The following is a 144,179-nucleotide window of genomic DNA, read 5'->3' as shown; positions in this document are numbered from 1 at the left end:
AGCACTTGTTCTCCTGCCGTGGTGTCTGGGTGCTGTCACTGTCACGCCATCCTCACCTTATTCTCTAGCTGCACATCCGGCCTCTGGGGTCTTGTTTATATGCTTCCCTAGCTGCCTGCCTGATGCTGGACAAAGAAATGCCCTTCCAGTCCAGTGCAGAATCATACCAAGCTCACCACCTCACAGAATGCCCTCTGCCTACCCCACTCCCTGCAAAATAAAGACCCTGTCCATCCTCTATCAACCAACCAGAAAGGTAGACATGGCCTGCTAGAAGCAGCCAAGACCAGCTGCTCCCTGCAACACCCACTTGCCTTTTCCTTGTTTTCCATGTCAACAACAGAAAGCTCTGTTCATGGGGCTTCAGGCCCTATGAGTGCTTTTCGGTCTGCCCCTGCCAGTGCAGTATCCACAGTTGGTTGCTCAAAAGTAGTGAGAAAACGGAAAATAGGGCTTCTCCAAAGCATAGAGTTGGGGTATCCCTCCCTCTTATGCTTTCAATCAAGAAGAAAACTCACCCCCAGTTCAGCAGCTAGCAGTGTCATGTTTTGATGGGTACACATGGTTATGGGTTGCCTGGTGAAAGGAAACCTCAGGCAGCCTCTGCTCCAGGTAAGGATGCTGGAATGGACTGGAGCGCCTCACCCTAGCTGCCAGCCCAGGGAAGGGAGGAACCTTGACTGCAATTTCTTATCTCTCCATGGTGTGTGTGTGTGTGTGTGTGTGTGTGTGTGTGTGTGTGTGTGTGTATCTGCATATGTGTGCAAATTATAACCCTCATGGGTGACTTGAGGACACCAAAAGAATGGCAGCCTACACGAAAATATTGGGAATATAGTAAAAACATTCTACTCTTTTTCTCACCCAGATGAATCCATTCCTGTCTGTGAAGCAAAAGACCTGGGGTGACCTTTACCACTTCCTGCTTCTTCCATAACTGCTGAGTATCTCCTGCTACTCTCTGCCAAGGTTTCTGTTCCCTGTTCTGCTCCCGTTCCCTGCAGGGCAAGGACTGTTGGGTCTCTGTGAAAATGGAAAGGGATGCCTTCCAGTTCTGCAAACGGGAGCCATAAATAATAAGGCTTTTAGGAATCTTTATGCATTTTTAAACACTCTTAAGATCACAGGAGAGAAAAAGGCCTATAAAAGGGGTCAACCTATGACCAGAGAGGGCCATGTGTAATATTCAACCCATGACCAGAGAGGGCCATGTGTGGTGTTCAACCCATGACCAGAGAGGTTCATGTTCATGTGTGGTGTTCAACTCATGACCAGAGAGCCATGTGTGGTGTTCAACCCATGACCAGAGAGGGTCATGTGTGTACTATGACAGCTGTGTTTGTGACCCAACACCAAAGTGTGAACTTACCTAAAACATTACCTGATTTTCTGTGTGGTGTGTGTGTGTGTGTGTGTGTGTGTGTGTGTGTGTGTGTGTGTGTGTAAACATGACCTTTGTATAGAATAAGTTATGTCACACAAAATAAAACATAAGTATGTTTGCAACTATAGTACATACCTTGTATTTAATGTGTGGCCCAAGACAATTATTCATCTTTCAATGTAGCTCAGAGAAGTCCTTAGATTGGAGAATCCTAGAAGACCATGTGTTGGGATTTTTGGCTCTGAGGGCTGCACATGTCACTGACCTGACCCTGACCCTGACCCTGTGGGTAGCCCAACCTGGGGAGGGTTACATAACTGAAGAGGTGATCATAAATGGCCTCATGATGATAGAGTCCTAGACCCTTTCCGAGGGTGGATACTGCCTTTGTCTCATTCTCCTGACTCTTTTTTGTTCTTTCTGCTATTTGCCAACCCCCTTCCCTCCTCCCTCTGCTCCTCCATTCATCTTCCTCCTTTTCAAACTCCTCTTGGATTATCTGATGGGGATATTAAAGTTTGCTTCATCCCCTCAGCATTGGAATTTATTAGGGACATTTTGAAAGCAGTTTCACCAAAAGAAAAGAATGAAAGGGGAAAGCTACAGAGTAAGGAAGGCATGGAATAAGCATGACAGTCGTCATCCCCAGTTAGGTAGTCATCTGCTCATTGCATGTTGCTTTTGTGCCTAGGCCCTGACATGACTTCATCCAGCATCCTAGAGTAGGTACATGATGGTATAGCAAGGCACCCATAGCTAAGATGGGTTCAGTGAAGTCGTCAAGTCCTGGGGTCTGAAACAGGACCAGAACTCAAGTCTCAAGACCCCTGTGTGGTGCTTGGTCCATTTTTCCACACTTCCCCACAGGTACTACTCAGGGAAGATTGCCCGCCATGGTTCCAGACAGGGAGGCACCATCTCCTGACTTGGAAGTGAGGGTACCCATGACCAAGGCAGTTCTCACAGGCCTGTTTCATCTTGCAGGCATCGACTACCGAGTGAAGACCGTCACTGTGGACAACACACGGGTGGCTCTGCAGCTGTGGGACACGGCTGGGCAGGAGAGGTGAGGGGCTGCATACCCAGGTCTCAGGCCAGGGCTCCCAAGGAAGGTACGCACCTGACGCTGGCTCTCCCATGGCAGATATCGCTGTGTAACTCAGCAGTTCTTCAGGAAGGCCGACGGCGTGGTTGTTATGTATGACCTCACAGCCAAGCAATCCTTCCTGTCCATCCGGCAGTGGCTGAGCAGCGTGGAGGTGAGCAGCCACTTTCCTGGAAGGTCTTGGGTTTGCCAGACTTTTCTCTGCTCCCTGACTCTCCCCTGTGGCTCTTGGCACATTCACAACTTCATCCCAGGCTCCACCTACCCATCATGGGCTCTTCCTCCCACTTGGCTCTGATGTCTGACGTCTCCCACCCAAATCCGCCCCTTCGTCAGCATCACTCAGCGGGACCATGCCCTGGGTCGGCTGCCAATCTGCATGAGTCCCATTACCAAGAACATTAAAGGACAGAATGTAAGCAGATCTAAGAGTTTCTGAGAGAGTGGCTTAACACAAACCATTTCTCAAAATTCCTGTCCCTAAAACACTTACTGAATGTGAAGAACTAAAATTTGAAATGCCATGGGTTGTCTTTTACTGAGCTAATGAAAGCGGCAAATGATATATGGGTAGATCCTATTTGAACTTTGAAATTCATGACACAATTCTCCTATGGTATCACCATCATCATCGTCATCATCATCGTCACCATCCTACTCTTCCATCCTCTCCTTCTTCTCTCCCTCCTCCCCCTCTTCCTCCCTCCTCTTTCTCCTATCATCATCATCATCATCATCATCATCATCTTCTTTCTTTTTTCTCCTTCTCCTGTCCCTTCTCCTCCCCTTCCTTCTGATCTTTTTCTTTGTTGTTGGCAGCACCAGGAGTAACACTGCTGATGATCTAAGCCAGTAGGTTTTTTCGTATCTTTGTCCTCGGAGTCCTGGAATCAGGCTGACATTCCCTAGAAAGTGGGGCAGGGCAGGGCAGGGAAAGGTTTAGTGATCACAGTTCAGGGCCCCCCATTCTCCTTTCTCCGTACTATCTGCTCAGCTCTTTCCAGCTCTGTACATTGGAGATCTACAAACAATGCTGTAGACAGTGGGGTCTCCATTTGAAAGTAGTCAGTCTGGCGCCACCTAGTACAATCCCTCACATCTCAAAGCGAGGAAACTGAGCTGCAACTTCTCCAAGTCTTCATTCTTCCCCTAGCCTCAGACATCCACACACATCCAAACCGAGACCTGAGCTGGCAAGTCTGGTATTGACGGCAGTGATGGGGGCAAACGGGAGACTGTGTTCTCTGCTGTCGCTGGGGGTGGCTCTAGTCTCTAGAGATCAGGCTGAATCTGGTGAGCAGGAAGAAATGGTAGAGGATATCATTGCAGACTTGAGTATGAGCGCGGTCCTTCACACAGCTGAGCATGGTGTACCTCAGCTCTGTGAACAGGTGCTTAGGCAGGGACCTCACCTCATAGGAGCCTTGAGTCACCCGTGGGCTTAGACACCAGGCTGAGGCAGTAAATTGTACATTGTTAACTTGGAATCTTCTAAGTATGGGTAATTTGTAGTTTGAATCTTGTCTTTTAAAACAAGTTTGACAGAAAGTGCTGATGAACTCTAAAGGAACTCTGAAGAGACAGTGCCTGAGCACTGGGCTCCACTGAACAACACTAAAGGCAAGGCCTTCCCTATAGACAGGCCAGCCCAGGGCTTAGAAATTAAAAAGCAAAAATAAACAAAAAACAAAAATTCAGCTGCCCAGGCAGTTTTGTTTTTCAGCCTCTATAGTTCCTACCACGAATAAGTGCTTCTCAAAGTCCTCCATACCTGGGAATCTCCTGAAGGCCTTAAAAGACAGACCCTCTCACAGGTGCAGGCATATGAGATTCCAAATTTCTGACAACTTTGCAAGGAAGGCAGTGCTGCTATTCCACTCTCAGAATAGCAAGGCTCTGAGTCATTTTCAAAGCACCTCTGAGCCCTGACCAAGACTTTTCTTAAGACGGGCCATGTGCCCAGCACTCACTGGACCCGAGAGGCTGCACTAGGAAAGGCATCCAGTCCCACGGCTCAGGGTTCAGGAGCAAGTGTAGGAGGCTGTGCCAAACGGTTGACTGTGTGTTGAAGGTGTGGGAAAGAAGCATCATAAATGCAATTATTCCCCCATTCTTGAAAAGCTAAGTCATTCTGCCTTGGCAACCAGCAATCAGAGGTGTCAGGTGATAGATTAAAACTTGACACCTAATTTGATCTGAGGGGAACTGAAAATAATAAGTACTTTATATTTGCGGAGAACCTTATTTTTTCAAAGAGCTTGGAGCACTTTGCCAACTCCCTCGCCTGGAGAAGGAAGGTGGGGGGAGCTGTAATCACAGTCTTCAGGGCTTGAAGCCTTGTTAGTAACTGAATGGTGGCCAGCTGTTCCCAGTGCCCCGCCCACCCAGGCCACCTGAAGTTAGGCAAACAATTGTTTGCCACGAATGGGAAAGATGTGGTCTTGAAGATGGTGTGGGGAGGAGATAGGTACTCAGGGAAGGAGATGGAGCTCTCTGGAAAAGCAGTTCTTAGCTCAGCTCAGCCATTTCCTGGCCCTGACTCTTGGGCCAACCATTCACTGAGGGACAGGACCCTGTAATACTGTCCCCACCCAAATTCTACAGTGCATAGCATGGACCTCCTTGGGGTGGGGGCAGGGCAGGGGATGACAGAGTGAGAGTATACATGAGAGGTCCTGAGGGTCCCTCCAGCTTGAAGGCTATTAGAGACTTGTTATCCAAGAAAACATCTGGAGAGTTACTCTGGCACTCATATTACAGAAAAAATATCTGGAGAAATTGTATGTGAAGCAAAGCTCACTTGGCTCACAGTTCAGGAGGACCCAGGGCATGGTGGTGCCTGGGCTGGTTTAGCTCTGTCAGGACCATCTTAGTTATATTGCATCATGGTGGGTCTCACCATGGTGGAAGCTGATGAGGAGACCAAGAGAAGTGAAGGGGCCAGGCTGGCTCTCTTTATGGCAACTCTCCTGTAAGAACTAACCAGGGCTGGGTGGTGGTGGCACACGCCTTTAATCCCAGCACTCAGGAGACAGAGGCAGGCGGATCTCTACGAGTTCCAGGCCAGTCTGGTCTACAGAGAAAATTCCAGGATAGTCAAGGCTATGAAGAGAAACCCTATCTTGAAGAACAAAACAAAAAGAACTAACTAGGGACTCACAAGAATTATTACCTCATGGCCTTCCAAGGATGCATGCCTCATGACCTAGTACCATTTGCTAGGCCCCATTCCCCCCCCACCTCCCACGCGCGCACGCATGTGTGCCTTCATCACACTGAGCGAGAGCAGAGACAGTCCTGGGGGATCAGTCTCTCTGAACAGGAGTGTCCCGTGTGATGAGGTGGTTTTGCCTTCACAGCACCTCTGGGAGAATAGATCTGAGCACTCAGTTTGGAGAAGAGAGAAGTTGGGCACAAGGCACACCGTGTTAAGGCATAGACAAACTAGATAAGTGAACTTCCAAGGGACTTGGGTCAGGCAGAGGTCACAGACCTGGCTACAGCAATTCAGTCTGGTGTGTTCCCCAAGTCTAGGCTGTAAATCTCCAATGTCTAGTCTACTTATTCAACTTCATGTTCAGATTTGTTTTTGTAATCATTCAGGTGGCACCATATTGTGAGGCCTAGGCATTAAGGAAGTAGAAAATGGATGGAAAGGTGAATCCATATAGAACATTTCTGAGCTAAGCAAACAACAACAATACAAGCACACATGTATGCACACACATATACACCTCACTTGGGAGGACAAAGAGAAGTGACTTGTCCACAGGCACCCACAGCTTGTAGGTACAGTTAGAACCGGAACCCTGGCTCTGCCGCTGTATCATGATGCTTTCTTCATCCGGCCGGCTAGCATCTCCTAAAACATAGGTGCATTGGTCTCTTCCCCAGGCCTTGTTGCTCTAGTCTCCAAGCAGAACAATATTTCATCTGGAGAGGTTCTGACCCACTTCCTTCTCCCTTACTGGTTGCAAGTGAAATCTCAGCCCGTGATCTTTGTCCTTGGTGACAATGTACAGCAGGGAGCAAAAATAGCAGTTTGATTTCCCCCCCACATTCCAAGTTGAACTTGAAGCGCTGACAGTTTAAAATGAACTATACAAATAAATCTTGTTTTGACTCATAGTCCAGGGGGTGGATAAATATGGAAACCCTCAAGATATAATTTTGCAGTCATTTTTTTTCTTAGTATCACGGCATGCTTTAATGTGATGAGAAAATTTTTTTTTCTGGCTCCAGAGAAATAGCAACATTTTCCCAGTTAAGTGCTTTTTCATGCCTCCAGCAAACAGACATTCTCACATACACATTCAGGCATGGGTACACAGGCGCACACACATACCACACATGCATACACCATACACACACACACACACACACACACACACACACACACAAACCACACACACACACACACACACACACACACCACATGCATACACCATACACACACACCACACACACACCCCATACCACACACACACACACACCACACCACACACACACAAACACACACACACATACACACCTCACCACACACACACACCACACATGCATACACCATACACACACACCACACACACCCCCCATACAACACACACACACACACACACACCACACCACACACATACAAACACACACACACATACACACCAGCTCAACCCGGCAGCTGCTCACCCAGGGCTGAGTGACAGCCCTCTGCTCCTAGTTGACAGCTCTAGTTTGGTAAAGTTCGAGTTGGATGATCTGAATTTCAACAAATCTATCTTCCATCACACTCAAATATAGAGAAAAGCAGCTATGGCAATCAAAGGTGTAGAATGTTAGAACATTCTAAAACAGGAACTATTTTAAGGATCAGAGACCAGCAATTCAGAGAACAGAAACTACTAAAGGACTCATCCAGAGAAAAGGTGGTAGCACCCAGCCCCCTAAGGTTAAGAGCCATCAAACTGGCCTGTGGCACATATCCTGGGATTCTAGAGCATTATCAACAACAGAGGCTAAGGGAGAGCTGTTCACCAAGTCTCCCAGGCTTAGTAGAAGTGCACTTTGTACTCTCAAAAGGAGATGTCGGGCTGGAGGCACGGCTCAGTGGGAGAGTACCAGCCTTTCATGGGAAAGGACCTGCATTCCATGTCCAGCACCAAAATAATGATAATAAGAAGTGATGATAAATTGAAATAATGATAAATTTAAAGGAAAAGTGTTGCAACACCTAATAGGTAATTATGTGTCTCTTTGTACCAAGTAGTACCAGACAAGCTGAGAACCTAGGTAGAAATAAGGAAGGCATAAACTTCAGGGAGATAGTTCAGGAGTCAGGGAAGATCCCAAGACTGACATGCAGACCAACCCACCCTATTACTCTACTGGTGATGGGGCCAGGGTCATGAGGACTGCTGCTCGTCAAAGTTAGCACACCCTCAGGCCTGCGTGCGTGATGGCATTTATCTCGGAGCTGGGCTTTGTTCTCTGTTTTCATGGCAGCCCACGGAGGAGAAGTGAGTTGTCTGATGTGTTTGTGCAATGGACGAGCAAAGACAAGATGGGAATAGGATGCAGCTGGGAGCTTGGCTCGTTTTTCTGCTCTTTCTAAACTCTCCCCTTTCTCTGTCTAGGAATAGCTCTCAAAGAAGTTTGTCCTTCCCCCATGAGAGCACTGGTGTTTGCTCTGCAGAAGGTGCATATCAGGCACAAGACTCGGGCCCCACCCCATCCTACTCTGACTTTCCATGTCCACCCTCCCCTTTGCAAGGAAGTTGCCGCCATGACCTATTCCATCTACTAATAAAACCCGGGTTGGAGTTCTATGCCAAGATTTTAGGTCTGATGCTCATATTTTCAGAATTTCCATGTCAAGAAATCCCACAAACCTTAGTCATTCCTCACACATAAGTCTACAAATATATCTTTCTCGTGTGCTCTAAACAGCAAGTCTTTTGGCCCAGTTCCCCGAATCCTCTTCTTTCCTTCCTTTTATGTGAAAAACTCTTTGCATAAGTACTCGGTTGCCTGTGCAGTCAAGATGGATTGGGGCATTCCCATCAACTAACCCTTGGCTAACAGGGAGCCACAGCAGTCTGTATGCTGTTAGCTGACGGGTAGTAAGATTTACTTAGCAACTACTCATGTGATTTATTTTAGTGGGTCAGAAGACAGGCGACATCACTGTGAACATAAATCACTCTCTTCCCAGTGGGTACCATTTCTAGAGTATTCTATTTAGTAACATACCAAGCCTCAGAGTGTTCCCTAGAAATATGAATCTAGACAAAATTTCAGTGAATGATGGAGCCATGTACTAAGTGGCCTTCACAGGTCTTGTTTTGAGGGCGCATAGGACTTTGGGGTCCTCTGAACCTGATGTCCCCACTTAGAAACTGAGAGGTCCTTTCTCCCACTGAACTACAGTGAAACATGAATGTGCAGATTAAGGACACATGGGGGATTTAATGTAGCTAGAGGTAACTACACTTAAGTTTTAGAACAGGTGTTCCGATCAGGTGTACTTTAGCCATTCCCATGAGATGCTGAGGGAAGGCAGAGAGACTCTTGGCAAAGCCATAACTTAGGCTTGTAAATGTCTATTATCCCACAGCCCCTCTATTTAGAAAAACATTTAGCTATGGTGAATAACTATTAGTTACCAAATTATGATCAAAAGCCCCTAATTAAGTATCTCACAAAGTAAAAACAACCACCTTCTTAAATGTGAACATGACTGTATTTACTCACTGTATGACCACGCGTCCCAGGCCCATTGTTCTGCCTCCGGGGACATACATGCAGCACCCCCTTTTTGCAGATAGGGCAGAGCCCCCAGGATGTGGCTGATATGCCACAGCCATTATAAGAACAAACACGGTGTCACCTTGTGTGATGTCATCACTTCTGAACATGGAAGTGCAGCTGCCATGGCAGATAGCCCCCCTTAAGTCTACCCTTCTTGGGAGTTAAAGCTCCCAGGAGTGTGAGTCCCTAGTGCCTTCCCCCAGTTAGCCTACCAGCAGCCACTTAAGGAGTTCTTTGGCCCAGTGTGATGATTCAGATTTGTATGCCCCCCCCCCAGGGAGCTTGTGTGTCACAGAGGCTCAAGATGCCACCCCTTCTCAAAGCAACCACAGACCAGCTCCAACCTACACTGATGAATTTCCTAGGTTTGTTCTGCTTTGTTAGACTGGGTTTAGTCACTTAGCCAAGCCCTCAGTGGTACAGTAGAAAGTCATAGAAAGAATGCACAATCCCTTGATGTCCACACCCTGCCCCCCCCCCCCGCCCCCATCCTGCTACCTCCTCTGCACAAGTGGGGAGTCAATGAGCTTTACACAAGAGCCCAAGAGGTTGGTGAAAAGAGAAAGAACATTGCATGCCTGGGGGGTGGAGGGGGAGGGGAGAAACAGGCCCCAGCACTTTGCAGAAGCGTGGTGAATGGAGACTGCCAGGTGACGTGAATCTCACTCTGCGTTGCTGGGCTCTCACATGAGCCTGGATCTTTCCAGGCAGCCCTGTGAGCCTGCTGCCTGGCATCACCCAGGGAGTCTTCTCTCAATGGAGGGATGATCTGTTCTGCAGGAAGCTGTGGGAGACCCAATTCCTGTTCTGCTGCTGGGCAATAAACTTGACAATGAGAAGGAACGGGAAGTCCCCCGAGGCCTGGGAGAGCAACTCGCCAAGGTAAAAAGCCCATACTTCCCTCTTTCTGGACACCGACCCCACCTCCTCACTATTCAGGAATAAGCTCAAGAGCCTTAGTAGGAACTTCTGGAAGCCCCCTTGAAGAGAAGCAATTGAGCAAATGGGAATCTTGGCATCTTAGGAATGACTTGGGTCCTATCCATTTATAACTGCAAAGAGAGGTGAGGTCATAAGGTAGAGCTGCTTGGAGGACACCAGGTAGGAGAACTGTCCTAACCGCTTTTATGTGGAGCATGGACTTACAAGTTCTAAGGAATCGGGAGACTGTTCCCTCTAATCTTGTTCCGATACTGGAATTCCACCATCTGCGTCTCCACTTGATCACTGTTGAGCTTGAAAACCTCACTGTCCACCAGGCAGCAGTGTGGACCACTTTGCTGCAGAATGTGTTTGACGTAAGATGCTTTTGACATAAGGAGCCTAAAGGCTGAGACCTGAAGAAAAACTCAAGAAACATCTATCTCAAAGTAAACTCAAGAAACAAAGTATCTAAATAAGCATCAGCCGTTGTGGCAGCAGGGCTCAGTGGAAAGTGGGGGGGGGGTGTGCACAAGGGCTCCCCCTGTGCTGCTTTCTTGCCTCTGGTTTCATGGAACTGTGTACCTGAGAGGAGTGAGGCCCAGCACCCAGTGATGCACAATTCTTGAGCTGCTTACTTAAAACGGGACTCAACTTCAGAGCCTGAAATGAGCTCAGACGGTAAGAATCAATGGAGAGGAGGGTAAACAGTCTGACTGGTCACTGGGCACCTCCATACTTCTGACATCCAAACACTTTGACGATAGGAGGTCTTCTGTCTGTCTGTCTGTCTGTCTGTCTGTCTGTCTGTCTATTTTGTTTTTGCATTCCACCTAGCTAGAAATCTGCCTGGGATTGACATGAAGCTACTTGTGGACTTTATCACCCTTCTAGCGGATATCCAAGTGTCTCACTGAAGAAATATTAATATATTTGATTACAGAGTGCTGTCCCAGACCCACTGATGGTGTTATATAATATGCAGTATATATGTATTACCTTTCTGAAATTAGAAACTTTGAATTTCCAAATACACATAGAGAAAAATACTTTGGCTGAAGAATATAGCCCTGAATTATGATTATTATCCCATTTTCTTTTCTGTTCTCCCTCTTTCATTGTTGATTCTATTTTCGTATTGAGACAAGGTTTCCTATATCCCAGGATGACCTTGAACTCTATCTTTCTGCTTCTACCTTCAAGTGCTGGGATTCCAGATGTGTGCCAGCATGCTCTATCGATGCCACGCTGGGGACCACACTCAGGGCTTCATAGGAACTAGGTAGGGACTCCACCAAGTGAGCTATGCCCCATGACCCATATCATTTTTCAAATTTTCAATTGGTAAAAAACAAATAAACGCGAAGACAGAGCTGAATGACTCCCTCCAAGTGTGGTAATGATTGGACGAGCAGTTGACGCTGGAAGGCAAGTCCTCCTGTGTTCCAGGCTTAGCTTCTGGGCCTTTCTGTTTACACCTCCGTCCTTGAAGTGGCTTCTTGTATAGACTTCTCCAGAGTCAGCTCTGAGTCTCTAGTGTGGGCAAAGAGAGGTGAGTTGGAAGCCACTATTTTCAAAGCCTCCTGATCTAGTCTTCCCAGTGCCTCAGTCACCTGTCACTAGTCACCACAGACACCCTCGGAAGGGAGAGCATCCAAACAAAAGCTAGGTCCCATTAGTACTGTTGTCATGAAGTAAGAAACCTACTAATGGAAGCGATTACTGGCCATGGGTCCTTGGCCAAGAGGCCCTATATACACAGCAGCACCTCTGCCAAATGAGTGTCGGACAGTTGCCCCATATACCTAGGCTCACAGCCGGGGCAGCCAGGGTACAATCTTACTGGAGCCCTGTGACATCTGTCCGAGGTCCACAGAGGAGCCATGTCCTGTAACAGCAGCTTTAAGTGCCACATTGCTTCTCTAGACTCAGTTTCCCTGCCTGGGAAATGGTGACAGCTTTGTTTAGCCTGGCCTTTCCACCTGCTTCAAAGGTTGATATGAACCTGAAACAAGCAAGTACACCCTTGTCAGAGCTTCAGGAAAGTGGAAAGTGCAAGGCCACACCAGGCTGCTGTCACAGCATTGTTACAGTTTGCCAGTAGTGCCATATAGAACCAGCATCCATTAGGAGCCTAAGGAGAAAGAAACCAGCCGGGTCAGGAGAGGAGGCAAGGCTGCAGCTAGAGGCAGAGGGCTCTCTCCTCGGCTTCCTCTGGTCCCCACACTCCTCCGGCTCCCTCCACATGCCCTCTCTGCTCTGTGATTCCAGGACAACAATTTGATCTTCTATGAATGCAGCGCCTGTTCGGGTCACAACACCGAGGAGTCCCTACTCCACCTGGCCAGGTAGGAAAGGCACCCAGCGAGGAGACATACTGCTGAGCCCAGCTGCAGTCCGCCCGGTTGATGCCTGTCTGCTCTCCCCAGTCCCCATTCAGGACATAGCTGAGCCCCTTTTCCTGTCTTCCTGAGCCCCTGAGTGCAGGCATAACTAGGACTTTATAGGGGAATGTTGGGAGTCAACGCCAGGGTTCTGAAACAGTAGTGCAGAGAAGAAAAGCACCGCTGCCTGATACCTCTCCTGTAGTCAGTCCCTTTCGGTCTCAGAGGCTGCCATTTGCCCAGAAAATACACCTGCAAAGTGTTAGCACTGCCTGACACTGCAGTGGGATTAGCTGAGAGTCATCTTCAGAACAAGTGGAGCTCACATTATGGGCTCTTGGTTGGAGAGCAAGGAACCAGAGAGAGATAGGACTGTGCAAAAGTGAAGCAAGCAGTGCTCCATCATAAAGGCAGGAACCAGGCCGAAAGGACTGGCCACGTAGAAAGACCCAAAGAGCCTGACTACACCAAAAATTAGGGAGACCGAACAACACAGGGGGCTTTTCAACACTCAAGCTTCTGTTCATTCCTCCAGCCAACAAGCACTGAACACTGCCCCGTGTTACTCTCCACACTCACACGGGAGCATCTGAAAGTATCTGACTTTGAGTAATTAAGACTCCAGAACAAGTCTATGGGCTATGGCTTATACCGAGGGGGAAAGTTTTAGACCTTGCTCTGCCACTGACTCATTGACTACATTGGGAATATAAGAAAACCAGTCACTCTGGGCGGTAGTGGTGCACGCCTTTAATCCCAGCATTCGGGAGGCAGAAGACAGGCAGTTCTCTGTGAGTTCGAGGCCAGCCTGTTCTACAGAGTGGGTTTCAGGACAGGCTCCAAAGCTACAGAGAAACCCTATCTGGGCAGGGTGGGCGTGGGGGATCAGTCACACCTTCCCTGCCTAACTAACAGGGTGTGAAAATCAAAGGAGACACAGGAGGCAAGAGTGCCAGGGAAGCACAGAAGAAGGTCTTTCCTGTCATTATTGTCACCTCTCACCTCCTATGTTTAACCTGCGGCCATGGCCACAGGCACCATCTCTGAAGAGTTGACGACCAGTCATGAACATATGCTGAGCTTCAAACTGTGTTTGTTACTGCACTGGCTGCAGAGTCACCAAGATAAAGACACAGTCTCGATCCTTAAGCAAATGTATGTGACCCTGAGTGATAGAGTCACACAGCGAGGGATTAGGGCCAGAGGTTCACCAAGATGACCAAGGGTGGCTTGCCTGCAGAGGTGTCATGACAGGAGGAAGAGTCCATGGTGACTGAGCCCTCTGTCCTCGTAATTATAGTCATGCATCTGTGTGATTAGAGGTAGACTTTAAACATTGGTGCTCAGGTGAGGGCTACTGGTCCCCGGGGCCAGCCCCCAGCCCAGCAGTTTCTCTGCTCTGACACCATCTCTTCTTCTCCTCCAACCCCCCCCCCCACTGCCCAGGTTACTCAAAGAGCAAGAGGACACAGTGAGGAAGGACACCATTCAGGTTGGCCCCCCTGCCAAGAAGAAATCCTGTTGTGGCTGACAGTAGACCCTCCCCAGCCATCCTAACCAGGCCCACCATCATCTTCAGCCAGCAGTTCTCTAAAGGCCAAGGTCACATGGCTACTTGAACCAGCACTTGGGCTCCTATGCAGCAACAGCTGGCAAGGTTCCCCCCTGCCTTGTCCTTGTTGGTGGCTTGCCGCCCCTAATGGAAGGAAGCACCTGCAGCCAGAAGGCTGCCTTTTTCTCTATCTTAAGATCAGCTCCCCCTTCTCATCTGTACCCCAATACCCACTCCTCCCTCCTCCTTCCTCTCCTGCGATATGGAAAGGAGCAGATGGGCTTTTCCAGAAAAGTCACCACGTGCCTTCTCCACCTCCCTTTTCCTCTCTCCATGCCCTCAAGAGTCTCTGTGCTGCAGTTGCCATGGCAACTGTGCAGGGGCAACTTGATGCTACTTGAAGGCCAAAGATGTGCTATTTGGGTGATGCTAGGGTAGCCTGTCTTACTTGGCCCCTGCTCTCCAGAAACCAGAGAGCTGCTCTTGGCACACATGTTATGGACCTTGAGATACTGGAGTGTCTGCTCCCGTTTCCAGGGCTCTCTCTGCTTCTTCCGGAGTTCCTGAACAAAAGGCTTCACAACATCTTCCAGCAACCACTGCAGCCACTGGATCTGTGCTTGGAGTCTCTGCAGTATGCTTCCTGATGAACCTCAACCCTGACTCCAGGGTGAACACTGGGTGACAACTTCATGCCTGGAGTCACACAACAGACGGGCTTCCTACTTAACTTTGACAGAGAAACCAAAGAAAACCAAAAGGGGAAGCCAGCCATGGCTAAAGATGGTGGCCATTTCTGGAGGGTTTAAGTAAGATATGTGTCATTGAATGAAGGGCATTTTCTATGGGTTTCTCCAAACTCTTTGGAAAATCACATTTGATTATTGACAGGGTAGATTGACAGCTAGGAGTGGCAGGGAGGGGGACCCAACACTAGCCCCGTAATTAGTGACTTCACTTTATTTCATTTTCATTTATTCTGGGAGGTTACATTCTTTTTTAAAAAGCAGTTGTGATGTTGGCATTTTCTGGTGCTTGAGAGGTGAGCTGCTTGTAGCTGCTGGCTTCAGCAGAGGGCGCTTGGCTTCAGGGATGACTTGAAGCCTGCAAGGGCCTGTTCCCTGCTGCTGGTCAGCGCTGACTGTCTGGGTGCTTGAAAGCCCATCCTTGCCCTGGACAGAAGGCAGGATAAAAAGATCACAAAGGTCCCTTTTGCAAGCGACTGGCATTTCAAGTCTACAACCAAAGAGCCAGGCATCAACTCCATGGAAAGTGGGTGGCCCAACAGGTGAGGATCATTAAAAGGACAAATTATTGGGGACAATCCCACATAACCAAATAAACAGCGAGCTAAAGTTCCTAGGCATGCTTTATGGCCTCTCCCTCAGACCCTCCAAAGAATGGGAGCCCCCACAATTATCAGGCACATGCCCACCTGCTCTTGGCAGGCTTTTATCTTTTTCTAACCTAGCATTTGCAGGGAGCAGAGAGCCTGTGGAGGATGCTTAACAGAATCCACCCCATAGCTCATAGCTCAGGTCCATAGCTCAGCAGGCCAGCTCCACCCCAGATCCTACCCCATCAGTTAAAGATAGGATGGGTTATTCGAGGCTGGGCAGCTTTCTGCTCAGGTACATAGGATTCCTTGTGATGGCGGAAATGACATAGTGATTTCCTTCATAGGCTGGTCCTGGATCTCAGTCTCAGATTGGAGACAACTCCCAAAAACTCCTTTCCCTAGCAGAAGGGTGTTGGTGGGGGGTTGCATTTGTGGTTTGGAGCATGCAGAAGAGGCATGACAGCCAGTCAGGGGTGTGCTCTCTCTCTCTCTCTCTCTCTCTCTCTCTCTCTCTCTCTCTCTCTCTCTCTCTCCCTCTGCGTGTGTGTGTGTGTGTGTGTGTGTGTGTGTGTGTGTGTGTGTGTGTGTGTGTGTATGTATGTGTGTGTGTGCATTGTGTGTGTAGGGAAGGTACAAGGGAGGATGACCATGGGGAGAGCAGCCAGCTGCTCTGTTTCTGAGAAGAGATGGAACTGGAATTCGTAGAGCAAATGGGCTATGCCTGGGATCCTCTGGGTCCCCAGATGTCATAATGTCCAGCACTATGTCCCTACTAGGGCTATAATTCCTGTTCATAAACAAAGTGCCTTGAAGAGTTTAGAGGACAGAGGGAGAGGCCTGGTGCCAAGCCTTTGGATATGTGGCAAGTTCCATGATTCTTTAGAGGTCCAGGAGTAGGGATTAACAGGGGCAGGGGGCCTAGGTTACCACCTTCTTTAGCCCCACTGTAAAGGAAAGAGAAGAATGTGGGCTTCAATGGGGCTCTGAGAAGTCCCTCGTCCCCAGTTCTCAGCTTCTCCAATTCTTTTTAAGATACAGTGTGGATCTGAGCCATCCTCAGGATCTGTCACCCTGGCCCAGAGGCTGGCAGAGTGTTCAGAAGAACCTCTGGATCCATCCCATTTGCGTCCCTGTTGATTAGCCATCTTTCTTGCTCATTTGTCATAGACTGAAAGTTTCAATGTCTTCCTCACAAGGAACTCGATTACAGGATCAATGGCCATGAAGGACTCAGCACTGTCCCCAGTACTTCACAGGCGTTGGTCACCAGGGTCTGTTTCATTGGTAGCACAGAGTCACCAACAGACCACTTTCCAGACATCTGCCCTGATGGGCACACTTACCAGTACCACCTCATGTGAGCATCTCTCTTCCCAGCCCATTGGCTGGCTTCCATGTCAGAGCTGACTTCTCTCTCGACCTTACAGTCATTTGTTCCCATGGACTCCCAGGGTTGCTGGGTTCCTATCAGGTCCTGTGTTGCAGCAGGGGCCTTTGTTGATGCCAGGCCCCAGGCTGTGTTGTGTCTCCCAGTCCCTCATCAGGACTGGGGAAGCGGCTGAGACCTGGTGCCAGGCCATGGATATTTACCTACGAGTGACCTTGGCTCTTGACAGTCCCACAGCTCCCTACCTTCTTGCCCTTAGCTGACTCATGCTGCTTTGTGTCTGCTGCAACCACAGCCCTATGTCACCAAGTCAGGAAGTACTGCACCAATCTAATGTCCCTAGTGTTTCATTCCTGCTTAGGGTTTGATTCTTTCAGTCTCTCTGGGGTGTTTCATGTTCCTCTGTGAACTTGCAGTCACCCCATCTCTCTGTCCCATTCTTCACCTAACTCTGGACTCCCCACTCTCCTCAGAAGCCCACTCTAGCCAGACCTATGACCTTTGCCAAATGATCCTGCTCTGGGTCTGACGTGAGCAGTGCTCCAAAGGGTCTTAACGGTCTCAGCGAAGGTGCTAACATGTGGTGGCCCAGGGCTCCCACTGTACTTTCACAGAGAACTCTAAGAAAGGTAGTGCTTAGGTCAAAGGAATGAGTCTCTGGTGGAAGAATTTTAAGCCATAATAGTTTATAGGGGTCAATAGTTGGGACCATGCTGCCTTTCCCTCTGTCCCTCTCAGAGATCTGTTTGCTTCATGACTAGGGGCTTTACTGCTAGGTTCAAAAATATACAGATGATGACATCGTCAGTATATAGTGGCATCCTTTGTGTTCAGTTAACTTTTGTCTTAAAGTCTACTTTGTGGTCCCTCTTTTATTTTCTGTTTATATGGTATGTTTTTTTCACCTTCCAACCTGTATATCTTCAAAGTCAGTCTCTTGTAAACAATATAGTTGGTTCATTTCTTTCAATGCATTTCTACTATCTTTTAATTGGAAATTTTAGTTTCTTTATATTTAATATGATTGAGAAATGATTATGTCTGCCTCTTTGCTATTTCATATGTGTGTGTGTATCCTTTGTTTTTCCATCACCACCTTCTTTCCTATTAAATAGATATTCTCTGGTCCATCATTTAATTATCTTACCTGCTTTATTTTTAAAATATATCTTCTTGGTACTTGCAATGAGGGTTACTATTAACATTTCAATTTATAACAATATAGTTGGATCAATAACAATTTAATTTCTTTTATTTAGGGCTTTACTTTTTATTTTACCTGACTGCTAACTTAAGATAGCAACATAAATGAATAACAACAAAAATTAATTAACTGTTTCTTAATTCTGAACTCATTTTGAATACCAAGTAAATCCTAATGTGTGATTTTTGCATGATGTAGCCTTGAGATGTTGCAAGTATCAGAAAATTATGAACCCCTATCTTGGGTATTAGTTTAATAACAACTAAATTTTACTGAGACACAAAATTCTGATTCTTTGTCATTCTATTCTCCTCTTCTTTATGTTGATATATTACCAGCAATTATCTTTATGCCTCTGAGCCTGTCATGTAGATTTACAATTATTGCTTCATGCATTCATCCTTTAGTTTGTCCTTTAAAAGGAGTTATGAGTGGTCAAGGGCAGAGAATAAATGTCAATGGAATGCTCATCTATAAATGGGATGTCTATATCTCACCCTACCCCCAAAACTGAGACCATAAGAGAAGAGAGGATGATAAGATTGTTGAGGAGGACTGGCCCCAGACAGTGTCTTCTGAACATGATAGGACCACTGCACACATGACCTCACAGCTGCTGTGGTTGCCTTCACAAGACCTGCACAAGATCAAGTCAATCAACATCCCAACTTTGGGAGGGGGTGCTCATGAATCACTACCCCCCAACAAGGGGCTGATGGCTTCTGGGGAGGGAGAATCAGTTATCTTTAAGGGTGCAGCCCCTGGGGGATCAACCATGCTCCAGGGGATGGTTCCATGCTTGTGACTATATGGACAGTACTAATTAGACTCGGTGGGTTATTAAAAATACAGAAAAAAGACAAATTGGGAAAGAGTATTGAGGGGGGAGTGAGTTTGGGAGGAGTTGGAGGAAGGATGGAAGTGAATATGATCAAAATATATGTATGAATGAAATTATCAAAAAATGATAAGAATATTTATATTATAAGGAGTATAAAGTAAAAAATGCATTTATAGTCTCTTTCATACTTAACTGTATATTTTTTACCAGTGTGTTTTATTCCTTCATGTTTTTCATATTTTTGGTTCTCTGTTCACCCAAAGGACTCCCTTTAGTGCTTCTCAGAAGGACCTACCTACCAGAGTGAAACTCTATCAGTTTCTATTTATCTGGAAATGGATTAACTTACTCTATTTGGGGGGTATTGTTTGGCCAGATACAAAAACTTTTAGTTGACTTTCTTTTCTCTTTCAGCACTGTGGCTATGCACTCCCACTGTGTCCAGTGCCCATAGTTCCTGGTATGAAATTAGCTTAGCCCCACTGAGGATCCCTTGTATAAGACGTTGCTTTTCTCTTTGTGCTTTCAAAGTTCTTTGTCTTTCATGGATGGATTTCGATGTCCAACTATGGATCTCTTTCCATACATCCTTCCTAGATGATGTTGAATTTCTTGGATGGTTGACTTGGTTGATAGTTTTCCTAAGTTTGGGGAGGTTTCTGTCATTATTTCTTTACATGCCATCTCCTCTGCTTCAGGAATTCTCATTATGCTGTGTTGGTATTCTTAATAGTTACACAGGTCTTTGAAGTTCCATTGTTTCTCTTCATCTCATTTTCTTTGTGTTCCTCAGTATGGAAAACCTCAATTGTTCATTGTTAGGGTTCCTCTGTCTTGGTTGATTTCCTCAACTTGGTAACGTATGACTTACCCTTCCTTTTAGTTCTTCAGGGGTGGCTTCCCTGCAGATCATCTGAGCACATTTAAAATGGCTTACCTTTAGGGTGTTTAGTGGGTAAAAGCACCTGCCACAAAATCCTGATGACCTGAGTTCAAGCCCAGGAACCCATGGTGGAAGGAAAGAACTGGCTCCTTGAAGTTATCTTCTGGCTTCCATATATATGTGTGGCAATTTTGCACTCCAGACACACACACACACACACACACACACACACACACACACACACACACACGCACACACACACACACACCAGTGATGATGATGATGATGATGATGATGATGATGATGATAATACATAAATAATTTTTAAATAGCTTAGATTTCAAGTCTCAAATCTTCCCTGTCTCCTTCCTTCTTCACAGTGCATACAGTGTAGCAGGCATCTGGGCTCACTGTTAGCTCCACCTCTGGGCTCCTTCTCAGCCTCTCCTCTCTTCTGAACTGAGCAAGGGAAGATAGCATTTCAATCTGTGAAACTCTGCCCTCCAACTGAGCTCCTGGAAGCCCTGGGAGAGATGAGCTCCCCTGGGAAGGTTCAGTCCCTTGGGTTGGTGAAGGGATGCTGGTGTCCTCGGATAGATATCCATGTGCCCCCTGCATCAGAGCCAAACCAGGAAGTGGTAGCACACTCCTCTAATCCCAGCACTCAGGAGGCAGAGGTAGGAGGATCTCTGTGAGTTCGAGGCCAGCCTGGTCTACAGAGTGAGTTCCAGGACAGCTCAGGCTGTTACATAGAGAAACCTGGTCTCAAACAAACAAAAACAAAAATAAACAGAGACTATGCAAAGCTCTGATAGGCAAGGACAATGAAAGTAGAGCCCACATGCGCAATGAATCGAATTCCTAAGTGGCTGCTGCTTGGAATCAAAGTGTCTATTTAACTTCCAAATCTGACCCTGGCTCTGGGAGCATGGTGCCTCTCCTCCCTTCATGCTCAGCCAGGATCCACAGGATGAGACTCTATCAATTAACCCCACCCTCCTGGTGGATGGATGAGAGGATGCCAGAGCAGTCAGAGTCTCCAGCACCCTCCTTAGACACCTCTGGTGGTGTTTCTATTAGTGAACATATCCATTACCAGGAGCAGGCACACGGAAGGACCTACCACACGATTCAGTGGGGCCAATTTAATCAAAGTGTCCTACTTAGAAGAATATGGCTGGGAATGTTGGGATTTTGGGAAACCATATGGCGCTTGGCAGAGGACCTGAAATCAATGTGGAAACCGGAGAGCACAGGTGAGGTGATGCCATTTATCATCCTGGCTGAATCGGGTCCAATAACTGACCCTTGTTCCTAGCTGGGACTTCATCAAGGCTATGGCTCACATCCAGAGGGGACTTGTCATAGTACCAGGAAGCTCCCCTCCTTACAAATGAGGACTCTCAGGACCAGTGAGATCTGTGCCGTCATGATGAATTATGACTGGATCCATCTGACCTATAAAAAGTACAACCCATAAAACTCTGCATTCTTAAGCAAAAAACACATGAAGAACACAGTCAAGGGCAATGGGACTGCTACTTTTAATGTGGAAACAAGAACTGAAATGGAGGGGTGTGAAACACAAAATGCTTTGGACTCCGTCATGGATTTTGGAAGGGCAGTGTTGGGTTGTGGCTCAATGCCACGAGCATGGGCTATCGCAGCCCCTCTGTAATAACGCTAGTCAAATGGCCAACCAAAGTGTGTGGCACTCTCCACACATTGACCAAATGCTCTAGAGAATGACAGGCATGGGACTGTGCGATGCTCTTCCCACACTGGCCACAGGGCTCTAGAGAATGACGGGCATGGCACTGAGCTCCCAAGGGTGGGACAATTCATCTTTACTCCTCCAGCTTGGTCTACATGAGCTATTGAGAGCAAAGCATCATTTCTTCATAATAAGCCCCATCCCTGGGGGAGCTGCCGTGCTGTAGGCCCAGGGCCTACAGGCTGGGCAGCTCGGTCGGGGCAGCCTCAGCTGGTTCAAATGAGGTACTCCTTCTGGCTTTAAAACAACATGCTGGGGAGCATTCCAGCTGCTGAGATTCGATTGCCTTTCAGACAGTGTGATGCCCACCAGAGTGCTCCATCTCACCCCCTGCAGCCACCCCAGCTGCTAGTGGCAATCCATTACCCCTGGGCAGCCCAACAGCTCAATTGACTTGGGCTCCATGCCCTGCGCACAGCAGATGCTTCCCTGCCCAGCTCTTCTTCATCCTGGTATGAAACCAGCCCTCCTACCCCACTGTGCCTATCCAAAAGCTTTCTCAAGCTTCCAGAGGCCTGCTCAGAATAAGGCCCTACATATAAGCTGTGTGGCCTTGAACAACCCCTGGTATGGCTCTGAGGACATCTACACATCTGTAATGTAACACTCTTTTACCCATTGTAGACAAGAAATGAAGACAAATGAAAACTCAGGGGGAAAGTCTAGTCAACCGAATGGCTCAAAGCAAGTCATAGTTACTACATTGTCTCCCAGGAAAGGGACCAAAGCATTTGAGGATAGAGAGTGGGGAAAACACACTTCTGCATAACTGAGAAAAGCAAGAGTCCCAGGTAAAAGTGCCTTCAGTTACTTCTTGAAGAACTAACTAAATAGTGTTTCTTCAAGTTCTGAACTTTTCTCTATGAGTGCTGTGCTTCTTGATGCTGTGCTTTGAACCTGTGCAGGCCTGACATCATAAGTCACAAGATGTCCCCAGCAGAATTCTGCTCTCCTTCAGTTCTGTATTTACCAGGGTGTGGCAAAGAATAGATTCTGGGTGGATGGACCTGAAAATTCTTGAGACAGCATGCTCTAACATGACCCATCTGTATACACATGGTTTATAGAACCCTTTAACAATGGGATGGTGAGAAAGTTCTAGAAATGGAGATGGGAGTGGCTCTATGTGATAATGTAAATGTACTTAAAGGTATTGATTTATACATTTTAAATGGTTTAAACTAAATTTTGCACTGATTTTTATCAGTTTAAGGAAAAAAAACATTTTAAGGAACATTTGTCTACACATGAAGAAAGGATTGATTTCTCCCCTCTGAAAGTACAGCCCAAGGTTGCTTAAAGCTGGTTTGGGGGTACATGAGGAGTTGAGGGTGTATAGAGGAAAACAAGCAGCCTTCCTGCCTTTGGAGTTCCAAGACACATGAGAGGAAGAAACCCCTAAAAACCCTCAAGGAACATGCCATGCACATGGCACTATAGCACCCACAGTCTTCCCACCCTTAAGACCTCTTCCAGCACTTGGACTCTCTACTCCTGCTTGTACCCTGCAGAGAAAGGCCCTCACGACTCTTGGCGTGAGTGCCATCCATGCACTAGCTTCTGCTTGTGTATTAGCCTCCGCCACTTTAGGGCAAGTCCCCTATGAGTGGGATCCCTGTATACCAACAGGATCATCTAGACATTCCATAGTAGATACAAGAGTGTATTGAGTGACAACAACCACAGACAACTCTTGTTGCTCCCGGAATTCTACTGCAGCAGCCGCAGCAGAAATGGATTCAGAAGCACCCAGGAATTTCTGAGCTTTAAAGAGACTTCCATTGAAACCATTACTGACAAAGAAAGGCTGGAGAGGAAGAGGGAAGCTAATACTCCAGGGGCACAGGCAGATGTTGGCATTAAGCTTGCTCTGAGCGGCTCCAGAGGTTGGGATAGAGGCAGGAAGTGGAGCATAAGGTTGAAATACCTCCCAGGAGAGTTGACCTCCCAGGACACTGACCATAAATGGAGCAAACACTCCTGGCCCCCTGCTCCTAGGAATCGGAGGAATGGAGAGGGTGAATCCCAAGGTCCACACCCCTGCTGTACCCGCTAAGACCCAGTGAAGGGAAAGGATGTACCCACTTATCACCAATCACCCACGTCCTCTCCGTCGTCCATCCTCTGTCCCCTCCGTCCTGTAGATCCCATCTTGCAGAGGGGAGCACCTGGCCTGAGAGTCCCAGGGAAAGCTCTACAGCTTTCCTGGTGTGGGCCACGGTGCTGCGTCCCTGCCGGGGCCCTGCCGCCTTCTCTATTGTAGAAGTGGAACTACCAGCTTCACACATTGGGTCTATTTAAAACAGCCTTTCACATCTGACAGATTTAAAAATATGCCAGAAGCTGGAGTCTTGCATGCAGAAAACACAAGCAAGCAGATGAAGCCTCTCTCCTTCCTCCTTGCCCTCCCACCCCTACCTGTTCCCCTCCCCCACCCTGCCACTTCCCAAGGCGGTTTCCATTCATGAGATCCTTGTCTCTACTTCTGTTCATCCCTCTCCTCTCAGGCGCAGAAAGTCTACGGTGGTGGTGGTGGGGGGGGGGGTAGAGGGGTGGTCCCTGCTCAGCTCCATAGGAACCCCAGAGTGAAAACCAGGGTCTGAGGCCTAGTCACTACCACACAGGGGTCACTGGAGTCTCCTTACTACTGTTGTATTCAAACGAAGACCCAGCTGACCAGCATTCTCCATTTCCTTCAGCGCATGGGGACTGTGGTCATATCCTGGCAGGAAGACGGACCTACCTAGGCTGCTATGTCGGTGAGCAGCTGCTGGCTCTGGTCCACTGTTCTTGCCATGCTCAACCTTCCAGAGTCTTCACTTGATGTTCCAACGAAGAAGGGTACCACCCTCAAATGTCACTCCCAGAGAGCCCCAGCCCTGCCACCCCTTGTAAAGTACCTGTCAGAGTTCTGTAGCTCTCAGAAATGTCATCAACACTCTATTCCCTCATCTCAAAGGATTGTATCTGCTGGGAACCCTTTTAGGGCCATGACCCACTTTCCTTGGCCTAACCCAGTTTTCTCCTGCTATAAATTAAACCGCACCCCCCCCCGCCCGAGCCAGAGTATCATCTCTCTGAGGTTTGATAAGTGACTCTGTTGCATGTCCTGTCTGTGAGGGCCACCAAGGACCCAGCAAGTGCTACTGACATTGAAATCAGGAAAGTGGATTTCTCTGGACGGAGCACTGCTGCCCCTAGTCAGCCTGCACTGTGCTGTCCCCATACACAACCCTAACACACCCAGCCTGCACTGTGTCCCTTCCCTGCCTAGCCTAGCTCTGCCTCTTAACCTTGGGTGTGTGCTCAAATCATCTGGGAGTTTAACTAGTTGAGTTTTATGCTACTTTTGATAGCTTTACTTAATTAAAAAAAATCAGTCTTTGTCACTTGCCACGCCTGGAGATTTTGATTTAATTAAAAGCTGGAAGAAGCCCAAGATGATGGGCATTTCTATAATCCTAACATCCAGGAGGCCGAGGCAGGAGAGTTAAAAGTTCAGTGCTGTCTGAGGTTGCTTAGTTGGACTCTGTCTCAAAACCAAGCAAACCAACAGGCTGGGGTTGGGCATGGTGCCACAGACCTAGAATCCAAGTCACTTAGGCGGCGGAGGCAGGAGGATTACAAGTTGAAGATGTACGCAAGCTACAAAGTAAGTTCAGGGTCAGACTAGGCAACATCGTGATGCCCTGTCTCAAATTTTAAAATATTTAATACTGAGAGAGTAGCTTGCCTATACATCTAAAGCCCTGGGTTCTAGGATGATGCGAAAGTAAAGAAAAGGAACGTGGAGAGATTTATCAAGCGACCTTACGATTAGTAGCAACAGTAACAGAGGGACTAGGAGGAAATGAAGCACCTCAGAAGTGCATGCGTCTCCTTGGCCTTGGATCTGTGCTTCAGTGTTACTGTCCTTGACCAGCCCAGCCTGGACCAACGGGTCTTGATTCTTCAGGGGAATGTTGCAGATTTCTCTGTGCAGTGCAGCAGGTAGTTAGCAGATGCTATAGGGTCCTCAGCCTCCCCACGCCTTCCAGGTCCACTCCATGACCGGGTCTGAGATCAGTGCACTCTTACCGTCCCCATGCAGGACTGGGGGCTCAGTGCCTGCCCTGAGCCTCCGGTACACCACACACACTGATGAAACCACACGCTGACACCCCTTCTCAGCATGAGGTGACATCAGGCCTCACACCTCGAGGCAAACCGAATCCTGTGTCATCGCTTACCTGAAGGGTCACAGGTCACAGTTTCTGGCAAAGGGGTGAATGATCAAAGCTATTTGCGGTTTGTGCACAGATAGCCCAGGTGCACACTGAATTGTAGAGATTATAGGGCATTGTCAAAGCTTGCTGTGGAAACCGAGGGCCTTCCTCACAGGGAGGCTAATGACTCTCAGATCCTGTCCTCTGTGTTGCCGTATGTACCCCACATTTAGACCCATCTTGCATAGACCGAGCATTCCTCACTCTGCCTCTGCTGACCCTGGCACCTCCCCAGTCTTCTGCCCTCACAAAGCCCTTGAAGCCATATCTCAAGGGACCATCTCAGTGGAAACTCTTGGCACACTGACACATGAATGAGCATCTAATCAGATAGGCAACCTGAGCAGACACAAATTAACTCCCCACAGAAGAGTCACCCAGCTCTGGCCAGCCAGCAGCCAGCATCCTTAATTCCATTTCCTCTCAGTTATTAAAATGATTTTCCCCCAGATAGCCTATCTCCATGGAGTCCAGACTAATAAGCAAAATCAAGGCTAGGAGAAGAGGTTCCTGCAGACCCGTCTCCATTTCCTGTTGGTATGCCTTAACCATCTCCAGGATACCCTTCAGCAGCCCTGGAACAAACTTCCTTTACTCTTTGAACCTTTGTTTATCATCCCATTCCAAGAAGAAGAAGGAGGAGGAGGAGAAGGAGGAGGAGGAGACGGAGGAGGAGGAGACGGAGGAAGAGGAGGAGGAGAAAATCACAGCAATCACAGAATTCATTACACTCCTTCAAAGTAGGAGACAGGCCCTTCTTGGAAAGGTTTGGGCATACTCTAATGAAATAAAAACATCAAATCAGGAAGATTCCTCCAGCTGGTTAGGAACCTGGAGATCACTCCAGGCTAACACCTTCATTTTAATGAATGAGAAACAGAGGCTGAGATGGTAAGTGAATAAATAACTGGAGGTCACACAGTAAGTTGCCAAGGAGTATAAGAGCTATGGGTTCAGTGGCACAGGAGTCATGGTGACAGTCCACCTTCTGGCTATCCAACAATATGTGAATGAACCAGGGTCTGTCTTCAATATTGAAAGACAAACATAAATGAGACAGTCTGATTTGTGGAGGGAAGACAGACATAAAAACATTCGAGTGAGACAGCATGGAAAATGTGGCCACAGGGGTACAGGAGCTCACAGGGAACTGAGCAAGTCCTGGACTCGAACCTTTATATGGTTCAGTGGAGCAACATTCAGCAAGAGAGCAGCCACTGCATGGATGGCTTATATCTTCATTCAGTCTTCCCCCATACCACTATGGGGTGGACAACAGAGCCATCACCAGTTTACGAGAAAGGCTTAATGGCTTGCTAGTGTTTACACAACTTCAAGCAGGAGAGTGAAGATTTTAACTTGGTCTTTTCACTCTATGCTCCTAACTACCACTGGGTCCCTTTCACTGAGCTATCCAAGGTTTGCCAGGTACCTGGTGGTACCAGGTTTTGGTGCTTCTCATCCCAGCCCAGCCCTGGATCCTGCTTGATGATCTCCTATTTCCACAAGCCTGGGACTGCTCTGAACTCCTATGGGGTCCCAATCCAGGCATCGTCAAGGTCATCTTCAGAATTGTTTCCAAGTGACGAGGGTCATCTGCCTTCTAGCTTCGCTCATAGCAGGACAGCCTCCTGACCTGCTGTAGGAAGAGAGGCTCTGTCTTGGAGCTAGCTGCTCCTCTGTCCCTTCTCACCTGAAGCTTTTGGTCCCAATAACAGGGAGAGTTTCAGTTTCTATGAGCCACGCACCACACAGGGGGCATCACTGTGCCCTCTCCTCATGCTGTACCATGCGATACTTATAACAACCCCAGGAGAAAAGGGTTATTATCGTTGCCATTTAACAGGGCAAGAGTCCACACGGGAGCAGACACAAAAAGCCAAGGAGCTGGCTTCAGGTCTCACAGCCGTGCACTGGAAGAGCCAGGCTTCTACCTCAGGATTGTTTATCTCCAAGGCTGGCAAGTGTTCCAGGTGTCATCCATGACTGTGAAGTTGAGCTGTGAGTCTGTGAAGCCTGAGCTTTGGCTTCAAGCACAACGCACTATCCAATTGAGCTAACCAACCGTGGCCAGAAAGCAATTGTCAGCATATCACAAACCCATCATGATCCACAGAGCCTCTGAAAGATGCTTCAAGAATACGCTCTGTGAGTAGAAAACAATGCCAAGCGATGGGCTTCTTTGGAAACAGCTGCCTAGGGCCTGAAGACATCCCAGCAGTCTCCAAATACAGACCCAGCCTTGCATAGATCCTACTGACCGACCACCTCCCCCTCCCAGACAGTTATGCTCTCTGAGCCGAGGGGAAGCCATCCTTGCCGGAGGAACAGAGTGACACACTCACTAGAAAGGGTCATGCAAGTGAGGTCACACAAGTTGGCCCATCACAAATTCTGTCTCTGGAAACCAGGGAAATCTAAGTCAAATCCATCTGTAAGCCATTTTCAACCCCAGCAACCAAAGGCAGCCTGGTTCGCCACTCTCCACTCGGGCCCTGGAGCTTTGGTAGCTGATCAGTGCTCCCTTTCTACAGGTTCATTTTTCTCATGCTAGCAGTGGGTTAAGCCTATCACCAATTTCCAGGGGAAAAGGCTGCAAATTGAGCTCATTAGAGGGAATGCATGTGTGACATGCAAATCTTTTGCTGTCATATTCCTGATTAAAATCCTTCAGTGTCTTCCTGTTGCCAAAGGAAGAAGTGTCCTTGACATGGTTTGCGGGGCCCTTGACCTTGGAGCTCAGACTGTTTCACTCACCTCTCTTCACTCTGCTTCTGGCCTTCTGCTTGTACAGATATGGTTGCTTCCAACACACTAAGCCCTTTGGGTTCCCTCAGCTGGGCCTCAGCAATGCTGTTTGCAATGAATGTTTCCTCCACATACCCCCCCACACTTATTACCCTCCTTTCTGTCCCCCTCCCTCTTTTGACTCTCAGATTAAAGCTGTGCCCTCAGGGATGGCTGCTCCCTTGATCTTACACTTGGCCTCACAGCCTCCTACTCCCTCTGCCTCTATACTTTCTCTTTCAAGTCTTTGATCTGGTCACTCGTGTTCATGTCTGTTTCCCAGACACAGAGAATCCCAGGAAGGCACATTGGCTTCTGGTTCGTCCACAGCTATACCCTCTACACAGTATATAGTCTTCTATGGAGACACACCCCCAGTGTATCTATGGAGTGGAGGATGCTGGGAGAGGTCCCTCAGACCTCTTGGTTCTAATGGGGACTGAAAACAAACCATGGTGCCCAAGATGGAATGGTGCCGTATGCTTTACCTGAGATCATTGCCTTGCATCCCTGAGACAGACGCCCGCTCCTACTTCTAACTAGATCCATGCTTCACGGTAACACAGCACTCCCAAGCCATCAGGTTTTCTGAATAGCGCTGCTGTGATTTGGATGTGGAGTGTTCTTTCCAAAGGCCCATGTGTTGAAGACTTGGTCTCCAGCCTGTGTTGCTGTTGTGGGGAGTGGGAAAACCTTTAGGGGTGGGGTATAATGGAAAGAAGGCAAATTATTGGGGGCATGGCTATAGGAGGATACTGAGGCCAACACCTCTTCCTGTCTCTATCATTATTTCCTAGACACATTTGCCTTGTACCCCTCACAATAACATGCTGCGGGTCCAAAGACAACAGGACCAAGCAACCATGCACTAAAATGGAAATAATCTTTTCTCTTATTAAGTTGATTATCTCAGGTATTTTTGTCACACTACTGTGTCCATATATCTCCAGGCTTTGATTTTTTTCTACCTGTCCAATGTCCCCCAGGAGGCTCACTCCCTTCTTCCCTGGCCTCATGGCCTTTCCTGGTCATGGAGTAGATGCATGTGGTTCTCATCTTCCAGTTCTTCTGACACATAATATCATATGGATCTGCCTCTGTTATGTTGACAGCAATTTTTGACAGTTGGAAATTGACTGGTTATCTCCTTTAAAACTGGACAAAACTGTCTCAAGGGCTTACATGGTTGGTATGGCCAATCAGCATTCAGTTCTCATCTTGGCCCCTGCCCTGCTTCCAGAATGGAGTGCTAAGCTGCTAACTCTGAGCATCAAAAAGCACAAGTAACCTGTGTATGCAAACTCAGTACATTATTAACTGAAGCTAAATATGCCTAGGGGAAGATTTCCCCTGGGAAGAGCTGCCTGTTCTGAATTCCAATGCCAAGTGAATGTGTCAACACGCCTGCTCTTCACTGGATGGCACTCTTAAACCACTGGGCCCTGCCCCAAGCTCATAGGAAGTCTCTGAAGTAAAGAACGGTTTACAGAATAAAAAGGTAAAAATTCCAAAGGCAAAATATAGAAGAAGAGAAATAGGATAGGTTAAGTTAGAAAAACTGGCTAGAAACAAATGAAGTTAAGGCCAGGCATTCTTAAGTAAGAGTGAGTCTCCATGTATTTATTTGGGATCTAGTTGGCAGCACCCCCCACACACAAAGAGAATAAAACAGTGGATACACTGTGTCTGAGTCATTGCTGAGTATAAGCTGATGGCTTCCTTCCGGCCAGAGACCTTGGAAGCTTGGGACCAAATACAGACAATAACACCCAGAAGTCAGGTTTCTCTTGGAAGTCACAAGATTAGAGGCCCATATTTAGTACAATAGTTGATATCCCAAGGGTATAAAGCAAGTTTGGGTGCCCCCACTCCACAACCAAGTATGACTGTCCTCAGAAACAAGACATCTGAGGAGTAGACGTTCAAGGTCCCATACAGACAGGTAGTAAGAATTAAAAATAATATTCCTTTAGAAAGAAGGTTTTGTAAACCAGCTGGAATTTGTTGAGGATCTTAGAAAAAGATATTTTATGAACACATTAGAGGAGTCTTAGACTCTGAGACCTGGGAGTAGGGGTGGGGCACAGCTGAGGCAAACGATCGAGACAGGACAGATAGATGCCAGTGATTCAAACTGGCCTCCAGGCCTGGGATGGACTCCAGGCAAGTTGAACATGGCCCAGGGATGGTACCTGAGTTCCTTTCTGTTGCTATAACAAAATACTTGAGACTGGATAATGGAGAGAGAGACAGAGACAGAGAGACAGACAGAGAGAGAGAGAGACAGAGAGAGACAGAGACGCACAGAGAGACACACAGAGAGACACACAGAGAGACAGAGAGAGACAAAGAGAGAAAGAGAGAGATTGTTTTGGCTGGTGGTTTTGGAAGCTGGGCAGTTTATGGTGCTGGTGAGGACTTCACGCTGCTTTAGTTCATAAGGACGGCAGGAAAACAAGCATGGGTGAGGGTGGGATGAAGTGTGAGAGGCCATCCTCCCATCCTGCTTTCCATCAGCCAGCTCCATTATAACCATCCAGTTCGGTGAGAGCGAGAACTCACGGCATCAGAAGAGCAACAGTCCACTCACGGGGCTGCAGTCCACAGTGAAACTGTCCCCCTGAGACCTACCGTGCGGTACTGTCTCACTAAGGACCGAGCATCCACCCGAGTTTTTCTGAAGGCAGACCATATTCCAGCCACTGTGGATGGGCTGAGATACCTGGGGACATCACATGCCATTGCTGAGGTCTGGAGCTAGGCAGTGCCTACAGATGGAGCAGCATGAGAGGAGAGCTATAAAGGTGGAGACTAGGTGTGCCTGGCAGAGGCTTTATATCTATCTGCCCATAGTCTCCAGGGAAGATGGCCTCCATGGACCATCTTGCTTATGAAAGTAAAGAAAATTTCAGCATCTCGAGGAACTGGAAGGCCAAGGGCCTGGACAGGCCCATGGGACCATTGCATGGAGTGAGGGTTTGCCAAGCTCTGCAACTCCTGATGCCCCAGCTCTCTATTCTATTCATTCACAGAAGTCCCATCCTCAGAGCCCTCAGAGCCTATAGTCTAGCTGGGAGAAAGAGAGAGAGAGAGAGAGAGAGAGAGAGAGAGAGAGAGAGAGAGAGAGAGAGACCTTCTAAACCTGGACTTCAGAGTATGCCCAGTGGCCCATGTTTGACCACATCCACCACATGCAATGGCAAAAGAGGCACTGCAGACCCATGCTTATGGATCTGTGGAAGTTCTCTAGAAGAATGATAGGAGAGAAGGTCACTATTAGGCTCTATGCAGCTTGGCAACAACAAAAGCTATGGGTTTGGATGAGGGGTGGACTGTTGTTACCCCAGGACCGTATCTTAGACCTTGGCTTCTACTCAGAACACAGTCAAAGCAGACATGGCTTATTCTCACAGAATCAGAAAACAAAACAAAAACAACCACACCAAAACAAAACAAAACCCAAACAAAAACTTGGACAGTGCCCACTGGAGTCTCCCAGTAGCAGGAGGGAAAACAGTTTTCATTTTAATCCTTTGTGAAGACCATGGACAGAGAGTGCTGGCCATGGGACAGGGTCGGGGGCAACCCAGGAGGCTGAAAAGGAGGACAGGGGGCAGAGAAAGTCTGTGATGGCCCTCTTCTCTGCCAGCTGGAGAGGATGAAATGGTCTCATAGATACCTGTAACTCCCACAAGATGGTTATCCTATTGAGTCCTATGGATTCTGGCAACATTGGACTTTTCCCTGTTGGCAGCATCCCCCCTCTAAACAAGATTCAAGGCTAGGCCCCTTGCAGTAGGCAGAACTCAGGACCTCTCCAAGCACCTTGGTGATGGAAGCCCACTAATAGATTGTCCTCCAATGTCCTCAAATGTCCCTTTTCAATTAAATTTCTTTTTCTAACTCAAGGCTTTGCAGATCCCATAAGTTTCCCTGTTTTCCTTGACTGGCATATGCATATTAAATTGTTATGTAATTCTCACTGATTGTTTTCGAAACACAACAAAAGTCTCACACTTTATGTCGAGGCTCTGAAGAGTCAGCCCAGGGCAGGGAAGAGCATGTGGAAGTAATCATGGCCCCTCCCCAGCTCCTGATAAATGCCAGCTACAAAGTGGGCGGTGAGGCTTTTGCACCTATCTCCAAGGCTTTGGGGAAGTTGACAAAATTCATAAAAGAGAGTTCTAGAAACAAAAGAGACTGCCATTGGGTTTGTTTGTCATTAGCAGAGGACTCTCCACAGACTTTATGCAGGGGAGGTCCTGTCTACATAGACAGTCTCTCTAGGTTGGTTTTTATGAAAGTAGAGAAAAATATTAAAATCCCTCTGAAGAGCACTCAGGGGACGGAAGACTGGGGTCCTAGAAAAGGCTGTGGGAGCCTGTCATGGAGTCAGGTCTTGCTGGGATATGTTGTCCCTGTCACCACCTCCTGTAACTCATTCTATTTCAGCAGCTCCACATGGAACAATCTGTTACCATCATGCCTCTCCCATGCACAACCAAGTCCAAGGTCCCTCTACATCTGACCCCTCCTGGGCGCCGTCACTCCACAATGGACTCCATCTTTCAATGGACCCTTTCCTTCCCAGCACTTGGAATGTCTCTCCCATGGGAGACAACACAGATGATAGTCCAGAGGTCAAAGACTAATCTAGAAACCAAAGACCAAGTATCCCACTAAGTCTGACACAGAACACTGGGTTTCTATCCTGGGGAAATTCTGTTTCCATACTCAGACAAGGGCCTTCAGACTATAAGTAGCTTCCTGGCTATATGCATAGCACTACTGGTCAGTTCCTCTCTCCCTCCCCAGCACCCTCACCTCCACAGCTGCAGGACCCGCTTGCCCCTCATGGCAGGTCCTAGGCAATCTACAGAAAGGTGTGCTAGGACTAACTCAACTTCCCAGCTGCTTCGTCCATGAGACTCATTTCCAATGAGGAAACATAAACAAAAGCAGGGGCTGCACCCCCACAATTTTCTGCCCCATTGTGGCTTCCTACTACCCGCTCCAACCCCCTGCACCCATCCTTCCCCCCATAGCATCAGGAATACAGGTACCCCATAATGCTTCGTTCTCATGTGTGTTTATTGAGCGCCCGCAGAGCCCGTGGTACTGTGCTCAGGATTCAGAGCCACAGTCTAGTCAAAAAACGAGACCAGAGCTAGTACACAGAATGTTTCATAGCTGCATAACATCTGTTAAGGGATCGGGATGGGGGAAACTAATCACGAAACAAATTCCTATTCAAAAGCAACAGAACCTCCTCTGAGAGTAATATAGATTCTAGGCACACCCATACCCACACTCACGCTCACACACACCAGCGCACACACCCCTCAGAATGAACACCCAAGTGCGCCCACTTTGTTGTATATGCATGCATATACAGATGTTTGTGGGCAGGTAAATGAATGTATATGCTGTATGCACGCACACTTGTATGTGTGCATGCGCACACACACGCACACACGCACTCACTCACACACACACACACACACACACACACACACACACACACCACTGCACAGACAGAAAATCTGGCTTATGCTATCAAAGACACTATGTCTCCAGGTTCTAGTGGAAGTAGTCTGTCCTAGATGTCTGCAGCATGCAAAACTTGGAAGATCCATAGAGTCAGTTTAGGAGGACAATGGGGGCACATGGGTATGCTTCCATCCTCGGAGCCCCCACCACAGCACAACGGGCAACAACAAAGCCTCTGTGAAGGGCTCCAGGGGCGGAGTGGAGGAGCTGGAGGCTCCCTGTCATGGTGAGGCCCAGGAGAGCCCTGGCAAGTTCACCGATCTTCAAGGCAGAGTGGAAAGCTCTGGTTGTCGAGTGTGGTCCTCCTAACAGTATTCCTTGGGGCAGCGTGGCAGACGGAAGTGAGTGCCTCTTCTTGCTCGCTCTCTGCAGCTCCCCACATGTGCTAACGCATCTTGTAGTCATTAGATACAGATGTTTCACACAGCTGTCCCTTAAAATCCAAGTCTACTGTGAAATCGAGGTCTCTCTGTGAAGAAAGAGCAAAGGGCCACAGTATGAGTCTGGGTAGGAGATCACAACCTTTCCCAGGCATAGGAATTCTCCTGGAGCCATAGGGATAGGCAGCCGTGGCTTTTCTAACTAAGGAGTCTCCATGGACAGTCCTCAGAAATCCATTCTGGCTCCCCATTATCATTCTGGTTCCTCACAGGAAGGGCTGTGACATCTAACCTAAGCCTTCCTGCCCTCACACGAAAGCAGTCCCAGGATTTCTTTCGTCCAGGTTGGTGCTGGGTCTGGCTCGACATCACCCTCAACCTCCCTGCAGACTTTCAGTGTCTGTGGAGATGAGATATAGGGACACTTCAGGAAGGTCCCACCAGGCTGGCTGGAGAAACGCCCAACAAACATTGCCTCTATACCAGACACTTGCATTTACTGGCTCAGCTCACCCTAAATGAGGCAGAGCCCATTTATACAACATCCGTTCTCAAAGGCTCTCCTGTGGGCTTCTGAGAGCTGTCCTCAAGGTTGAGTTCAGAGTCCAGAAAGCCTCTAGTCACTGGGGTTTGAAAGACTCAACATTGAGGTCATCCAATTAGGCCTGGTCACATGCAAACACAGCTGCTGTCTGCCTCCCCAAGAAGCTTTTCCATTTGGACATAAGACATTAGAGTGGGCAGGTGACTTCCGGGAGGCCGCCGGGAGTCAGCCACTCCATGTGTCCCTCCTCCTCAGTGGTCCTGGACATGCAGGGCTCCCTCAAACTCACCACGTTTTTGGCATTTGGCTTCATGGATATGGTCCCGTAGATTTCCTCCCCCCTCCGGACAGTGAGGTAGTCTTCCAAGTAGAAGACGGTCTGCTTCCAATGGGTGTAGGGGGCATCGGGGGCTGGGAAGGAACATGAAAAGGGGAAGAAGAAAGAATCAGACATGAAAAAGAGTCAACAACAAGAGGCCCAGGACACGCACAGACGTCCCGAGCTTTGCAGGGCGAAGGGCTCTAGTAGGCCCGAGCTTGGCAAACACAGGCCTGAGCATGAGAGATGTGGCTCTGGCAGGTCTTGCTCTTCCCCCATTCCCTCTGTCTTGCTAAACCCTTAGGTCACAGTCCTAAAGCTAGATGCCAAGGTCCATTCCCTTATTTGGCCACTTCTTCCTCCTGAGGCTGACTACCAAGGTCCAGCTATCAAAGCATGGAAGCCCGGCGATCAAAAGTCCCCTGTGGCTCACCTAATTAACATGCACGATTAAAATGAAACAACTCATCCTGGCGCTGGGTCTCCCTTTCTCTCTATCACCTGTCATTTGCCTGTGTGCCACATCTGTCTCCTCTGTCTCCAGAGGCCATCCCTTTGCTCTCTGGGGCAAATACCTCTGCCCCCACTCCCTTGTTCCTTCCTCTTTCCCCTTGTCCTCCATCTCCCTCTGGGGCAAATAAATCTCCTCTGTGCTGGGAACTTGGTCTTGGGGTTTCTTGTGTCACCAACATACACCACCACTCAAGGGGTCGGGTGTCTAGTTCAAGCCCCAGAACCCCTGACTCAGGCCCAATGCCCTTCCTCCCATCAGGGTCCCAGCCCTACTGAGCTGGTGACCTTAGTGAGGGGTCAGAAGAGAGGCAGCCTCCTACCAGGGAGCACCTGGTAGCTGAAAGCCCCTGAGCAGCTAACCCCATTAGCATAAATGTGCCTCCTCCCTAAGCCCCGGGGTTAGTGCAGTAGGGACTCAGGGTGTGAGGTGTAGAGAGGAAACCATCCTATCCTATCCGCACCATTTGTGGTGCAGATGTCATGCATGTGATGCATGACCTCGTGCATGCAAACTCAGAAGCTCAGCCAGTCTCTCAGCTTTACCATCACCCCTCATTACTCCTCCATCCCTCCAACAGCTTCCCTTGCCTAGGAGTTTGCCCTGTGGCTGTACCCAGCACCCTGGCCCTGTCCTGCTGTTAGTTAGGTTCCAGCTGTGCCTGCCCAACAGGACCAGAAAGAAGGGGATTCTTACTCCAAAGGATTACCCCTCCCGCATGGTTCAAGGCCATCGTGATGCTTGCACCTCCCCAGTATTTGTCACTGGACCCCATGTAGTCTGCAGCTAACTGGGAGGGCCCCTGTGTCTTGGGATGCAGTCCTTTTCTTCAGCAGTGACTGCCTCTGGAGCACTCCCCTCCCCATCCACTCCACCCTCATCCTTCAAGGCTAGCCTTCCTGGACCACTCTAACCTGGATCCGGTGCTCCAAGGGCATCCAGAATTGGTGTCATGACAATGTCTAGCATACCTCAGAGCAAATGCCTCCCCCTCACTTGTTTACATCCTCTGCAGGCTCCTAGGGAGTGGGGCCAGGCCAGCCTGGCTTTAAGGATGCTTAGCTCTCACCAAATTCAATCTGGAAGCACCGAGTCGAGTGCCAAGTGGACACTGATAAGTGGACAGTGTCAAGAGCCCAAAGCACGGCATCTTGTGATGTGTGATATGCTGGAAGATGTTCAGCTGAAGCCTATGACTACAGAAGACTCACTTTAGGCTGAGCTCCTCTTGGCTTAGGCCCTTGTCTTCCCCCAGTGGACTTTCCTTCTTGCCGAAAACCAATGCTAACAGCCACAAGACTTGGGAAGGACATAAGGGCCCTTCAAACACATTGAAGACTGTTTATGTGGGAGATTCTGCCTTACATGTGGCTTGGGCAATTACTCGGGGTCAATTGTGCACCTGCAGGAGGAATTGGAGCTGTCTTACAACCATGGGGACTGAGTTGTTTTGTTCCTCGAAGAGGTGTTGAGGACACCACTCACAGTGAGCTCAGTTGTCATGCGCCAACTCATACAGTTATGACCTCAAATATCTTTCAAAACCCCAAGATCTATTTTAACAACAGCCAAGTGGCCTCCCCCACCCCTTGTTTGCAGGGAGCTGGCTTGATCAGATGTCAGTGGTTAGGCAGAGACTAGGACAGCCTTCAGTGTGCACATTTGGAAATCAATGAAAACTCAAGGTCACAGGAGAAAGCACAGCCTGGGTATCTGGAGGGGGAAGGAGGGCTGAGATAGCACAGCCTGTGCCTTGTAGACCCTGAGGCCTCAAGCCCACCTAGTGCTAACCCAGCCTACAAAGCATGCTGCTGTCTACAGACCACCTGCTCTCACCAGGCTTCCTGCCAATTACCTCTAAATAAACCGTCAAAAGACAAATTCTGGCTGTGTATGCAGAATGCAAAGCCGGAGTGTGACTGACAGCATGCTCGCCTCCATCTCCACCTCCACCCACTCAGACAGGTGTCTCTCCCATTCCTAAAGACCTTCAGCTGAGGGGATTCGAGCTGCCTCCTCTATCACCAGGTCAGAGATCAGGTGAGGGCCTGAGCTTCACTGGCTTAGCTCTGCATGCCAGGGAGGCCAGCTGGCCTTCTTCAGTGAATGGCCTCAAAACATTCTTTCCATCCCTGGGTGGGAGGAATACTGTCTCAAAAGATTTTCCAAACATCATTTCCAAAGTGGGACCGGTAGCCACGGCCTAACTGTCTCAACGTGTTTTCTCATCTGAGTTTTCCACTGTGCCCAGTACAAATAGTAGAATATAGAAGCTTGGTCCTGCTTCAGTTTGCATTTCTAATTCAGTTCTAGGGAGGTGGTACACAGACATGCTAAGACATAGTATCTGCGCCCATGGCTGCCTTTTCTTGCATTCTCCTGGAACTAGCTCTTTTAGACCAGGCTGGTCTCGAACTCACATAGATCTGCTTGCCTCTGCCTCCCGAGTGCTGGATTCTTTTTTGCCACAGGTTTGTACTGTGACCCTGGAAGTCCTGTGCCACCACATGGACTATAGGTCATGCTATTTATCCCCTCAAGTATTGTAAGGGGCGGCAGCGGTGGGGGCGGGGGTGGATCATAAAGGGTGACAACATCCCTCTGTGCCTGGGGGCACAGTTCACGTCTGTTCACCAAGCACAGTCACCACTAGCTCACCCTTTTGCTTGCCAAGGCATCCTTAAGTGAAAGCTGAATCATATGGACACCCCACTTACAACCTATTAGTTAGAACAAAACCACATTAGGGGACTGCTAAGCTGTGGCAGCTGGTAGTGATTCATTACGTGAACTGGTGCGGAAGTACCCATCCGTAAACTGAGGGATACCTGCAAAGATATACACTCCGGCGAGTTCCTGAGTTGCATCTGGAATTCTGCAATGCACGGGGCGGCACTCACATTCTACCAGGCATTCAGAGCTGCGGATGATGTCTACAGACAGCCTTCTTTATCAATGACTAGGTTTTCCTTCCTTCCCAGTCCTGACCCACCACCCAGGATGGCACAGCTTTCAGTCATTATGACAATGAGCTCCTCTTGGGAATATTCTGGACCCCAGCCTCCCAAGTTCTAGATTACAGATGATCTTCAGTCTACATTTAGGCTGAGTATGACCAATACTGAATGCAACACTGCAAGTATAAGAACATGCATTCAAAGGATTAGTTGTGTGCCAGATGTGGCTCTGAATTTGTCCAACAACGCCCAAGATGAACACAGCTCTGCATCCCCACCCTCATCCCTCCTGTAGATCCTACACCCTTAGAAGACCACCGGGCAAGCAGGGGAAGGTGCAAGCAGCACCGTGGGAGCTATGATCCTGGGTGAAGAGTGGAAACACAGGGAGCCATGTGAGCCATTGGGAGGGGCCTCTGGTGAAATTATCCTCCTGTGCTTTGGGGAAGAGAACTCAGCTTCCTGTTTCACTTCCAAGCGGTGAAGCAGTTAGTATTTCTTTGTAAGTTTTCTAGCTATGCACTTAGAGCTGCATTTGCCTAGTGAGCTTCTTGGAAATTAAAGACCATGCACAGAGGCTTCTTTAACCTGCAAAATGACTCAGTGCCATGGGATGACAAATTGGGAAAGAGGCTGCCTGAGACCCACAAAGTCACAAGCTCAAGGGCATCTCTGGTGATTGTCATCCTACCTTGGAAAAACTGGATATTTGAAGCCAGCTTCCCTTAGGGCCACCGCCTTCCACCACCTCACATCTTTCCTGGACTGCATGGCAGCATCTCCTCCCACCCTCACAGAGGATGAGATCAACAGGACAGGGACAGCTGTGCCCCTGGCTGGCAGAGCCTGGAACCTTGGATGCTTCTGCCTGATGCTGTAAAGCAGCCAGAACCATTAACAGCAGCATTTGCAAGTTACACAATATGTGATTTGCGTTTTTGAGTGGACCCCCCAGAGCTGGCTGCACAGAGTCTGAGATGGAAAACTCAGTGGGGCACCAGCAGGGAGAGGCACCTGCCGGGGAGGGCAGGAATGCTTCCACAAACTCCCACAACCAATAGCTTGGTTTTTTTGCACATGCATGGTTGTATGAAAACTCTTTTTAACCATAGCCAGGACATAGGAATACTTAATTTAGGATAGTGCCTCAGGGGCGGGATAGCTAGAAATAGGACATTTAGATAAAAATTTCAGAGATACCAATAGCATCTAAGCCACTAAGTTCTGAGGTGGGCTCACAGGGAGCTCTTCTGTGAATACAAATTAGTTTATTTACATTTATTAATTATAAATATAACCATATATCATTTATTCATCATCCATTTTAGCTGCTATTTATATTTTAATTAAGTATTGCTCAACAACTTACATTCCAACAGAAATAATAATAAATTTGTTTCCAGCTACTCTTTGCATTGTAGTTAATAATTTAGTTCCATTCTAGTTAATAATTCATCTCCATCCTAGTTATTGAGTTAGGTGGTAAGTTCATGAGTACTCATTATATTAACAAACAAATAAGCCCAACGTGAATCATGCATAGGTTTTCAAGCCGTGACAGTATGTCTTGAACCAAACATTGGGATTTATCAAATTCTATGCACTCATGAGCCTAAAAATAAAAAAAAATTATTCTGCCAGTGGCCAGAGTGAAGACTCCGAGCAGAATCCACTGCCAAGTTCACATGGTCCAGTAAAGTCTTTGACAGACTAAACTAGTGCTAACCCCACAAGAGGGCTAAGAGACTAACCAACCGTATTGTTTCCTCTGGTTCTCAGCAAGCAGCGTAAGAGTTTACAAACCACGTAAGACTTGGTGAGTTTAGAGGGCATGCCTTGGTGAGGAGATGAGCTTGCCCTACCAAAAGGGAGTCAGGCTCAGCTGAATTCTCAACTGTCTAGTTCAAGATGGTCTTCCCTGGGGGTAGGGCTTCTCAGACTTGAGTAGGAAGCATGTCCACCTAGAGGTTGTGCCAAGGCACAGAAGGCTGGGCTACCCTCAGAGTTTCTGAATTTGTGGTTCTAGGGTGAGGCCTTCCTGGATCCAAGGGATGCTGAGGCTATTGTCCACAGACCTTGAGAATCACTGTGCCCAGACATGAAGATCAAAGATTTTAAGTCCTACAAACATCCTTCTTGAGCCCAGCTGTGTGGAGTTCTGTGCAAAGAAGAGGGAATATGGCTTGCTAATGACTCAAAGACAGGAGAGCCTTCCTCCTGGATTTACCACAGGCTTTCAGCTTGAGTAGGGGAATGGTAGGGAAATGGTCAACAGACAGGGGACTGAGCCTGGGGTTAGATACTTCAAGCCCTTGCCACTTTCAGGAAGCCCAGAAGCAACAGCTTTGAGTCTGGGCTGAACTTTAACCAAGACTCCTCCTCATAGGGCCATCAGAAGGTCAAGTCTGCCACCACAGAGCTAGGGGATCAACTCTAGACAGAAGTTCAGTTGGCTGCTGGGACCAGAAGTCAATCACTTTAAGGAAAGATTAAGCCTTAGTAAGAGTCATGGGTCAGGAGCCAGGCTTTAGACACCCACAGCTTTTTCCAGTGTGCCATTGCCACTGGCTCTCACATCACCCACAGGGCAGGGTCTGAGCTATCATTGTTGGGAGATGGATGAGACAGGGCTAGATACTATGGCTCCCTGACTACTACCCTCCCCTCTCCATGACCAGACTGTATCCCCTTTATCCTTCAAGTTCAAGAAGAATCTGGCATCTGCCTCCAGAGTGCTCCAGCCCACTGGGAAAAAGAGCTCAGCTCACCTACTGACCCTTGAAGGAGGGATGCCCTCAGCAATGGCTCAGATCAGGGAGAACTCTGGTTTTTCCCAGGGCCAAGAGAGCACCAGTCTGGCCTAGATGATAAAGTCGATGAGATATCAGTCTTTGTAGTCAGAGGCTGTGCATTAGATCTAGGAGACTTTCTGGAATTTGGACAAGATTTTTTTTTTTGCTTGTTTGTTTGCTTTGAGACAAGGCCTCATTCTGTATCCTTGGCTGCTCTGGAAATCACTGTGTAGACCAGGTTGGCCTCAAACTCACAGAGATCCACACCTGGCCTGGTGGATATGCCTAAAAAAGCTCCTGCCTCCTGTCGACAGGAAAAAGGGCATCTCTGTCCCCACATATCTAAGAAATAAGTGGTTATATCTGCTAGGACATTCCTCCTGCCACTAGCACACCTACTCATCCCCTGAGGGCACATTCACAGTTTCCAGGAAGGAACTCATATGGAGAGCAGTCAGCCTCTGGACCTCTGTCCTGGAAGCTCAAGCAGACCATTACAGAAAGAAAGGGGTAATAAGAGCCCCCTGATAAAGGACCCTCCTGTTCCTGGGTCACATCCCAAAGGAACATGCAGAAACAATGGCCCAGGGATGAAGTCCCCTGAGCCTAAGGCACGGGAGGTTGCTTACAGTGGCTGTCCTGTGGGTGGGAGTGATGGGAAAGAGCTTGGGCATGCCTATCAAGGAGAAGTCTGAGGACCCACTAGAGGGCTAGGACCAAGCCATGGAGCCCTCCCCTGCCAGGCCCAACGGCAGTGAGGCACCCCTCAAGGCAGACTAGACAGAGGACATGGCTTGAATGTGTCTCCCAAAGCTCGTGTGTTGGAAATGTGGTCTTCAGTGAGTTCATCGATGTTGAGAGCTGAAATCTTTTGGGGGGGTAGGAGTTATTGGGTCTATCCTTGTGATATACAAATCCACTCACGGATGGATGAACCTGTGGGTTATCACGTGTCTTAGTTACCGTTCTATTGCTGTGAAGAGACACCATGACCATGGCAACTCTAGCTCTTAACTCTTACAAAAGGAAGCATTTAGTCGGGGGCTTGCTTATGGTTGCAGGGATGAGTCCATGACCATTATGGAGGAAAGCAGACAGGCAGGGGGCTAGGGCAGTAGCAGAGCTTTGCATCCTGATCCACAGATGGCAGACAGAAGGAAAGACAGACTGGTCCTGGTATGAGCTTTTGAAAGCTCCAAGTTCAATCTCAGTGACGCTCCTCCAGCAAGGCCACACCTCCTAATCCTTCCCCAAAAGTTCCACTCACTCCCTGAGGATTAAGCATTCAAATATATGAGCCTCTAGGGGCCATTCTTATTCAACCATCACATCACAGGAGAGGGCTACTGTCTAGGGGAGCTCTCTCAGGCTTTCTTGGTCTCTCCTCTGGCACCCTCTGCCATGTTACAATGCAGCACAGAACCCTCATGAGATGCCAAGCTAATGCCAGCACCATGTTTTTGGACTTGCCAACCTCCAGAAGCTTGAGCCAAATAAATTTCTACCCTTCCTATGTTACCCCTACTCAAATGTTATGCTATAGCACCAGAAAGCAGACAAAGATAATAGTCAAAGTCATCTTCTGGGAACATAACCACAGACTTAATGATGCATGGATGCAGGTGGGAAAAGCAGGAAGGAAAGAGAGAGGCCAGTTCATAGCCCAGACAGACACAGAGATGTGTGGTCTTGCATAGAGGTTACCACCTCTGCACACACCTCCCACTTGTGCCTAAAGGTTGTTCTGGGGCCAGAAAGGGCTTCTATCGGGAACTCCACGCTCTTCTTGTCCCTCACACAGAATATTTTCACAAATGATAATCAGACAAACCTATATTTAAAATCTCCAGAGGACAGGCACAGTGAGAAGGAACAGCAGATCCTTGCCATATAAGCCTAATGACCTGAGTTTGGTCCCTGGAACCCACACAAAGGTAGAAGGAGAGAATCAACTCCAAAATGTTGTCTTCTGGCCTCCACATGCACAAGCCAGCCCTCACACACATTCATGATTCACAACACACATCATAATATTAATCAATTAAAATTTTCAAAAGGGAATCTCCTTACCCAGTCCATGTCTCCTACCTTGCCCTCGCCCAGCGTTAAGTCGGGCATTATATATGAGCAGGGTGAGGGTGAATGGGGATGAGCCCTCCTTCCTAATCAGCAGCTTGTAAACCCAGGAATGAAGACAGCAAGACTTGGACTATTAGTCAAAACAATGAGATATAGGTTTATCTCTGGCCCCAGAATATCATGAAGACATGATATTCTGAACTTCCAGAAATTGCCTCCATCTGATTGGCCTGTGGGCATGTCTATGAGGTATTTTCTTCATTGTTAATTGATGTGGGAAGACTCAGCCACTGTGGATGGTAACCATCCCTAGGCAGGTGTATCTGGAATATATATATATATATATATATATATATATATATATATATATATGTGTGTGTGTGTGTGTGTGTGTGTGTGTGTGTGTGTGTGTGTGTGTGTGTAAATGTGAACCTGAGAGTAAGCCAATAGGCAGTGTTCCTTGGGTTCCTGTCTCTGTGTTCTTGCCTGGGCTTCCCTCAGTGATAAACAATAAGCTGTAGGATTAAATAAACCCCAAGTTTCCTCCCCAAGTTGTTTTGGCCATGGCATTTATCACAGCAGCAGAAAACAAACAAGAACAGCTCCATACTCATGTGCTCACACAAGTGACAACACATGAACATTCAAACGCAAGGAGCAGCTTGAGGTAGATCTAAGTATCTAAGCTAGCATGATGGTCTCCCTGAGCACTGTCCATGCTTGCCCCTCCAAAGTGTCTTCCTTCACAATGGTCCCTTTGGTCACAGGCTACTCTCACCCTCAAAAGTACCTCTTGCTGTTTTGTAATGAGCTCAGCTTATATCCTGTCACTATATCACAAGGATAGAAGAACAAAGGGGAGGACAGAGTGAGTTCCTGGTGGCACCATGCCAGCTCTCATCTCTCGAAGTTCTACCCCTACCATGCTTACCCTCTCCTTGGGAACTCAACAGAGTGGAGACTGCATCCTCTCATCAGATGGAGATGCCAAATCAGAGCCCAAACTGATGTCTGTCCAAGTTAAGGCCAGCCCTGGTTTCCACCCATAAGCCTCAAGAAAACACTGAGGGAGAGCGATAGAAAACCAGTGGAGAGCTCACCTGTAGAAAAGCCCATTTTCTTGTGGCACTTGGTAAATTCGATATTAAAATAGGTGACGAGGGCATGGACGTAGTCGTTGCGCTGTATCTGCAGGCAGAAGGCAGATGTGAAGCTCAGCTCTTCCGTCTTCACAGTGTAAATGTCCACTTCCTGCAACCCAGAGGGGAGAGAAGCCACAGGCTCACAACCTCTGTCATGCCAGGCCCCAGTAGCCTCACCCCTAGGGAAAATGGATTAGCCACTACTTTGGGGTGACTTCCAGACCCACCCACCACCCTTCCAGCTACCTCCTCCATTTTTTTCTAAGGTGAAGGATACTTGGAGAATGGTGTGAATGGAACTGAATCCAAATCTGAGCAGAACTGAACCAGGAAGATACATCCTCTGGGGGAGGAGGAGAGAGGGGCTGAAGGTTGAGACAAGAGTGAGCTAGGTGACCACACATCACCAAAGCAAGCTAGAGTGGCTTCCAGTGGCCAGACAAGCATTGCTACCTTCCCTCACCCATGCTCAGCTGCTTTATTACCTGGGAGAAAATTCTGAGAGTGGCAAGGGAAATCAACACAAACCTACTCAATCAAAACAGCAGGGCCCTCCAGGGATCCCATGAATCAGAGGACTCATTCCCTGGCCTCCACCATTTTTTTTTTTTTTATTCGAGTTCTCCAAGTCAAGAACACTAAGTGTTGCCTCAGGACTAAAGCATAAACTGGCTGGAGGAAATTCCACCGACCATTTATAACAAGTCTGGACAGGTTTAAAAAATAAATAAGAGGGGAAATCACAAGGTGAGAAGTCTCAGTTTGGACTGGGAAAGCAGAACACAAAGAACTAATAATTCTCGCAAGTTCGACTGGAGAGTGACTGAAAATCGATGTGGCATGGGGAGCGAGAGCAACGGAGAGATGGTTCTCTGTGTGCTGCTCTTCTGTGTGTGGAGGATGCTGAGTGACCTGCTGTTCCTTGGCTGGCCTGAGGCAGGAAAACCTACTGGGGACTTAAGAGGCATCCAGGCAGATGCCGGAGAAACTTAAAGAAGAACTTCCCTGGTGTTGCAGTGTATAGCAAGAACCACTATTTGGGGGATTCTGGGAGAGACAGTCAGATACCTGTGTGCCTGGTGGCTCTAGGAAGTGATCTAGATTACCCAGCAACAAGACCCATGAAAAGACAGAATGGCACTGGGCAAAGGGCTCCCATCTCTTTTTGTTCTTAGAATCATTAAAAGGAAAGGGATTGCAAAGGTCATAGGACTTGTAAAGAAGAAATAGAGTCATGGAACCCAAGCTGGTCTCAGTCCTGATGGCACCTGAGTGAGCCACCATGACCCTTGGATAAGGTGTGATGCTCTCAGACTAGCCAGGAAAAGGGTGGATGCAGGGTTAGAAAGTGAAGCCCTGCAGTAGTTGGCGGCAAGTAGCTGGGTTGCAGGGTCAGAAGGAGCCTTCCGTGAGGTGGACACTACCTAGTTTCTAGAGCCCAAAGATGGGGAATGAGAACTAACAGGAGGGTGAACCTTAGGTCAGAGGAGCTACTGTAGATGGCATAAAGCATCCCATCCATCCTGATAAGTGACACCTTGCCATTTGTGGACATCCCAGGGATGCTGCTCCTCTGACCACCATACAGTGCCTTCTGGGTCCAGGTAACTTCAGTGGCAGTGGGGAGATCACAGCTGTTTTTCCTGACTTCCACCTCCAGGGCAAGGTGAACCTCTGCTCCATCTGACATGGAGGCCCTTCACCCTCCTGCTGGACACCCCAATGCTGCTGGGTTCTGTCTGCATTCAGGTCTGCTCTCCACCCCACTCCTTCAGTGGAGACCCTGCCTTGGAGTGCCAGCATTGTTTCAAAGTAGGAAATCACTTTAGAGGAGATGTCAGACTTTCTCAGTGTTCGTGGTCCCTCCAAGCCACACTTCATCCGCAAGTTCCCTGGACCTCCAGAATTCCAGAGAATGCCTTGGGGAACTGAGCAGTGACTGGTGGTGTACATAAGCACTTGGTGACATTTCTGCCTCTTTGTGCAGGTCCTCTCACAGTCCCTGCATCTTTTGATCCTCAGCCACCAGCCCAGCTTGACTGCTGGCTCTTATTCAGGGGCCTGGTCACCTCCCTCCTCAGCCCCTGCCATCAGGATGGCTCCTTTTGGGGACCGGAGCTACACTTCACTATCTTGTGTGTCCTTGGTTATAACTGAGCACTAACAGGTGCGTGGGCTCACCATCCTCCCAGAACAGGTCTCCCTGCCTGGAATTCTTCCTTCCTTCCTGGGCTTTCTTTCACCATCAAACCGTGTCACTCTTGGTCTGCAACCTTCAGAGACTGCCTATGACTTATACCCAGATCTTGATAATTTCCCCATCTATTACTTGCCTTTCTGTTTCGTCACTTTCAAAACACATGTGCACACACGCACCCACATACACGTATATGAATGCGCACGCACACACATAGATACACATACAGACACACATCAACACAAATGCACACATTACTTACTGGGAGCTTAAATAAGCTTCTACGTCCACACCCTTTAGTTGATTCCAAAGTCATTAATTTGGGAGACTCTGCAGCCATCGATGTGTTGCTGGCTTCACACTGGCTTTGCTCCAAGTGACACTCTGAATGAAGCCACCCTGCTGTGTGAAAATTGTGTTTCACTTTCTAGCCTGACTGCTGTTGCATGTCTCTGGTCCTCCAGGAGAAGTGGTTTTCCTCTATCCCCCAGGGTCTTCCAGCAATGTAGCCCTTTGCCACCTTCCCCATTCTTTGGAGGAAACAGCGCTTTCTATTTTATAATAATTAGCTGCAGCATTAACATCTCCTGGGTAACGGAGTTCCAAAAAATAGGAGTCACAGATTCGTTTTGTTTGGTTTGGTTTTTGTTTTTTGAGACAGCGTCTCACATAGACCAGGCTGATCTCCAACTCATTAAATAGATGAGCCTGGCCTTGAACCCTGATCTCTGGCCTCTACCTCCCTAGGGCTGGGGTTACATGTGTGTCCCACCATACTTGGCAGAGACTTTCTTATCAGTAACTTTCCTTCAAATTTACAGAATCCCAAACAGCCAGTTATTACAGCGAACAGCAGTCCACACATCAGGGAAGACCATTGGTGGTTCTTATCTTGAAGTCCATTTACTTCAAGTATCCTCATGTTTCCCTATGCTAGTCTGCAAACCCAAGGCAAGACGATTTTGTTGATGTTCAGGATTTCTTTCCTTGCCCCAACAACCTGCTCTGGAGTCATTAGAGTTTCCCAGTGCTGAGTAGCAAACTTGTATTCATGGTTACACACACACACACACACACACACACACACACACACACACACACACACACACACCAAGCAAACCATCTATCAGGAATCCCATCTCCAGACACTCTCTCAGACCATCCGTCAACCAAATGTCATCTGTCATGTCTTGTGTTAGCTGACAGTGTTCCATGGGTCCTGGAGACATTTGCATCTTAATGGGGGCCTCTGAGGAAACAAAAGGCTTCCAGGCAAAGGGCAATGAAGCTGTGCATTGAAGTGACGACAGTAGAGGCAGACGGGTCCCCTCTGTGGGAATAGGATCAGACCTGGCTGGGCTTTGGGGACAAAAAGGCCGGGCTCAGGTGCATGCCCTGGTCCATAGCTCAGGCACAGTTATCACCACTGATGCCCCAGAGCCCAAGCACTATGGCTGGAAGGGTTCTTTGTCTCTCATCTGTACCCTTGAGACCTCAAGGAAATTCACTGCCTTGGCCTCAGGCAACCCCAGATAACACAGGGGCCCTCAGGGAAGGAGCTTCAGAAGAGCGCCTGGCCTCTGCTACCCCACCTCTCAATAATGTCACAAATAGATGTCTCCAGGCAGAAGTCTGGTCAAAACAGAGTCTTAATTATAATAAAGTGTCACACTCGGCAGTGTTAATAGCTATGAAAACAGCAATTAAGTGTGTGAAGAAGGGCAAGTGTTTTCCCAGAAGGCACAGTGAGATGCTGCAGGGGCGGGGGGGGGGGTGAGGGAGGCAGAGAGAGGCAGGAGCCAGCATTGCAGGGGCAAACAGTCCCCTATCCTATCTCAGAAAATGCTAATAGGAAGAGGGTCACAGTGAGGCAGCCAAAGTGGGCAAAGGGGCGTCGTCACAGAGTGAAGCCGCTGGTTCCAAGACATCTTCAGAGCACTTCTGAGTTTGAAGGAGGAACAGAAACAACACCCATCTTTCCCCAGCCTCCTTGTCTAGTCTGGCTGCTTGGCATACAGATGCACCCAAGTACAGCCTGGTGGCAAAGGATCTTGTTGCCGAGGTACCCATCTAGGAAGAAGGAAAAGGAGGGAAAGGAAAAGAGACACATGGGGGCTGAGGGTGGGAGGGAACCTAGCTGATCTGTGAGGCCACCAGCAGGCAACACACAGGAACACAGTGGCCACACTGCAATGGGACTCTGTCAAGGACGGAAGGCAACCTAAGTGCCCCTTTATCTCCAAGCTAAAGCTGCTCCTCGCAGGTGCCTGATGGCAGCAGCGACTGCTACGTGTTGTTTTGGAAAACTCAATAGCACTAGTTGCCTTCTACCTCTTCTGAAATCAATTAATAAATAAATTAATCCATTTATTTGTTTATTTTTGGAACTGGGGATTGAGCTCTGCACCTGGAATCGCTTGCTAGGCAAGCGATTTACTGCCGGGCTACTGAACTGAATTCTCCCCTCGAACTCTACCTTCTCCCTTAGCAGGCTGGAACACAGAGACTAAGGACCTCAGCCACAAGACTCAGCTCTTCTTCTGAATTTTGAGGGGTGTGTCGTGCCCTGAGAGTGAGCGTCCTCCATTCTCCTTGCTCTTGTTCAGAATTCCAAGAAGGAAAGGTCTCAGGGGTGGGGGTTTATAGGAAGAGGTGGGAGTATTTCCTCCTGCCAGCACCAGGGAAGCAATGAGCTAGGAGTGCTGTGAGATCAGAAGTCAAGACTCAGATCTGAAGCAGACCTCGTAGGCAGGATGCAGCAAAGTGGGGGTCATCAGGTGAGACCGTTCCCAAATAGCCCTTCCCAGTGCAACAGGGATGGTTAGGGCCAAGGGCTGCAGTGGATCCTGCGTTGTCAAAAAAAGGGAGTGGTTCTTGGTGTGAGCAAACAGCAGCCTTTCAGAAACTTCCCTTCAACTTTGGAGGCCACGAATTGGTCCTTACTTCTGCTAGAAAGTCCAGTCCCAGAGCAGACAAGGATGCCCCAGTATAATGAGAGAGACAGGTGGGCTGAGGAGGCTTTATACCATGGGTTTATACTAGAAAATGAACTTGCATCCTATGAAGTGGATGTCTTTCAACCCAAAATACTAGAGGTAGTCACATGTCAGTTGTATCTGTTTCAACGTCATTTGTAAGTTAACACATAGTGAAGGGACCAGCTCCCCGTTTCGGCAGCCATAACAGCCAAACACGTACTTGCCTGACTTTGTCTTGGTCACTAGGAGGTCAGATGCCTGCCTCATGGCAAGGAACCAATCAGAAGTTAGCTGGTGGTGCTATGCTTTACGGCTCTGGGTGTGCTTTACAGACAAGCGTACAGCAATGAGCATGGCAACCACCCTGGGAGGGCCTATGGGCCATAACAACCAGTTGACCAATCAACACAGGGCAAATCCTCCAAGCCTGGAGGCACACCAATCCTGAGCCTGTGCGTACCCCTAGACACTCCCCTTACGCTGCCCTATAAGATCTCTATGCAGACGCTTCGAGCCGTCTTTCCCAGCCACCCGCCATGGCTGGGTGAAAGACTGGAGTAACATGGGGTTAGCTCATTAAACAACTACAATAAAGCCTCGTGCAGTTTGCATCAAGCTTTCGACTCTGCCTGGTGATTGGAGTGACTGCGGTCCTGGGCTGAGATCCTGGGGGCCTGAGCATCCCGGGGTCTTTCAATAGGAGTATAAAACATAGAAAGAGGACTGGCCTTGAACAGTGGCAGCTCCTGGGAGGAGCTGGGGTGGAAAAAGTGGTGGGAGTGGGTTCAATGCCTATGGTTACTCTTTGCAATTTGCTATGTTTGGGTATTTAACAATAAGAATGGATTCAAGATTCTGACTAGTTAGTCATCTACACCAAAGAAACCCTTACAAGAAAGTATTTCAGAGGACAGACAAAGAGGAGGCTCCAGGACACGGCTGGAGGCTCTGTCTATGCAAAGCTGATGTGTGCTTGGAGGTCTAGGAGGTCTATCCCAAGGTGGACACTCAGCCCTGGATTGCCCTACTATCCCAAGTCCCCACATTCCTCCTGCCTCCCAGCAGTTTGCCAGGGCCACCACTTTGGGACCCGCTTCCAGCAGTGCCACTCTGGAGTCATTTCAACAGTTCTGCTTAGTAAAAGCACTAGCTTTTGACTTGTCACCAGGCTCTGACCAAGATGACCTTGGTGCCCTCCTCAGTGGGGAGCTATGCAGGAACTGACATTACTTGGCTTTCCAGAGTGGCACAGCTGGGTCCTTTGCATACCCAGGCCCAACCCAGATGAATCTCCAGACCTTTATTAAACAGGCATTGGTCACCACTTGCTTTGGGTCCACGATGTCCACCAGGGGCTCCTTCATGGCAACATCTCGGATACAGGTCATGTCAAAGCCATAGACGTTCTCCCACCCTGAGGAAACAGAGTGAGGCATGAAGGCAGGCAGTAGGACCCCCAGCTCCCCCAAGCTCCCGGGTGCTCCAGTCCAGTCTGCCTAAGACAAGGGTACAGGGTGAAGCCCCTCTTCCCTTCAATCAGAATACTGTAAGCACCACTCCGGCCTGCAAGGGGAGCCTTGCAGTGACTGACTGCTCATTCACGCTGTGTCATTCACACCTCTCGAAAAGGCAAGCCCCATTCTGTGAGATCAGCCAGAGGTCAGAGAGTCTGGGAAACTTCTGGACGTTCACACATCTAGAAGGCAGCAAGGCCCATACACACACAGGACCTCTGACTTCTCTGGCACATGCTTGCTGTCTCTTTCCAGGCTTATTACCTTCCCGTTTCTGGGCCTTTGCTCAAGCTTCCTGTCCCATAGGGGCCATTAATGCAGCTGAGAGAAACACGGGTTCATAAATGAAACAGACTCAGGTTTGAGTCCTGGCATAGTACCTTACTCTCTGGGCACTGGGCAGACGCCTGCCCTGATTTCTCAGAACCCCAGCTTGCTCAGCTGGTGGGTCCAAGAGGGTGCTCACCTTACCCCCATGCCATCAGTCTGAAAAGCAAAAAGCACTCACTGAGGGTTCACTCCATAACACCCTATGGGGGTGGGGAGGGATGGGGAAGCAACCATTCTTACAAGTTTCTGGGCCACTTGGACTACTCATGAGATGCTTTGGGAGGAGGAAGAATTAGGGTGTAGGAGCTGGTGAGTTTGGGTCTGATGGCTTAATACAACCCTTCAGTGATGAGGCTAACTGCTATTATGGATTAGGCACCTTTGCCTAAGATACCTAACAACCTCCAGGCTACAGATGAGAAAACTGGCCCGGATAAGTTGGCATCTGGCTCACACACAAAGCCTGACCTAAAGTCACACACCAGCCCAGTGACACCAACATGGAGCTAGGAAAAGAGCCAAGCTGTCCCCCTAACCCTCCAGCTGTGCCCCTGTGTAACAACAGCCAGGCATACAAAGTTCTCCCTCCCAAGAGGAGGGCCTGGGCGCAGGCTCTGGTCCCTGGGAAGCTGGATCTTATATATCTGCTTATTCTGAAGGGTTCATAAGTGCTTTGAAGTAAAGATGCCTTTGTCTAAAATCTTACTAAGTGTAAATTTTTTTTTTAGTGTTCACCACACCAATGGTGCCTTGGGGAATTCAGGTCCTGTGTGTGTTGAAGAGCGTGGGTGTGGAAGAGGGAGGTGTGAATGGCCAGTGAAAAGAATCCCTGTTCTTTTCTAAGGTATACAAAGATCTCTGGAGTGGGGGGTGGGGGTGCAGGGAAGCAGGCAGAGAGAACAATCATTTCCCCCAGGGCGAGGGCTGGTGAGTTCCTGCTTGCCGAGAAGATGCCGGGCAGGACCCATTCAATCATAGGAGACGGCTGCCCGAACTCCTGGCTGAAACTGACATTGTGGGGGCTGGGAAGCAGCTCAGCTGATACAGTGCTTGTGTGGCATGATGAAAGCCTGGTTTCCATCTCCAGCACTGCATAAAACTAAGCGTGGTGGACAGCTCTGATGCCAGCACTCAGAGGTAGAGGTGGGAAATCCAAGAGTTCAAGGCCAGCCTTAGCTATACAGTGAGTTCAAAGCTAGCCTACCTATACAAGACTCTGCCTCCAAAATAGATATATGGGTAGATAGATAGATAGATAGACAGACAGACAGACAGACAGACAGACAAGAAGACCACCTTGTCGGATCTGGCAGCTATGCATTCTCTTCCCAGATGACACATGCACTGAGGCCCGCTGCTTTAGGATTAAACTCCTCCATTAAGAAATCCGCAGCTGCGCGCGCACGTTCTTTCAGTCCCTGTAACCCCTCCCTCCAGGAAAAACTCTATGCAAATGTTCAACAAAATCCTCAGAGATGGCATGTGTGATGGTTGATGGTCTGGGTGTTTGGGATGCAAATCAGCTCTTCTGTTTGTTTGCTGTGTGTCTTTATGAAGGCATAAAGAAGTTATGCCTTCATATGCCTTAGAGTTTCTCTAAGCCTCGGTGTCTCTTTCTTTAAAATGGAGCTGTTGGTGATAATGATGGCTATTCCCTGGGGCCCTTATGAGCATTGAAGGACCACTATATCCAAAGTGCCAGAGACAGTGCCAGGTGCAAAGAAAGACCTTAACATGTGGCAGTTGTCGTTATGTGGTTTGAGCGCCAAGCTGAGCAGCCCTGTGCAGACCAAGCCTCTTCTCCAGTCTTATTGTGAAAGGAAGGGTTCGGCTCAGTGTTTGTGTGTTCTAGAATCATCTGGAATGCCTTTTAAAATGCAGCTCCTGGGCTGTGCCAGACGCTGTGGGTGCCAAGGACATGGAAGGGGACCCAGTAGCTGGGAAAGGGTTCACAAATGCTATGAGACTTTTAAGTTCACAATTTAGGACCTGAAAAAAAATCTCAGATGATCAAGCAACATGAACGTTTTCCAGCTCTTGATGGAATGACCATGTTTGTGAAAGTCCAGCCTCCTGAGTCTCCTGCCTAGAGATTCTGGTCAGAGCCCAGGGGCTGCACTTTAAAAGGCATTCCAGATGATGCTAGAACACCATTCGTTTCCCACTGGGCTCTCTTGGTGGAAGTGAAAGAGAAAGGAGGCTGTGAACCAGGCATGTTAATTTTCTGTTGCAAGGATACATTGTCTGTTGAAGAACATCCATTATTTATCTAAAGTAACATCAGAGGGCCCTGAAAATCTTTTGGTGATACATTAACACTAATTCTCAAACAGACAGTGATATATCACAATAAATGTTATTAAGGCAACCTGAAAGCCCATGACGGCAGGCCTGTTTGACTGAAGCCCCTATTCCAAAAGCCTATCAGAGGAAAAAGCCCCTTGTCTGGGAATAAATACCCTTTGTCTCTCTGTGTTGCTGTTTAACACACAATGTCTGGTTGCAGTGAAGAATTATAAGATACTGAAAAGGGCACACATACGACCTACCATCCAAAGAGAGGGAATAGGGCAGACTGGGCCATAACTCAGATGTTGGAATTGCTCAATGGAGACGATAGAGTGACTACAACAAACACATTAAGGAATCCGGAGGGAAAGGTGATGTAACAGATGGGCAGGAGACTTCATCAGGGAGAGAGGAACATGTCTTTAAAGGCCAATGAAATTCTCCAAAGGAGACTCATGCTATCAGAGAAGAGTTCCTGGAATCAGCCTGTTAGGGGAATGGATGGACACACTGAGGAAACAATAATAAACCTAAAAACTGGTTCATAAAAATAACCCAAAATTAAACACAGTGAGGAAAAACGGCTATAGCATAATATCAAACACATTTTTTAATGAAACTCCTTGAGGATGAGGAAGATGAGACAGAGAGACATACACATTTGTATGGATGATGGATGAGATAATCAACCTATAGATCCAAGTGCCGTATTTTAACCCCAATCTGGATGCATATGAGGAAAACACATCCAGAGAAATCTAAGTAAAATCTGAGAGTGGGAGGGGAGAGAGAGAGAGAGAGAGAGAGAGAGAGAGAGAGAGAGAGAGAGATGCATGATGCATATCAGAAAGACATATGCATAAGAAGCTCAAAAACAACCAAAGAAACAAATATAAATTCCTTGGAAACAAACAGAATACACATTGGAAAGGGCAGCTCCTGACCCTCTTCTCTCTGGCCAGAAAGACCTGAGTTTCTCTGTGAGGGCCGAAGGCCAGGATTACTGGCTCAGAATGCCTCCGGAGGAAAACAGGGGTGCCTCAGGGTCCCACGTATAGCCTCACTGTAAAGAACTGAAGGCGTTTATCATGCCCTCATGTGTTTTAGGCTGCCAGTAGCAAAGTGAACACTGGGGAAGAGACCTCACATAAAAACATACAGGTCTAAGAGCAATGCTCTGGAAGTAAGGGGTAGAGAGTGGAAAAACCAGGTGGACCCCAGCCCTCTGAGAGACAGCCTGCAGCCCTCTGACTGCAATACAGCTGCCTCTACACCAGGCCTTCCTTCTCAACAGGTAGGAGAGTCTAGTATTGGGTGATTTGTGGCAGGGATATACAAGCCAACTTAGAGACTGTAAGTCTCCTTTGCAGTAGGGCCTGGCTTTTGTTGATTGTCCCTCTTTCAAACACGGCTGCACATTTCTCTGATGTGTTATTCCTTGCTTTGTCCAACAAAACAAGCACACCCTGAGCCAGTGCAGGTCAGGCACCTGGTCCTTTCTGCCAGCCAGGTTCCCTTTAACTGGACAATAGAGAAAGGACAGGGTCTATACTATGTTGTATGCTCATGGCTGAGATTGGCTGCGAGGGGCAGGAGAGGGGACAGGTGATGGGAAAGAAAGCTTTCAACCTCAACAGTTTACTTTCTGTAGGGCTGGACAAGCCCCACATTCACGTTGTTCCTGTGGTTCTTGGGCCAATTGAAATTTGCCTGTAACTGTTCCCTTGGCAACCAGCAACCAAAAGCTGTTGTTCAAACACGTTTCTCTAAATGGGCCTGTTTCCTTTAGCTAAAAATGTGTCTTTGAAAGAAAAACATTTAAGTAGAAAACTTAACCGTGTCCTAAATAAAATATAAATGTTAGAATCTTGTTCTTTGGGAATTTAGGGATTTTGATGTTTGATGTTGCTTTTTTTTTCCCCCCCTGTGGTGCTGGCGGTTGGAGCCAACTAAGTACTCTACCACAGAACTATAGCGTCAGCCTTTTTAAAAGGATACTCCAAGGTAAATACTTTATAAGGAAAAGATGGGGCCTGACTTATGGTTTTGTTCAGTTTTTGTTTGTTTGAGTGTTAATTTGCTTTTCCCTTTGCCAGAGCTGTAAAGGCCGCAATAGGAACCACAAGAATAAATTACATGCTCTCCAGTTCTGGGCTGTCCCCTAAGTAGCAGCCACTGTCCTTTCCTCTAATGGGTTCAGAATGGCTCATTGCAATGTGCCTGCTCCAAGGGCTCCCAACAGGTTCCAGGGAGAAAAGTGGGGAGGAGGTGGCTTTGTTCTGGAAACTAGAAGGCAGCTCCATAAAGAGCTTTCCTAGGAGCTCGATAAATATTTAAGTAGTGTGTGTGTGAAGAGTGTGCTGGAATGTTCTCTCCACACACACTGCTCAGGGCAATTACTCCTCACAAGCTCCACAGTATTGTTCTGGGGTGATCTGCATTCTATTTTCACACACTTGACTACTGTTCACTGCTCAGTGGCTTCTTCAGTCTTCTATGGGGAGATGCACGGCCCATATTCCAAGCCACCAGAGGCCAGCTAGCAAGTTTGCAGAGCCTGGAGCAGAACAAGATGCTGGTTTACTCCCTCATAGGCTAAACCTGGCCTATTCCTACACGCTCCACAAACAGTGGTGTTCTTTGGCATATATCATTTGATTTAGTCTTTTCAAGTCACTGGGATTGAGGGCATCACCTCTCACTGGGGCCCAAAGTCAGGTAACAGGCTCAAGGTTACTCAGTCAGTGAATGGCAATGCCCACATTTAGAACCCTGGGCTTGGCAGGAGTCAAAGTGTTCGCCCAAGTCACCCCACACCTCCTGACTTTCATTTAGAGACCTGTGTCCTCCTTTCTTGAGGTCAAATATTAGCAATCACGGTGACCTAGAAGGGCTCCAAGGCATGGAGCTTCATGGCACTCATTCATTTCCACTTCTGAACTTTGACTCCAAGCTTCACTCTTCGACCTTCAGCTTCCAGAAGAGTGTGTGAACCCTCCACAGCCACCTCTCCAAGCAGGAGTAAGCAACCCGGGGTGTGAACCTGGACACACTGGTGGCTGTGCATCTTAAGAGCTCCTACCTCCTGTTTCTGTTTTTGAATGCTGGTGTGCTGATTGGTTAAAGGGCTCTTTGCTCCATCGCCATCTGCAGTTCCAGGTGGCATGGGCATGTCTCACCTGACAGAAATACACTGGATATCGTTCTACCAAACACCAGACCCATCCACTAAGAATGTAACTTTTAAAATGAAATAGAATAAAATGGTCCTTTAGAGCTAGATAAAATATTGGCAAAGGTATGTTTTTCTTGTTTTAGTTTGTTTTTGTCTTGTTTTATTTTGAGACTGGGCCTTATTCTGTAGCCCAGGCTGATATTGAACTTGAGTTAATCCTCCAGTCTCAGCCTCCTAAATGCTGCGATTACAGAAATGAGCTACCACACTTGATTTTGTTTGGAGTTGGGTAAGGAGAGAAATAGGATGTCTTGCTGTGTAGCCCAGGCTAGCTTCAAACTTACTATCTTCCTACTTTGGCCTCCGGAGTGTTGGGCTATAGGAATGTACCTACACTGAGCCATTTGGCCTGAGAGAAGACACTATCCTAACTTGTAAGACATCATGGATACATATTTACATATGAGCCTCTGTCACACACACTCACACACACACACACACACACACACACACACACACACACACACACACTCTCTCTCTCTCACACACACACTATCTGATTGAGAGTCTCTACTCCTCCCCACCTCATCGCACATATCCTTAAAGGAACCTCAGAGAAGAATCCATATTTTACCAAATGTGACACAGACTCGTAGTGATTTTGACCAACTTGATAGGCATGGAGGCATGTTTCAAAATGGTTGGCTTGATGTGAGACCTGCCACATCTGGCCTGACACTACAAGCCACCTGCCTTGCTGTTCGATGCACAAACACAACTCCTGCTACCCCATTTCCATGGTCCATTCTCACTTCCCAGATGTGTTACCTTTCACCAGCTACACTGTTCACGTATTCTCTGTAGACCTCCCCCTCTCGGGGATAGTGAGAAAGACTCCATAGAATAACCCAGAGGGGTCACAGATAAACCTTCCCAGGACACCAGCTGTCCACCGTGAAGTTTCTCTCACCCCCCAGTACACAACAGAAATGCAACAAAGAACCCCGTAAGGTGACTTACAGTGGATTTTGAAGTCCTTGTACTGTCTGTCTTCAATTGCTACCACGTATAAAGCTGCCCGGTCTGGAAACATAAGCCCTCCAGGTTTCTGTTGATGAATTGTGGGGAAATGGGTCTCGTAATCTATTCACCTGACAAAGACATCACATTTTGAACTGCACATAGAGTCACCAGACAAGCACCCCCTTGCCAGCATCTCTCACTTAGTGGACGGACCAGCTTGGCTGGACATGCCAGTTACACATCCTAAGCTGGGGGAATCTTAGGAGCCCGGGTGGAGCTGACAGGACAAGCGGGGTGCAAAAGGCAAATCAAGGAGGGGCGGAGAGCCAGCCTGTGGTTCGGGCCAAGCCTTGGCAAACAGTACCCCCGGCTCTCTGGCGGTCTTAACAAGAGAAAATGGGTTGCTGCTCTAGCCAGAGGGGACAGAGTTAGACCGGCTATGGTTATACAGTCTGACAGCTAAGCGTGTTGGACCAGGGTTGACCACTCGTTCCCCTGAAGCAGCTGTGCTCTGAAGAGAGGGCCACAAGACAGTGGTCTTCTAGACCCTTCCTCTCTGGAAGTCTCATGCTCCTCCCAGGTGGGAGGCGATGGGAAGTGTGGCGAGACAGCCACCCAAATAATGTGGGGGCAGCATGCGGACCACTCACCAACCACTTGTCCCTGGCGAAGATCACGGTGTTGAGCATGGACTCGTAGAACAGACAGTAGCCCATCCACTCACTGATAATGATGTCTACCTTGTCCACAGGCAGCTCCACCTCCTCCACTTTGCCCTTAAATATGGTAATGACTAGAAAACAAGAACCCAGAGCCATGCTGTGCCAGGACCCTTTGGCACCGTGGGATCCTTGCTGCCGGACTGCTGAGTTTTGAGCCCCACTCGATTCCAGCTTTTAGGGTGTGACTTACCTTATCCTCCAACAGAGGAGCCTATTGGTTACTGAACACGCTAAGGTCTTTGAAAGCAGCTGCTTGAGTGTGTCCCTCATCAAAGGTCCTGGACACTTACTGCGCATTCGACTCGGTCCCAAGCCGGCAGAGTACACTGTGTCATGCCATCTGCCTTCAGAACTAAGTGTATTGTTATCGTCGCCTTCTTGTACAGCGAAGGAAACTGAGGTCTCAGGGTGAGGTGATGGCCATGGAAACAGAGTCCAGGTCAGATAGAATGGGACTGTAACTGCCCTACTGTGCACTCCCTGCTCCGTGTGAGGTTACCATGACAACTCAGACCTGAATTGCGCAAAGGACACTGCGTGTGTTGCTCTTGCATCTGTGCACAGCCAATGCCCTGTATTCAGTGGGTGCCCATCGAATGTCTGTGAAGGAGGCAAATTGGTGTTTTGACAAGACCATGGACTCAGCAGACAGAGAAACCCAGGGTTAAATGCTGGGTCTTCTAATTAACTGTCTGATTTTACACACATCACATTGGCCACACAATTCCCATCCAGTTCCCCAAAGAATACCAGAGAGCATGAGGTCTTTGTCAGGCTGGCTGTGTTGAGGAAATGAAACAATACCTAGGAAGTGCCAGTCCTGTAGACAAGGCTCAATAGAAGGTAGACATAGCAGACATGTTCCTTATTTAACACTATATGGAGAAGAGAAAAGGATAGAGCCCCCCCTCTCTGTGAGAAGTGACTTCCCATCCCATGGAAGCAGGAGAATGGTCTTAGTTGAATTTTTGATTAGCTGATCCAGAAGGACACATGATTTTTGTATTCTTTGATGCACAGATGGAGCGGAAAAAAGTGACCTTAGGGTCTGCTGTGACACTGGAAGGGTATTGTACCAGTTGCCTGGTCCCTTCTTAACATCTCTACTGAAAGGTCACACACTTTGGTGCTCTGAAACCCTCCTTCTGTGACAGTCCCTGGAAAAATCACGCTAATAAAACTGAACAGACCTCAGAGTCACAAACCAAATAAACCATGTCTGTCTTGAATCCAAGGCAATTAATTTGGACTGGAGGCTCATCTACAGCAAAGGGCACACAGGCCAGGGCCTTTGTTTAGTGCCTTCATAGTTAAGGGCACCATCAACAGCTCCTGATGGTGGCTCCCTCTCCACCCCCTGCTTAATCAAGGCTTAATCAGATTTTATAAGTGTCAGACACTACTCACATCCACCTACCCTCATCATGTACCACAGAGGCCTATGTGCTCTGCCTGGTCATCATTTGTGACCCCTATCCCCAAGAAGGAAGAGCAAAGGAAGGCCGGACTTCTCCAAAAATTTTGAAACAAGTGAGAGAGACAAGCGTTAAGCCATGCCATGGCAAACAGTACCCCTGGCTCTCTGGCGGTCTTAACAAGAGAAAATGGGTTGCGGTTTTGGGGGCACCTGAGACCACAAAGAAAGAATTCAGCAAAGAGAAGGGTTTACCATGGCACACCTTGAGAATTCACAAGGGGACAAAATCAAGGGCTTTGGAAAGTGCCCACATAGTCCCTAATTTATTTCTTATCCTGAAAAAGAGCCAAAAAGCACACTCATGCCCTTCTGCCTAACTAACAGCTTGCAAAGCCTGGCTTGTTTTATTTTTGTCAACAGTTTTACACTGTCTAATGGCCTTCCTTTTTGTATTTTCTTTGTACATCTCCTAACGCTTATATACAGCTGTACAGCTTTGGCTTACTTTGCTGTCTTGTAAATATGGCATGAACTCCATTTGGCCCTAGATAAGACTCCTTTCTGTCTCTGGGATCGTATAGCCCCACGCTGGGTACTTAATGCAAGGTTCCAGCTAGGATGAGCCTAGAAATACTTCGAGAAGGAAACTACTTAAGGAAGAAAGGGTTTATTTTTGGCTCACAGTTTAGGGGCATAGTCCATTTACAGGAAGTCATGAAAGCAGGAACGTGAGGCAGCTGGTTACATTGCATCTGCAGTGGGGAATCAGAGAGATGAACACTGGTTTTTAGTTGATTTTCTCTTTTTATCCAATACTGAATCCTGGCCCATAGGATGGTGTTGGCCGCACTTAAGATGGGTCTTCCCACATCAATTAATCTAATATAGAAACTCCCTCATAGACATGCCCAGAGATTGTCTCCTAGGTCAAGTTGACAGTCAGTATTAACCATCACCTGATGTCTATGTTCTCTCCAAGTTGTCTACCTATCTGCATACTTACTTATCTATTATAACCCATACTGATCAGAATGCAGGAGCTAATGAATGAATAAGAAAGCCAACATAGGGAACCAGGGAACAGGGAAGTCATCCAAGGAATATTCCATACACGTGTTTATCAGACTAGACTAATAGAACACATCATCTGTTTCCCATAGCTTCATCATATATTTGACCAGATTCAGAATCAGCATGGAACCACACCTCTGGGTGTGTCTATGAGGATGTTTGCAGAATTGTTTAAGGAAGAGGAATGTGGGCAGTCCTATCCTACGGGTTCCCTAGTGGACAGCAGGGAGAAAGAACATCTGCATTCATCGCCCTCTGCTTCCTGACTGCAGCTGCAAATGACCTTATTCTGCTGCCATGCCTTCCCTGCCCTGATGGAGGTCATCCTGGAACTATGAGTCATAAACTCTTTCCTCCTTAAGTTGCCTGTGTCAGGGATCTTGTCACAACTGTGGGGAAAGTAACCAGATCCATACCCAAGTCACCAGAGACACTGTCTTGATGTCTATAGCCAACACCTGTAACAACTCAACATCCATGTTTAATTTCACAAGCAGTAAGATGTGGCCTCCTGTGACAGGCCATATGTTGGCTGCTTGGGGTTATTGGCTGGCATAGAGCATGAGGCTGGCTCACAGGACTGTGAGCTCTATTTCCCTTCTCCACAGAGAGGCCTTTTGAGGGGTAGAAGCTAGTGTCCCCAAGGCTCAGAGCAGCTAGGCTGCAACTCCGCTTGCCCAGTCTGGACCCCACACCACTAGGGCAGCATCAGCTCAAGGTGGCTTTGAGGTCACTATCTGGAGCTGTGTTTTCAGGCCATAAGTATGATGGAAAGTTTGTTTGACTAACTGTGACAGGACCCTGGCTCATAAATTTCACAGTGATTAATCATAGCTAAATGTTCCACAGGGAGCCATAGGTTCTAACTTGGGAGCTTTTACCCTGTGGCTTCAGTTGGAAAATTAGACAACCAGAATTCCATTGTTGTGCTTTTAATGGGATTTTTTCCCTTTTTTTATTTGAGTCGTTATTACAAAGTAAATTTGGACATCCTAACCTGATTTGGGATTTCAATGTATCCATCAAAATTAGATGGCCCCACAAGGCCTGGAGTTCACGATCTGTCATTTAATTTTATTTTAATTATCTATTTGTTTTTATTTTTATTAACTCACTGTTTTGGTCTTTAGATATGGAACCCCGGGCTGGTCTGGAACTCATTATGAATCCTGGATTAGCCTCAGACTTATAGGGAACCTCCTGCCTTTCAACCTTGTAAATGCTTGACTATAGGTATGAGCCATCCTGCTTGTCCAAGAGCTAATTCTGTCCCATGGAAAAATGAGCAGTAAGGTCATATTCCCCAGGACAGGAAATGCATTATGAGTCATGAAGCCCCCCAATCTGTCACTGTACCCACACCAGAACCCCTCTCTCTGTGTACTTTGCTTATTCTCCTGTTTTTGAGAGTAACACCTACAGTCACCATGATGCTGCTAGGTGTCCGCCCATGACACCCTCTCTGAGTGGCCTATCTTGGCTTCCCATTTCCAATATCTGGCAGAGCACTAGTCTCTCCACAGACATTCTAAACACCTTCTCACATGGATGGATAGACGAGTAAGCAATTAAAAACAAACAAGAAAAATCTGGGCATTAGTTTAAAAGACCAAAGAGCTGCAAACCAGTCTTAATTATACTAGTAAAAAATGATCAATATTTGAAATGCAGCTTGAAGAGTGATTTCACATGAACTTAACCATTCTCCCAGAGACAATGTGGCTGCTTTCATCTGCCTAAAAACAGACCTGGGGTCTAGAAGAGTCAAGTTATAGAGTCAAAGCCAGGCCCACTGGCTCACCTGAGCAGCTCACACAGACTCACTGAGGCTCCTGCCCCTACCTTGTGAATGTATGATTGCTTCTGACCTTCCACCCCCTGGGATAGTGTGTACATCGAGCAAATACCTGAGAGGTGGAAAGGAAAGAAGCTGGAGAAGGGAAGGGCTGTCCTGTCTTTCTCAAGCCTGCTCACATGAGCAAATGAGGGAAAGACAGAATAAAGGTGGGAAGTGATGCTTGGTCGGAACTACCAATCTTCCTTAGCATCAACCCATACCTTGCCTCTTGGACCGTGTTCTCCAGAGCCCAGGTACTCAATAAATCTCTCTCACACAGAATCACAGCCTGCACACCACAGTGCACTGGTGATGGAGACAGAAACCATCAGAAGCTTCATTTGCATATTTAGTGGCTCTGCACCAACAGATTTTATTACAAGTGGCATTGGTGAGCCCTGGATGCCACACAGCCCCAGTGCACTGCATACAGCAAAATGGTACCCTCTCCTGGTCCAAATCCCTGTTCATTTGAGAACTGAGAGCTTGAGCATCTAGCCCTCTCCTGGGGCATCTCTGCAGGACTTGGGGGACCAGTGTGCTAACCTGGGGCTCTGAAGACCTGTCGGCTCTAGCCAGAGGCCTTTTCTAAGGGGACAGCACCCACCATAGTGCTCTCTCCATCAAAGTCATCTGACAGTTTCTATCTAACCCAAGTCATCCCTGAACACTGAGAAGTACTGGGAGGGTCTAGTCGGCTTAACTCCCAACACACTGGCCAAGGACAGGTGCCTGCAGCCCTGGCCCACACAGTTACTGAGAAAGAAATTGTATCCAGAAGAAAGGTTTCCACTGGGCTCAGGCATTCAGAATACCATCCCCAAGTCTGATTCTCACTCAACTACCAGACCAGAAGCCAGCGAGGGACAGAGAGAAAATGTCCCACACTTCAGGGGATTTACACAGATGGCCCTCTACCTCTGGAGGCTTTGCATCCTCAGATTGGACCACCAGGGTATCAAGAAGATTTGAAAGGCAAGCGGTGTCTGAACTGAGCATGGTTGTTTGTTGTCTTTATTCCCCAGGCTGCATCATATAACAACTATTTACATAGTGTTTCCATGGCATTAGATGTTCAAAGGAATGTGGAGAGGATTTAATGTAGAGGATATGCACAGGTAACATTCAAAGTCTACATACAAATTTTATGCCATTGTATTAAAGGGACTTGAGTCTTGGTATCCTCAGGGGGTTCTCAGAACCAACCTTCCATGGACATTGAGTGGCAACTGTACATTGTCCCCCCCACCCCAGGTAAACTGCTTGTCCTGTCCCCTCAGCATGACTGGCCTCGGCTCTAACTCCCTCGAGTCTGCCCCAAAGCCCTCTCTTCCGAAAGTGTTCCTTTACAATCAGTGATTGTCAAAGCTTAACAATCCGGAAGGGAATCGGGAACATAGGGAAAGGGGGAGATCGGGAGAAGGGAGGAGTTTCGGAATGAAGGAAGGAGTCCTGAATTATAGTGCCTGCTGATGACTAGGGTGTAACCCCCAGCCACCCACCCCACAGCCGATCGGGGGAGGGAGACCACTCCAGGCAGGGTGAAGACGCAAGCATGCGAGCTGCTGTCACACACCCCCATGACTGTCCGTACTGATGTGCAGCCCCCAGTCTCCCCACCTGTTTTGTTTTGTTTTTTTTTCTAAGCACATTCACGACTTCTAATTACACAGTAGTCTCTATTCACCGCTTTTGTGGTCCTTCATCTCGGTGAGGCTGGAAGCTTCATGACAGCAATGGATTTTGTTTTCCTAGTCACACGGTTAACTCCTTTAATACCTAGCACGGGGCCTGGCATATGGGACAATAATGCTCGAAGGGCTGAATCAATGAAATCACTAATGGATCATTTCACTGCAGTTAGGAAAAGGAGAGGCAATTGCCAGGAGCTAGTGGTACAGGTTCATCCAAAACAGTTTTACGTGATTAATCTCATTTCTTCTTTTGACAGCGTTATTTGTCAAGTTAATAAATGAAATAATAGTAACAATGGCTAACAGGTACTGGTAGCTGCCTGCCCACCAGCACTGTTCTGTTTCATACAGTGGTGTGCTAGAGAGAGAAACCTGACTGGTTCTCCAAGGGATGAAAACATGGTCCTTAGAATTTGACTATATGGGGGGTGGGGGTCGTAAAAGGGCCTGAGGACCAAGTTCAAGCCACTGAAGTGTAGTCACTGAAGTGACTACATCCTTTCCTCGGACCTGTTGAATGTCACATGGGTTTGCAGGATCATATAAAGAGCTGCTCCAGGCTGTGGCAGCTTTATAAAAGTCATCACCTGATCCCCACGGTGACACCACGAGGTCTGAATTACTGTGGTTCTCATTTCATACAAGAAGAAACTGAGGCACACACAGACACTCATCTAAGATGGCCAGCCGAATTTGTCCAGATGACTGTGATTCATGGTTAGCCCTTGCATTGTCCCAAGAAGGAGAAAGAAAGCCAAGTGTCAGTCCAATGGCATCCTAAAGGAGTCAATGACAAGTTATCATGCAGGTTCACAAACAGTCCCATGAGTGCATTCCAGGGCTGATCATTATGTAGGTGAGTGTAGCTGTACTGTAGAGACATCCACGTTCACCATGGGATGCTACCAAACATGCAGCTAGCATGCTGCCTGGAGCCAGGACCTCAGACAAGGGACTAATGGGAGAATCTTGGCAGTTTGTAGTAAAGACCAAATTGAGCAACACTGATGTTTACATTTTTTAAAACAGCCTGTCTCTCAGTTAGGTGCAAAGCATCTATCAGGTAGGTTTAGCTTAGGAGACAATGCCTGCTGGCAGCCTGTGAGGAGACCACCTCCTCACACACAGCCACTGACCGACAGCCAGAAGTCACATGATGCGGTATCTGCCAAGGCGTCAGTGGAAATGACAGTGCACCGTGTGTCTGGTCCAAAAGAAAGGGACTCATCCAAGGCCCTCTGAAGCACAGTCAGAGAGAAGCTAGGAGGAATGCCTGGTGGTGTGTGAGCAGAGACAATTCCTTGGCTTCTGTGGTCCGAAGGAAAAGAAACAGAACTTCAGGAGAGTGGCAGGGCAGTAGAATTCACCTCACTGAGAAGAAGTACTTTCTGATGACCACACAAGCCCAGGTTCTTGGCAGTGAGGGCTTGTTGATCAATCCTACAGTGCCCGACATGTAATTGACTTACAACTACAGCGACATCAGCTCTCTACATTGTCAGTTTGAAATAATAATATAGCTAGTATCTGTGTACCTAATATATGTATGGCCGTGGGCTTGACATGTGACCTGCCTCATTTCTCATCTCTAACCATATAACCATACCTCAGCACACCTCCTCTGTAGAGCAGTTTGCTCTTCAGTGTAAAATCATGCAGTAGAGGCGTTGTGAGTTAGACTGTGGACCCTGTGTCCACTGCCACTGTGTTTCATCAGCTGTCCTTAAGATCTCTTCCACCTGTGACAGGTACCCTGAGGGACATGTACAAGGTGAAGAAGACAGAGAGATAAATCTTTTCCCTTTGGGTTTCTGGAGAGTAAATGGATTATATATTTTGTTTGTTTGTTTACAGAATTACAGAACTTCTATCTCTAGCCTGGTGTCAGTCTTCACAAATGAGGGGACTTTCTGAAGCATTTTTTCAGTGTCCCCCACCCCCAGTTTCTGTCATGGAGGAAACAGTAATTGCTGGTGGTTAAGTCAGAGAAAAGAGACTGAAACATATGGGGGCCATGTGTGGATCGAGGCACGTGAAGGTGGCCCGTCTGTGCAGGTGGCTTCCTGTAGGTGTGTGCCTCCATGTGAATAAAACCCACCCCAGGAGCCACACGGGGGTGGAGAGGGAGCCACACTCTGATTCCGTGTGCCAGGTATTTTGTGTGCGTGTTGTTATTTATGGCCCACCGCCCACACTCCCGACACTCGTACAACTGGTGGTGACGGCATTTCTAAGTCATCTCCATGGAAGCACTCATGCAAGTCAAGCTGTCCTCTATCGAGGACACATGCCAAGGCTGAGTAAGCTGGTGCAGGGGACATGGCAACCCCACCTACCTAGTCTAACTTCTGGGGAGGAAGAAATGAAGGCCATTAGACCTGGTGGTCCCTTGCTGGTCCAGTGTATATGGGGGGGCGGGGCATGCCTGAGACACAGGGGTAGCTGCTTTTTAGGGGGGTTGGTGAGAGCAGACTAGCCTTCATAGGCCTTGTTTCAGTTAAGCATGAGACCAAACAGAACCAAGCATAAGCCATAAAAATCCAGAACATGAAATGGATGAGCTGGGGCTGAACAAACTAGATGCTGCGGGGAGGGCAGTGTGGGATGGGGACAGTGGCCCAGCCTGGACATCTGACACCAATTTGGGAATGGAGGCCTTCCCCTGCTCTGAGTGGGACAGCGGTACCCTAGAGAGAAAGAGGGCCCTTTAAGATGGAGGAGGAGGAAGGCCACTTGGGAAGCTATCTAGTCCAGGGTGACAGAGTGACAAAACATGTACATGGTGCAGGAGGCGGGGACCCAGGGAGACTGGTTACATGCAGGAGGATTGATCCAGTAAGTCAATATGTCAATAACGGGAGTCTAGCTTTTCAATGTCAGAGGAAGGAGGTCTGGAGAGAGAAAGGGAGAAAAGGAGAGTGGACTCATGGGGCTGAGTTAGAAGTGGAGGAGCCATCTGAGCTCCTCCCCGACAGCATGTGAGGGTAGAGCCGGGAATGAGTGTTGTGTGAGTGTGTATACACACACATTCATCACACACAGGCATTCACACACATACAACACATGCATGACCACGATACATACACACACAGAACACACACAAACATACACCACACGTGTGCATATCATACACGGGCATGCATGCACACACATACACACATATCACATACATACGCCACACATGCACACACATACACATATATCACATACATACGCCACACATGCACACACATACACACATATCACACATATCACATACGTACGCCACACATGCACACACATACACACATATCACATACATACGCCACACATGCACACACACACATATATCACATACATACGCCACACATGCATACACATACACACATATCACATACATACGCCACACATGCACACACATACACATATATCACATACATACACAGTCCCCAGCTCTCTGCAGTGAGACTCCTGAAAGCTAAGGAGCACGTCCAGGTCCTTCTTTACTTCTAGTTACTAGCATCCAGTCAAGGATGCTGAGGAAAGAGCTGACTGAAAATAGACGCGGATGAAATGCAAGATGAGCCTGAAATGGCTGGAGCTGGGAAGTCGGAAGTCTAGAAAAGTGGGGGGGAGTACACAGGAGCCAGATTGAAGGTGCTCTCAGAGACCCAAGCAGGAGTGACTGGAGTATCAAAGCACGCAGTGAACGCCAGGGAGAACCCACTAAGTACAGGATGGGTGCACAGTAAAAGTGTTAAAACTAATAAGTAAAAGGACGAATAATTAGAAATGATAACAAGATGAGAGACGAGGGACAGACAGACAGACAGATGATAGCCGTAGACAGAGTAGAAAATCTGTACAGAAATAATAGAAGATAGACATAGATGGTAGATGAAAGATACATGGTATATATGGACGTATATAGATGATAGACACATGGTAGCCAGATATGATGCACAGATAGATAAAATAGATGGACGGGTAGGTGGGTAGTTAGGTAGATAGATAGATAGATAGATAGATAGATAGATAGATAGATAGATAATAGATTGATAGATAGATAGATCATACATACATACATACATACATATATAGATACATATGTAGATACATACATAGATACATAGATACAACAAAAAGCGAATGGCATGCTTACAGGATTTCAAAGTACCTCCCCTAGAACTAACTTGCTCTAAATATGTTATGACAGTAACAAGAAGAGAAATTAATTCGACCAGCAGCAAAAGAAAGGGGAAAGTACAGGGGGAAAGGCAGATCCAGAGGTTGGCAGTCACCACCAAGGAAGCCTACCGAGGGATGGCCTATGCACCACTGGAAGGCCCCTGGGGCTGAGGAATGGAACCCAGTGTCTCTAACAGTGAATCTCACTTCACATCTGTCTATACTCACTCCTGTTCCTACTTGCAGGACTACGGGTGCTTGTGGAACTCTGCGTCCACTCACACACACACAGAGTACAGGCACAAGAGCTCAGGCCAGGGTTCTGGCTCCCCTCAGCCCCCACCTCTCCTTGCCTTAGTTAACACCTCTCTTAACTGGGAAGAATCACTTGCCTGTTTCAGTGGGATGGAGAAGGGATGGGGGAAGTCTGGAAGTGTTAGGCTGTGTCGTCCCTATATAGAGAGGGTGGCCTGGTTTCCCTTCGCCATATTCAGAAGGTGGAAAAGACACCTGTCCTCCCTCTGTCCCGGCCAAGCACTTTTATGAAAACACCTGTCCCCATGCCTGCTGAGGAAGCTAGGAGATGCTAGAGACCAAGCCAGAGGTCAGAGGTCAGGATATCTGAGCAACATTTGCCCTGCTCAGTCTGAATGCATTGCTTGTGTCTATGATAGCTACTGCCCGTACAGTGCCCCAGCCTTGCCCCTGTTGCCAACACCTTCCCCTCTCTTCGCTCTGCCTCCTTTACTCAGCTAGATTCTGATACAGTTTGGAAGTGGCCAATGTCCCCCCAAATACCCACATGTTAGAGACTTGGTCTCCAGGGAGGCATTAATGTAAGATGGTAGGCCCTTTAAGGAGAGCCAAACAGGACATCTTAGGTCATTAGAAGCATGAGCTACTTCTCTTGGAGCCCTGAGTTCTTGCACAATGGGTGTCATGAAAGGAGCAAGCCTGGCCCCACGCATCCTTCCCCTCTGCTCCCTCGTTCTTAAGTTTAACCTCTAAAACTGAGCTACATGACAGTTGATCTCCCGTGCTTCATTACAGGACAAAGACAGATTGTGTCATCAATTTGGTATCATTGTTTTCTGGGTCTCCCCCCACCCCACCTTGTCTTGTCATCAAAGCCAGGCAGCCTCCAGCTCCACACACGTACAAGCCCCAGTGAGTACAGAAAGAGAAAAGCCACACAACAGTGAGAGCTGGGCTCTCGGCACAGCAGGGTCCACAGCTCTCTAAAAGAGAGACACATTTCCCAGCAATCCTCACTGCCCTAGCAAGCCCCACAAAGATCACCCAGCCTTTCTTCTCTGCCCCCCCCCCCATCCAGCTTCTCTGCCTGAGACTGCATTCACGTCTCAGGCAGAGAAGCAAACCGAAACAACCAACTAGAGGCCTCAGGCCAACAACCACTTCCATCTAGATGCCCCCATTACTATGTCTAGACTGTCCCTACTCCATGATGAAGGTCACCCCCTTGCAGCTAGCCCTTCAAGGTCCTTGTCTCACATACCTCTTCCTGCGTTTCTGTTGAATAACACACATTTCCCCAGCTTTCCCTTCCTTGACCCCTATGGCCTCCATAACTACTGCTCCATCTTTCCATGCCCCATTGCTGAAAGAAAAGCCTCCCCTACTCCTACTCTAACTGGACTCTGGCCCCTGCTATACCGAGTGCTCAATGGTAACACCGATGCCTACCATGTGGCCAAATTCCACTGCTGCTACTCCGCCGTTGTCCTGTCTCACCTCAGCATGCCCTGGGCTGCTCTTGAATAGTCACCAACCTCCCAGGTACCATCTTCTCCACTTCTTTGCTGGCCCCTCCTTCCCTGCATAATGCCCAAATGATGAGTGGCCCTTCAGCCCTCCCTGTCTTTGTCTTGCTTCTTTACTTCTAAGTAGCTGAGTGACATTGCCGTGTTGGTGAGTCCGAATTGAAGTCTCTGGTGACTCCTCCTGAAGCCCTAAACCCCTAAACACATAAATCCAAGTCTGCCTCAACAGACCCACTTGGGTACCCAAAGTGGGGCACCCCTAGTCCTTCACAGGCAAAAGGCAGCTCTTGGTTTCTCCTGCCACCCCTGTGAGCCCTCTGCCTGCAGACAGCTGCCTTCAGTCGGTTGCTCCTGACGCTTGCTCTCCAGCCCGGCACCATCAGGTCCTCTAGGTCTGCTTCTGAGGTTACGTCACAGCTCATTTCTCTCCACCTCTGTGGCCACCTTTCACACACCACTCTCGGGAGCCTCTGGAATGTGTGCTCGTGCTATTTGTGTCTGCAACCCATCCCAATGTGCCCAACATCAGCAAGGCTCCTCCCCTGCTTAAAACCCTCCAAACCATCTCCTGGCCCAAAGAAAGAAATCCATCCAACCTTGTCCGAGAGTGGACTGTGATCACTCTGGCCTCCCTCTCTCAGCCCTCCCCTGTCTGTGCTGTGGTCAAGGGCCTTTTTGTGCCCTGAGCATGCCCAGTTAAATCCTGCCCAAAGTTCTCCTCCTTGGAACTTTAGGTACTTTGGTTGAGTGTGACCTCAAAGGTTAGTATGCAGGATCTTTAATTCCTGAGTGTGGCAGTGTTGGAAGACAGGACCCAGAAGAATGCTGGGTGAAGGGAACAGAGTACCTGCAAATGGATTAGTGTTACTCCCCAGGGGAAGGATCAGTCATGTTGAGAACACATTTTGGGCCTCCTTACCCTCCCCCTTTTCCACTGTGCGTAGAGGCAGTACAAGGTTCTTTCCAGACACACCCAGCCAGTCTGGGGCTTCCAGGCATTCAGAATGGTGAGCCAAATTAAACATCTTTCCTTTATAAATGTTCCAATCTCAGATATTCTACTGTAGCCACGGAAAACAGACACTTGGTCAGCCTGCTTCCATCATGATTTTCAAACTTGAACTTGAATGTGCTGCCCGAGAGGGAGTCTTAACCCAATGTGAGTGGAAGGTCCCCAGATACCCTACCCCCCAAATGACCAGAGGAGCATTGTCACCAGGTGCTCATCTCTGACTGATCACTGCTTTCTTTAGCTCTGTAATTCTGCTCCCCACAGGAAATAGACTCAGTTAGGTCAGGACATCAATTGTCATATTGCCTGCTCTGTACCCAGAGCCAGGCTCATGGTGGCACACACAGAAGTTTATGGAACGATTTATGCTCCTGTCTTTCATGGAGTCTGCAGCAAGTGGGTCAAGCAGCCAGCAGCACAGGTGGCAGGCTGAGGTCACACCCAAGTAGGTCGAAGACCTACTTTGTAGTAGTGTGTAGTGGGAGGGCCCTATGGTGTGTGATCTCTCAGGTCAGACCCATGGGGACATCTGGCTCCCTATGGAGAAGCTGAAGGATTCTGGGGTACAGCTTGAAGTGCATCCAGCGCTCTATTCTTGGTCTTACAGATAGGAAGGCTGGGCTAGCCAGCGCTTCATCGCCCAGGGTCCCAGCCTCCTGCTCCACCCTGCCGGTGAACCCAACCTACTTCTCTCAGGGATGCCCATCCCTCCAGGCTCTTACGTCCCACCCTTTAGAACTGCACGAGGGAACCTTGCCTTTTGGACTTGACCTTGCCACAGCCGCTGCACTCAGCTACTTTAGCCTCACTGCCCGTGCCAGTCCTGCCTCTGTTCCAACCCATTCCCCACCTGCCATTCTCCCAACTCCACCCCCTTCAGGACCAGGTGTGCTCCCAGAATGCCAAGTGCTCAGCACCCCAACACTGAGCATGGGGCCTGGCAGCTGTAGTCAGTCCTGCTGATGGAGAAAAATTATGAGGAGGTGGCGTGGTCAGGGACCCTTGCAGGTCTGAGCATACTGAAGACGGGACACTGGGAGAGGGAGGCTGGGAATGTCACATTACCAGAAGGGAAGGGAAGAGAAGGGAGGGGAGGGAAGGGGAGGGGAGGGAGGGGAGGGGAGGGAGGGAGAGGGGAGGGGAGGGGAGGGGAAGGTGAAGGGAACGGAACGGAACGGAACACATCTCCCCTTGTGATCAGAGTCCAGCCTGAGCAATGCCTCACTCTCCAGAACAGCCTGATGGACACACGCTCCATCAGTACCAGGGCTTGTGACAGACCTTCTGGCCAATACACTTGGACAGGTGACAGAAAGGAATGGAGAGGAGTGTGGAGAATTCAGAGAAGAAGAACACCAGTTGCCACCTTACAGACTTGACAGCCTATACTGGGCCCTGCAGAGGGCACGCATGATGACAGGGCTGGCTGATGGCTAGGGTGGGGCAGATGTCATCTGACTAGCAAGATAGGGGAAGGAGACACTACAGGCCACAGTTCCGTGAGTGGTTGTTTCAGCATAAGCCGTACCTCCCCCAAACCACATGTCCTGTGCTCTCCCCTCCTGTGCCCACCTATGCTATCAGAACCAGAAAATGCAAGTCCCTATCTCACCATTTGGAAAGACTGGGAGGTGGGCCTTACCATTGTCCAGGTGGTTAGCCTTAATGATCTTCTCCGAGTAGTCAGAAATACTGGAACATTCGATCTAGAAAGCACACAAAACAAAAGAGACAGAGGTTTACAAAGCACAGCTGACTGCTAAATTCTGGACCTTCAAAGCCCCCAAAGGCCCATGTACTGAAGGCTGGGGAAAGTCCCAGCACATGGCACAATGCAAAGGGGCCAAGTTAGATGGAGTTCGGTCTTTGGAGACAAGTCTCTGAGAGGGACACATGAGGGAAGCGGCTTTGCTTTCCCCAAAGCACCCACCATGAGTAGCTGTTACACTGCAGGCCTGGAGCAACACGACCAACAGACATGCGCCAAGACCCCTGAATATCAGTCAAAATAAACTGCTCTACGTTTGGAGTTGGTTACCTCAGGCATTTTGTCACATAATGGCAATCCGGCACAACACCCAGAACCAATTGGATAGATGGAAAATTGAGCTTCAGAGAGGTGCATAGTCTTAGCCACGGCCACACAATAAATTTGTGGTAGTTAGAAAGCTAAGATCTGGCCCTCTCATTGGGTGGCTAGCGTCATTTTACTAAATCGACCACTTTGTGTGTCTGTGCTGGAGCTGAAAGAGTAGCTGACTGATCTCACCATCCTGCAGGAGGGGAACGGAGGAGGGCAGAACAGACTAAGCTCTTGAGGAGGGGTGGAAGGCAGAGCTAGGCCAGAGTTACCAGGAGTGTCCCTCTACATCCCGTCACTAAGTGCTGCCAGGTGAAGTGGGCACATTCTCTAACAGTTGCTCCTGTTTCAGGCTTCCCCTTTGACCCCTGTCCACTCCACTGGGGAGGGAGGGAGGTTGGGGAGGGGGACAATGGACGCTGTGGTTAAGGAGCTAATGGGAAGGAAGCTGGCTAAACCTGGCAGGAATAGAGCCACTTATGATAGGCAGACTATGCCAAGTTACCACGGAGAGGCGCCAAGCAGTATCCCTGGCAGCAGCTTAGCTGTATCTCCCGGTGACTCAGGAGTCAGAGACAGTGCACTGCTGTTTCCTGCTCAGCCTGACCATGGCTGGCACTAACCTGGGCCTCTGTCCTCAAAGGGACAGTGTAGGATCACCAGATGGCCACAAGGCCACTGAGATCCACGGCATCAGGGTTCCATGCTGATGAGGTTTGATAGAAAGAAGCCTGAAACAAGGAGGGGTCATAGCAGTGATGGTGATGGTGCTGCTCTTGATAGTGACGGTGGAGATGATGGTGATGGTGGTGATGGTGATGATGGTGATGATGGTGATGATAGTGCTGATGGTGATGGTGATGGTGGTGATGATGGTGATGATGGTGATGGTGGAGATGATGGTGATGATGGTGATGGTGATGATGATGGTGATGATGGTGATGGTGATGATGGTGATGGTGATGATGATGGTGATGGTGGTGATGGTGATGGTGGTGATGGTGATGATGGTGATGGTGATGATAGTGGTGATGATGGTGGTGATGATGGTGGTGATGGTGATGATGGTGATGGTGGTGATGATGGTGATGGTGGTGATGGTGGTGATGATGATGATGGTGGTGATGGTGGTGGTGGTGGTGGTGGTGATGGTGGTGATGGTGATGGTGATGGTGGTGATGGTGATGGTGGTGATGATGGTGTGATGGTGATGATGGTGATGGTGGTGATGATGGTGATGATGGTGATGGTGATGGTGGTGATGGTGGTGATGGTGGTGATGGTGATGGTGGTGATGATGGTGGTGATGGTGGTGATGGTGGTGATGGTGATGATGGTGATGGTGATGGTGATGGTGGTGATGGTGATGATGGTGATGATGGTGGTGGTGGTGATTGTTAGGATAAAGCAAAAGGGAACCCTCGTGGATTCCAGGCAGGCAAGGGTGATCAAAGCAGGGGACAAACATGCCAGGCAGATAGAACTTCAGTGTGTTTTATTAAAAAGGCAAAGGTGTAAGGAAAGAGAAAAGAGGTAAAGAGACACAGAGACAGAAAGAGGACAGAAGAGAAGGGGGAGACAGGAAAAGTCCCGTCTGCCCCAGGGGAGCAGTGGGAAAAAGATCGTTAAGTGGGCAGGGGTCTTTATTGTAAAGGGGTCCTTTGCACAATCCTGGGCTGCCCAGGGTACTGCCTGAGGGCACTCTTCCAGGCGACAGGGGCAGGCCAGCACAATGCCTGAGTCCTTACAATGATAGGGATGGTGGTACAAAGATGACTATGTTGATGTTGGTGATGATTGTGACAGTAGTGATGATGCTAGGAATATACGGTGACTGATTGTCTCTGTTCCTCTAGCAAGAGAGATGGACCGGGGCTGGGAAGGTGGCTTTTCTGTACAGCAGTTGTCTAACATACTCAAGGCTCTGGGTTCCAGCCCCAGCACAGTACAAAAATAGAAAAAGAGATGGTGAACCAAGGTGGGCCTTCGTAGGGAGGCCCAGAGAAAGCCAGAGGCAAAGACCACTCTGCAGAAGCCAACACAGGGAGGGTGACATGCTTACCCCAAACACCTTCTTGGCCCCTGCTTTGGCAGCAAACATGGAGAGGATCCCTGTGCCACTCCCAACATCCAGTACCACTTTGTCTTTGAACACATGCTTATTATGGTACATGGAGTTCCGGTACGTGAGTGTCCTCACCTCATCCTTCAGCATTTCCTGCAGGGGAAGGAAAAGAAAACTGAAGTCAGGGGACTCAGGGTATCTGGGAGAGCATTTGGGTCACTGGAGCACATCTGGACCACAGGCAGCTGAATCATCCCAATGTAGTACATGCAGGTCACATGACCCATTCCAAACTAAGTCAGCCCTAAAGGTCTCCTTAAAAGACAGCTGAGAGTTATAAGAAAAGAAGGCTTTGTCCAAACTTGATCCAGTTTGCCTAAAACCAAAAGGAAAGAGCAGAACAGCACAGCACAAGATATCCAAGAAGGGATCATTAAGCCGTTGGCCTCCCTAAGCTTACATCAACTCTGTCACCACCTTTCACATCTTAGAAACTTAGTGTCTTTTGTGGTTTTACTTGTAGCAATTTTAGTTCCCAGGGATCCACAACACTGTGGTTTTAATTCTAAGTAATGCATGACTCCTGATAGATCACCTTTTCAGGGTGCTCTCTCTGTCTCTCTCTCTGTCTCTCTCTGTCTCTGTCTCTGTCTCTGTCTCTCTCTGTCTCTCTCTCTGTCTCTCTCTCTGTCTCTCTCTCTCTCTCTCTGTCTCTCTCTCTCTCTCTCTCTCTCTCTCTCTCTCTCTCTCTCTCTCTCTCCCGGCCCTCTCTCTTCCTCCCACCATCCCTCCCCTTTTGAGCCACATATAGCAAACATTATGTTGAATGGGGAGACTGAAAACTTTTCCTCTAAGACTGGAGAATAAGACAAGTATCAGAATGATACTTAAGTTCTTAACTAAGGCGATAAGAAGAAAGAGAAAATAAGAGGGGGCAGAGAAAGGAAGAATTCAGCTGACTCCCATTTGCAGAAGCCACAATCCTGTTACTGAAAGACACTACAGACTCCGAAAAACTTATCTCCGACCAACACTTTCAGAGAATAAAATCAACGTTCGAAAAATCTGTGGCTTTTCTAGACACCAATAATAAATACGAAATGCAGAAAAATTCACAATAGACTTAAAAAATTAAATATGTAGGAATGAATCTGACACCAGAAATGAAGTAAAAGGCATCTGCAATGAGAACTAAAGCACTGGGAAGAAACCCAGGAAAAACCAGGAAACGGAAATATTCTCATGGGATAACTACTGTGAAAATGACCACAAATTTAATACAAGCCCCATTACAATCCCAATGACCTTCAAAGAACCAGAAAAACTAAACCTGAAGTCCTTGTGGCAGCACAAAAGATTAGAATGCAAAGTAATCGTGAATGAAAAGGGCCATGATGAAGAGATCACATGCCTGATCTCAAGTTACACCACAGAGGAACGGTGACAAAACAGCATGGCGCCAGTATAAAAGCCAACACGGAGCCCAAAGGAATAGAACAGAGAACCCAGAAACCCATGAAGCTCAATGAAGTGAAGAAAGGTATATGTTGGAGAAAAGATAGGTTTTTCAGTAAATAGTGCTGGGAAATCTGGATAATCACATGGAGATGAATGTAACTAGATCCCTATCTCTCACCCTGTAGGAAATGCAACTTAAAATGTTCAAAGATCTTAACGTGCAAGACCGGAAACCTGGAAAAGGGACCCTTAATGATATAGACACAGGCAAGGACCTTCTGAACAGGGCTTCAGAAGCTCAGGAAGAGTAATACAAATTGACAAATGGGATTGAGTGGAATTAAAAGTGGAATTCTCCCAGCCAAGGAAGCAGTAGAGTGAAAGGAAATTTTTGCCAGCTATTCATCTGTCAGGAAATTAATATTCAGAATCTATAAATAGCTACAAAAACTAAGAGAACAAATAATCCAATCAATAAATGGTCAAATGAGCTGAACAGATACTTCTCAAAGAAGAAAGACAAAATGTTCAATGAATTCAAGGCCAAAAAAGAAAAACAAAACAAATAAAAATTACCAAGAAAACCATCACCATTCTTAGTCATCAGAGAAATGCAAATTAAAATTATGTTCAGATTCTTTCACTCCAGTCAAAATAGCTGTTGTCAAGGGGAAAAAATGGTGCTGGTGAAGAAGGAAAGAGGCCATTGGTGGGAATGTAAAGCAGTGTTGCCACCGTAGCCATCAGTAGGGAGCGTCCTCCTCCAAACACCATAGCCATCAGTAGGGAGCGTCCTCCAAACACTACAAGTAAAACTGCCATACACCCCCCCACACACTCCTGAGCATGCACCTGCACAATGGGGCCATACCCATGCACAAATAAGAAGAAAGCACTCCCCATGAGTGAAACTGGAAGGAACCAGAGATCATCGTGCTAAGTGCAATAAGCCAGAATCAGAAGGGCATAAATATTTTCTTACATCTGCAGGATCTAGTTCTTTATAAAGATGTAGAAGGAAAAGGGAGTGGTTTGGGAAGGTCAAGGGGACACCAAAATGGGTAATTGGGGTAAATAAGATTTAAGTGAACAGTTTTCTCTGTGAAACTGTCACAGTGAAATCAGTTGTTTTTACACAGTTAATGGGCACTACTAAACTCAAAACTGGGCTCTGATGGTTTCCTCCATCGTTTGATTTCTTTCTGGTTGACCTGCCCCCATCTGTATCACTGCCTTTCTTTGGCTTGAGTTTTATGTGTTCTGATTTCTCTAGTTTTGTAAGTTGGAAGCTTTTGCTCTTGGGTTTAGGTGTTTGTGTTTTTACTTTTGCCCCTAGTAGAAACATTTAAAAAGCTAGACATTTCCTTCTAAGTCAGTGGTTCTCACCCTCCCTAGTGCTGTGACCTTTTAATACAGTTCCTCAGGTTTTGGTGACCCCAAAACATAAAATTATTTCATTGCTACTTCATAACTGTAATTTTGCTATGGTTATGAAATGTAATGTAAATAACTGACATGCAGGATATCTGATATTTGACCCCCAAATAGGTCATGACACACAGGTTGAGAACCATTGTAAATACTATTTAAACTGCATCCCACAAATTTCTGCATCCCACAAATTTTGTTGTATTGGTCTCTTTGCAGTCATGTTGTCTGGAGTGCTTTCTGATTTCATTCATGTTTTCTTCTCTGGTAAATGGATTATAAAAAAAAAGTAGTTTAATTTCCGACCATTTACAGATTTTCTGAATAAATTACTTTAGGATTTTAATTTTGATTGTTCCAGTGCTTGGTTGACTGTAGGGTCTCAAGCTGGTTATATTCCTACCCATACACTGGCTTTTGCTAGTCCCTTTCCTCCTCACCCTTTATCATTAGGCAAGATCTCACCAGCTTGTGTAGGTTGACCTGGGACTCACTGTAGCCCAGGTTGGCCTTGAACTTTTAATCCTCCTGCCTGAGCCTCATGAGAAGCCATGATGTTAGGTGAAAGCTTCCAGGCCTGGCTCTAACTCACTTAATGAGCACCCTGAGTGGTTTCAGACCTCCACAGCTGACTCACATTTGTTAAGCAACAGTGCTGTTTGGATCCTGAGGGTCTCCAAAGCCTCTGTGGTGAAGGTTGGTCCTTAGCCTGTGGTACGAGGGAAGGCAGTGGAACCTTTAATAGGTGGAACCTAGTATAACGAATTTGGGTCATCAAGGGTGTCCCTGGAAGGGATAATTTGGGACTTCCATCCCTTCCTAGTTTGTCTCTTCTAGGCCACTCTGAGGCCAGCAGCTAGCCCATCACGCTCTCCCCACTATGAATACTGCCCCCTCCGGGGCCCAAATTCTTTGGCCACTCACTAATCTGTGATTAGAACCTCTAAATTTGAGCTCAGATAGAACTTTCCTTCTCCAAGTTGATTGTCTCCAGCATTTTGTCCCAGTATCAGAAAGCTAACGAACCCTGCACAGGATCTAACTCAGTGACTACCGCCACAGGGCTTGAAAAGCTTGCATCTCTGCAGTTTGGGATGCAATACTCCCTAGGTGACAGATTAGGCCAGATTGTTTGTGGACTGCAAAGTACCCATATCCACACTTGTTTTTAAGTATATTTGTGTTCCCCGTTACCAAAGAGAGAAGACTACAACTAGCCATTTGTCCTTGTGTCTATTTAGACTTGCTGGTCTCCGTCCATGCTTCAGAACTCTGTGCACAGGTACTGTGGTAATGTACCCTCTCGACCAGGCTGTACAGCATCTCCTAGAATTCTTTCTTTTATGTTTCTAGTTATAGTAGATCAAAGAGATGATTCTCTTGAGACACGGAAAGCCAAAAGGAATGGAGAACCGCTCTGAAGGCCAGATTCTACTTCCTTTGCTGCCCCAGGGCTAGTGGCTTCAATGTTAATAAGGTGTGTGTCTGGGGAAGGAGGTGCTTGGACTGAGCTCCTGTCTGGCTTTTACTCTGAGGATGAGTGAAGCCTCTCTCTTCAGGAGATCCCTAGGTCCCAGTGCCACAAGTGTACAAGGCCCTATCCCCAGAACATGGGGCATGCTAGACAAGCTTGATAAATCAGAAGACAGTAATATAGAGCACATGACCATTGAACACAGCCGAGGGAGCCTCCTCCACTGCACCCACACACATCTCCACTGTTGCTAAGCTCCCTGGCCCAGCCCATCATCGAGTGTCTGGTGCCTCAGCTTCCTGGTCTGTGAAATAATGCCATAATAGCACCTACTTCTAGGGCTGATGTGATGATTAAGCAAATACAGAAAGTTTCACGTAAGTGCCGGCGCTAGGCTAACAAGGGAAAGCCAGATTCCCCAGCAATGTACACAGCAGAACTTGTAGAAGGTACTCAGCCTACAAGTGCTGGCCAGCTGTCAAACCACACTGGCAGGGACCCTCTTCCAGGCTGATGTCCCAGGCCCACCTCTGACCGGCAGACAGATGTTGAGATTCAGGCTGGTGCTTGGGGACCTGGACATCTCCCTCTCTTTTGAAGGTGGGTTCCCCTGGAAGGTCATGGTCACCTTTTCCTGACCCTGCCCTCTTGAGTTGTCTGTAAGCGAAGCGTGAATGGAAAGAACAGAAGGCCCTGAATCATCTTTTGCTTAGCCCTCCTCCTCCCACCCATGTTGTCTTCGTTTATAGAACAACCACGCTCTGTCCATACACCCACACTGTGACTCACCCACGCTCTCTGGCCACCATTGTTTCAGTAACCTATTGATGGCCAGGGACCAAGGCACAGCCAGCTTGCCCCCTCTGGGGATCTGAGGTCCTGCCTAGAACACCCAGGCAGAGCATCCTTGTGAGCTCTCTAGTGATGAGGGGATCCCTGCTGCTAGATCACAAGAGGTAGGAAAAAGTCTTTGTACAGCGTGGGGGGTAGGGGGGACTGAGAGCTCTCCTCGCCTTCACCTTCTGCCTTCACAGCGGTCGCCTAGGATGCAAGCGAAGCAAGTGAGTCCACTCAACCTGAAAGATGATTTCTGTGGGGGTCAGGGAGCAGGCAGGAAGGAAACATTTTTTAAAGGTGTGTGACAGGGCAATTAGGAATGCAATCCACGTGCACAAATGGGAAGGTTGAATTTCTAGCTGTCTTCACTCATCTTATGCAAAACAACAGCTAGGATGAGGGCTAGGAGGACTGTTAAGGCCCCGGATCACCTGTGAACACAATAGCAGGCATAACAGAAGGTTACTCTGAGAAGCAAATGAGCCAATAATCCAGAATGCTTGGAACAACACCCAGTACACAATAAGCATTTCACAACTAAAAACCGCTGACTACCGATATTAAAAACCTCCCTGGCAGCAGCCTGGCAATTTGGATGGAAGCAGACCTTCCGGCATCATCTCATCGCCAGGGAGCCACATGAGCTGGTTTGAAAGACATCCTCACAGCCAGGGAGCTGCATCCAGTGACCACTCCCTCTTTCCCCAGGACTCTCTTCCCTTTGCTTAGGGATGGTGGGGATGTCATCCTCACAGGGTTCTTATTAGGATCAAGTGATAATGACAGAGACCACTCGAGTAGAGATGTGTCCATTACTTGGCAAGTGGCGGCCAATGCCAGCTGCTTTGGGGGCAGTTTGGGACAGTGTTGGGAATTATATAATGAGGTGTGGCATGGGGCTTGATTCTGCACCCACAATAGCCATGACGTTTGCTTCTGTTTAGGGGCTGATGCAAGGCTTCTCTGTTGAGAACTTGCGAAGATGGAATCAGAGTGTCAGAGGGGGCCTGTCTATATGATCTCACCCTCCGCTCTTCCTCGGGAGATGCTCCTTGGACAAATTAATAGGGATCATGACCCCCAAAAGGCAACAGCGGCCTCAGTGCATTGGCCAGGATGTCTGGGGCTAGTGGTTAGAGATACACAGGGCTGAAAGGTAAAAACATAAGCTCAAAGCACCCTTGGGTGGCCCCACCCCCAATTTGTTGCCATTCATTTGTTTTGAATAGCAGTTCACTTTGTAATTCAGTCTGACCAGGAACCCACTACGTAGCCCAGGCTCGTCTCAAATCCTCAACAGTCCTCTGACCTCCCCTCAGGCTCTCAAATGTGGGGATACACAAACACCCACTTCTACCTGCTCCAGGCCCTGCCTTGGCCATCCATTACTGTCCCAAAGGGAACCACAGGATGGAGAGAGAGTCAGGGTTCAGGGCACCAGAGGGATTCACTTTGGTGTGGTAGAGAATTAGACATAGGTGCTTTGTCACCTCTGAAAACAAGAAAGAAATGACAGGGCCACACATGTCCAACTAGTCCCCAAGATGGGTATGTTACCTCGTGAATCCCAAAGTGAGCATACGAGTCAAAATAGTAATCCCTTGATGTCATCTCTTCAGGATTCAGCAGCTTGGACATCTTGCCCCGTCCTGGGCAGCTGGGCTGTGTGGACACATGGTGGACGCATTGCACAGGCTTGGCTGGGACGACAGGCTGAGGAGGCTGAGGGGGGGCACTGCTCACCTAAAGGAAGAGAAGGGACCCAAGTTAGTCCTGCCTTAGAGATTTCCGATCGTCTCCTCAGCACTAATTGGCAAAGGCTTCTTGACCATATGATTGACAGCAGACTACTGATGCACCAAATAGACCCCAATCGACCTCAGTTCCAGATCTTACAAACTGGGTGATCTAAACTGCTACAAGCCTCGGTTTTCCTATCTGTTAAATGTGGAAACAATATCTTCCTTTAGTGGGACCAGGAAGAAACACTCAACAAAGGAAAGGATGTGTGGGGAAGGTGGGAAGCAAAGAGTTTGCTCTTGAGCAGCCATGGTTTTGATAGGGTTTATCCATGAAGGGCTCACATCCTTAAGGTTTACTCTGTATCATGGTGAGGCAGAGATGGGGCAATCTTTAAGGGGTAGAGTGGCTGTGTCATTGGGAACATGCTCATGAGAGTAATTAACCTCATAGTCTCATGGGGATTTGATTAGTTCTCAAGAGAGGATCTTTATGAAGAGCAAGATTCTCCTCTCTCTCTCTCTCTCCTCTCTCTCTCTCTCTCTCTCTCTCTCTCTCTCTCTCTCTCTCTCTCTCTCTGTCATTTTCCAGCTATCATGAGGCTCACAGGGCAGAAGATAACACCATGGTGTCTTAAAACTTCAGAACTATAAGCTAAAGAATTTTTTTCTTTATAAATTTCCCAGGCTTGGGTATTTCGTTACAGTAGTGGAGAGATGACCACTACATTAGTTATACAGTGTCAGGCAAAGTTATTAGCCACTGCACTTCGTGCCTTACTTAGTTCCCCACTTCTAAAATGAAAATCAGATATCTGTACTTGTAAGATTGCACTGAAAGTTAGACAAATTAGTATTTTTTGAGGTACCTAGAAAGAGGATTGACATGCAGTAAGTGTTCACAAAGGCAAATCAAATATCACAGACAAGGCTGGGCCTAGGAAATGAAGCCCATGCATGTGTTTCTCCCACCGACCATGCAACACCGAGCTATAGTCAGACTTGCTGCCCTCAAACATGGGTCTCCTGGGCTCTACTGTGTCAGGGCTGTTGTCTCAGCCCCTAGGCTCTGACTCCCATCTTCCCTCAAACTTCAACACTGCAAGTCCTCATATTGGCTGGCCTCTTCCCTGAGCAGTGCCTACTACTGCTTCTCTGGCTCTCCATCCTGCTAGCCCAGCTCTATGCTCCCATTGCATCTACTTGACTTTCATCCCTCAAGCTAAGGGGAAGGGTGTGGAGGTCAGAGGTCACCTAGATGAATCATAGCAATGCCAGAGGAACGCCTGTCACTACAATGTGTACACCCAGATTCCAGGCACAGAAAAGGCATCAAAGGATGACACACATCTTTAAAAATACCAAGATCAAGAGCCAAGTGGGTTTCTCCAACGGCTGGTGTTCTTCAGCTGGAAATCAGGGCTCCAGGATTCCATCCTGACTCCTGGCTGTGTGACCTTGGAATTTTGTATACCACCACTACATCTCTGTTCCCTCCTCAATAAATACAGGGCCTGATGAAACCTTCCAGGGAGCTGCTGACATAGCTCAGTGCATAAAAGGCTATCAGGGAATCATGGGTCCAGTCCCCAGCACCTGTGTAAAAACCCAGGCATAATCCTAGCACTGGGGAGGTAGAGAGAGGAGGATCCTGGGCTCACTGGCCAGACAATGTAGCCTAATGGGTGAATCGCAGCACCCAGTGAGAAACTCTGCCCCAACAAAACAAGGTAGATGGCTCCTGAAGAATGATACAAGGTTGACCTCTGGGCTCCAAATGTATATGCACACATATATAGTACATAAAATGCACACACACACACACACACACACACACACACACACACACACACACACACACACACACATTCCTTGTCCTGTCTTAATTTGCCCCCTTATGAGCTGGGTCAACTCAGACTTACTCAAGGGAAAGGTAGCCCCAGGGACAGAGCAGATGGAGAGATACAAGTGATGCCATCCCTTCATCCTACCTAAGGCGTAGCCCCAAGACCACTCTGTGTCTGAGACTAGACGGGAATGAGCTGCATGGAGTAAGAGGTGATGCCCTGTTCTCGTGGTGCATCCAGGCTGCCGCCTCTAGGAAACTGCAGACTTCCCAGTTTAACAACACAGGCCTTTGGGTCGAGGAGAGGCCAGGCTGGCTGGCAAGTGGGGCTGCCTCATCATAATGCTGCAGGTGTACCCACCCTCTGCTTGGGATGTTGGTCACGGTCTCCGGGAAGCTAAAAATAGACTGTGTCAATTGCACACTCCCGTGCAGGCTGCAGAGTCACCTCCAGAGCTGAAGACGGCTGTGCACACAGTTGACCCCAGTATTGACTCCATTTAAATACATTAATGAGAGAAAAACTCTTAACTGGTGCAGGCACTTGTGTGTCAAGGTCATGGGGCTCCCAGCACCCTTCAGCTGTCATTCAACTCTCAGCCCAAGGACTTGTTTCCCTGTCTTTTTATCCTCAACAGTCAACTTCTGAAGTAAGTTCCATGTGTCATACTTTGCATGACATGACTTGACCAAGGACAAGAGAAGGGCATTGAATAAATAGCCACAAGTCATGGGGACAAAGGAATAATCATGGCTGATGCTTTGTCCCAAAGGCCACCCATCAGCCCAGTTCAGCCTTCTGCAAAGTAGACTTGGATACTGCTCCTGGACTACAAGCACGCTCTTCTCACAGTGGCCTTGAATTCACAAGCATTAAGCTACACGAGAGTTGCTTTGAATTCTAGAGATAGCTACTGAACACCCGCTGCTGCGAGGCACTGTGTAGAAGAAACAGTCCTGGGGGGAGGAGTCCCTCAGAGACTCTGCTTTCTAGACTCAGAGACCTTTAGCAACCCCACCAGAAGCTGCAATAAAGCACAGTCTACAAAAGAGGTTCAAACACAAAGAGCTGAATTGCCTTCAACTGGGAGTCAAGAAATCCTAGCCGAGTTGGCCGTGCCATGAGCAGGGAGCGTTGTCAATGGGTTTTGAAAAGTACAGGAGACAGGAGGGAATTCTAAGAGGAAGGGGTGGTTTGAGCAGAAAGGATAGGGGGTGGGAAGGTGGTGAACTTGATGGAGGAGAGCATGCTGAGAGAAGGTCATGAGCAGGCTAAGAGGCTGGAATGAAATACAGCAGGCAATAGAGAGGTGTGCCCTGTGTTCGCAGGGCCCTGGGTTTGAACACTGATTTTGGAAATTGGATGTGAGTGTAGAGTACGGGAAGGAGCAATGAAGTGAGGGGTGTCCGTGGAGGAATTTAAGAGACCATTTCCAAAGTCCAGGCAGGAAATAATGAGCATCTGAGCCCCTGGGGTGCTGGAGGGACTGCCTGCCAGCACAGCACAGAAACAGAACCTATAGCGATTGGCACCTGGCAGAAGATGGGGGAAGAGGGAGAAGCTGGATGCGACGAGATGCTGTCTACATTTCAAGCCTGGATGGGTAGGAAAATAGTGGTGACATTAACAGAAATAAGCAAGTCAGCGGGAAGAGCAGACTGGGGAGTGAGAAATAAAGAATCTTAATTTGGATATGTGGAGTTTGCAACGCCATCGAGCCACCTAAGAAAAGATGTCGAGCGAGCGAGCGAGCGGCTACGGAGGCAGTTCCAGTCAATAAACACCTTCAACAAGACTCAACGGCACACCCTAACATACGTGTCGAGGAGAGGTTAATGTGTGCTCATGGAGCCAGCGCTGACAAACCGGTAGCTTCACACCCCAGCTTAATGGGAATGAAGAAGTCTCTCATCTGGTCATGTGCAAATAAAGACCAGCGGCAAATTAACGCACAGCATAAACGTTTGGCTCCACTGAAGATCAGATAAATTTAAAATAGAACAAAACCTCTTCTCATCTCTCAAAATGATCAGTCTCTATGCCTGCAAGATTAGAAGGGTCCGGGGAAGGGAGTGGTGGGAAGGAGGAGAGGGGGAAGTACTTTTGCACATGTCTTTCGGAAATGGAATTAAGTCAAGACTTTTTAGAAAGCAGTTGGTAAAAATTCATTAAGCGCATTAAAAAGCACAACTCCCTTAACCCACAATTGCTTTCTTTAAATTTAACACCAGGAGCAAGCCATTTATCGTCCTAAGCATGTAGCTCTCTGAATTTCATGATGGCCAAAAGCCAGAGTCAACTTAGATGCTTCACAAAACAAAATTGATTACAATGTGCGGGGAGCACCTTGCCATAGACTGCTATGCAGCCCTTAAAAATGCAGGAAACGTGTTTAAGAACAGAAACAGGTGAGCACAACAAACTGTTGGTTGAGGGGACACACAGGAGAATAGACTGTGCGGTTGCGTCTTAATTAAAACCTGTTCATGCTTGTGCATGAGCAGAGGAGACTCAGGGAAGGCACCAGAATTGGCAGCGATTGTCACTGGATATTGGGTCATGAATAATTAATTCTTTCTGGTGCCACTTTTGCAGATAGCAAAAGCTAATATTGAAAAAGAGTATGAAGTGCAACTCCTGACCCCTGGAGGGAAACTGAGGCTGGGACTCTGTCTTGAGAGCCATTGGAAGGATGGGGTGAAGGAAGGGCTTACATAGGAGAGACCACGGTGGAAGAATGCAGGATGTGGCTAGGATAAAAGCCACAGTCACCATCCTTTGAGCAACTGAATAGGCTTGGGGGACCTAGGGGGTTGACATAGGAACAGGGACTCATGGAGTGGGAAGATGTGTCTTCAGACTGCCCTTCATCTGGGGACATGTGATCCAGGCATTGACTTCAAGGAGAGGACTGTAAGGCAAGGCCTTCCTTCCTGCAGCCTGGCCAGGGCCTTCACTGATAATGACAATGAGCTCAGAGGGGAGTCTAGAGTCATCCCCCAAAACTTAAGGAACTGCTATATGTCCAGTTGTCACCAATATTGACCCTGTTTAAATTCAGTTACAGGGAAGACCATTCCTAGCTGTTGAAGCATCATGCGTGGTCAAGATCCTCTGTCAGGGGCTTCCTGAGTCTCTTCCCAACATCCAAGTATATGTCATGTATCACCAGTGCACTCAGGAGACTCATGGGACGCATGGGACGAAGAGGTGACATTAGCCCTGACTCTGAAGACTGCCACTCTCCCTGTTGACCTGCATTCTGCCTGTGGCTCAGTAGGTATTCCCTCTCCTGGGAGGCTGAGGGTAAGCAGGTATTATGGGGTGTCACTTTGCCTTCCACAGCTACTTGATGAGCTACAGGGCACACTGTACATGTGCTAGGAAAGAAGCCTGAGACAGAGGGGTCCATGGTGGAATGAAGACAACCACTCTGGGAAGATGGTTCAGCCACAAATAAAGGCTCACTCTGGGAATTTGGCCAGGTAGTTGGCTCAGCTTCATGGCCACATGGCTCTGGAAACACTCGAGGAACTCAGGCCATAGGTCCTGGTAGTCACTTCTGTAAGGTCGGAAGGCCTGACCCTCCCTAGGAAGGAGGCTCAAAGAGGTTGCAGGGATGTCTTCCAAATATTCAGTAGAATACATGCATGCCTGAGAAGTCAGGAGGAGGCTTTGAGGGTACACTGGGTGTGAAGCCCAACTAGCCCCCAACTTCAGCACCTTCCTCCCCCATCTCTGTGGCCATTAAGCTCCTGTGTGCCTCCACACCCAAATCTCTTCTTCCCATGGATAGCCTTCCGACACAGTATTCCAGTATGGATGGAACTCTGTTCACCCCCCAGTTCTAACCCTGTCTGCTTGGGATGGCTGTCCTACTCATGGAAAGTGCCTCTGCACAGTGGCCCTCATCTGGCCCTATCCCTGGGGCCCAGGGGCATGCAAAAGGCCCTGCAAACCAAATTTATCTCAGCCTCCTCCAAGATGCTTGGGGTGCTATTTCCTGTGAATCTCTCCACACAGCTTATGATCCCAATGTGCTGAAAATCATGCCCATTGTCTGCCAAGGTCCAGAAGAAGAAGGTTTCTGGAGAAGAGGCTCTGAAGTGGTCCTTCAAGGAAGGATAGGGCTTCCCTGGTTGGGATGGGATAGGGACATTTCAACCCAACCCTGTCTCCACCTAGACAGGGAGGGAGATAGTAGGTGATTTGGGGATGATGGTGAGTTCTGACTGAAGGCCCACTCTGCTAAGGATGTTGCAAACATTGCTCAGTGAAGGTGTAACAACTTGACAAGACGCTAAAATAGACAAACCAAAAGAGAAAAGTAAAGCTCTCAAGCTCTAGAGTTACTGGTGAGGGTCCTGAGCTAGCAAGTCACAGAGCCAGGGAGTAAACTAGTATCTGCAACAAGGCCAGAACCTATGCTATCAGCACTGACGCCATAGCAAGCTTGGTTCGGCCCAGCCAAGCCTAATACAGCTGCTGCCTTAGCCGAGACAGACTAGCTCAGAAGAGAGCCCAGCACCCAGGGCAGAAACAGGGTCAAAGGCAGTGACCAGCTCAGGGACGTGCTTTAGGGGAGCCAGGTAGCCACTTGCCCACGGTCTCTAGATGTAGAGAATCCACGGCAGATTTCAGGTTATAGATGGAGAAACTGAGGCCTACATGAGGGCAGGGACATTTTTAGAATGACCTGGAACTGGAGCTATAGGAGGCAGGAAAGGCACAGAGACAAGGACAAAGAACAGCACAGCACAGGAAGAGGAAGGAGTGTAGGCTACAGCACAGGGAACTGCCAGTCTTTTCTGCATCCAGCAGTCAAAGGCGACCTGAGCCCTTTGGGCTCTAAATGCCTCCTCCTGGCACCAGACCAGGCTTTTAAGACAATCCCTGAAGACCGAGGCCCACTGCAGGAGCCGGCTCCTACTCTTTGCTCCAAATGCCAAGAGAGCTTCGAACATCACATTCCTGTATAGCCTGGTTGCCACCGAAAGGAGGTAGACTGTGGAAGACATGACTTTGCAGGAGAGTGGGGTGCCCTGGCCTCATTACTGTCTTCTCTCCAAGTTGCCTTTGTCTCACCCTCCTTGTCCATCCTCTCACCTGGTCCTGTCACTAGAATCACTCCCAGACTCCCTTCCACCATTCCATACACTTCCAAGGCTGTGATCTCAGCATGAACAGTTAGCTATGACAGCAATGTCTGTCATCATTGTGTGGGTACCAGAGGGAGAACATTCTCACAGTGGGCTTCTGGACCACTCCAACTTCCTAAGATCACACGGGGAACAGGGAGCTTCTAAGTCTGTGCTCGGCCACAGGTGGCCAGAGTGCACCCTCTCTGCATCCATGTTTCCTGACATCTGGGCTACAGGATGAATCCCTGCATCCCAGAAGAGAAGGCTTGCGGACTGTGAGTCTGGATGGAGGCCGTGTTTCAGCAGGTGGGTCTCACTCACTGCCAGGACCAGGCCTGTGGCTGTGGTGGTAATGTCCAGGTTACTGCCATCTCCTCTCACTTGGTCACTGGCTCCCTGAGTTGCTCAAGGTCATTCTCCGGCTGCCTCCCCTGTGCTCCCACTAAATGGGCTGCCTAGTCACAGCCACACCCAGATGCTCTTCCTGAATCCTCAAGGGAGGATCATGGCCCTCCCCTGCTGCCTGCCACCCCTCTTCACATGCTGTTTTATGACCAGAGAGTCAAACACCCTCTAAGCTACCTTTCCAGAAGCCACACCCAGTCACACCACTTGCCACTCTCAGGTCATTGCCCTAAACAAGGTAATATCGGGGAAAACAGGAGGCAAAGGGCAGTGGTACTCAGAGTATGGGTTCTGTACCACCAGCATCAGCCTTCACAGCATCAGATACCACTGCCCCAGAATCTACAATAGGACCCAGTGGTCTATGCTCAGAATGTCCCCAGGGAATACTAATGTACCATCCAGTTTGAGAACTACTGGTCCCTCTGGGCATTTCCCCACCCAGCATGTCATGGAACAGCAACTCTCATGGGGGAAAAAAAATCCATGGTCAAGTATAAGCTGAGTTCTTTGTGATGTTGTTAAGGCTTTGAGTTAAAAAAAAAATGAACTGTCATTTTCTGAGAAAGAGCCTAGGATGTCCATTGGCCCTGAATTCCTGTCTGGGTTGCTCTTTCCCAAGAGGCTGTGATTTAGATTAACTTCTAGATACCAGTCCTGTGGACCCTCACAGGTAGGTCTGAGGCCCTGATGCCCTGAAGCAAAAACTCATGGAGTGAGCCATACAATCATCAAGCTCGCTAAGCTCCCAGGGGATGATGCTCATGAACGCGGGCACTGACCATGTAGAGTATGGCTTCCTGCCTTCCTCAGGCCCTCTGAGCACCTGAGAGCTTACATGGCCCACAACACGGAAACTGGACACTACCTGGGTGCTACTGACATTGGCAAGGCCAGAGCAGTCACAGACCCTGGGAGAGACAGCTGAAGGTTCTAGAGTGCACCTTAGCTCTGCAGAAGGTGATTGGATATTGGGTGGATCCATCATGTTTGGGCCGTGTGGCCTGGACTGACCCCTGACTGACTCAGCCACTACTAGAACCTGGTGGAGTAACTGTAAAGCAGTCATGGCGCAGCCCACTGCGTCCCAATGCACCCTGTCAGCCCCTGGCTGTCTCTTTGTGGCACAGCAGCAATGCCTGCCTCAAATCAAAACTGCACTGCTCCCACACAGCACTCCCTCTGTCTCCTGGATCAGTAACCACTAGGAAAGCATCGCCTGCATTTGGTGGGCCTGACCTATTTTTTAAATAAACTGGGGCTGTTTTCCATTCTTAGTCACTTTTCTCCCAAGCCTCCACATATTAAATTCTCTCCTGATATCCTCAGATATTTGGGCTGCAAACGATGTCAGGTTAATTGGATGCTTGGCTCCTGGCTCTTCCTCTTCAATGGGCTTATGAAGCAGACTTCCCCGGGCTAGCAGCTAGCATCCCCTCCTCCTCCTTCCTTTCCCTTCCCTAGGGCAAGAAGATCTCTCTCTCTCTCTCTCTCTCTCTCTCTCTCTCTCTCTCTCTCTCTCTCTCTCTCTCTCGCTACCCCTCTGCTGCTGTGGGCAGATGCACACTAACAGTCTCCTCTTACCCTTCTCCTTCTCTCTTCACCTCCAGACTTCAGTCACATCATCCCTGTGGGGTCTGTGCTGGGCCTCTGACTTTGGTCCCCTCAGGCTGAGGACCAAGTCCTGTCTGTGTCTTCTCTCTTTTTGCACAGACATGCACACGCACCTGTGGATTCTGCTCTTGAACATCCCCTGGCTTTCATGTCACACCACCAAAGCTGTTTCTTGCTCCTACCCTCCCTTCTTGGTGATTACAATGTATTCTGCCTCTTCCCTGGGGACACTAGAGTGACTAAAAGACTCTGGATGTGCCAGCAGTCAGAGGAAATTCTCAAGTGTGACATGGGTACCATGAGATGGCCAGTTCTAGCCACCTGATCCCGTGCCATGGTGCTAGGTTTGGATGTTCACTGGGCCCTTCAGCAGCACTAGGGGCAATGTCTCGGGTTGTCCTTTGTGTGCTATTGTGACAACTGATTCACACACACACACACACACACACACACACACCCTACACTGTCTGCTCTCCAGGCGTTCACTACACTTCCCGTCCCACCATTCTCTAAACTTCCTGAGCTCTGGGGGACCGATCTCTGCAGGACGGGGCTCCCACCTTTCTCCTACTCCTGGGGACCTGAGTTTTGGCTGCTTCCATTCTGAAACCCCAAGGCACCTGCTGGTCTAAAGCTAGTAGTTCTGACTGTACCCCTTCAGACTGTACAGAAGAATTATTCCACAGCACAAACATATTTCATGTCTCTGGTTCCCTCGCCACAATGGACACAATGGCATATTGATGGCAACCGCCCTTACACCTCACCTCTCACCTTCATCAGTGAGACTTCCACCCCATCCCTTCTGCTTCTGAGATCCGTGAGCTCTGCCTGGTCCAAGGAGAGTGGAGGAGGCTCCCCCTCTCTCCTGAAACCAGACAACAGACACTTCTGTGAGAAGGTGGCAAGGTGGTTAGAAGAAAGACAAAAATGAACATCACCAAAAAAGAAGCTGGTGATGTTCTCAGTCCCCTTGGAGGGTCCACAGCCTTCAGGTGTCACTACCAGAAGTGCCTAATCTCAGGGAAGTTACAGGAGGGAAAAATATCTCCAGCCTTGTAGACTACAAGTGGCTTCAAGTGCAGACTTAAGTGCACCTGTCAGGCATTTTCCTAGCCATCTTTTCACAGTCCAGTAGCACAGGCACAGAATCACTGCAGGCTCATCCCAGGAGCTGGCTCTTTACACCCCTCAGGCCCTATTTGGGCCTTACACTGATTTGGGCATTACACCGATAGCTTGGATTTCCTTTTCTTTGGATTTGGGATTTTGTTTTGATTTTTGGTTTATAGTTTGAGAACAAGATCTGACTATGCAGCCCTGACTGGCCTGGAACTTCTTATGTAGATAAAGCTACCCTTAAACTCACAGAGAACTGCCTCCTGAGTGCTGGGATTAAAGGTATACCATGATGCCTGGTCAGTTAATCCTTACCACCTTTTAGTATACGTGTGTGTGTGTGTGTGTGTGTGTGTGTGTGTGTGTGTGTGTGTGTGTTCACGTCAGGAGGGGAGTGTGATTACTATGGTGCACCTGTAGAGTTCTCAGAGGACAACTTGTGGGAGCTGGTTCTCTCCTTCCACTATGTGGGTCCTCGGGATTAAACTCAGGTCATAAGACTTGGCATCAATTTCAGAATCATCTTGCTGGCCCTCCGTGATTTCTTAAAAAGAACTAAAGGTCATATGATAATACAGAAATAAGTCTCAAGTGGCTGGCCCAGATCACAGTCACATAAACTTAGGCTGTCACCTGGTTTCCATGGATTCCTTCAGACATTCCTTCCTTATCATAACAAGCTTATTGACCCCAAATAAGTATATTCCCACCTGGAATCTTAGCAGAAGCAACTTAGTCCTTTCATCAAAGAATCTGTTTTACAATACTGGCACAATCCAGAGAGGAATAAAGTCTGTTGTCAGGTAAGAGCCAATGTGAAGTAAAATTTTTAAAGCATCCCCAGGCAATTCCAATAACAATTTTAAAAGCCAAATGAAACATAAGAAACAAAAGGTTTAAACAGAGTGTGGCAGTGCACACCTTTGATGCCAGCACTCAGGAGGCAGAGGTACCCAGTCTGATTTATACAAAGTTCCAGACTGGCCAGGGATGCAGAGTGAGCCCCTGTCTCAAAAAGAGAAATAACCATTCTCATGACACTGAACACCAGACAATGGATAAGATGACAACTGAGAGATGGATTGTCCCAGCCTGTGGCCCAGAGGAAGTATCCAGGCACAACACAGAGAGTCCACACCAGGCAGAGCTGATGGACCTCTGTTGCTGAGAGAGATGGAGGTGGGGACCTCGTGTCAGCAAGGCACAAGTTGCCCAGGCAAAGTCCTGAGGGGGAGTGGTCTTCAGGGCATGTGCAGTTCTGCTGAGTGTTCCCAAGTATTCTGCCAAGGCTGACCACACAAAGAGTGTGAATAAACCACAAAAAAAAAAGACAAGAGAAGAAGCCCCCTGCCCCCTGAGGGACAGGGTGCCTGATCTGCAGTGCTCACAGGACCTAGAAAGCTTCTTGTCCCTCCTAGCCAATTTGGAAAGCTCATAATTCATGAATATTCAGAATGTTTCACTGCTAACCCCCCAGTACAAGATACCTAAAAATATCCAGTACCCAACAACAACAGCAAAAGATCATAGTGTTTGGCATCCATTGAAAATAATCAGACTTTCAAAAAGCAGAAAAACACTGTGCAAAATTGTCTACAGTTAAGGGCAAAACCTGACACACATGGTACAGTATTACCTGAAGGCACACTATAATAAGTTTACAGTACACACTGCTGTCCTGTTCGGCTTTTTTTGATCAACTTAATACAAACTAGAGCCATCTGGGAAGAGGGGATCACAACTGAGAAAACTCCACTATAAAATCCAACTGTAGGTTAGCCAAAGGGACATTTTCTTAATTAGTGGTGCTGTGGGAGGACCCAGTTCATCATGGGTTATGCCAGCTCTGGGCATATGGTCTTGTATTGTATAAAAAAGAGGATGAGCAAGCCATAAGGAGCAAGCTAGCAAGCAGCACCCCTCCATAGCTGTAGTGGCATCTTGCTTTGCCACTGAACTTGCAGTGGTGGCCACACCCTATGGGTGTGGCTTCAGGTGTGCAGACATGACCCCTTAGAAGGCAGAGGAGGCGCTGGCTTGCTCTTGGGTTGCAGTGAGAGCATCAAAAGGTCAAAGACTTCGTCTTCTGGAGCAGAAAGACCACTGTGGTCATTTACTATTATTTGTGTAAGTGCTTCCCTAACAAAGCCACAGAGAAACCCAGTCTCGAAAAACCAAAAAATAATGAAATAAATATCTATTTGTCATTTATCTTGAGTCTGGTGGACTCATTTAAATACCGCCTTCCTAAAGCCTCTCGTTCAGGTTCCTGCCTTGGATTCCTGCCCTTGAACATTCTTCAATGACTATGATATGGAAGTGTAAAGCTAAGATCAGCTCTTTTCTCTCCAAGTTGCTTTTGATTGTGATATTTTATCATAGCAATAGAAACCTAACTAAGACAAAAATGGTACCAGGTCATTACAGACTTGACCATCAACTTTTTGGGAAGACTGAACTTTGAACTTTAAAGCCATTTAGTGCTCAGAGCTCAGCAGGCTGTTCTGTGTGAATCTGGAAGATAAAGTTGAGAGCAATGAAGATAACAGAGGCAAGGCTTGTGGAGTTCCAGAGGGAAGCTTGGCAATTCTCCAAAGAGTCTTCTGGGACTGTTGACATGATTTCTTTAAATATTTTTTTAGACTTACTTATTTTATACATGTATTTTGCCTTCATGTATATCTATGTGCCACATGCATGCCTGGTGCCCTTGGAGGTCAGGCTCCTACAGCTGATACCCAGTAACTGTTACTGCTGATCATGAGCTACAGTGAAGGTGCTAGGAAATGAACCTAGGTCCTCTGCAAGAGCAACAAGTGCTCTTAACCATTCTACACCTCTACACCTCTCATTCATGAGACTTATATTTTGAATTAAGAATTTGTGATTCTGGTCAGCTGGGACTAAAGACTCAGCAGTGATTAACAAGAGGCCAGCACCACTGAATTGAAAGTTTTGCTTTACTGGTAACAATTGGTGCTGGTCAGCTGGACAGAGCTGAGAAGTTGAGAAGAGACCAGTGACATTAAGGTGAAACCTGAGAGTACTTCCTCAGATTTAGCACACAGAATCTGTGGGCTACATGGAGGGGACCAGGGCTGCATTTCATGGAGGTAGTTGAACTTGGTCATATGTAAGAGTCTCTCAAGTAGTAATGTCTTGAAGGCATGAAAGGTTCATGGAGAGCAGCTGAGTCTTGGCACTGCAAGAGGCCATTGGTGACAAGGCGGCCATGATATCAATCCAAGGTTCAGGTTGAAGGGGTCACGAAGAGAGATTGTAGCAGGGTTGGAATCCTCAAAAACAACCCAGTAGAGGCTACTGGCAAAGGAGCAGCCCAGTTGCAATGGAGAACCCAGCATGTTGAAAATGTCAGTACCATGGGACAACCACCAATGATAGCAACAAGTATGGCATGGAGCTGTCCTGAACCCATGAGACAAGCTATGTGTGCTGGAGAAGGCAGAGCTGAAGAGGAAGAACTGTCTAAGCCTTTTGGGGCCTGAAAGATTGAGAGTAGGTCCCAGGAGTCAGATGCTGAGTTTTGCACTGGTTAGACTTTGGCTTGGCTTTGCTTTGCTTTGTGACTGTGCCCTGGTTATTCCCTCTTAGAGTAAGAAAGTACATAACTTACCTGATTTTTATAGGAGTCAAGAGACTTGGAATTGTAGAGAGACTTTGGATTTTCAGTCTTTGGAGTGTTAGAAAATCTTTGGATTGCTAGAGATTGGATATTTAGAAGGTATTTCAAAGAAGCTTTGAACTTGGGGACTTTGGATGTTTTAAAACAACTTTAGACTTTTAAGACTTTTAAAGGTTGAAATTTAAAAGACTTTGGAACTTTTAAAAGTCTGAATATTTGATATTGTGATACTGATATTAATATGTGATCTTAGGAACAAGCAAGAAAGCAAAGGTTATAGCTGAATAGCTATGTGTTTGTGTGTCAAGTTGATATTGATGAGGGTCAATTGTCCTTGCTTTTTTGTTTGTCAGCTTGACACCGTGGGAATTATTTGGAAAGAGGGAACCATAATTGAGAAAATGCCTCCATAAAATATGCCTGTAGGCAAACCAATGGGGGACATTTTCTTGCTTAGTAATTGATGTAGTTAAGATCAGCCCATTGTAGGTGGTAGCTAGGCAGAAGGTCTTGGGGTACATAAAAAAAGCAGCCTGTGGAAACCAGTAAAAAGTTTTCCTCTGTGGTTTCTGCTTCAGTTCCTGCTTTCAGGTTCCTGCCTTGAGTTCTTTCCCTGACTTCCTTTAGTGATGGAGTGTGAACTGAAAGCTGTAAACTAAAATAAACTTTCTTCCCTAAGTTGCTTTTGACCACAGTGTTTTATCACAATAGAAACCATAAGATAACTGTGAACCCTAAAATGATTGTTCTATGAAAATAAATGCATAGACTACATAGTTAAATAGTCTCCCAACGGGCAGAGAGGGGAGAATTAAGGTGACAAAGAAACAAACAGCAAGATAATAGGCTTAAATCTAATTGCATCAACAATTACATTAAACATAAATGGTTGAAACAACTCTATAAAAAGACAGCGGTTGTCGTATTGGACTTTTAGAACTAACCAAATGCTTCCATGCCTGAGAAGCACTTTCATGTTAGAATAGGGTAAAAGTGAAGGGACAAAGAAACTATGCCATGTTGGTGACAATGTGATGAAAGCTCAGCAGCCATGCTAATAGCTACACAGACTTCAGAGCAAATAACATCAGGAGGAAATATAATCATTTCACATTGTCCACTTTACCAAGAGGATATAGCAATTCTATACATTTATCCACCTTAAGAAAATGTTACCAAAGATGCCAAGAAAAACCTGACATAATCATTTAGGCCCCAAATCCAAATAATATACAGGGGCTGAGAGTGCAGCTCAATGGTTGAGAGTGCAAACAGAATGAGCACGGCCTTGGGATTCATCCCCAGCACCAGCAAAATGAACTGCAATGAGTCACCTGTCACACAGAAGGCAGCAAGCAGTAAAGAGACTGGGAAGAACACGCGTGTGGTGCTGGTGAGGAAGGAAGACGGTCTTGCTACCATGGGAAACCCTATAGTGGGTCCTCAAAAAAATTAGAAATAGAAGGAGGTATAATGCAGTGATTCATTTCCAGGGAGGACTCAAAATAACTGAAAGCAGGTTCTGAATGCAACATCTATGCTTCTGTGTTCATTCTCGAATCCTTCACGATGGTCAACATCTGGAAGCCAACCAAGGGCCTGCTGATGCGCACATACAATGGAATATTGTTCAGCTTTAAAAAGGAAGGGAATCCTGTCTAGGGATGAGGCTCAATCGTAGAGGGCTTACGTCACATGGAGAATACCCTGAGTTCGATCTCCAGCACCATCAAAGGCAAAAAAAGGAAAATCAGAAAGGAAACCTCAACACAGGCCACAATATGGAGGAATTTTGAGCACATGGCAGTCGGCAAACCAAGTTACAGACGCCCAATCTGTAACTTGTTACCAGCCCACAACTCTGGGTAATTGGAACCATCAATATTATAAAGGCAGACAGTAGGACAGTAGCTGCCAGAGGCTGGACCAAAGGGAGAGGGTGTAATGTGTCAGGGTGTAATGTTTCTGTTCTGCAAGATGAAAAAGGTTTCGGGGAAAGATGTCAGTGATGACTTCGGAGCAGTATGAGTGAGGCTGGTGCTGTAGCACCTGACAAGTGTTTAAGATGGTGGATTCTGTGGCTATGTGTACTTCCCCAAAATACAAGCACATAGAGAAAAGGTCTGATGGAATAAGGAAAAGTAGAGCAATCCCATTAAGCGGTTTAGAGACACTCAAATAAGCCAGTCTTGGACTAAGAACCTATGAGGTACGATCTCCCTTTCATTCACTTCCAAACTCCTTAATGAAGGTATCTACTTAAATAAACACCTTAGCATGAAATCCTTCATCAGGCCTCTTCTCCTCTGAAAGGGAGAAGACCAATTTCAAAGACCATTTTCCCAGGGAAAGGCTCAGATCCTGAAGGGTGGAGACAGTAGTCATGGGCAGCGAAGTAAAGCCATTGCTGAAAAGACATAGGAAGGTCGGAAGCATGTTTAACAATCCATGGGGTGCTGAGGCCCTAAACACATACCCAAACTCTTGTATCCTCTACAAAACCTTAGGCGTTGCATTCTCTGCAGCCCCTCAGTGCTGTTTGGCCTTTGCTACCCTGGCCTGACTGCAGCTCCTCACACACTATAGCCTCCTTCTCACTTCTCACTCCGAGGTTGAGCACCAGCTACTGAAGAGTTCTCATCTCTTCCCACTTGGGTGTCTGCTCAGATGGCACCTCTCTGAACACCATCTCCATGCAGTCCTGTATGCAAACACTGCCACCTCTGTCGCCCCCGCTTCTCATATCTGCTGTTTTCCTCAAAGCTCCTTTCGGCTCCTGACTCTATTTCACGTCCTTGTTTGTTGTCTGTCTCCCCCGTGAAATGAAAGTTCTCCGCTGGCAGTGCCAGACTCCTCTACCTTCACACCAGTTCTGAGCGCCGTGCCTTGTACTGAGTGGGTGTTTGATAAATCCCTGGTAGATGCCTGGATGGATGAGGGGAACCCTTAGCCAACTGCCAAGGGGGATGGTGCCGAGAGGAGCTGGAAGAGCCACAGTGGGCACAAAGGAGCCTCTTCCGTGCCCAAGCTAGACTACGCCCCACCCCAGCAAAACCAGATCCATGAGGACAGAGATGAAGCAGGCATCATAGGAAATACACTGACAAAGTTTAAGTTCATTAGCAAAGATTTAAAGTCAACTCCCACCTGCTCCTAGACTTCTTTCTTGGCCTTAATCCAGTCTCAAATGCTGCCCCAGTGTCACTGGCCTTTTACTATGTCCCCTGAAAACTATGACAGGCCTTGTAGCCTTTGTACTTTCCTCTGCCTAGAATCACCACCTTTTCCCTCTCTACTGTCCATTTACCTGCTCAGCTCACAACTGGGTACCCTGGCTGAGTTTTCAAGGAGGTCAAGATGACGGTTGTTAAATATGATAGGGTCATCCACTTCTGTGTATGTCACTGCCCTCTCCCCACCAAAGAGAACATCGTGAAATTCTTTCTCCCAACTTACCACAGACAATCTTCTGAGGAAGGCTTCTGCTTTGGCTCTGTGTAAAAGAAAGCTGTGACTTTGATGTGTTTCAAAATGGCAGCAGCGGGGGTGGGGAGGGCGCTGAAGCTCACAGCCTTCTGGGGCATGCCCTTGGCTCTCTTCTTCCCACACTGCAGGTCTCAGTAAGTGAAGTCTAACTTAAAGTTCTGAGTGTCTCCCCACCCCCTGCTAGTTTTCTTCGGGATCCCAGGTTGATTTTGAACTTTCTATGTAGCCAGAGCTGGCCTTGAGTGCCTGATTCTCCCACCTCTGTCTCCCAATGGCTGGGATCACAGGCATATGTCACCTTACTAGGCTATTATGAATCTTACATTTTCCCCCAGCAGCTCCCTTCTGGAAGACCTCTCTTGTCTCCCTCCTATGCTTTTCATAATTCCGGTGAGAATGATAGTCTCCTTACCAAGTCCCCAAATCTCTACCAAAAGAATATGCTTCTCAAAGGCAGGATCACAAGTCATGGTAGCATGTGTCTATAATCCCAGCACTTGGGAGACACAGACAGGAGAGTTGTCCTGAGTTTGAAGCCAGCCTGGTTTTCAGAATAAGCTCCAGGTTAGACTGGAACTACAGAATGAGACCATATCAAACACACAAGAATGCATGTGCACTGCAAAACACACACACACACACACACACACACACACACCAAGAGGGGTAGGCCCAGTTCTTAGTTTTGATTGCATACTCTCATCATCATAAATGGCATGGGACTAGCAGCAGAAAAAGTCCATTTATTGAATACACAAATTGATGGGTGGACAAACATTCCTAAGGAGGTGACTGAGATTCCTGAGAGTCTAGGTGACTTTACCTTAAGTCTCCCTTCTTCAAAATCCACCATTCCTGCTCGCCCTCATTCCTTGGGCATCATCCCAGACAGCCAGGACTGAGACACTGCTCCTTGCTCTCTTTGAGCTTAATTTTAGCTTGGAAACTGGATCTGCTTTTCAGGTTCCATATAAGATAAAAGCATTTAGCAACCCTGAACAACCATCATCATCACAACCAGAATGGCAGCCACCCTTCACTGTGTGAAAGGCTTTGTTAATGTTTCTTCATTTGAACCTCATACAACTCTTTTGACAGGGGTGGAAAATGCAATCCATAGAAAACAACTAGCTAACTCAAGACCATAGAGTTAGAAGCTAGGAGAACCTAGACTCTTAGGAAACTGTCTCTCAAATTTTGATTGAGACATGAGAGCCAATGCTGTTCCAAAGTCACTGGTGTAAGTACTAATGAATACAGCCCCTTCCTGGAGCACTTCCCAGCCAAGATTCCCTTTAGACCCCACAGTGAAGTATTCTGAGCTCTCCAATGAGCACCTCCCCACTCTCCATTAGGACACAAAACTTTGACCCTAAGCATGAATCACAACGCCCAGAGCCCATCTCCATGACCATGAGAGAACCTTTCTTTAGTTAGACTCATAAAAAGATCCTGAAGAAAGCTTCTACTTGGGCTGTTCTAGAGGGTTTGGTGGCACAGAGTTCCTCACCCCCAAAGACCATGTTAAGCCACGGTCTCATTTCCAGTCCCAGCTTGGCCCCTGACCCCACCTGTATTCTTGAACCCGCCTTTCTTCTCTCTGGTCTTGAGTTTCCTATCTACTGAAATAGGAGGGACTAGATTAGATACTGTTAAGCCTCAGGATCAAACGAAGCATTTCCAAGGGTCACATGAATGCAGTGAAAAGTGGGAGGTGATGCCACCCACCTTTGTTAAGCAGGGTGACTGGCAAAATGGATGCTACCTCTATGCTTTAATCTTCTGGTCACACACCTGTTGATTTTTAAATGGTAGCCTCCATGAGGCAAATGAAACGTGGGTGGGCAGGCTTGGTCCATGCCTCCCCATTATTTAGCCCCACTGCCTTCATAATTAAGGAGAAAACCAATGGAAAACAAAGCCAGGGAAAATATGTACATAGTTCTAAGAAGCCAACCACTGGGACAGCCTGGATCCAGGATGAACCCAAGCTCCACGAAACTGCCAAGACCAAGGTTAATGAATAGACCCTGAGGACAGCCTGTTCCCCCCCAAGTGGGCTAGAGAATGGTATAAGCCATGATCCATGGATAATGGAGCCTGTGAATTCCCATGAAGGGTAGTGACAGTTGATAACAGATGGCAGTCCAGTGTCATAGACTGGTCATCAAGTGGCCATGAGAACCATCTACAGAGATGATTACTAACCCCACCTCTAGAACTTTTAAATCCAGTAAGTCTGCTCTGGGGGAGCTTACAATTCTATTATCTCCACGAAGTGTTGCTGTGACTGGTTCAGGGGGGCACCGGGCAACCAGGGCCCATGTAGGTTCTAGAAGTTAACTGGTTCTCTTGAATCCAGCTATGTGACCACTAGAACTTGGGAAATTTCCAGAAACTGTCTGGATCATAGCTTCATCCTCATCTCCAAACTGGGGTTAGGATGCATATCCAACTCATGGGATAATTTAAGATGCCCACCGGCTGTGTTGAAAGGTGCCTGCTCCCTGGACAGAGTGTGCTAAGTGAGTGAGAGCCCTCATTTCTGTTTGTGAGCATGGCTTAGTGGAAGCCACAGTTGTTGGGGGCTCCACAATGATGCTCAGGTCTCAGATGAGAAGAGACAGGTTGCTGGAACTCAGAGCCTGTGTACCTTAGGGAGAGAGGCAGGTGGCAGCTCTGGTTCATAAAAGGAGCCTTGGTCTACAGGGACTACACAGAGAAGGAACAGAGGGGTACATGGCTGACTGCACTGCCCTCCTTCCCTACTGCTGCTGCTATGCCGGGACTGTCAGGGGCTGTGTCAGCAGTCTGTCAGGGGCTGTGAAACCTGGAGATGGGGTAATATGAAAGTACTGGAGGGTGAACTGAAGGCGAAAACATAAGATCACCGGCATGCTTCGTTTCCTTCAGTGAAAAAGATGTAGTCAGAGAGTATCCACTGGCCAGGCCAGCAACTGCCCCCATTCTACAGCAGCAATGCTCAGCACCAGGCTGTTCCCTGGCATTCCCGGATGGCATTCCCGGCACCTCTGGTAAGACGAGCCAGAAGGTCTTGGGGCCACAGCCAGCTCCAACCCTAAGCCAACCAGGTGCTCAGGAGGGGACAAGCCACCACCTTGCAGGGAGCAGTAAGGCAAGGTGAGTTCAGGAGAGCCTGGAAGATGAACACAGCACCTGACACATGGCCCCAAAGCCAACTCTCTGACCCAGACAGAGCAACTTGTCCTCAAGGGGCAGTCACTGGCACCCTGTCCGCTCCTCTGTCCAGATCCTCCTTGTCCAGGACTGAGGCTGGATAAAGATCCCAAGATCTGCTAAGTCACTTTAGGCTCCTTAGAGAGAAGCTCTAGTGAACATGCTACCCTGTAGTATTCATTGTCTGATGCCACCCTGTAGTATTCATTGTCTGATGCCACCCTGTAGTATTCATTGTCTGATGCTACCCTGTAGTATTCATTGTCTGATGCCACCCTGTAGTATTCATTGTCTGATGCCACCCTGTAGAATTCATTGTCTGAAGCCTCTCGAAATATATATGGTAGGGTTTGGGTCTGCCTCAGCCAGGTACGGAACTTAATTCACATTATTAAACATACTCCCAAAGCTGCTGACATTTGATGTGCTCTTTCTTCAGATTCTTGCTCCCTTTGTCAACATGCTGGAAAGGGGCTGCAAGTGGGGAAATGGCGTGCAAGAAGCCCAGAGCCAGATTTCCAAAGATATCTGGGAACAACAAAGTACAAGCCATCTGATAGACTGCACTGTAAAGAAATGGTTGCTCTTTTGGGGTTCAGTTGCAGTCACTGAAAACAGACTTGGAAGAAAAAATTAATACATGGAAACTCCAAAAAGGACCTCTAAAACCCCCGCTGTCAGGTAAGATGTTAAGCAGGTCTAAAGGTCCCCTCATCTACCAAAATGTAAGGGAACTTAACCAGGCGTGACCAGTACAGAGAACACATGCAGTACTGGGTTAGCATCAGAACTATGATGGCAGAACAGCTGAAAACCTCCAACACCAAGGCTCTTGGCTTCACAGCACTCTGGAGGACAAACACAGTCTCAGCAAAGGCCAGTCACACAATAAGGAGTTGTTGAGTGGGAATCTAACTCCAATGTTTTGAACCCCGTGACCCTCATCCTAAAATTACTTAATTCCCACTAAGGCTTAATGAGCTGGAGGACACGGATCTTCCCTGACAGCACACTTTCAAAATGTCTTGATGCCATTGTCCCTGCTTATTAAAGGGCCTTTCCATAAAGCAAATGGATAGCGGTCACTTTGCCTGCTTTTCAGAGAAGCCACCATGCTCCCTGTCTGCTAGCCTCCAACAATAGAATCCAGACCATGGCTTCTGCCTCTTGGTTCTCTACTCTGGTATCACATGGGGACCAGAGAAACTGGAGTGAATGAACAAGAAAAGTGGGGGCGCTCACAACGGGTCCCCAATGGCCTCACCAGATCCTGTGACCTATAATGTAGAGCTGGAGGATGGACCTGAGGTGCTCAAAGGTCCTGGATCCCTGAGGGAGTGGAGCAGGCTCAACAGAGCCTATGAGACAAGCCACCAGAGTGCCCTGCGGCAAAAATCACAGTGTTCCTCAGTGCAGGCTGCCCACGCAGTTTGGGTTTCTTTACATTGGAGAGTAGCAAGTATCTATTTTTAACCATGCAGATAAAAGAGTAAAAAGCAATGCTGAACCAAGAGCAGGTGTGCATCAGAGGAGCCTGGGCCACAGTAGGAAATGAAGCCTGATGACTTCTGTATATAGGCTCCTGTGATTAAACACTTCATCTCCAGCTGGTGCTACTGTTTGGAGAGGTCATGGAACCTTTGGGACATGGGCCCTGTTTGGTAGAAGTAGGTTGCTGGTGGTATACCTTAAAGGATATATTTGAGTCTTACTTCCGGGTTGGTTCTCTCTGGTTCCTGACCCAGCCATGGCATGAATATCTCTCCCACAAGCTCCCACGAGTACAGAACTATTCCGTCAAGCCTTTCCTTTCCATCATGGGCTACACCCTCTGAAACTGAGCCAAAACAAGCCTTTCCACCCATACGTCATCTATGCCTGATGTCGCTGTCAGAGTGACAAGGAAAGTGACTGATGCAGGGTGACGTGTCCACTTCCCTTTGCAGAGGCACTGTGGGACTATAGTTAGGAGACAGAGTCTCGGGGCAGTTCAGATTCTTTGACTGGGGTATTTAATTTATCTCAGAGCAGCCAGGGATGACAGACCAAGTAGGGGGAGCATACTGGTAGATCTAAACAAGTACCTAAGATGCCTAAATGGGGCTGGGAAGATGACTACATGGGTGAAAGCATTTCCTATGAAGCAGGAGGACCTGAGATCAAATCCCCAGCACCCATCCATGTAAACAGTCAGGCATGACTGCACATCTGTAACTCCAACTCTGGGGGGGGAGGGTAGTGGAAAATGGATTCTGAGAACTTGATGGCCAGCTGCCTTAGCCAGAGAGCCTCCTATGCCATGAGAGACCTTGCCTCAAGGCAATAAGGTGGAAAAGGGATAGTGAAAGGCATGCCATGACCTGTCTTGCTCGAGCCTCTGCTTGTTCAGGCACAGATGCCTACATATTCACATGCTACACCACACATATCTATGAAACACACACACACACACACACACACACACACACACACACTCACACACACCAGGCCTTGTTGGAGAGAAAGGAAGGAGAAGAGTCTAGGTTAGTAGCTCTGGTGACTGAAAGCTCGGCAAGATGAGGATCCACAGCACAGAAGAAAGTGTGAGTTGTAGGGAAAGACGAAGACCGGAGATGGACATCTGAGAGATCTGAAGTTCCAATGAGACACCTAAGTGGAGAGGTTCTGTAAGAAGTCAGACATGTGGAGTGAACTTGGAGGAGAAAGCTCGCTTTGCAACTCTGAGGTTGAGAAGCAGCCACAGATGAACCAGGAAGGAAGCCACAGTCGTCAGCATCATAATACTGTGACAAACACCTGTGGCAGGCTGCTTATGACAAGGGACTAACACAGCTCACAGTTCCAGGGTTCTAAGTTTGGGGTTGGGCTGCCTCTCTGGCTTGGCCTCTGGTGAGGGAAGACAGGTGGAAAATATCACGGCAGTAGTATACATAGAAACGAAACTTTTGTCTCGCATCAGGAAACAGAATGAGGCCGTCGTCCCACAGTCTGTGCTGAGAGTACAACCCATGAGACTAAGTACTTCCCCCTCCTCCTCACCTCTTTGTTTCTAGTACTGTTACATGGCAATGGGTTTCACAAGGGTCATATCTTTCTCATCGTTCGTGTGATTTGACCGTCTTCACTCCAGTCCATCTTCCATTCCCGCCATTCTGAGGACAAAGCTTCTAGCTGCATGAACCTCTGCACACTAACCACATACAAACCGAGGAGAAGCCAGGAACAAGGATGAGGTAGGTCACCTGGAGAAAGCCCGGGAGCGAGAGAAGGCAGCCCAGACCCCAGCCCTCAGGGAGACCATGGCACATTACACAGCGCAGGACGGAGATCTGAGAGGCTGCAAAGCCTCAAACTCCGCCCTCTCTCCACAAGGCTCTGCCTCAGTGTTCCCATAGCTGCCTGTGACAGTTCATCTTTACGATCAACTTGACAGAATCTAGAACCACCTAGGAAAGAGACCACTGAGAGTGTCTTCAGGGAGTTTCTAGGTTGTTTTAAATATGGGTGACACCATCCCACGGGCTGGGTACCTGGACTGAATAAAAAGGAGAAGCTTTGGCATTTTTCAACTCTCTCTTTCCTGCCTGTGGATACAGTGTGACCAGAAGCCTCAAGTCATCCCTTCCCTGCCCTCCCCCCCCCCGACACCATGATGGACTGTACCATTAAACTGTGACCCAAAATAAACCCTCCCTTCCTTCAGTTACTTAGTTATCGAAGTGACAGGTAAGGCAGCTAATACACCAGTCTCGTTCTTACCATGTCCCACATGCAATAGGCTCCCCCTGCTGAGACTTCGGACACCGCCTCTACCTCAGAAGCTCAGAAGCCAGCAATAAGAACTGTCCCCATGCATTCTGGGAAATCTGATGAGTGTGAAAGGATGCGGACATGCTTGTCTGCACATTGTGCCTACCCCCTCAGACGTGGGTACGCAGACCCCTACAGAAGCATACCCATCTCGGACTCCCACAGCCTGCCAGCCTGCCAGGATTCTCTCTCATCAGTTCTCCCAGAACATTAGAAGCAGCTGTTCCCACTCTGAACTATAAATTTTCCACTAACAGCAAAACAAAAGCTGGGCGAGTAAAGTTCCAAAAGGAAGAAAACATGTGTCTAGCCTCTTTGTGTCCAAAGTCATTAAGCATACTGCTCCTGGCTACCCGGTGAAATGTGCTTTGTAATCCCACAGGGACGAAAATTCCAAACTGATGCCCCAAACCACACTGAGGCCCTCAGCTCTAACTTGAGCAAAGGGACATGGAAAGAGATGGGTGCTCCTGTTTGGAGCACAAATGTAACGTCATGTAGCCATTAACTAGTCCTCCTTTCCCTGGTTTACTCATGGGCCTGTAGGCAAAAGTTAGATGAATGTGTGTTACTGTTAACACTGGGTAGTCCTCAATTAAAATCCTATCCACACTTGTCCTGGGCTATAATCATTTGTGGGTTCTCTGATGGAGCCTCTTGAGAGAATTGCTGTCATAACTGCTTGTCTGGGAGAGACGGAGTCCTTGAACACATCTGCGGGAACTCCAGCCTTTCATTTTCTGGGAGGCCCAGTCTTGAAAGGCCACCACTTTATTCCATCTAGCAGGAAATTATCTCCCACAATGCAGTGGCAAATAGGGCCCTAATTGATGAGTTTGTTAATCGCCACTCCCTTTGTAGTGTCATTAGTCCAATTTGGTCCTACTTAGCTAGACTAGCCTGGGCCAGGCCAAGCACAGAAAATCTTCTCCTAGGGGATTTATGGTCAAGAGGGAAGGATGCTTAACTCTCTTAATTAACCACCCAATCTGTTCTGTGAGACTGGGCATCTCTCTCCTGTCTATCTTCTCCCCTCAAGCCTCAGTTTCTCTCTGTTAAGAATAGCAAAGAGAGTGCTACACTCCTACAGTAATTAACAGGTAAGGGTTGGTTTTGTTTGTTTGTTTGTTTGTTAAGGAGACAGGTTGGGGAGGGACACAGAGGCACCTGAGCCATTGTGAGCTTCCTCTAGGACACCATAGTCTGGCCAACTGATGTCCCCATATCCATTTCCCTCAGATTTACTGGAATGCTCTGAGTTTGCACTTTTGTTGTAGATGTTACCAGGTACCAGAATGCTGACCCTCCAGGGCTGAATGAGCTCCCAGCGTGGTGGGTCATAGAGAATCCCCCTGTTCCTGTGACAAGGCTGTTGCCATGGGACCAGGACACCCCAGGGCAGCAGTGCTCTGAAGTCCTGTCTCAGCTGTCTTTGGACCACCTGAATTTGAGCCTCTTCTCAACTGTTCAGCTCCTGCCTCTGCTACACAGACTGCATGATGTCATCAGCTAAGGCTCTTTGTCTGTCTGCTCCCACTTTTAAGACTCCACCCAATAAGTCCAGGTGATTAATGATCGCTCATGTCCCTGAGCACAAACCTCATGCTAAACGCTGTGCTTACATGATCAAACCCACTTAACGCTCAGACTGACCGTAAGGAATGAAGTGCTGTTACAGACCATGGATAAATGCCAGGTGTGGGAGCTGGCAAGCAGCAGATAGCTAAGGTCACAGTTCGGCCAGAGAGGCCAAAAGCCTGCATTCAACCTTCACTCAAGGCCAAGAAATCAGTAGCCAGTGCTTTAACATTTAGTAAGTACTGAGAGGCTGGTTGTCCCCTGCTGCCCAGAGTAGCCTTGCCAGTACCATGCTGATGGGCTCACAACTCTGCCACTTAAATAACTACTAGCAATTCCCAAACAAATCCCCTGGGGAGCTATCCCTCTGGTCCAGTTACATACAGATCTTCATATGTCAATCAGTTGTGTGCTCTTTCCCATGCCTACAAGTTTATCTGGTGTGTAGGACAGAGTCAGGAGGTAGCATCACTGGTAAAGGACTTGCCGTGGACACATGAGGACCTGACTTTGGATCCCCAGCACCCAAGCTTTTAAGCTCCCCTTTTAAGGGGAGCTGGAGACAGGATCCCTGGGCTTGCTGACCCAATGATCTTGCTGGAGTGGCAAGCTCCAGGTGTAGGGGGATGGCTTTTTTGAAAAAACTAAGGCAGAGAGTGATAAAGGTAGACACCTGATACAGACCTCTGGCTTCTACATGTACACATGTGAAACATACATTTGAGCAATGTATACGTCACACATGCACCAAAACAAACAAACAAACAAACAAACAAAACATCTTAAAGAGGGAGAGACAGACATGGAGAAAAAAGAAGGGGAGAGAGAGACTTTATGTCAATAACAGAGTTCCTTCCAACTCAAAGCATTGCATCCCAGCGCCCTACTGACTGTATACTCTTGGTCAAGACAACCAATCACTGCAAGTTGCGATTTCCTCAATTCCAAAATGCAATTGATAGGACCTGCTGTTTTACTGCTGCTGTTAAGGAAAACAGTGCCCCGACAGCATTTACTGTGCCCAATGGAAACGAAAACTAAACATTAAACATGGTAACTCTTATGATCATTCCTTGAGCTACAGCTCAAGGAAAAAGCCACAACAAGAGACCCTGGGTGAAGTGTGCAGCTAAGTGAAGGGCTATGGGGAGCAGAAAGGGGGCGGGTGGGGAACTAAGCCACACGGGAGAATCAACAATCCAGTCATTCATCAGCCAGGTTCTGTACTCATTACTATGTTGTGGGCATGGTATTGGGTGAGCCTACAGGTTGAACTGGGTCCCTCTCAAAAGATGGACTTATGAAAGTGACTGTCTTGGATGTTTTGGTGGTGGTGGTGGTGGTTTTGGGGGTTTGGTTTTGTTGTTGTTTTGGTTTTTGTTTCTTGGTTTTTTTTTTAGTTTTCTTTTGGTTTTTTTCAACTTGACATAAGCTTGAATCATCTGGGAAGAGGAACCTTAATTGAGAAAAGACCTCCATCATATCACCTATAGACAGGTCTATGGGGCATTTTCTTGTTTACTGATCGGTATGAGAGGGTCCAGTACATTGTGGGTAGAACCACCCGTGGGCAAGTGGTCCTGGGTTATGTAAGAAAGCAGGCTTAGCAAGCTATGTGGAACAAGCCAATATGTGTAGCAAACTTTTTCATTGGCCTCCAGCTCACAAATAACACGGAAACTTATTATTAATTATGAAAGCTGGGCCTTAGCTTAGACTTGTTCTCAACTAGCTCTTATAACTTAAATTAACTCATTTATATTAATCTACATTCTACCACATGCCATTGCCTTTGTCTGTACTGCCCATCCTGCTTCCTCATGTCTGGTTGGTGATTCTGCCTTCTTCCCAGAGATCTCTCTGTCACCAGAAGTCCCACCTAACCTCTTGCCTACCTATTGTCCATTCATCTTTTTATTATGCCAGTCACAATAATACATCTTCACACAGTGTACAAACATTGGGAACCAGATGAAGTGTTTGTCAAGTTATTCTTTATCAACGAAAACTTGGAAGCCAGATTATCAGGGTGAGAACCTGATTGATGAGAGAAGCAGAGGAGAAGAAACCAGTGACCTCTCTCTCTCTCTCCTCTCCTTCTCCATCCAAAAGGGCCAAGAATCTCCTAAGCCCCCCTTACTACTTCTTATGTCTTTCTATATGTCTTTGGTCCTCCAAAACCTCTATGGTTAATTTTGGTCAGCTAGTTGCCAGCTCTGCCCTCTGATTAAAAGTAAATTTTATTGTCAGCCTTGGGAGTGTCAGAGTGTGATCAAAATATAAGTAGTATTTATACCAAGTAGTATATTATACCAAGTATATCATAACATATACATAAGTAGTATATTATACCACAACAAATAAGCAGTACTCCTCCATAGCCTCTACTTCAGTTCCTGCCTCCAAGTTCCTGTCTTGAGTTCCTGCCCTAATTTCCCTCACTGATAAAGTATGGCCTGAGATTTTTAAACTGAAATAAACCCTTTCCTCCTCAAGTTGGTTCTGATCTGGGTATTGTATCACAGCAATAGAAATTCTAACTAAAACAGTGACTTCATTTGGGATTGCAATCTTAACAGAAGTGATCAAGTTAAGATGAAGTCATGAAATTCCACTGTAGTGGGGGAGGGCAGATGAGCAGATGGACTTCTAACGCACAACAGAACACCACTGAAGATGGAGCAGAGACTGGAATGCTGTGTCTGCAAGCCAAGGAATGCCCAGCACACTTGGCAACCACAGGAAGCTAAGAGGAAAGGAAGGAACAGGCAAGGACGCTCGCCAGAGCCTCCAGACTGAACAAACTCTGCTGGCAGCTGGATTACAGACTTCTGGCTTCTAGAACTGTGAAAGAGCAAATCTATTCTGTCTTAAGCCACCCGGTTTGTGGTACTCCACTATAACAACACTAGGGAATGCAAATGAGTGATGAAACAAAAAAGATCTTTTAAAAACAAACAAACAAACAAACTACACTGTCTTTAGTGTTCACTTCATTCCTACCAAGTAGCAGCTAGCTTAGAGTCCAGGTGTAATGCTGGTGGCCTTGAGTTTAACTTCCAAGGCGGTGCACTTTATTAGACAGGAGTGTTTTTTGTTTGTTTGTTTGTTTTTTCCTGATCCGCCAACACAGTCTCCAGGAGGAGTTGCATGGTTCCACAGGGGAAGGAGGGCTGGTTGTCTCCACCACAAGGTCTGATATGTCCTTGTTATGCACAGGGTATTTCTGAGGACTTCAGAGGTGAAGGTGGCAAGATGGTGGTGGAGACAACAGGAGGGTACCTAGAAAAGGCAAAGTAGGGCTGAGCTCTCTTTCTCGATGTCTCCCAAACTCACAGGTCCACATTCTCCTACTGATTTTTCCTTCCTTCATTTTCATTTTTCAGTTCTTGCCTTTGGTTTTTCCCATGTCTTTCCAGACTCATGAAGTGAACAAAATGTAGGTCTTGGTGACTAGAGAGTCAAAGTTTAGGGTCTTGGTTCCAACACCCACTCATATCAGGACCTTGAAAGTCACATGAGTCATCCTTGCCTTGGCTTCTTAACCTATCCAATGGGAATAGCATGTGTCTCACAGTGTCTCATAGGATGGGTGTGCCACAGGGCATCTAAAGGCCATATGAAGAGGAAGGAGCTCTCATTGGACACAATTTCTAATGTCTGTGTGAGAAAAATAGAGCTTTGGTTGATGCTATGTATGGGTCAAGATGTACCAGAAAACACACTCAAAAGGTCAGAATCAGAAATTTGATACTCTTTTAAAAGGCTCAAAAACATCATTGCTCTAAGACTAAAGAGGTGGTGTTCTCTCTTCATCCAGACTTGAATTTCTTTTGGCTCTAAGATTGTGACATTATAAAAATGTACAGATCAAACTGTTTGCATTTATCAAATAAAAGTATACAATAAGACACTGTCTTTAAAAAGAAGAAAAAAAATAGGAGTTGGTAGCTGAACCCTTAGCTAGAAATCTAACTACCTAGTTTTACAAAGGTAACTGTAATTACAATATGAGAGAAAAGACTCAGATTCCAGGAAGAATTTCTCAACTACTGAGATAACTGGGAAACTAAGGGAAACATTTTTCTCTGAAGCCTTTTTGACAAGAGACCACTGAGTGGGGGCAACTATGCATCTTCGGTAAGGACATTCAGAGGCAAAAGCAATGACAAAGCAACTTTTTGGAGGTCTCTTCTCCATCCCTTGACTGCTTCTGTTTGCAAGGATGAAACCGCCTGTGTCTCATACACACAATAGCCTCTTGCAGTTACCTTGGCAGCTCACACATTGTCAGGCTTCCCATTTCTTCCCTGTTGGTACAGTACAGTCCAAGGTATAAGTAATGTTTTTACAGATTTTTGCATGTTCCACACTGGTATGTGAGAATCACTTCGCATTGCAGTTAGAAAAGAAGAGAAAATGAAGCTCACTCCCAAATTGGAGACAGGAGTGTTGTGTTTCACCCTCTTTGACAGCCAAAAGCCAATTTAGGACTCTCTACAAAGCCAAATTTGCCATGGGGAAAAACATGTGGGTATCTTTTTAATTCTCCTAAACTCACTTCAGGGCTGAAATCAGTGTTGCTGAAGACGGAAAAATGGGTGTGGATTATGGATTAGGGGCCATTTGAACAAGAGAAGCAAGGAAGAAGAGCCCTCCACCCAGACTTAACTTTTCCTGGCAAGATTCTTATAAGATGTCACAATAGCAGTCAGACACCAAGTGTTGGCCAGGAACAAGCCAGTCTCCTGACCCCAGTACAAGCCTGAATGTATTTAATCATAAAAGCAATCTTCTGAAATGGCTCGTCCAACATAGCAACACATCTAGGGAGCCCGAACTGGATTTAAAACTCAGCCACCTGACTCCAGTGCCTGAGTAGGTATTTGGTGGTCAGAGAAAGACTTAGAGGCAGGCCATCCTTAGAGAAGCAGCTTCCTGCTGCCCCTCTCACTCCTGTTCTCTGACATTGGGATAATGGGGCCAAGCACTTCAGCTGAAAGTGAAGCTCAAGCTAATGGACGTTCCAAGTCTACATAGCACTTGGGAAGTCAGCTCAGTCACCCCCACAACTCCAGCTATGCTCATGGGTACCCAGACTCTGTAGGATCTTTCTCAGTCTGTGATGAATCTCTTTCTGGGCCAGCAAGTCAACAGAAGACCCAAAAGAATTCTTTGAAATGATTATTGCTAAACTGTTTTTTTCTAGCCCTGGTGTTCTCCTTTAGGGTGATGGATCCCCAATCAAGGAGTCAGTAACCAAGAATCACTACAGAAAAATAGAGAAGGGTCCATTAACGCCCTGGCTTGTAAGAGGCCATTGTGATTAATACATTTATCTTCTTTTAAATGAATGCCCCATAGCAAGAGGCAATGATTACCAAATATTGGATAGGTCCATAAATAGCCAGAATGTGCCAGAGTGCTTTGAGGGGTGGCAACATCTGGATTCCCAGAATCTTGGTCCATTGTGAGTTTTAAAGAATTGCATTAGCTCAAGCACAGCACAAGAATATGAGATGGGAACCCCAATTTTTAGAAAGCCAGAAGTGTCAAAAAAAGTCTTATAATTACACAAATCAGTTCAATCTACATATTATTTACTGTGTGGCAGATACCAGGCCAAAAATAAGACATGTTTAAAAAGAACTTGCCTATCCAATCAGAGAAATAAACATGTATAAAAACACAATTATCTTGCAATAGGAAAGCAACAGGCAGGCAGCACAAATGCCTAAGAAGAAGCGATAGATTGCTCTCCCCAGGGAGAGACGTTAAATGAGATCTGGGAAGGCTGCCCAGAGGAAGCAGCATTTGCTTGAGTCTTGCAGGTTGAGGAAGACTTTATAAAGGAGGCTGGGAAGAAGCATCATAGATGGAGGAGAACACAAAATCATTCAGGCCTAAATTCAGCTGTCTCAGAGGCTCCCATGGAGCAGATGCTAAAGGGCCTTGTCCACCGTGCTGAGAACCCGGGTGCCTTGAAGGAAGTGGGGTAGCTCCTAAGTTTTGAGAGCTGACCTATCAAAGCAGAGTTATCCTTTCAAAAGCCAGCTATGCTGATGAGACTGGACCAGATATGGTCAGCTGCTAGAGGCTAGGATTAGGGATAAAGGGCCTTCCTGGGGCACTGAGGGTAGGCTACAAAGAGGGGGCATGGAGGCTCTGGAGATGTCCCAGGAGGCAGATGGTAGAGTATTTGCCTAATATTCACAAGGCCCTGGGCTTGATCCCAGCACTGCGTAAATCCCAGTGCCCTGGTGTCACATGCCTATAATCCCAGTACTCAGGAAGTAGAGGCAGAGGAATAAGGAGTTCAAGGTCATCCTCAATAGTTCAAGGCTTGTCAAAGCAGGAAGTGAGGTCATTAACTGCCCCGGTGTTTCCTTACTCCACACCCACAATCAGATCAGATTAACAAGTTAAGAAACCAAAATCGAAGTGATTGAGGGTACACCCAGGACCAACTGTGGCCACAAAGCCTTGCACTGGAGGCTCCATGCCTTAGCTTCTAACCTTGCTCCAGGCCTGGAGACTGTGGTCACAGTACATACAGTGACATCCCTCACTGCCCCCCCCCATCCTTCACCACCACCCCTGCCTCATCACTGCCATCTCTTTCCCAATCTTTTCCTTGTGAAAAAAAAAAAAAAACTCCTCTAACATGCCATCCTCTCAGCCTCCCTCCCTTCTAAAGCAATCCTCTCCCTCCCACTCCTCAGCTACTCCCATTCACACATGGCATCTTGCTAGAAATAGCAAGAGTAGGGCAAAGAGCAATGAATCAAAAGTGAGGGTAATCCACTTTCCGAGCCCAATTTAACCCACCAGCTGGCTGTAGACGCTACCCTGACCTTAAGCTACTCTGTGACCTCAAGTAAAATGAGAAACAAACACTAACCTTTGTTTCCCTGGAAAGAACACAGGAGTGTGCTAACACCAGCAAGAGGCTGGGAATGATGCAACAGGGCTCTCCAGCAGGAGTGTCCACTAACCTGTGAGTTCTTTGAGGGCAAGAGCACTGGGTCTTGGGGACCTCTGTTTCCCTGGTACAGAGGGAGTACCTGCTAGGGACTGGACAGAGACCAATGTTACCCAGACCTGCACACATTCACAAGGCTGCTCTTGTCAACCCTACAAAGGCAGGCAACGCACCCCCACAATACCCCACTTTGGAAGCGCTGCTTTGCTCCGAGCTTATTCCAAAAACAGCCGGTTCCTGGAGGAAAACCAAACAGTAGTCACGAGGCCTGGATGCCTCTCTGGGCATGTTTGTTTGATCAAGTCTGTGGTCCATCCTTTCTCCAAGGAAGTTGCTGAGAGCTGAACTTCCTCCTCTGTTGATTCATTGTCCCTCCAAGGGGCCCCATCTGGGTCTTTTCCGACCAAGCAGCCTTTATGGCCCGCACATACCTCTTTCTGTCTTTCTCTCTGTGTGTCTCTGTCTGTGTGTGTCTCTGCCTCTCTCTTTTTCTACACCGCACCCCCCCCCCCGGGCCCCGGCCGCTGCCGCCTCTACTGCTGTTTTCATTGATGCCTTGAGCAGAGCTGGCATGTGCGACTGCTGAGAAGGGGGAGCGTGGAGCAGCGGGGGAAGCAAGTAAAAATAGCCTGTCGCGCGTCGCTCTGCCTGCTCCGGACGCCTTTAACCCTCAAGGAGGGGGAGAGAGCCGCAACCTCCACTGCACACTGCGGAATGTGGCCAGGGTCTGCACCAGACCCCACGTGCCAGTCCTGGTGATGGCGGACCCGGACCCACGAAAACTTCATTTTTATTTTTATTTTTAAAGCAAGCAGAACTCGGGTAGGGAAACAGGGGAAGAGCTACAGCTACCGAGCTGCAGGGACTGCTACGTGCTGGCTAGCCCAACACTTTACCAGAGCTCGGCCTTGAGACTCCAAGCTATTTTTAGAAACCCGTTCCTCGGGTGGGCGATCAGAGGGCAGAGGGGGAGGGGAATGGAGAGCGCCACTCTGCCGCGATGCAGAGCGCCTGGTGCTAAACTGGGTTTCAAAGGTCTGCTCTCGGGCTGGGGGTGGGGAAGAGGATGGGCCAAGGAACGACATGCAGGCTGGCTTTGCCCTAACTCAAGGAGAAAACATTAGATGCTGAATGCCCCGTGTCTTTCAAGCTCCAGAGCATGTTTGTTTCAAAAATCGACAGTTGCCAGAGCATGCTGCCTCTAGTGCCCAGGAAATGGGAATTCTTAAGCTTTTCTGCCTACACTGGGGTGGGGATGAGTTGTGACCTCTAGGAAAGAAGGCCGAGAAGGGTCTTCACGTTGTTTTTTGCATTCTGGCAAGGCCGGGACAGTTCCCGCGCCACACCCCCATCCCCGCCCCACGCTGCATATGGGTTACCGTATGTGAAATGTACGGCAGCCCCACCAGACACCGGGCTATTAATAGAGCCCCGGAGTTTGCTCTGTGTCTTTTTCCTGCCACCGAATAAGGGATGATCACACACACCCCACTCCGCCCCCACCTCGGCGCGCGGTTCCTCCGCGAAGGTAAGGGGGCTGACCACACCGATCCCCTCTGTGACTACAGGTGCCCAGAGCGGAGGAACAATCCCGTTGTAATGACAGCGGGGTCAGAGCTAGGCGAAAGAACAGACTTGCTCCGGACGACGCAAAGCCCTGCTGGGCTCTCTGAAGATCGGGGCCAACTCCGGAGTAGAAAAAGGGCAGCTAAGCGGCTGCCGAAGACAGAGGGCAAGAGTATCATTTGCGGAGCTAGAGCGGCCTCCTTAAAAGCTGCTGCGGGACAAGTGGCCGCAGACCCGTTTCGCGCCGCAGCCTAGGGAGCGCAGCCCCCACCGCCTTGTGCAGGCTCGGCTGCGGCAGGCGCTGTCCCTGGTGCTGAATGGAGCCGCGGTCGGTGAGCCCTCCCGGCTTCCGCGCTCCCGTGTCTCCTTTAGCACTCGTGGACTGCAGACCTCCAGGCCGGCCCCGATGTGGGCTGGAGGGGTCTGGTTACAGGAGCTTGAGTACCGCCACCAGGTCGGCCCCTTGAGGCCAGGAGCTCTCCGCGGTGCTGCGGGGACCCGGAGATTGGGGACTACCTGGAGCTTGAAGGGTAAAGCCCAGGCAGCGGTGGGAGATGGTCGAGACACTGCAGGGAGCAGACCTGGCCCTAACATAACCCACCCCAGCTCTGCGTAAAGCCGGGATCCGAGATCACTATCGGAATCCAGTGCACAGGGGCAAGGCAAGGGAGCAGGGCTGCCCAGGTTCTGGGACTTGGAGGAGCAGTAAGGGAGCAGAGGATGGCAGGAGAGGGTGATGGGGGTGAAAGAGACTTTTACATTTTCAAGAGGAGGGAGCTGAGACATGCACGGTCGCCCCCCCTACACTCCTCTCTCTCTCTCTCTCTCTCTCTCTCTCTCTCTCTCTCTCTCTCTCTCTCTCTCTCTCTCTCTCTCTCTCTCTCTGTGCCGCCAAAGACACAAGCGGGATGGGGAAAGTTTGGCACCGCGGCATCGGTAGTGGAAGCAGCCAGCGGTGACACACGGGGGTCCCGGTGGGCGGCAGGGTCCCCCAAAGCCCCGGCCCGGTCGCCTCCTTACCTCCGTGCTTTCGACTGCGTTCTCCGCCATTTTCCTCCGGAGGAGCAGGCAGCGGGAGGAGTGTTTCATGCCCATAAGAGCCAGCAAGGGTTTGGGGATTCGAGATAGTGAAGAACGAGAGAAGGCTGGTATGGCTTTAAAAGAGAGCCACAGACTGCCAGAGGAAGGGGAGGAAAAAAAATCCCCGGCCAGCCCCTCTGCCAGAGCGTCCTCCGCGACAATCGAGCTCCGTGGAGTCCCCTCTGCGGTCGCCACTTTGTTCACGTTTCCTCGCTCCTCATCTGCCTCGCCTCCCTTCGAACCCTTCCAAGTTCTGGTCGAGCTCGCGACCCCCTCCGCGCCCCTTTCCCCTGCGCGGCGGGCTGGGCGGGCGGGAGGCGGCCGGCGAGCTCGCCGGCTGTAGCGGCGGTTCCGAAGTCCGGCAGGCGGGAGGCGGACGCCAACTCTCCCAACTTCTGCCGATCGCTGGGCGAAGCAACACGCGTCCTTCTCGGCGCTCCCGGGGGCTGAGCGGGTGAGTGGGGGCGGGGTGGGAGATGCGCGGGAGCGGGCGGTGGCTGGGCGCTGACGGCGGGGACCCCCAGCCCGCCCCCGTGCCCGGGACCGCGGGGTCTGGGGGCCGCCTGCGCTGCGCTCCGCTCCGCTCCTGGCGCGGCGCACACCTGGCGCGGGGGCTAGGGCTGAGCGCACGCCGCAGGGCCGCGCGCCAGGTTCCCGGAAGCCTGCGTCCTCGAGGCTGTCGGAGCTTCTCAGCCCCGGTGCAAGTCGTCCTAGCTAGAGAAAGCCCGGGGCAAGACTCGGCCACCGTTACCTTGTCTTCGTCCCCCTCCGCCTCCTCCCCCCCCCCCGGAGGTTCCTGGATCCTTGGCGTATTACGGTTTGGAGAGTGAAAGGATGGGTGTCTGGATAGGGGTGGGGGAGTCCTTAACTCCTTCAACTCTAGGACTGAGTAGGCTGTCTCTCTCTCTAGCCTTTCCTTCACCCTCCGAGGCCCAAGACTAAAAGAGCTTCAACCCCCTCTCAGGGGGACCGGGTTGGGGTGAAGGTAGCCGCTCAAGGTGGCTTGGGGAAACGAAAGGGCTTGCGGTCTAGCTTCTCTATCCCTGTCTTGCTTGACAGCCCCTCTACCCTGGGCCCACACGTTTCTCCTCCCCCCCTTTCCCGACCCCTCCCCCACCATCACCAGATCTTGAAGTCCCTTTTATGGGAGAGAGCTGTGAGGATGTCACGTACCCATTAGGATTCTCTCGATCCTTTTTTAAGGGAGTTTGGGCGGCAGCGGGGGGTGTGAATTTTTATACAATGCATTTCTGTCTTCACTTTGAGAGCTTTTTCTCCCTTTCGGGCCATCTGTCAGGCACTGGGGGGTAGAACAATGGGGGAAGGAGGCCGCATTCAGGACCCTTTGGCTGGCTATCTCAGAAATGGCTGAACCTTCAGGTTTTCCAGCCCACAGGTCAAGGCCTGGACCTCCCGGTCTCCCCCCCCCCAGCATTCTGCTCTCATTTCGGTCCTTATTTGACTTTCTAATTCAATTGTCCTGCTTAGTCTGATCATAACCTTTGATGGCCAGGAAGTGTAAGAGTGACTGTCCTCAACTAACCCGGGTCCATTGAGGAAAAAGGCCAAACCAGGCTCAGCATGATGAATTCCTCCATCAGAACAGATCCTCAGGCAAAAAGAGGAGACACTGCCATAAGTGGGGGTGAGAAGTGACAAACGGGAAGAGGAGACAATGAAGAATGAGAAGGATTAAAGAAAATGCAGCAAGAAGCTTGGGTTAACTGAACCACATTTATTATATGCTCTGAACAAGAGTAATTCAAGTGGATGGCCTCAACCTTCTCAGTCCACAGACCTGAATTCCAGCTCGGCACAAATGAGCAAATCTTTGGCAATATCTAGTCCTTCACTTCCATCCTGACATTCTTCCAAAAGTTGTATGCGGGAACAGGGGTGTGCATCCAAAGAGTGACTCTTACCCTCTGCCACCTCCCGTTTTCTAAGCCTCTTCTCCCAGATAGACTCAGATGTTGGATCAAAAGAGGCTCAGTACTTGTACAATCAAATAAGACTAGAAAAACAAGATCCACACCCACATATTGGGCTAGTCCTCTTGCAGATAAAGATCCTTGATCAGAGAAAAGAGGACATTTGACAAGCTGTGGGAACATCTGAAACCAGCTCTCCAGCCTCCCGACTTTCAACCCAACACTGTCCCTACCCCACACTCCTTCTGCGTGTTCATCCATTCTGTGACTAACAGGGGAGGAGGGGAGCTGAAGCCGGCTCCCACCGAAATAGGCTGCTGCTGTGCCTGATTGTGTTGCTATGAGAACCTCAGTGGGGGTGTTTCCTCAGTTCTCTGTTGAAATCTTTTGCTGTGCTTGGCTTCTCCCCAAGTACAGACACAGCTCCTGTTGGAATGGGGAAGGGACATAGAGAGCTGTGTTTTGACATCAAGAGTTTTCTATTCCAACTCAAAGCAGTCTGGGGCACTGAGTGAGGTCAAGGCCACTAGGGTTGCTCTGCAGTGGCCAGAGGAATGAGTGACCTATCATGGTTGATGCTCCTGCCCTCCTTGAACTCTCCTGGAGAGATACTCCTGGAGCCCCTGCTGTGCACTCACCTAACTACAAATTGAAAAGCAGAGTTTCAAGTAATGTGTTACTCAACACTGGAGATAGAGAGATGGTTAACGTCTCCACATGCACCCACACACTTTGGCACATATTCACACACAAACATACAATGAAAATACACACATAAGAATTACCTGAACACCCACCTCCTAGGGTTGTGAAATCCTTGGTGTGTGGAAAACACATAGTAGGCTCTTTCTCAAATCCCCTCATTCTTGAGAAGTCCGCCTTTTTCATCTCCTCGTAAGTATCAGCATGTCTTCTTATCAAGTTAAATTTTCCCACATGATACTGACTGGCCATCTCTTGGGTGCCTTGCTCACCATAGGAACTTGGCTTAACAAGGCAACAGAACCCACCAGATTTCTACTTAGTTCTCAATTTTTAGTCACCTTGAACACTTGAAACAGAATGTTTATAAAGCTTTTGGAGTTTGGTGGCGAGCAAGAAAGCATGGGATGATAAAGGCACTCAGCATTTGTCATAGTGTGTGTGTGATGTGTTTGGTGGTCTAGCAGTCCGAAAACCCATTGGCTCATTTCCCTTGAACTAGACCTTCACAGAAAAAAAAGTGTTGAAAGGTGCTCATAACAATGCTGACCTGATGGTAAGAACACAAATATGTGAAGATTTGCTGCACTTTGTGTTGGGGCATGAGTTAAATTTCATAGTGTTTTTCTATGTTGTTGTAGTCTCTATATCTGAACAGGTTTTTATGTGGTCCTTTTGACTACTCTTTGGGGTATTGTCTCCACCAAACAAAATAGAGACCCAAACAAAACACAGGGGAAATGTACAGAGAGAGACAAAACCCAAAGAATTGTTCTCAGAATACAATCAAGATGGAAGTCCAGGATTCCTTATTCCATACATATGGCTCTAGAGAAGTTACCTAAGCTCAAAGACCAGGACAGTGGCGCCCAACCATAGCTGCATGATGGAACCATCTAGTGAGCTTTAAACATACCAATGCTTTGGTTCCTTCCCCAGTGGTTGATCGGGGCATCAAGAGTTTTTAGGAGTTAATTCTAATAGCGAGCCATGTTGAGGACAAATGAATACAGATATTGGAGACAAGAACTGTATAAGGTCCTTGAGGTATAGAAAAGATACCTTCCATCCTGGAACCACAAGAACTGCCCCAATGTGGAAAGGTCTGCCTCTAACACACACTGTGTTTTCTTCCAGTGCTGGGTTCCAATTCCAGCAGGTGCTGTGTCAGCAGTCTACCACTGAGCCACATTCGCAGACCTTGGTTTTGAGATAGGATCTTGTATGTGGTCCAGAATGGGCTTGGACTAGGAAAACTCCCTGCCTTTGCTTCCATGGTGCTGGAACTGTGGCTGTGTCCTGTGACAGTGTTACCAGCACTGGTTCTTGAGATCTGTGGAGTTGTGTTGATGCCTGGGGTGGCAGGTAGGGTTGAAATGAGACCCTTGGGGAAGAAGTACTCTAGTGCTGTGAGATGCAACTTAAGAACTGGGGTTTTTGTCACCACATTTAGACTCATTATATGACAACGACATTGAAGAGGTTGAAACGCCAGAGGACAATTTATATTGTTCTATTATTAAATAAAACTTAGGAGTCAGATAGTGGAGTAAAGGCTGATAGATCCAAAGAGCAGCGGGAAAACAATCAGCTAACCCTGCCTCTCCACACTTCTAGATTGAAAAGGCAGGCCTGAGAATCTAAGCCTCTCCCTAGTCCTTCTGGTGTCTCTCTATCCTAATCTGGGTTTGCCAAAACTCTATGGTTTATTCTGGCCAGTTTAACATTGACTCCTTCCTCTAATTCAAGGTTTAACTTTGTCAGTCTCAGAGTGAAATCCAATGTTCCACAACAGGAGGTGACTTGTAAACCCTAGAGGCCTATATGTTCCCACCTACCCTATTCTGAAACTAAATTTGCCTGAGAGCCCATGCTGGGATCCCAAAAGCAAACATTTCCTTTACTACCACCAACCCAGTAACCCAGAAAAAGGATGCAGCTTCCCTAACCTATAGACCACGCTGGGAAGATGTAGGTGCAAACTCTGGTTTGCTCCAGCATATAGATCTGACCTATGCATCCTTCTTGCCCACTCACATGTAACTAGGGCTCACACAGGACCACAGTACACTGCAGTGGATCCATGCCACCTCAAGAATCAGGCCACAGCCATTATCCATCACCATCCATGGCAGCTAAGCCAGCAGTGTTCTGAGGGTTGCCTGGGCCAAATGGCATCCAGCCAAGGCTGCAGCAGCCACTACCTGGCCAAGCTTGCAAACAACCCCACACCTGGGTGGTTCTCCTGCAGAAAGCTTCTGCAGCTCTTTCTTCCTGACCTAAAGCCCATCATCTTTTGTGTTTAATTTTTTATTGATTCTTTGGGAATTTCATATCATGCATCCCAATGCCACTCATTTCCACCTGTCCATCACATATTTGTTGTTCTTAGTGGTATTGGGAGCTGCAGTGTGTCACAAGTATATCCTTTTGCCCAAACAATTTTACTTGCAAATGTTCATTGCAATGAGTTGTTGCTTTGGTTCAAGGCCTCTGGCTTCTGTTACACCATCAATACTGAACCTTCATGGAGACTCATCTTGGATATACATCCTGCTGTTGCCCGGAGTCAGTGGAGATCCTGCAGCTATGGTTCTGCAGGACTGGTCCCTTCACTGCTCCAGTAGGTCATAGATGTTAGGGTGGGCCAACTCAAACCCTGGATGTGGGCCTGGGTGGTAGCTGAGTTAGCCTACCAGGACCTAACTCAGGCAAGGGCCAGCTCTCCCCTTGGCAGCCAGCAATGGGTGGAGCCAGCTCTCCCTTGCCATTGGGCCAGCTCTTCTATGCCCACACTAGCACCTGCTCTGCCACTGCTGCCAGCAAGGTGCAGGGTTAGCTTCCCCATAAATGGCAGCCAGTGCGGGTCAGGGCCAGCTCTCCCATGCCCATGCCACTGGGGCCAGCTCTCCTGTGAAGTCCAGGGCCAGCTTTCCCACTGCTGCCAGTTCTCCCAGGGCCAGTGGAGGGCAAGGCCTGATCAACAGGACCCTGGGACGTCAACAGGGCTTTGCATTCTCATGGCCTTTGGTGGTAACATGGGCCACAGACATCAACATAGATCTCAGCTTCAGTAGGGCCACAGACCCAGATATGGCCATCAGTGAAAGCATAGGCCCAATCAAATGGCCTCAGGTGGCAGTGCAGGCATATAAGCCCGTTTCTGACGGCCTCTGCATGTCCAGTTCTGCCTCTCTCTCCACAACACACGAACCACTCTGCTTCTCTTTCTCTCCCATCCCTCTACCACATATCTGTTCATCATAGAAGCACCCAGAACCTGCAGGCCCACTGTTTTTTAAACCACATCCTAAAGAACAACTTGCAGAAGTGTCACCAGGACCTGTGAAGCATTAAGTTTCCTTTTCTCCTTTTTGACATTAAGACCAGAATATGATTTTCTTCCTCTGATAATGTCTGATTAAGTCATTGTGGTTGTTATGTGTGAAACTATTTGGCATGATAGCATTATTTATAGGGGGCATTTTGTTATAGTTCTGCACTGATAAGGGTACCCTATGGTGCTTCATGCTTTCAAGTTCTACTGCTCTTGGGCTGAAATGCTACTCAGTGTGGAAGGCATGCCAAGGCCCTAGCTCCAACCACCAACACAACAGAAAATGTTTAAAAAGGAAATATTCTAAAGGCTGGTGAGATGGCTTACTGGATAGTGCCTGTTGTATAAACTTAACGACCTCCCACTTGAATCCCTAGAACCCAGATAAAAGCTTCGAGCACTGGCAGGCATCTATAATCCCAGTGTTGAAGGAGAGGGTGGGGGAGGATCCATGGAGTTCAAAGGCAAACCAGACTCACCAGCTGATGAGCTCTGGCCTGTGAGTCCAATGAAGGACCCTGTCTCAAACAATAAAGTGGCAAGTGATCAAAGAAGACGTCAGACATTGACCTCAGACCTCCACGAACACATAGACATTCATGCATATCCACATACATGCACCCCCCCCCATATAGAACACATCCAAGCCACATATACCTTCTCCCCAAAATCTAATGCCTTGGTTACCTACCTTTCTTTATGGATGATAACGGCCCAAATATAAAGATAAGTATTTGTTTCTCTCAATTCTTCAGCTTCTTTGAAGGCATAGAAGAGCCTTAAGGCTCCAAAATATTCCAAAGTGCTGTCTGTCACAACAGAATTAGCTTTTCCTACAGCTAAATAAAACCATCCATGTCTTCCTTCTCAAATCATTCCTGTTTACCTTTTTACAGCAATCCCTTCCAAGCACCCCCTATCACCATCAATGCTGACTGGCAACCTTATTCAGCCTCCCCTGTGCAGTAGCTCAAAGCATATTTTTCCTAAGAACTGAAAACAGAAGTTTTCTGTCCTGCCAGGTCCCATGGCCGCTTCAGCCCCAAGTAAGCACACAAAGACTTTTAATTATTAAACTGTTGGTCAATGGCTCGGGCTTCTTACTGGCAAGCTATGTCTTAATTATTAACCCATAACTACATGTATTTCTACATGGCCTTATCTTACTGGAGAATGCTTGGTGAGGCCCACCTTTCCCAGAATTCTCGTCTCCTAGTCCCGCCTATCTTCCTGCCTCTATTGGCCAAACAATGTTTATTCTATCAACCAATAAGAGAAACATATATACAGAAGAACATCCCCCATCAAAGAACCCTTATGCAGAAATGACTATGGATCATGCGTGTGAGGATTTCTGGACTAAGATGTTTAAAGCTGGTGCCTGGCCTTGGTGGTACTTATCTGGGAAGATTTTTGTCAAATGACCAACTCTAGTACAGTCAGTGTTCTGATAGCCTCAAATACTTTTGGAGTCTTGTAAATTGGTTCTTATAAGTCCAATACAGCTATGATCAATGGCTTATCAAATGTTGAGATGAGCAGGGAGACCCTAAAAGGTAAAATCTGCATCAAAAACCTAAGTCTCCAAACTGAGAAAGTTTGGGACACATTCCATTATGAAGATACAATTCTGGAAAATGCTGCTGCCTGGATTCTCCAAATGCACTGTGATTTCACTTGATCATAACACAGTCTTCATGCAAGACTGATATCGGGTAGCCTGAAAACTCAGTGATCCTGTACAGCCAAATAAAGCTATGAATGAGTACATTCGTTTTCTTCATGGACCATTCCTTGACCACCATGATCACTTTCTTCTATCTTTGTTAGATTTTCACTGAAGACTCCACTGGGCTGGGGACATCAGTAAAATGCTTGTCTTGCAAGCATGAGGACCTGAGTCTGATCTTCAGAACCCATGTTAAAAAAAAAAAAAGCCAGGCATGGTGTTATGTGCTTGCAACCGAAGCAGAGCAGATATGAAGACTGGAGGAAGGTCATTTGGACTCACTGGCCACCCATCCTAGTCTACTGGGCAAGCTGCAGGGAAGTGAGAGACTCCAAAGTGATAGCTCAGGAGAAACAGCACCTGAGCACCTGAGCACCTGAGGCTGTCCTCTTGCCTTCACATGCATGCACTCCCCTCCCCCATCTCTCTCTCTCTCTCTCTCTCTCTCTCTCTCTCTCTCTCTCTCTCACACACACACACACACACACACACACACACACACATACACACACGCACACACACATACACACACACACACACACACACACACACACACACACAATCCATCTCTGAGTGTCACCATTGACATTTTCCTGCTTGGTCTTGGAGTTTTGCTCCTGAAAACCAATATAATATGCAATTGTGAGAACACAAGTGTGTGCATGCATACATGTGTTGTGTGTGCCTGTGTGTGTGTGTGCCTGTGTGTATTTGTGTGTGCATGTATTTGCGTGTGGGCAGTGCATGCTGTTGCTATGGCAATTGAACCATTTGAATCTTGTTTCCCTTGTTAAACAAGCCTCTTTCCAGGTTATTACATATATGGCCAAGTTACTTTTTAAAACTGTAAACATCTTGCATGGCTGAACTCCACTTTAAACAAAAGCAATCCCTTATTGAAAGACTTTCAACTTGTTGGCAGTTTTGTCATTCCCAGAAATTTATAGTAAATGTTCTTTTACACATATATATTGAGAATAGGAGCCTTTATTTCCACGTGATGGCTTCCCAAAAGTAGTATTGTGTAGACAGAGGTCTGTTCCTCCTGATCCCATAGCTGTTTAGCCCCAAATAAACACACGGAGACTTATATTAATTTTAAACTGTTTGGCCAATGGCTCAGGCTTCATACTGACTAGCTCTCTTAATTATTAACCCATAACTATTAATCTATGTATTTCTACATGCCCTTATCTTACCAGACAACACCTGGCCCATCCTATCTTCCCAGTTGCTGCATGACATCTCTCTCTGGTGGCTTCTCTCTGCCTTTTCTTACCCAGCATTCTTCTGGTCTGGTAGCCCTGCCTGTACTTCCTGCCTGGCTACTGGACAATCAGTGTTTTATTCATCAACCAATAAGAGAAACATATAGACAGAAGAACATCCCCTGCCAGTATATATTGTCAAATGTTAACCAAAATGGTATCTAGAGGTATAGCCGGAACCCTCGGAGGACAAAAACTCCACCTTCCTTCCCTTATCTACCTTAATGCCGTGTGCAAAAACACCCGCTACATCCAAAACCAAGATCAGGATCCTGAGGCAGATCTATGACATCAAAGTCACAATCCCGTCAGAAAGGTGTGTTCATAGCTTGAGCCTCTCTCAGTGCTAAGAAAATTCAGGAGAGTCACTGAGACCTGTGGTGTTTTCTCAGTGTCCATCTTTCCAGTGCCCAGAGCGTTCACAAATGCTGGAAAACAGGTATGGTTTCAATGTTTCCAAGACCTTCTGTATTCTGAAGAACAATAAAATTCTTTTTAATTGGCACCAATCTTCTGTCTGGAAGAGATAGCCAGGACAAACCAGGCACCTTGGGTCCCTTTCTTCCAGGCTCTGCTATGGCAGTGCCTAAATCAATAGCAGCTACCACTTTTTGTACCAACTAGAAACCCCACCACCACGAAGTTCACTTGCTACCTCTGGGAGAGCTGTGCTCCACTCCTCTATGGAGCAATGCTTCCTGTATTCAGAGTTGCCCTATCAGGTGTAACTCATCTGTTACTTGTCACACAAGGAAAGCTCACAATTTAAAGTCCTCCACCTGAGTCTGTGCTTCAAAATCTGAGACCTAGAGTGAGTCAACTGCCCCTTCTCTGTGCACATGAAAAACTGGCTGACACTGGCTAGTAGAGGGGTTCGAGGCACACAAGCTCGTGGGAAGTGGCACATGGCACAGTTTCTGGGTTACAGTGTTTTAAGGCAGGGGTGTTTCCTTCCTAGTTTTGCTTCTCAGATGATGTCAGCACTAGAGGAGAGAGAAAAATCTGGGAAAGTTGCCTTATACCTTATGACCCATTTCCTGCTCTTAGAACAGGGATTTCCCTGAGAAAGACCTACTTCCATTTCTGTTTTGTCTCTTTAGGAAGGCTGTGGCAATCACAACCCTTCATACACACCAATAACCATGAAATCTGACCAGACACATCTCACACAGTAGCACAAATGAGGAATCAAGAACAGAATGTGCCCCACCGTAAGAGTGCCCATAGGCACCTGTGTCTGATGGCTTGGTCGCCGGCTCTTGATGTGGGATAGTGCTCTTGTACACCATAAAGATTTGTCACTCATATTAATTTAGTTAAACACTGATTGGCCAGCAGCCAGGCAGGAAGTATAGGCAGGGCTCAGACTAAGCGAATTCTGGGAAGAGGAAAGGCAGAGAAGGAGTCACCAGCCAGATGCAGAGGAAGCAAGATCAGAATGCCTCTCTGAGAAAAGGTACCAACCCACGTGGCTAAGAATTATGGGCTAACTTAAGCGGTAAGAGCTAGTGAGTAATAAGACTGAGCAATTTACCAAACAGTTTATAATTAATATAAACCCCTGTGTGTTTATTTGGGACTGAATGGCTGCAGGACCAGCAGGACAGAAACTTTCTTCTACAAGCTGGTGATTCTGTTTGTGGAAGTCATGGCACCTTAGGTGGCAGAGCTTTCGTGGGGGAAGTGGCCTTGGGGTCTATCTACCAGCCCCACTTCCTAGCTGGTCTCTTTCTCACATTCTGTCAAATATAGAGAGTCCCTGCTATAGTTTCCTACTGTGGGAGAGCTACCAACAACCACGCCTTTCCCTTCATGATGCACTTGAGCCAAAATAAAATCTCCTTCAGTTGCTTTTGTCAGTTTTTGGCTACAACTATGAGAAAAGTAACCGATGTAGAAAGGAAATCCAATTCCTACATGATCAGAGGCTGTATCCATGTGGGATAGTGCTCTTGTGTACCATGGCGTGTATCCTCAATGAGCCATGCCTTGGCCTTTGTAGAGATCGCAAGGCATTTCAGTGACAGCAACCAAGCAGCCAATACCACAGTTATTCTATTTCTCTGTTGTTGCTCAAGAGCAGAGCTTGGTGGGGGAAAAAACTGATAAATTTCTCTCCATCAGCAAGGGCTATTGGACCTAAAAACAGCTCCTGGTGATGCAGATTGCTGCACAATTAATCAGCAAATTGACCTGCTTCAAGTATCAAGATACATAAAATAAGAGTTGTTGCTTTTTTGAAAAAAAGGGGGTGGGGGCTCATCAATGATTCTTGACATCAAAATTGATCCAGATGTATGGATAGCCTGGAACACACAATGAGGATCATTAAAGATGTCCCCAGTAGCAGCCATCTGGCTGCAGGTAAGACAGGCAAGGAGCATGCCTTTTTGGAAGCAATCCACTCTGCAGGGAAACATACATTGCTCACTATCCTGCCTAAGCTCTCAACCAGCACTCCCAACGGTGCTACGGTTGATTCAAGTTATTCCACAGGAAAAGTGACAATGATGCAAGAACACTGTAAAATCACACAGAAGAAGAGAGTTCTGTTTCTTGGACTTACCAGTATCCGTGTGATCCAAATACAGCTATGGCTCGATGTGGCCAAGGCCTATCTTCTCTTGGGGTGGACATTTTTCAGGTAGGTCTGTCTCTTTTGTGCCTGGGAGTCTTCCTCCCTGGGTGTCGTAAAGGTAGAGAAGAGAGTATCTGGTGTCCTTAGTGTGAGGTGTGCCTGGCATGGACTCTGTGCAGCATGTACCCCACTCACTGCCCCACCAGATCCTCTTGGCAGCCTCAACCTCAGTGCCCACCCTTACTCCCCCCCATTGTGTATGCCAAGGGCAGATGGCAGAGAAATGCTGAGAGGCTTGAGCTAAAGGACCAGGTCACAAATTCAACAGCTGAATTTCACATAAGTTTGTTTTCCTTTGACCTTAAATTTGGACTCTGGCATGTAACTAACTCTGTGACCTTGGATGCAACACTTAACTTCCCTAAGTAGCCCCATACATGACTACAAAAGGGAGTAGAGGACTGGTAAAGCTTACTGTTTGAGGCTGCTATGAAGGCATAACCTGAAAATGAGCTCGTGGTCCCTAACAAATGGAGAGTGGCGACATAAAGCAGACAGCTGTGTGTGACACATCAGCAAAGCTGAATCTGCCCTGGGACTCTTGGGTGCAGGGACAAGTGCAAAAAGTCCACCCCATCCCCGAGGCCAGAGGACCTGTCAGCTTCAGAATGGCTATAGACGAGGGCAACCACACCTAACTGACACCTATCAACCTATATTCCCGCCCTCAGCGCTGTCTGTCACATCTGCTTAACAAGTCCTCTCAAGGGTGTCACTCGGGTTGCATAATATCTCTGCAGGTATGGAAGACATTGCTTTTTTTTTTTTTTTTTGACTGCTGGAAAAATTCAGCTTATACAATGGCCATCCAAAGACACCAGAACTTAGCTAGTGGATCCTGAAAATAGGAGTCTGTCACAGGAAGGAAGAAAGGATCCAGGACATTGGCAAGAGGGTGGTGACGTCAGCATAAATTGAATACGTGCCCATTTTCCATCATGAAAAGATGGTCCAGTTGTCTTCCTTACTTCTCTCCCCTCCCTCTTCCTTCTTTTCCTCCCCTCTGTCATCTTCTACTCATTCCCCTCTTCACTAATCTACTGTCAACCCTTCCAGGATATCTTATGCTGCAATAAGATTAATTAAACTCAGTATCTGAATTTTCTTCCTGGTCCATAAACCATGCCTTGGAACATTCAAGTCTTAGTTTCTGACAGAAAGACTCTGAGGTCAAATCTTGCCCTCTCCTTTATTTCCTCTTTAGTATCGCATCAGTTGGGACAAAGAGGCATCTTTTCCTTCTCCTGGTTGTGTAGTGGGGTCCTTGAAACCTTTCTTGTCTCTCCTCTTTCCCAACTTGCCACACCTGCAGCCTGCATTTGGGTGTGTGAAATGTCAAATGAGTGGACCGATGAGCTCATGGGTCATTTTTGTCCAGCATTTCAGGCAGAGATCTGAGGATATCACTAGGAGACTATGGCTTGCATCATAGTCTCCAGGGTTCTCCCCAGATCCCTCTTCTGATGGGATGCCTGTAATGGGCAAACCTCCCAGAGTTTTCTAGGAGACCCATGTCGTGCATCATCACAGTAAACCTTCACCTTGAGGTCCCCTGGGTCATCTTCCGATAACCTTTAAATTGCCTTGCTGCCACCTGCTTTGACAATGACCCTCCTGAGAATGTGGAGTGAAGGGACCAGACCCTTATCTCTGCTTTGGCAGCCATGACAGACTGCCGAAAAGACCCAGCAAGACAAAAGCCTCTGACTCAGCAACATGTGCTGGGCTTCCTGACCTTGCCCAACCTCCTAGCCACTAGGAAGCCAGATACCTCCATGTGGCAAGGAACTAATCAGAAGTTAGCTGGCGGGCTCTGGATGTGCTTTACGGCAACAGTGAAGTGCAAGGCATGGTAACCACCCTGGGAGGGCCTATAGGCCATAGCAACCAGTTGACCAACACAGGACGGGTTGTCCAAGCCCAGAAGCGCACCAATCCTGAGACTGTTGCAGATCCCTAGACAACCCCTTGCTCTACCCCAATAAATTCCCTGCCTCTCAGGCCCTCCTGGTCCTTCTTGCCCCACCTGCTGTGTTGGATAGATGAAGAAACCAAGTTAATACAGTTAACTCGTTTATAATAAAAGACTCTTTGCTTTTGCATCGGAATGGGTCTCTTGGTGATTTTAAGGTTCAGAATTTAGGCACAATAAGGAGGGAGGGTGGGTCCAGTCAGCTGCCAGGACACACTCATGTTCAGAGTCTCATTAAGTCTCTTGCAGAAACAACCTTTTCATCTTATTTCTGCCCCTAAGCCACCCTACTGTCCAGAAGACATAAGAGAGTAAGTAGTACATTGTGGCTTCTGCAATCTATGACTCTCCTTCTGCCTTCTACTCACAGAACACCAGTACAAACTCCTTCCTCTTTCAGCTACACACAAAAGTGCCTTTCATGGTTCATCTATGTTGTCAACTTGACTGGATTTAGAGTCACCCAAGAGACACACCTTTTGGTATGTCTGTGAGGATGTTTCTAGAGAGGCTTAACCAAGATGTTCTACCCTGAATGTGGGTTATCAGCATCCTACGGGCTGGGATTCCAGATGGAATGAAAAAGACAAAGGAGGAAACCAGCTAAGTACCAGCATTCACCACTCTCTTCCTTCCTGAGTAAGGATAGAGGCAATGAGACCTGATACTTCACAGTCCCTCCTGTCACACCTTCAACACCATGATGGGCTGTACCCTCTGCAAAGTCCTTCCTTAAACTGACTGTCAGGTATTTTGTCATAGCCATGAGAAAAGCCACTGATACAGTGCTCATACAGGACAATTTGTGGAGAAGGAAGCTTTGGGTTGAGGGTTGGGAGGCCTGCTCCTCACCAGATCTCAGATTCAGTTATGTAGGAGCTAGAGCCCTCCTCTGGTGGCTTGTGCATGTGCCCAGTCCTTTCCCTCTGGGTTTCAGGGTTGCTTAGGTCTTGTGCAGGGTATTTCCCACAAATGTACCTGGGTCACATTCTGTGTTCTATATCCAGTTTGGTAGGTGACAGCATTTATGGAATATTTGCAGCAGAGTAGGGACCATCTCTTAAGTCCCAAATCTTATTACAATTTCCAAAATCCCCATCACGGCTTCTTCTCTGTCTCATCATCACCAAGGTTGCATGACTCTTCTTGGGAGGGAACAATCCCTCCTGTCTGTGAGCTGTTCCCATCTGCTGCTGATGTGTCTGCATCCAATGAAGACACTTCGGAAGATGGTCCAGCCTCCGCAAAAGAATGAATCTCTAATGGTGGAAGGTCAAGCATCAGAAACAGGGTAGTGTGACCGTGATCTTGGAGTGGTTTCAGAGGAGCTCCCAAGTGATCCCAAATCCATAAAACCATTTTACACTGGTATATAATAGCTATATAATTCTAATTCTTTAGCTGACTGCTAAGTTGTGGCCTGGTGAACGAGCTTCAGGAAAAGTGTAAAGTTATAGGAAGAAAAAAAACAGTAATATACAGTAAGAGTGTCAAATTCTAGTCCCAGTTGTATTGCATGTTACTGTAGTCCCCAAGGTAGTGGGTCAGCTAAGACAGAAAGACCCCTGGGAAATTGGGACTGGTAGCAGCTACAATCTGGGTCTGTCCTTATGGTCCTTTATATTACCAAGTTGTACTTATTCCTCAACATTTAGAAGTGTTCAAGTCTTTGGTAGTATTATTGTGAGTCCTATGGTTGATATTCAGAGTACAGACACTTTTCCTAGCTCTCTAGGAAGCAAAGGGGAAGGAGAGGAGGAGGCGGTATTTAGGGTCTCAAGTGTTTGGGTCTTAGGAATATCCAGCCATACTTGTCTTCAAACTTTAATTTTGAAAAAAAAGTAAACCCAAGTAGAAATAATCTGTTTTGCCATCAAGCCAGGCTTGAAGAGATGTACCCTCTGGAATTGAGCCATTACCCATGTACATTGAAAGCAATGTGTTGGGGACATGCATCCGGAGACTGGTACTTCTGGGTCTCTGTCCTGCAAGGTAGCCTTATGTAAATGCCCCCTTCATCTTCCAACTGCACTTTAAGTCTCACCCACTGCCATGCATCTCCCCTGGTTTCCTCTAGTTGGATTCAGTCTCTTTGCAATGGGGATAGTTCACATGAAGCGAGGCTAAAAAGTCTGAGGGCCGAAGTTGACACTAACATGTAACAGAAAACACTACAGCTGCTTCAAGAACCAAGAGAGCAAAGATGGCAGGAGACCATGTGCATGCCACTGGGCTCTTGGCCGGATGGGAAAACCCTGAGGCTGGTCTTATCTAAGTCACAGTAGGTCTTCAAGAGAGGCATGTTATTTCTTGATTCACAGCAAGAAATGCAGGCAAGCTTTCCTGGCGGGTACTGTAGCAACTGCTTCCTTGGGAGTATTTAAAAAGCAAAAAAGCAAAGATGATTAGCTGAGGAAACTGCTTTCAGTCTGATTCTGCCTGGAGCCAGGGGACAAGACATCATGACTCTTGAGGATCTCCTTCTACAGTTTACTTCCATGATTACAATAAAAGGACTAAAACATATTGGCCAGGTTCATGGTACAACTTGGGACACAATCTTATAAATAAGCACAGCGCCTGTTCTCCCACAGTTCTGGAGACGTGGGGACAATGAGGAGAAAATGGATGGATGAGAAAGGATGAAAATGGGACTTTGTCCTGCGAGAACCAGCACCAGCTATGAGCTGCCAAAACCAACAGGAATCACAAACTCAAGATGGAAATATAGTCCCACTTGGCTTTCCCAAACACAACAGTAGGCAGAGGACAGAAATTTAATGTGAAGAACTATTTTAATAAAGAATTTGAATTTTTTCTGAATCCTGCTCTGTAGATAGGCTTCCCAAGGGGTCTAGGCTGACTTACTGTCCCCTTGCTGGGACCCTGGCAGCTGGTTCAGCCTCCTTCTTGTTTGTAACTCCACCCAAGAAGGATGCCAGAGGGGCATGCTGTGGATCAGCCCTGGTCTTCCAGGAGCCATAGCCTCCCCAAATAACCTCCAAGTCTTCCAAGTTCTCTTTTTGATTAGCCTTCCTCCCCCATCCAGCAGGACAGGCCATGCCCCAGGATGCTAAGCCACTAAGTGCCTTAAGAGGCCCTATCCATGCCTCTCTCTGTTCAGTGGAGTATGTGCCTATGGTCCTGGACAATCAAGTCTGCCTCTGTGCTTCTTCCAATAAGAAAAATCATTGAGGTGTATTTGCTGTAAACTACAACTTCTGTCTGGGGAAAGACAATTAATTATTCTGGTCTCACTTCTCGGAGTCCCCAAGCGAATTTAAGGGACAATAAACATCTAATGAAGGGGTGGCAATTCCAGGCAAGTAGCCATACTCTTTTCCCCAAAATTTTAAAAATTGTTATTATGTTCACTTGTGTATGTGTTCGGGGTGGTGTGCATGAGTGCACTTGCCCTTGGGCATCAGCTCCCCTGGAGCTGGAGTTACAGGCAGCTGTGTGAGCCATTTGATGCGGCTGCTGGGGACTGAACTCAGGTCTCCTGCAAGAGCAGTATGCAGTATTAACTACTGAGGAGCTGTCTTTCCAATCCTCCTTCCCCCCAGGTAGCCATAACTGCCCCCAGGTGCTAAAGAGACAAGTCCGCTTGAGACTAAGAGACCTTCTGGAAACAATGCTACAGTCTAGCCATTGGTCTCTAAAAAAAGCTCAGTTTCTTGCCTCCTTAGCCATCACTGGGCTGGTGAATATAAGAGACTTCCTTACTTTGCTGTCTGTCAAGCACAAATGTGTACAACAGAGTAGTTCTCTTGACTCCTCTTCCCATTGTTTTGCTTTTGAATAATGATCTTTAGTGATTTGTGTGTGCAAGTCAAGAACCGATGAACTCTGAACCCATGATGCCCAAAATAACTTTTCAGCCACACATTTGACAGTTTGGGCCCATGTATAACACCAGGCCCTGACTTTCCCACCTCCACAGATTCTGCGGTTCCATTGCTCTTTTACATGTGTCCTGCCAGTGAGAGATGCAGGCATGCTTGCACTTTCTCTTTTTGCACCTTTTTGCACACTCCTGCCCCAACCCTCTCCCCTTGTGTTGTCTTAGTACCATGTCGTCTTCATTTGGTCATGGATATTTTCTCAAACATTCTAATTTGGCAGTTATTTAATGCTATTTAACACTTGGATATTTACCTTATTGTATTTCTACTGTATGTTTTCATTTCTTCACTCCACCCTATCCTCTAAGGCTCCTTGCAGAGAAATGGTGAACTGTCCAGACACCCTTCCCATCTCAGCCCTTAACTTTCCAAGTCTCTACACCTCATCATCTTTTTAGGTGCCCAAGTCCAAGAGAATTCCCAATCCATCTTCACCGGTTTTCTCTTCAGTTCTGTTCACTCTGCTATCCAAAACCAATCTATTGGTTTTAAATGTTGAGCAATTTAGTTCCTTAGGCCTCTTTGTATATCTGCTAGCCACATTTACTTCCAAGTTCCAGTCTGCTTCCACGTCACCTTCCCTCCGCTGTCAACTCTGTTGAAGTCAGTACAACTCCTCTGATTCCTCATACATAATGTTCTTTTGTGAGTGGAAAAGTTTCTGTGAGCCTGTATGTACTGTGGGTAAGTTTTGCTTCCTTCTGTCCAACACAGGGAAAGTATCTGTCATTGGTAAAGTGAGGCAGCAGAGGTGTCAATCTCTTGGCTTGTGTAAAATAACGAGCTGCACTTGGACCCTGCGACCCCAACATCTGAGAAGTTCAGGTCAAGTGCGGTTATGGAGCAATCACCTTGACATGATCATCCTGGCAGCCACAGCTGCTCGCTCCACTGTGTGTTTTGAGCTCCTTTCCTCCCAACATCTGTCACTTAGAAGCCCAGGCACGTTTTTCACAGGCCACTCCTGCCTGCAGCAGTATTCACAGCAATGCTCCCTTCAGAAAACTGACTCCACTGACCTTCCAGGTTCCAGAGACACCCCCCCCACCCCGTTTTAATGCATCAAAGACAGCTCCTGCTTTCTGGCCCTGTTCAGGGTTTTAAAGCATACACTGTTCTTCTGTGGAATTTTGAGTGGAAAGATGAGGTTGTCACTATTGTTTAATCCCTCTTCTTGAGCCAAAAGACATGATATGTTCTCAATAAATAGTTGTTGGATGGATGGATGGATGGATGGATGGATGGATGGATGGATGGGTGGGTGGGTGGGTGGGTGGATGGATGGATGGATGGATGGGTGGGTGGATTTGATATTTCCTCACCACTTCAAGTTTTGACTTTGAAAAAGAATTGTTGCATCATGAATTTAGTAAACTGATTTCTTGCCTCTCCTGCCATTCAACTCAAGCGCAGAACTTAGTAGAATTGATCATAAAGCCCCAGGTAGCAGATGTTTTTGATTGTTTGCAAGAATCTCTAGAAATTGTTCCAAGAATTTCTAGATTCCCCAAGGATAATCTGGCAAAGACCCTGAGGTTTCATTACTAGCAGATGTCACAGCAGTTAACCCCAAATGGCGGCTCTTGATTGCAAATCCAGCTTTTAATTTTCTTAGAGTATTTGGGAGAGCTTTGGTTCCAGGGGATAAGATGGGTTTTTGACAGCACATGAAGAGCACGAAACCAGCCTTCTGCCTTTATTTTTGAAGTACACTTTGAACTTCCATGTCATGTCTCATTTTATGTCATCTGAGTCAAAGCAAGGGTATAGGTTTCTTTTCTGTCATTCACCTTCCCTGACCAGGCAGCAGCCAGAACCAGCAAATGTGCTGTAGCATTTCACAGGAATGAGGGGCCAAGCCAAAGACATAGATGTCGCAAAAGGTAGACACACACACACACTCCACAAATTATGAAGGAAGATTGCTCATTGCTCAACAAAAAATGAACACATGACTACTTTTTTGTTGAAGTAAGTAGTAAAAGGCTTGCTACTTAATCTGTAGGGAAATTGTGCAAGTATTTTTACCCAGAATCTAGAGGATGAACCCTCACATGGACTGGCAGCATGGTGATACAGTATCACTCCATAAATGTATATGACCATCTCACAATGATGCCACCTGATTCCACTGCAGAGTATAGGCTACACTTTTCTTCAAAATGTGATTCCCCCTCTCAGCCTATCTGGGCCCCACCCTGTCCCCCGAGGCTCAGTTACATTTCATTTCCATAAATCCTTTCCCGAGGCATCTCAGAATATGACGATTCTTCCCTTGCTCTATTTGGCCCATCAAAATAGATGCTTCCAGTCACTTTGACAGGTCAAGTGTTGGGCCACCTTACTTTAAAGTTATATCCTTCAGCTCTGATAATGTAAAACAAACAGGGGTGGACGGAACACACCTGCAGGAAGGAAAGGAGAGGCCAGCTGTGATTATTGACAATGTGCTCAATCACAGCTAAAGCAAAGCTAGGAGTTGGATACAAAGATAAGATTGCTCTTTAACCAAAAGTCGGTCTCTCCTAGCTCCAGTTCAGTCACTGGTTCTCAGTGGAGCTAGTCCATTAGGATACAGCCACAGTGAGAACCTTAATGAGAAGTAGCTGTTGCTGTTTTTAGAACTCACAGAACCAACAACTAAAACAAGTTCAGAACCATTCAAAGGGTTGAGTTAGGACCAAATCATCTAACATAAGATTGTGTCCTGAGAACTCTCGTTCTCTAAGGCAGAGTGGGGCTGTCTTTTTAAAGGTCCCATCATATGTCTTCATATAAAATGTTTCTGAACTTGAAGACAATCATATCCACTGCAAGAAAATCAAGGTGCAAGTGGAGATGAAAACCAAGCCACCCAACCCCTTCCTGTGCCACACGAGCTCTTGGTCACTGTCTCAGCTGCAAGCTCCCAAGGGCAGAGCCGTGCCTTCATTTCATTCTTCCCAGCATTCAGACAAGCGCTAACTAAGCACAGGCAGACAGGTGCTTTCAGTATACTGGTCGAATGAATGAATGAATGAATGAATGAATGAATGAATGAATGAACACATATCAGTAATAACTATTTTAGGCCCTCTGCCTCTCCTTACTCTAAAACATTTTTGCACTAGAAAGCCTTGTCAATAAATCATTTTTAAGAGAATTGACTTGAGGACCCCTCAACAGCCACCACCTCTGTCAGACCATAGAGGTCCGTGATTTTCTGTAAATTGCTGCTCCAGGTTCTCCAGATGGGGCCTGTTCCCTCCATCACCCATCAGGTGATGGGCAGGCTCTCAGCCCAGTTTCTGTTAGCTCACAGTACTGCTACATGCTTGGATGCTCACATCCAGAACCATAGCTGCAGATGCTAATACACAGAAAAGAGGACCCACTCAAGGAGTTGCTGTCAAATTTAATGTTCTGTTTTAATGAGTCTGGGGAAGGACTCTGCCTAACAAGACATTTTTGCAAGGACTTGTCTGTTCTGCCTTATCTTATGACTTCCCAAAGAGCACTGAGCCAAACCCTTTTAGAGATTATGGGAGAAGGAGCGGGAATGTGTGTGCTAACAAGATAGGAACAAGGCCCGTGTCAAAAGGCCAATAAGAGTGTAGGACCTTCTTTTACCTAGGCATTGGCCTGCTAGCAGGCGCTTCCCTGGTTCACTGTTTATGGACCTGTTGAATGGAAGAAATCAGACTTCTTGAAAGAAATAGTCTGCCTAGGACCAACTGGCTTAGGCACCATGACCCAGCAGGCTCACACATCAGCCATGTCAGTCCGGCACCCTGAACGGAGGAGAACTTGTGTCCTTTATTAACAACCTCCAGAGAAAAGGCCTCCCCTCTGCCCCAGCAAGAAGAGCTGATGTGTGTGAGTCTAAGGTGTGACAATCCCCTTAAAAGCTGAGGTTCCTTTAAATACTCAAAACACCTGTCCTCAGAAGTGACTGGAGAACATTTGGGTTTCTGTCCTGGACATTCAGAGTGTTGGGAAGGAAGATGAAGTGAATTTGGATTAAAGCTAGTCTTAGGAGCAGCTACCCAAAGGAAGGGCTTCCCTTAAGGTCCTTGGTGTTTTGAAGCATCTAGACCTGTCTCACTTCTTAGGATATTGCTACATAAACAAAGCTCTGACATGGAGAAAGGTGTCTAAAAAGAGAACTCGAGGCACAAAATTCCTGACTCTTCAGCCCCTCTTCCCCCACATCCCTCTCCAGCCAGTAAGACTTGGAAGAGAGTGAGCATTCAAGAGGATGCTGGGATGAAGCCCGCTGTCCCTTGTCGAAGAGCCAGCTGCCCTAGCTGCTCATTCCAGGGCAGGAAGCAGCTTGGCCTTCCCATTGTAGCCAGAGGCTATCTCACTGCTGGGGCCTTGCAAACAGGTGAGGCTTGCCATCTGTCTCCCACTTCTGCTAGTGACCCAAGCAGCAAAAGCCAGTCATGTCTAGCAACATGGGAGATGATACAAGTGCCTCCCCATAGAGCAGGGTCTAGCAAGGGGGCTCAGCCAGATGGCAAAGCCGAAGTGGTCCCCAAGAGGCTAGTCCTCCAGCAGTGGTCAGACAGCTAGCTATACATTGCCAGAGACTCTTGGACCTTTAAAAAAAAAAAAAAGATCAAAGTCAGGGGTAGAGCTTTAATAGCCCCTGGGACAAATTGTGTGAGAACTCAGAGGCTTGTAAAGGATCTCCACACCTCCTTGGAGCCCAGCAGAGGCCCAAGCAGCCAGAATAAGAGGCCAATCCTCCGTTTACTCATGAACACCACCTTCCTCCAACCCCACCATGAAACCTCGAAGGCCAACTCAGGATTCCTCTGGGTCCACTGAATTTGATTCGGACAAGTTAGACAGAGTTTGGTGTCATCCATCCAGGGCTTCCTCCTTGCTGGGACTAGCCCAGCAGTCAGAGATGTGTGAGTTTCCCAATCCCAGGTCCCCAGGTCACCACGCTGCAATGGGCCTTGCCCTGGGGAACTTGCCCATCTAAAGTCGAGCTGACAGTTCCTTGCCACCAAGAGGAGCAGAAAAGTGAATAAGAAACAATTGAGCAGAAGTTTGAATGCCACTTAGAAACATTGGCAAGTTTGAATTGGTTCGTTTTCAAGTGCCTATAATAGCCTAGCATGTTCAAGAACAATGTGGGGGTCCTAGGGATATAGAGATAAATAAGACATGATCCCTGTCCTAGAGATTCTTTGCCCAGGGAAAAGCCCTTGACTAAAATGTAATTGCCAGATAGAAATGTGAACGTCTTGGAAGGCCATCTAGGAAATAGCTAAAAACAGCAGCCAGGAGACACTTTTGTGTAAATCCCGAGAACCACCTTAAGCAGTGAGGAGAATTAAGCCAAGAGGAGGAAGCCGCTGAGCTAAGCATGGAAGTGGGGCTTGCACAAAGTATAGAGGGTTGGAGATAGAAAATGTCCACTCCTAGGAGGGACCAGCCCCTCAGGGTGGAGGTAACAGAGGGCAGACATTGGGTACAAAGCTACCAGGAAGAGTGAACAGGCGAGTGGAGTAAATGGTGGGCCCCACTCACTGTGTGCCTACAAATGAGGCAGATGCCCACAGAGTATACAGAAAGACAAACATGTATGTGACTTCATTTTATTCTCTGTGCATCCAGGGAGGCAGGCATATTATCCTTATTGTATGCCATGAGAACACAGAGGCTCATAAAGGTTAAGTAGCTCCCTCGAAGACACACAGCACAAATGTTGCTAGGTTAAGAAATGGAATCTCTTCGAATCCCATTCTCATGAGCACTGTGGGATGGGAAAGGCTTTGGCCACCCCACTAAGGAATTGGCACTTCATCTTAACACATGGGAGGCCTAGAGGATTTTAAACACAAGGAGGGCAGAATCAGGTCTGCATTCTTAGTCATCCTGCCGGCTCTGCAGGGAGGGGATAAACTGAGGCCCCAAGAAGGCAGGTGGTGGCTATTGTAAAGATGCTCTGAGTCATAAGATAGGGGATGCAGAGGCAGACAAGGACCACCCTTACAAGCAGTCAGAAGGGGAACTCAATGGGACCAGTGACCACATAAGAGGAGTCACCAAAACGAGAAGGAGCTGTGAAACTGGGCCCACTGGGTTGAGCTATCATCAAAGTCCTGAATAATTCAGACCTCAAGTCATTGAAGACAGTATTTACCAAGACCACAGGTAATAAAGGAAAAAAAGACAGAGGTGTGGAATTACCTAGACTCCAGGCAGGAAAAGCAACTGGGATTCAGGTCCCACTGCAAACAAAAGCTGCCAGAAGCTTCTATAAGATGCCTGCCAGCTCCAGTCTTCCAGTGAGGTAGACAGAAGAAGAGAATGGGGAGACTGGAAGCTGCCAGCTAGAGAAGCACAGACAAGGAAGGAGGCAGCATGGCCATGGAAGGCAAGGCAGGAGAGGATTGCAGGGACCTAACAGACTATGGCCTCCCCTCAAGCAGCCTTTCTGGCTTTTGAGAACTGAGAAGTGGAGTCCACTGGGCTTGTGATGTGAAAGTCAGTCGTGATTCAGTCCAACGGGTTGACAGAAAGTGCCTGAGTTACAAAGGTTGAGAAGAGAAGAGGTGGGGGCTGGGGAAAGACCCTCAGAGACACTAACTGCAGACAGTACTTGTAAGACCTTTGACTAGAAAAGAGGTGGTGGCAGCCCAGTGTTAATAGGGTTTCAAGTTGAGAATGGCTAGTCAGAGCCTGGAGAAGAGCTGGTCGTGAGAAAGACATTTAAGAGAGGAAGCGGGGGGGGGGGGGGGCGGGAGATGTGTAAGCTCCCTAAGGCTCAGCCTCAGTCAAAAGCAAGAGAACCATCTAGCAAGTTATGGAAGGAGATGCCCCTGGGAGGCACGGACGGCAAGGGGACCAGCAATGAGAAGGTTCTTCCTCATACAACTAGAGTGACTTTGGCCTTGGGATGAGGGGGTGAGTTTCCTGAGAACTGGCATCAGAGCAGCAAGTAGAAAGTGGGCTGAGAAGTCAGACCCATGTGAGTTTCCACTAACTAATGTGGGGGACAGATACGAGTTAGTTGCCAGATGAAACTAACACTGGGGTAAGCCAAGGTCACAGATCCCGTGTTAGCCAAAGTCCACACTGCGCCATCTTTAGCAGGTTTCATTACCCTCCAAGAGAGAGTAGACTGCATCTGGCTACATAGAGCCAAGACTTTGTGTCTGAAGGCATGGATGGGGTGGGTGGACTACAGCAGACAGACACAGAGACACTGCAGGTCAGAGAGAAGCAAGCCCTTTAAGAGTCTCAGGAAGAAACGGAAAGGCCAAGGCCTTGACATTGGACGAGGACTCCATGTGATAAGGTGCGGGAAAATGTGAGGATTCGAAATTGAGATGAGGAGAACTTGGCATTGCCAGCTTCTAGAGGAGAAGCAATTAACCATAGCCGGTGGGGGCGGGGTTTGGCTTTACGGGACAGGGGACTTCAGAAAGCCTCTGCTGCCAGAATAGGGCAGCATGGGGAGCAGTGCCTTCAGTAGGAACTCCAACCTGGAACTGCTCGCAGAACTTTGTGCCTTCCTCCTGCCCACTTCTGGTGCAAGAGTCCACTCAGAAACCAGCAGACACTCATGGGACTCCAAGGACGTATCTTTAAGTCAGGAGAGGTCTAGATAATCTAGGCCTCACTTGTTCCTAGCCTGCAACCCAGAGACCAACCCCTTCGTGCCCAGCCTCTCAGCAAACTGACTGGCACGCAGACTTGGGCTCTAACTCTAAGTCTCCCTGCATTCCACAGAGGTTTTGATGCCCACTGCTGGCATTGTCATGGATGCTAGGTCTGGTGTTTTCCTCATCCCACTTCCTCAATGTTCTTTCCCAAGATCTGGCTCCCAAAATACAACTCCCTCAGCCATGCTCTGGTTATATACTTAGTACTCCTGTTTGGGCCTCTCCAAGTCCCTGAGTGGTGAAGATCAGACGTGCATCTGGGGTATGGGCCCCTCCTCAGTTCCTCTCTTCCCCCTAACTTAAGGTCACTGAGCAAACGAGTCTGCACATGCCGAGGAAGCTATTCCTAATCTTCCCTAATTCTCTCCTCTTAAGCTG

At 47.8% G+C, this 144,179-nt stretch overlaps 2 protein-coding genes across 2 annotated transcripts in view; one reads left to right on the top strand and one right to left on the bottom strand.

Annotated features, from left to right (window-relative positions):
* Cracr2a (calcium release activated channel regulator 2A) overlaps positions 1 to 19,415 on the top strand; it is a 115,660-nt gene extending 96,245 nt beyond the window's left edge. The window contains exons 14-18 of the mRNA XM_027428357.2: positions 2,369 to 2,450; positions 2,529 to 2,643; positions 10,068 to 10,169; positions 12,480 to 12,556; positions 14,039 to 19,415. Coding sequence (XP_027284158.1) covers positions 2,369 to 2,450; positions 2,529 to 2,643; positions 10,068 to 10,169; positions 12,480 to 12,556; positions 14,039 to 14,123 — 461 coding nt within the window. The 3' untranslated portion in view covers positions 14,124 to 19,415. The remainder of the gene's footprint in view (positions 1 to 2,368; positions 2,451 to 2,528; positions 2,644 to 10,067; positions 10,170 to 12,479; positions 12,557 to 14,038) is intronic.
* A 15,144-nt stretch (positions 19,416 to 34,559) lies between these two features.
* Positions 34,560 to 118,670, bottom strand: Prmt8 (protein arginine methyltransferase 8). The gene is made up of 10 exons (XM_027428358.2): positions 118,596 to 118,670; positions 83,005 to 83,190; positions 76,248 to 76,403; positions 73,748 to 73,811; positions 59,055 to 59,197; positions 58,402 to 58,489; positions 51,372 to 51,487; positions 44,857 to 45,007; positions 35,388 to 35,509; positions 34,560 to 34,643 (listed from the first exon to the last, which is right to left on the bottom strand). Exons 1-10 carry the CDS (start codon positions 118,668 to 118,670, stop codon positions 34,560 to 34,562), a joined length of 1,185 nt encoding a protein of 394 aa, XP_027284159.1.
* Positions 118,671 to 144,179: the final 25,509 nt, after the last annotated feature.

Source organism: Cricetulus griseus, chromosome 8 (assembly GCF_003668045.3).
Source record: "Cricetulus griseus strain 17A/GY chromosome 8, alternate assembly CriGri-PICRH-1.0, whole genome shotgun sequence".
NCBI classification, from domain to species: domain Eukaryota; kingdom Metazoa; phylum Chordata; class Mammalia; order Rodentia; family Cricetidae; genus Cricetulus; species Cricetulus griseus.
This window is presented reverse-complemented; position numbering and strand designations above follow the sequence as displayed.

Bases quoted from the DNA above. Each gene is read 5' to 3' on its own strand.
- Prmt8 (XM_027428358.2), bottom strand. From the start codon at position 118,670: ATGGGCATGAAACACTCCTCCCGCTGCCTGCTCCTCCGGAGGAAAATG. The intron at 59,198-73,747 runs GTAAGGCCCACC...CTTGTTTTCTAG, and splicing joins GGCTAACCACCTGGACAATG to TCATTACCATATTTAAGGGC. The intron at 45,008-51,371 runs GTCTGGAGATTC...TCTGGGTTGCAG, and splicing joins CCAATGCCTGTTTAATAAAG to GAAGTGGACATTTACACTGT.